Below are 132,692 nucleotides of genomic sequence, written 5' to 3' on the forward strand. Positions count from 1 at the left end.
GTCAGCCTGACATGCTGTACTGTTTTACAGGGGGCTTTTTTTTTTCATATGTAGAACATTTTAAAATCATAAATATAGCAAATTCATGAATCAGTAACTATTGTTTATCACTAAGGTGTATGTACCATACATAGTTGTACAAGCTATACTTCCATATTATTGCCAGTGTGTTTCCACCAGCATCATCACAGACACGTGAAAAAATGCACCAAACTAAGACATAACTAATGCTGCTGTGTGGGCGGGATATTTCAGCTCCGCTGTGATTATATGAAGCCACCATTGTGTGTGCTGCCATCACTGACTAAAGGGTCATTATGCAATGTGACCGTAGAGTAATATGACCTTGCCATCCTTACACCTGTGTCCCAATAGCTAGCACACGTCCCCACTCTCTATAGATACAACTTTCTGTCCAGCATTGAGGCTTGAACCCAGCCTTGGGCATGCTAGTCAAATGCTCTAACACTGAGCAACATCCCTAGACTAGAAAATGTTTTGTAATGTTTCTAGGTCCTAGTGCCCTTCCAGACCCCCCTGGGGGACTTTATAGATACACAGAAATAGATACAATATTATCTGGAATCTGCAGTGGCTGACATGTCTGTAACTAAAGTGGAGGCTTTTCATTTACAGACACCAATGATTTTGGAAGTGAGAGACCTGACCATACCACGAGTTGATGTGAGAGCAGGAACTTGCTCACTTCCTAACTAGTGATTTCTTTGTGTGTGTGTGTGTGGGGGGGTGTTCAAAACTGGGTTTCTTTGTGTAGTCTTGACTGTCTTGGAATTAGCTCGGTCGGTAGACCAGTCTGGCCGCAAACTCACAGTTCTGCCTGCCTCTGTCTCCCTGGTGCTGGGATTAAAGGAGTGCACCAGTACCCGGACCCCTAGCCCCTCACCTAGTAATCCTAACTAGAAGATAAAGGTATGGAGTACTATTTCTGTGGGTCCTAGGAAGTTTACTTTGGCAAACTCAGGAGGTGCGTTAAGTTCTGAAAGTCGAACGCCCTTTTATGCCATTCTGACACCTGTAGATTTTAGTTTCTACTGCTGTACCACAATGGTCAGTAGAATGGGAGGGACCTATTTGGGTGGGAGGGGCTTTGGGTGGGACTGTGTTGTCTGAGCCCCTTCCAGCAGAGCATTCCTGATCTCAATCTGGGGACCCAGTAGCCGGCCTAGGGAACTGTGTCTTGGCAGCCCAGGGTTCTCCCCAGAACTTCTGCCCAGATTCTTGGCCGTGAAGAAATTCAGAACCACGGACAGCTCCACAACCCTACCAATCCGTACTTGAGCAGAGAAACCAACCCCTGACTACCCTGTTGTGGAGAGGCTGGTGGAGGGAAGGACTCTGCATCCGGAAAGATCTATCTTTAAGGCTCCGTCAGCCTCTCCCTCTACAGCCAGGGTGCTTCCAAAGATAGCTCCAGGGACACAAAGTCAGGATACGTGCCCCTCTGGGGGCTCGAAGCTACTGGACTCGAAGCTGCCAGTGTCACTGTTTCTACAATCAGTTCAGTTCTTCGCTGACGTCAGTCGGAGCTGTCCCGGTGCTATATAAGGCTGGCGGCGGTCCCGGGACCGACCCCGTGCTCCCCAAGGCGTCTTCAGCCCGTCCCCGGGGACAGAGACTGGAGCTCCATCTTGCACTGGATAGACACTCCGATAACCTGTGAGTGGCTTGGAGCAAACGATCCAGACTCCCTTACCACCAAGACTCTGCACTAAGCCCACCCACTTTGACCTGCCGGGAGGGAAAGGAGGGCGGGGTGGAACTGGAGTGGCACAGCGCCTTGGGCTGGTGGGCAGGCTGTGGACACCAGGCAACAGTTGGAGGGTCCTGGCGGGGACATTGGGCGTGTGCGCGAAGGGGCTCGTGTCACCTGTGACTGCTCCAAGTGCACCTCACCCTATGCTGCCCCTGTGTGTCCAGGGCAGGCGGCACCATGAGGCAGAGGGGACGCGCTACGCTCCTGGTAGCGTTGCTGCTCCTGGCACAGCTGCGCCCGGAGAGCAGCCAGTGGAGCCCAGCGGCTGCGGCGGCGACTGTGGTCCAGGATCCGAATCTGCGATGGAACCCCGGAGTGCGGAATCAGGGCGGAGGTGTCCGCGCACTCCTCTTGCTGTTAGCGGAGCGCTTCCCGCGCCGCGCGGGATCTGAGCCTGCAGGCGAGCGGCAACGACGAGACGACCCTCCGTTGTCCATCGACCTCACCTTCCACCTGCTGCGGACCCTGCTGGAGCTAGCTCGGACACAGAGCCAGCGCGAGCGCGCAGAGCAGAACCGCATCATATTCGATTCGGTGGGCAAGTGATCGGCCCCGTATGGGGTCCAGAAAGCCTTGACCCTTTCCCCCACCTACCCCGGGGCTGGAGCGCGCACAACCGGAGCTGGCTCAGTCCCGCGGTGCAGCGCCGCCCAGAGTTACCCTGAACACTCTGACTGGATATTTTTTAATAAAACTGCCCAAGAGCTTAGCCTCTATCTTCTGTTACAGGGGTGAGAGGGCACCGGCAACTACAGTAGGGTAAGAACTTTTGGGAGAGTGGGGCTCTCCAGGCCGGTAGGAGAGACAAGCATGCGTAGTGGGATGGGAGAGGTAGCCTATCAGTAAAGTTCCTGTGGCCCTTCCCCCAACCCGCCAAATCCCGGAACTCGGTGGTCTGAGACCCCAACCCAGACACCTTTCAGGGTCTCGGGCTCAGGAGGCCACCTCTGATGTAAAGGAGGTGCCACTCCGGACTATTTCACCTCCACCCCTTCAGATGGTCTGGGGTTGAGAAAGGGCAGAGTGATGGCGAGGTTGCTTCTATAGTTGAGCCTAGGAGTGGGCAGTGAAAGGAGCTGAGGACGTGGGACACACGAGTTCTTTATTGAGAACCATCCCTGGGGGTGGAGGCCGAGATGGGTAGCGCGATGGTCTCTGCGCAGATCCTCAGCATCCCTTGGCTCCCGGGCGTGCGCTCTGGATCAGAGTCGGATCAGTGCAAACCTGAGGCGGGGGAGGGGGGAATGCTCGGTGGGTGGATGCTCCAAACGAACAAGGCCCTCCCGACAGCCAACGCTCCCAGGCAGCGGGATTTCTACTACTCGGGACCCTACAGGCTCCCCAAAGCCGTGGGAAAAGGAGCGCTTTTCAGAGCGCTACGGGGTGCGCTTTGAGGCTCCTGTACAGTGGCACGTCCTGGTATCGCCGGGAAGACAGTCACCCAAGGGGCCACGAGCCTGCTAACTACTCGTCACCCCTAAACCTTCGTCCAACTCTCACCTTCTGGCCCGTCCAGCCGCTCCTCTTCCAGCCCTGTGTTGCCCTCTTCCCCGTCCAAAGTCACCTCGTCATCCTCTTCATCCCCAGAGGCGCCTAGGTGGAAGGGCAGGCCTGGTGATGTGGAGCCCCTGCTCTCCTGGTCATAGCGCCCACCTCATACCCCTTCAGCACGTCTAAACAGTCCCTCCCTCGGCTCCCTCACCCGGCTGGAAGTCGATGGTCCGCAACATTTCGGCCACGTGCTCCACGGTCACAGAGAATTGCTCCATGCTCTCATAGCCTGGCTCCGGCCGTCCAGCCAACTCCACCTTCGACATTGCCCCGACCCTATGATGGCCACAAGGGCTCAGCAGGGGGACTCCTCCTCTCCCTCAAGCCCCTCCCAGGTCAGAAGGAAAGAATCCGCAGGGTCCCTTCCTTTCCCACCGAGCAGTCCACTCACTTGTTGATCAGCTCCTTGGCCTGCTGCAGGGGAGAAAAAGAGGACGAAGGTGAGCACTGGGCCAGCCCTGGCAAAGCCCTATTCTCACGAATTCTTGCGGGGTAGGAGGGGATTTATATCCCGATTCATTAAGAAGGGAGAGAGAGAGAGAGAGAGAGAGAGAGAGAGAGAGAGAGAGAGAGAGAGAGAGACTCGGAAAAGTGACTTTTCCCAGGTGGTGGAAATTCTGGAGGCAAGATTTGACACACACACACACACACACACACACACACACACACACACACACACACCTCCCCAAACCCTGAGTCCCGACACCCTGAAGGCCCTCCGCCCTCCCTCTCCGCCCACCTGGAGGTAGAGAGCCATCTGCGGCTCCTCCATGGACTGGATGGCGGACTCCACCAGCTTAGAGGAGGCCTCCAAGTGGTCTCCGTACTGGCGGATGAGGCTACGCACGCGCTGCAACTTCTCCTCTTGCACCCGAGCCAGCGCTTGAAGCAGCTCGCCCTTGCGCTCCTCCAAAACCGCGCACAGGGTCTCGAACTTCTGGTTTAACAGTTGTTTCTGTCTGCGGCTGTTGTCCTGAAAGACCACAGCAAATCTGAATGAAGAAGGGCTCGCCTGAGCACCCCCAGAGCTGCGAGAGCAGGGCATTTTAGTCCTCTCCCCACTTAAGAAAGCCAAGAAGGAAGGCGATCTGGCTAGGGTCACACCCTGAGTTAGGGACACAGAACCCAGCTCAGATGTTTTCAGTTAACAGGGATGACAAAGGTGTCAAAGAATTTCAAGGCTGCTTCACTGGGAGCCAAGTACCACGCTTTGGCTCTGTCTTGAACGAATTTTCACTTCCTTGTTAAGAAAATCAAATGAGTGGCTATTGTGTGACTACAAGCATCACCTTTCAAAGTTAATTGGGTTGATCCGGGAGCTTTTGGCCCATGCCTTTAATCCCAGAACTCAGAGGCAGACAGATCTCTAGGAGTCTGGTCTACGGAGGGAGTTCCAAGGCAGCCAGGGCTACATGGAGAAACCCTGTCTCAAAAGCCAAAATTAAAATACAAGTAATTTTTTGTCCGTTATGAAATTAAGCTTCATTTCAAAATACAGACATTGGTTAGAGAGGTACAGAGAGGGCTTTGCTGTTAGTGTGTCCTCCTCTTGCAGAGGACCTAAGCTTTGTTCCAAAAATTCATGTTAAATGACAACTTCCTGTAACTGCAAAGGATCCACAAGCTCCTCTGACCTCCGTGCATGCTAACATTCGTGTGCACATGACCATACACAGACACATGGGAACACACATAATCGAAAGTAAAACAATAAATCTAAATTTCTAGGATTAATTTACTGAAAATATTGCCACAATATTCAAATATATTTGGTTAACTATGTATAATAAGGTATGTAATTGTTTCTTATCACATAATTTTAATTAAATGTATTCATTGATAAATGAATATATATATATATATATACTGATATAATCTCACGTCCCAGCCTCTTTTCTCTCCCTCCATCCTCTATAAACCCCTCCTCCCCATGCCTCTCACATTTATGTCCTTTTATTTTGCTTATTTATTTATTGCCACAATTTTATTTGTATTCTTTTCAATTGGGTATATGATGTGCTTGGTGTATTTGCCCATGGCGATCAGAGATCAGAGGGACTGAATTCCCAGAGCTGGGAGTTACAGGCAGATTTGACCTTGCAGTACAGGTGCTGGGAACTGAACTCTGGTCATCTGCTGTAGCAATACCTTATCTCAATTACTGGGCAGTCTCTCCCGTCCCATTTATTTTCGAGACAAGGTCAAGTGGGCCTTGAATGAGACATCCCCCTGCCTCAGCCTCCAGAGTGCTGCCATTATAGTTTGGGGCTCTCACACCCTGCTCAATTATTTACTTATTCAGTTTTTTTTTAATTTTATTTTTTTATTAGATACATTTCTTTATTTACATTTCAAATGTTATTCCCTTTCCCAGTTTCCTGCCCATAAGACCCCATCCCTTCCCCCTCCCCCATATGGATGTTCCCCCTAATCCACCCCCCGTCTCCCCCCCACATTCCCCTGCACTGGGGGTCCAACCTTGGCAGGACCAAGGGCTTCCCCTTCCACTGGTGCCCCAACAAGGCTATTCTCTGCTACATATGCAGTTGGAGCCCTGGGTCAGTCCATGTGTGGTTTAGTCCTTGGGTGCTCTGGTTGGTTGGCACTGTTGTTTTTATGGGATTGCAAACCCTTTCAGCTCTTTCAATCCTTCCTCTAATTCCCCACAAGGGGTCCTGTTCTCAGTTCGGTGGTTTGCTGCTGGCATTGACCTCTGTATTGGACATGCTCTGGATGTGTCTCTCAGGAAAGATCTATATCCGGTCCCTTTCAGCATGCACTTTTTGTTGGTTTGTTTTTTTTTTTTTTCTTTTTTTCTTTTTTTTTTTTTTTTTTTTTTTTTTTTTTGGAGCTGGGGACCGAACCCAGGGCCTTGTTCTTGCTAGGCAAGCGCTCTACCCCTGAGCTAAATCCCCAACCCCAGCATGCACTTTTTAGCTTCATCAATCTTATCTAGTTTTGGCGGCATATATATATACATATACACACACACACACACACACACACACACACACACACACACACGTGGGGTAGGCTCTGAATGGCCATTCCTTCAGTCTCCTATTTAGTTTATTTAGAAATAGGATTTCCATATTTCTCTTAGGCTGGCCTGGAACTTGCTATCATCCTACCTCCATCCCTCTGGTCATCACCGTGTAATATAGCAAAAAAAACACAAACAAAATGAAAGCCTGGGAAAGGGAAATAATGTGACCAACGTTACAGAGCTGCTGGGTGCCAGGAGCAAGCTGGTTAAAAACAACCCACCGTGAGCTAGAGTCTGGAAACTTTTTGACCAGCCTGACCAGAAGTCAAAGAACTCTTCTCTGTGTATCTCGGAGACTCCCGGACCACCTTGTCCCCTCTGTCCTGCCAGCCCGAGCTTACCTCAATGGTCTGGCACACCTCCTCCATCTGCGTGATCACCGCCTGCACGCGGTCGTTGCCTGCCACCAGCATCGCGATGCCGTCACTCAGCTCACTCTGTCACACACACATGGGCCAGCGTTAGAGCTGGAAGTCCCAGCCCCAACCCCTCTCGTCCCACCTGGATCATTTGGGGACATCTGCAATGATCTAGAGGGCTGGGGAGGTGACACTATCTAGACACCCACCATGTACCATACTCTGGGCTAGATGCTTCATGAGCAGGGTCACAGCTTCCATTAATTCTGGAGGTCTTGGGGCTACCCACTCAGACACCACTGCTCCCTTCTATTCATGTCCTTCTGGGAGTCCAATAGGACTGTGTCCGCCTTCCCATTCTCCACCTGCCACTTCCCGGTGCTACTGCATTCTATTTTTTGTTTGTCCTTTTCACTTGTTTGCCTGTTTGTACTCTTCCTCCATTCAGTGATTCTTCTGAGAAATCCATCACTTGGTCCGTCTACTGATTTTCCCACAGTTATTAGCTTCCACTCAGTTCTTTCTCAGATCTATTTTCCCTGTGTTTTGGTTTGGGTTTTTCTTTGATTGGGCCTTTCTGTATTATCTACCCTGGCTTTGGATCTGATATCCTCTTTCCTTGGCCTCCCTAGTCACTGAGATTACAGTGTACATCACCACAAAGGGCCGCTGCTGTTACATGGTCATATTATACGTCTGTTTCAGGTCTGGGAATCTATCTAGGGCTTTGTGCTAAGGCAAGTGTCCTATATCTCCAATTCCACCTTTCGCTATTATTATCGTTGTTCTATTTCATCTTTATTTTTCTTTAAAACAGGGTCTTTCCTTATACAGCCCAGGCTGACTTGGAACTCTTTATGTAGCCCAGGCTGGCCACACAGTGCTTGACCACACCTGACATTATTCTATCTTCTAAAAACACCGTGTACATAGCAAGTTTCCATTCTCAATATCAGCTTCTGAATTCCCCGAGGGTTCACAGTGTCACTGTTTCTGCTAACTTCACTCATGTGGTCCATTTCTCTGTGTGTCTTCCATTGAGAGAGATTGTGGCATTGATCCTAATCTAAGGGCCTGCACTGAAGGTATTTTCCTCCAGCTTGACACTTGCATTTATTTGTCAAAAGCCAGGTGACACAGCTGACTGCCTTGATATCTTGGAACTTCAACCCCAGCTGATGTTTGGGGACTCAAACACACCTCTACCTGTACACGTTTTGCAGGTTTTGTAGCACAGCCTCCATCTCTAGCCAGAACTATGCCAGCACTGGTCATCTGAGGAGTGGTATCTCTCCTGTCTACAGGGCCTCTCTCCTAGGATGCCCTTCTCTTCTCAGAGGCCAGAGCTACTGTGATCTTAAAACCGTGCATATCTAGAAGCTAGCTGTGTGGTTTCACACTCTTGAGGGCATCTGGTCCTTTGGTGGATACGGTCCTGAAGTGGCTCCCGTCAGGTATTAATTAGCTGATGCTGTGACGACAACAACTATGTCTTCACCTCCCCTGTCCAGAGAAGGCAGGCAGGGCCAGCGAGGTCAGGCAACTGCCTCAGGGTCATGTGCAGAGTCAGGACCAGAGCTGGGGATTTGCCCTGCTCAGCTACCCCTTACCTAAGTACAGTGAGAACCGCCCTGTCCAACCCTCTTCCCATCCCTCCCTGAGTACATACCTTCTGGCGTTTGTAAATGGTGGGCAGAGGGGCCACCTCACAGTCCTTGTGGGCGCCAAAGACCTTGCAGAGAGAGCAGGTGGGCACCTCACAGCTCAGACAGTAGATGTTAATCTTCTCGTCTTCGTGTTCCTCACACATAAGGTGCTGTTCAGCCTTGGAGTGCAGTGGCCTGAGGGTCAGGGGCAAGACAGAGCGGTCGTCAGGGAGTCAGGCTGTGACCAGTGGTAGGCACCTTACACAGCGCTCTCATTTTGGGGAAATAATGCTCAGAGGAGGCCTGGATTCAGGAAGAGTCCATTCCAGGGGACAGGAAGTCATGGGAGGTGATGAGGTCAAGGACATTGAGGTGGACTTTGGTCCTGGACCAAGAGGAGGGAGTAAGATTGAACACTGGCTCCCTGGAGGATCCCTAGGTTCTCCCCTTTCCCCATTGTCTCCTCCTCCCTGCGCTGGGGGGAATGTCCGCTTACACAGGCTAAAGTCATCTGAGAGAAGGGAACCTCTCGAGAAAATGTCTCCACAAGATGGGGTTACAGGCAGGCTTGTGGGGCATTTTCTTAATTAGTGGGGAGGGAGGGTCCAGCCCAGTGTGGGCGGGGCCGTCCCTGGATAGGTGGTCCTCTGTACCTTAACAAAGCAGGCTGAGCAAGCCACGAGGAGCAAGCCAGTAAGCAGCACCCCTCCACGGTCTCTGCATCAGCTCCTGCCTCCAGGTTCCTGCAGCCATTTTTGAATTCCTGTCCTGGCTTCAGTAATGACTATGATGCGGAAGTGGGAGCCGAACAAACCGGTTCCTTCCTACATTGTTCCGTGATAGCAATGAAAGCCCTAAGACAGCTCCTCTATCCCCAGGGTTCAGGCTCTTCCCTCCAGAGAGGCAGGCAGCCAGGAATCTTACCGGGAGGACTCCTGTTTGTAGATGTCAATAATATTCTCCACTAGCAGGTTCCGCTGCAGGCCGTAGACGCCATGCCGGTCCAGGACAACCTCGTGCCTACAAGATGGGCAGCGGAAACGTCCTCCTGAAGACACAGTTGTGGAGCCCCGGGATTGCCACAGAGGGTTAGAGGCCTGAGAAGACAGGTGACAGGACAACAATGTAGTGAGGCGACAGGGAAGGCAGTCGGTGGGCTGACACAGGAGCGCTTCTCTGCATCTGGTGTTCCCAGACAACAGTCTGACAAATGATTTTCTTTGCCTCTGCTCGTCCCTCAACTCAGCTGCTCGAGTGTCCCTGCATGCAGAGCCTCACATGGCGTCCAGCACGGGGCTTTGACAGGAGTGCGGACTGTAGGCAAGAGACTGGCAGCATAGCTAGTGTTCTCCAGCTTGGACCCTTGTGAGCACATGTAAGGTGGTGTGTATGTGTGTGCGTGTGCAGGTATGTTCGGCAAGATCATATAAGCTCATTGCAAACTCCACGTGAATGGAAGGTAACCTTGAACTCGTGATCCTCCTACATTGACCTCCCAAGTGCTGGGGTTATAGGTGTGCCTCCCCCAATTCCCAGATCTGCCCCACCCCCTTTCTCTGACACAGGGTCTTAGGTAGTCCAGGCTGTCCTCAAACACTCTATATACACAAAAATGGCCTCCAATGTCTAGCTACCTGTCTCTGTCTCCCAAATACTGGGATAAAACACTGGGCCACAATAGAGCTTCTCTCTAGTACTAGGAAGAGGCACACAGATCAAATGCTGAACAGGGGCCGAGGAATTGCAACCAGGACTGGGGTGTGGCTCAGTTGTAGAGTGCTGGCCTAGGTTTGAACTCCAGGGGCATAGTGGTGCACTTGGGAGGTAGAGGCAGGAGGATCAGCTCCATAGGAGGTCTGGGGTCATCCTCAGCTACAGCATTGGGAAAGTTGAGAGCCACTGGACTAGAGACTCGTGACCTCGTAGAAAACAGTGGAAACAGTAGTCACTGCTGACTTTGCATGGTTGTGAGAATTTTGTACAGGGGGGCTTCTGGGGTCTCTAAATCCATGTGTGCCAACTGGGACGTAGGATCAGAAGACTCTTGGTGACTACGGCACCATTTCACCACACACAGAGCCCAAAAGTGCTCCGAGTCTCCTCCTTTTTTCTGGTGGCCAGGCAGGAATCATGGCCCTACGGAGCCGGATAGCTTTGTTTGTGGAGAACAGAGAGCTCTGCCATAAACACAGCTCTTCTTGGGGTTTCTTGAGAGTCACGGAGCTGGAGCAGGCGGGTTTGAGATTACTGAGGGCTGGGCGGGTAACCCGTCTTTCTTACTTCCCCTAAGGATTTTATGAACACTGGCAAGTTTAGGGAATGTTTAAAGGGTGTGGTCACGGCTGTGAACGGAAGTCGGAAGTTGTGGAGAGCCATGCCCATTGTAAAGATTCTTCACCTCGGATTAACTGGCTGGGAACGGCCATGAGTGTGGGGAGTTAGAATGTTGCACTGTTGCAGGTCCACAGCCAAATTATTTGGCTTTTAGTTCTCTTAATGGCCATTCGTTGCTCACCTCTGTGTCTGCCCTGATATCCATCTCTGTGGTGACTTGGCAAATTCCTTCTGTAATGTACAGACATACCACTAGCTTCCACTACTGCCCCTCCAAATTAAAAATGTCATCTATGATACCCAAAGGCTGTTACCAGAGTCTTCAGTACTTGACTTTAACCCCCTTACTTGAGATTTCCACTAAGATACTTTATTTTTAATCAACTAATTAATTTAGAGACTGTTTCACTATGCAACTCTAGCTGTCGTGGAACTCACTATGTAGACCAGGCTAGCCTCAAACTCACAGAGCTCCATCAGCCTTTGCCTCCAAAGTGCTGGGATCAGAGGCGTGCACCACAGCTGCAGAGCTCCACTAAAGTATTTCATAAGTGCCTTCATTTACAACTTTTTGCTTCTGCTACTGTAGATACTTTATAAGGACCAGGGAGAAGAAAGGTCGCCCAATGATCTGAGTCCCATCCCCTGGACCAGTATGATGGAAGCTGCTACACGTTTGACCTCTGACTCCCACACAGAAGGTGCACACACAGGATAAAATGGAAATGCCATCGAAACACTTCTTAAACTGATGAGAGCCTTCAAGAAAATCCCACCATGTTGGAACACGTTGGGATAACTTGACCCTGTCTTCCCAAGTCTTCATCACTCATATTCGCTTCCAGAATAAACTTTCTAATTCCTTTTTAGGTGAGAGCCATAGCGTTTGTTTGTTTGTTTTTGTTTTTGTTTTTCCTGCTCGATACAATACCCTATCAATATTTAGAACCCAAATAGGTGAGGCAGTAGCAAGAGACCTTGAGGCCTGTTTGTCCTGGAGGGAGCTAAATTGCTTGACTAAAGCTGGCACTCATGAAGCATGTTCAGGAAAAGCTTGAGGGAGGAAAGGGGCCTCCCAGCAACTATGTCTTCACCTCGCCTGTCCAGAGAAGGCAGGAAGGGCCATCGAGGTCAGGCAACTGCTAAAACAGGTGTGTGTGTGTGTGTGTGTGTGTGTGTGTGTGTGTGTGTGTGTGTGAGAGAGAGAGAGAGAGAGAGAAAGAGAGAGAGAGAGAGAGAGAGAGAGAGAGAGAGAGAGAGAGCTGAGATATCGAGTTTAAATGCTTGCCTCACATGATCGAGGATCTGAGTTCAAAACCCAGAACCCATGGGAAAGCTGGGCGGGGCGGCGCATGCTTGCAATCCCAGCATCGTTCCCTAGGCAACAGCAATGCAATCTGGGTAAAAGGTACAGATCGCCAGCATATCTGACTTCTTCTCTTTCCCCTCTTTCTTTTGACTTTTATCTTTCTTTCTCTGAGATTAAAGTTGTCACAGCAACTTTTTTCTTTTCTTTTTAGACAGGGTAACCCAAACTGGCCTTAAACTCCAGCTCGAATTTCCGATTTTCTTGCCTCCACCTCCCAAGTTCTTGGGTTACAGGTGTGCAGCACCACACACAACCGCTTCTATATAATTTGCAATTTTCTTACAGGGACTCTGGAATTTGAAAAGATCAAACACAGAACTAACTCAAACCATTCGTTTGTTCAAAAATTTCAATGCTCAGACTACTCGGGAACAGCAGGGGGCGCTAGAGTGCCATAAAAAGAACCAACCAAGTTAGGTTTGGGAGAACCTTAGAGAACTACTGTCAGTTTGCAGGGTCCGATATTGAAAGTGCCACTTGGGATGGGTTTGAAGTCAGGATAGACAGATTGCCAAGAAAGAGGTGCTGAAAAACGCTTGAGGAGATGGAGAGGCTACGGGAGCTTGTATGAAAATTGGGAAATCGCCCATTGGTGGTGGTGATGGTGCATGCCTTTAATCCCAGCTCTGGAACGCAGAGTGAATCTCTGTGAGCTCGAAGACAGCCTGGTCAACGGGCAAGGCTACACGGTGAGACTCTATCTCCAGAGAAGAAATGAAACCACAAATTGTTTCTTGGCCTTTGTCTAAGGTCAAGTGTAGAAAGGGTCGTGGGCTTCACAGACTGAAAGTTGGGTGGTCCACAGGACAAGAAAAGGAATAACTCTCTGCCCGGTGTGTAGGTCCCTAAATTTTCTCATCACGAGTAGAAATTTTAGATTCGGGGGTATTGATGGAAACCTTAAGGAGTCTTCAAAAAGATGGCAGATTCTATTCTGGGAAAAGATCTCTGCACCTAATTAATATTCAGTTATCAAAATCTGCTCTTCCATTTCTGTTTATCTTGCTACCTTGAGAAATAGCTGACTGTCATATGCCACAACTGTCATCGTTGGCTCAGAGTCAGCCCCGTAAAGTACATTTTATGCCACCATGATATGTAGTGGAAATCCCACCGCCCTAAGAAACAGGACAGGACACAGGGATGAATGTCCCTACCCTGTCCCTTCGTGTGACTGTGACCTGTATTCAGTGCTCTCTCTCCTGCCACAGGCATAGCAGCACTCAGTGGAATCACGTCTGTGAAGGCACCCAGTGAAATAAGAAGCACAACGTGAACATGAAGGAAATGTCCACAATCTTAAATCTATGGGAAAATAAATGACCACATAGAGCCATGGGGTATGAAATAGCCGCTCCCCGCTCACCGTGAAAGTTAAGAGGAAATGAATGGATTGAGAGGTGAGGCTCTGTAGCCTGGTACTTGGTGTGCTCCATCCTCAGGACCACGGAAAACAAGAAGAATGAAGAAAACTGTCTGAGGATGTCCCTCAGTTGGCAGTGTTTGCCTGATGTGCACAAGGCCCTGGGTTTGGTCTCCAGCATCATGTGATCTGGGTGGGGTGGGAGGCACTGCCTCTACCAGCACTTGGGAGGTAAAGGCAAAAGGATGAGAAGTTCAAGGTCAGACTCCAATATGGATTGGGTTCAAGGTTCTCCTGAAACACAGGAGACCCTGGGCCAACCAACGAAGAATGGGGTGAAGGAACCGAATTCTAGGCTTCGGTTAAGGATTTGGTGCAGCCATCATGGTCTGAACCTTTCTCTCAAGGCCTGCACGATGCCTTCTGGTCCCTCTGTGGTCTGTCTAGAGAAGCTCTATCAATCGAGTCACTCTGGCAAAGGTGCACACATAGTGTTTCCCTCTTCCCTGGTTACCCAGAGAACGCTAATATGGGACACAAGCTCAGTCACCTGTGTTGGAGGCTACCACTCCCGACCTGATGGCTCTGTGGCTTTTGCGAGCCTAGGTCACACTGGAAAAAGCACAGGGACGGAATAGGCAGAAGACATCTGGTGAAAGGTGGCCCAGCCATAGGAAATCCAGTTCTTACTTAAAGCTAAACTGTTGTCTTCGAGAGGAGGGAAAGGCATAGACCTGGAGCTGGGAAACAAGGGTCCACTCCTTCCCTGAGGCAGGGAAGACCGCTGAGGACCCTGGTAGCAGATGAGAAGGGCTTTAAATGTGATCACCCATACAAGCCATAGGTGGAAGACGTCTGCTGTCAGCCTCTGTCCTCCACACGTGCACGCATGGGAGGAGAGGAGGAGGGGAAACTGCGGTTGGGAGGTAAAACAAGCAAACAAATAAAACTTTAAAAAGCTATAAATGAAGCAGAGCAGACGTTTCCCAGACTCCTCTCTCCTCTCTCTCTCTCCCTCCCTCTCTCTCTCTCTCTCTCTCTCTCTCTCTCTCTCTCTCTCTCACACACACACACACACTGTCTTTATTTTTTTTAAATTTTTTTTTTTTTGGTTCTTTTTTTCGAAGCTGGGGATCGAACCCAGGGCCTTGCGCTTCCTAGGCAAGCGCCGACCACTGAGCTAAACCCAACCCCACACACTGTCTTTAATAACTCAGGCTGGCCTCGAACTCACTATGTAGAGGTAAGGATGACTTGTGACATTTCTGACCCTCCTGCCTGTACTTATCAAGTGCTGGGATCACAGCGTTTACAATTACGAACCACCACACCACTCTGCCTCATTTCTGCAATGCTGGGGGTCAAAATCAGGGTTTATGCACACTAGGCAAGCTCTACACTCACAGAACAAAGCCACAGTCCAGAAGGCTTCTCTTTGCAGCTTCCTATGTGTGTAAAGTTCTCCCTGGCTTGCCTTCCTCCTTCCTGTTCCTTCTGGTCTCTTGCTAAATGACAACAGGTTGCTTCTCAGAAACAAGTTGCCCACAGCAAAGCGGAGGCAGATACAAAAATACACTGAAGGCTGGCTTTAAAGTAGCTTGGACGTGAATAGAGTTTACAAATAGAGAAACACAGGGGGAGATGTTTGTGTCCAATTCCCACACCAACAGCTTTGCTCTCGTCAAAATTTTTGGTAGCTGAGTGGGTGCAGGTGTGGAGAGGGAGGGGGAGAAATTAGAGGGGTTGATGCCATATTTTGAAGTTTTCTGTTTCAGATTAGGGGGAAGGAGAGTTACAGCTCTAAATAGAATAATAACAGCAGCCGAGTAGAATAGTAGGGAGAAGAGGGATTGAAGGTAATCTGGCTTATGAAAATACTGGGGAAACTGAGGCAAGAGACGTGTTACAAGTTCAAGACCAGCCTCATTTACATAGTGAGTACCAGATTAGCTTATGCTATGGTGAGATTCTATCTCAAGCAACAATGATAAAAGTATTAGGCAAAAATGAAGATAATTATGTTAGGTGAGCTGGGGTGATTAGATCATAGACATGTCCCTCAAATCCTTAATCTTGATCAACAATTGCCCCTGGAAAAAAAGAACAAAACAAAACAGTGTCTTGTGTAGCCTGGGCTCTCGCCCAAATCACTGCATTTCCGAGGATGATCTTGAACTTCTGGTTCCTGCTTCCACCTCTTGTGTTGGGATTATAGATGTGTAGCAGCACGTGTGGTCTATGTGGGGTTGGGGTTCAAACCCAGAGCTCTGTGTATGCTAGGTAAGCACTTTACCAACTGAGCTACACCCACAGCTGAACACAGCAATCATAGCTCCCCCAGCAAACAGTGGGTGTCCACTAACATTAAACATTTTAGCAGGTGGATTGAGTAGACGGTGGCCCGGTCATAACACTGTGCTGCTACCTCAAACAGGAAGCACGGCTGGGTGTGGTGGCTCACATCTGTATTCGGGCACTTGGGAGGCTAAGGCAGAAGGTTAGCCTGGGCTACAGAATAAGATCTTGTCTCAAAAAGCTAAAATAGAGCCAGCAGAGCTAAAGGGAAGAGACATTCGCCCCACAGCCCTAGTGACTTGAGTTTGATTCCCAGAAACCAGGCAAAGGTGGGAGAGAGCTGACACTATAAAGTGTATTCTGACTTCTATGCATGTGCCCCACCAAAAATAATATGTACTTAAAGATAAAATAACCATATCATAAACCAAAACAAAAGACATACTGTGTCTTCAACATATAGATATGGGACAATTTTTAAAAAATAAGGTTGGGCTTTCTTCTTTAATCCCAGCATTTGAGAGGCAGAGGCAGGCAGATCTCTGAGTTCAAGGACAGCCTGGTCTACAGAGCAAGTTCCTGAACAGCCAGGGTACACAGAGAAATCCTGCCTCAAAACACATATAAGGAAGAAGGAGGAGGAGAAGAGGGGGAGAGAGAGGAAGAAGAGAGAGGGGAGAGAGAGGAGAAGAGGGAGAGAGAGAGGGGAGGAAGAGGGGAGAGGGAGAGGAGGGAAGGAAGGGGGAAGGGGGAGGGGGAGGAAAAGAGGAGGAGAAGGAGGGAGGGGAGGGGGAGGAGGGGGAGGAGGAGGACGACGATGACGATGAGGAACTAATTAAAAAAGATGGGCTTAGTTGATGTGTATCTACATGAGCAAGCATTAGCTAAGCACGGAGCTTTCTAGAAAGTCTCAGAAGTATGAGAATGATAATGCCTGTTTGTATTTGGTGAAGGGAATTAAAGATCTGAAGTTAGCAGTGGATTCATTTTCCATGCTACAAACTTCCAAGGTGTTTGAAAAAAAATGTACACATAAAAATTTAAATGTGGTATACTGGCATCGTGTTCATAACTGTTAACTTTCTAGGCAATGTTCTGAAGGCTTTTTTTTTTTTTCCTTAGTGGTTTGAAGTTGGAGGAACTAAAAGTCCTATTCTTGTCACCGTACTTAGAAAACAGACAATCTGATTATGCCTAGACTTGTCAAAATGTGGAGGCAACGTGTGAAAAATGAAATATGCTCATCTCTCAGACTGAGCTGGGATGAATAGACAGGGGGTGCAGCTGGGTAACTGGGTCAGCCTCCCCCAGGCCCTCCCAAATAAAGCACCAGGGACTGGGCTGTCCACTAGCTCCCTGAGGAATGCTGGGTGCTCTGCTCCAGATTACAGAACCATCATAGAGCCTTGAGGGCCTACAGGGTTTCATGTAGCCCAGGCTGGCCTCAAATTCACCATACCTCCACCTCCCGAGTCTGGGTTTATAGGCGTGAGCCAGCACACTCGGTTTGCTTGGTGCAGGGCTCTGTGTGAACCAGGCAAGTCCTCTGCTAACTTCTGGCTCCTCGTCCTCAATATGGGACTCAAAACTCACTGGTTCAAGTGATCTTTCTCACCTTAGCCTCGTGAGCGGCACCAACAAGCGTGTGCTACTGCACCTGCTCCTGCACAGATTTTGTCCCCAAATCTTCGTAGATCTCTCTGGGCCCAGATACACTTTCTAGAGCTTCGATATTGTGCCTGGAAGAAGGAAGGCTATTCGTAGTCTGTGCTACAAACTTTATTATTCTCAAGTCAACATTCTCGAGTTTGTTTGTTAGACAGGGTCTCGCTACAGAGTCTTGACTGGCCTGGAACTTGGAATAGACCCACCTGTCTCTGACTCTTGAGTGCAGGGGTTAAAGGCATGTGCCGCCATGCCCAGCTCCTGGGCTACATTTTACAGAATACTTTTCTTAGTTTTCTAAACTTCTCTTTGGCTTCACATATTTTGGCTTCTAATAGCGAGATACCTCAGGGCCAGGGAGACAGCTCAGTGGGTAAAGGTGCCTGTAGCCAAGCCTGACGACCTGAGTTCAATCCCCGCCTTCCACAGAGTGGAGGGAGAAAACCTATTCCTCCCAACGTGAGCCATGGGGAGGCATAGCCACTTACACAGAACTAGCTATGCAGCACAGGCTGGCCTCGAACTCGTGACAATCCTGCTGCTCCAGCCTCCTGGATACTAGGATTACAGGAGTACACCACCACAGGTGGCAAGAAATTTGTGTTTTATTTGTTGGTTTGAGACAGGGTCAGAACAACATGCAATCTAGGCCCCAAGACAGGGAAATCCAGGCCTTTAGTCCCAAACAATAGCAAGTTTAGATGCTCAAAATGAAAGGAACCCTGAAGAGGACACAAGAGGACAATGGAAGGAGAAATTCTGGGGCGTTGGCTACTCAGTGAAGGAGCAGAAGACAGATGGGGCATACACACATGCTATGATGTCCTAACTTAGCCCAATCGTTGCCTTCAAATATGCTGTACCAAGGAACCTGGAGGCCTAATCTCAGTGAAGCTAAGATTCACTGAGGAGGTGGGAGAGGCAGCCTGGCAGTTGCTAGCACATGCTGCTCTTTCGGAGGGCTAGAGTCTGGTTCCCAATACCTACATAATAGCTCACAAACACCCAACTCCAGCCCCAGGGCACCTAAGACACTCTTCTGGCTTCCGTGGGCACCTGTAAGCACAGGCATGTGCACACACATGAATGGCAAATAAATATTTTTAAAAAATAGCCTGTATGGGGTTTGTGGTATAGGTCAGTGGTAGGATGCATGCACACAAGGCCCTGGGTTAACCACAGCACCAGAGGAAGGAAGAGGGGGGAGGGGAACCTGTGCTCGACTCATTTCCTCACACTGTGATAAGGAGGGAGAACTCTCACTCTTCTACTTTAAAGATTTATGCTGTGTGTATGTATTTTGCCTGCATGCATGGTGTCCATGGGGGTCAGAAGGGGGCATCGGAGCCCCTGGAACTGGAGTTACAGATGGTTGCGAGCCACCACGTGGATGCTGGGAACTGGACTTGGGTTGGTTGGGAGAGCAACAAATGCTTTTGACCACCGAGTCCTCTCTCCAGCCCCAGACAGTTATCTTTTCCTCTTTTGAGACGGGTCTTACTCTACAGGTATACAGGTATACTTGCTACATAGAGCAGGCTAGCCTCCAGCCTGTGGTGCTCCTTCCTCGCTGGGATCCCAGGCATGTGCCACAAGCTGGCTCCTGGCAAGAAGTGTATTCCTGGTGTTCCCATCACAGATTGCCCACCAGGAGAGCCAGCTCTGAGGAATCCAGGTTACTTCATCTGTGAGGTCCGGTGTCTGTACACGTGAGTTCTGTTCCTTCATTTTCCCTGACCTCTGATGCAGTCATAAACTACTCAGACCTCTACCAAGACACAGAGCCAGAAGGCAAGCCTAGGAACTTATAAAGGACTCTGGTTTATTTATTTAGTTAGTTGGTTAGTTAGTTAGTTGATTAGTTAGTTGGTTGGTTAGTTAGTTGGTTGGTTAGTTAGTTGGTTGGTTGGTTAGTTGGTTGGTTGGTTAGTTAGTTGATTGGTTAGTTAGTTCATTGGTTAGTTAGTTGGTTAGTTAGTTAGTTGGTTAGTTAGTTAGTTAGTTGGCTAGACAGCGTCTTATGCAGCCCAAGCCAGCCTTAACCTCCCAAGGGCTGGGTTTGCAGCTGTGCTCAGCTCTTCTGTTTTTGCATTGGAGATGTGTAGATAAAATAGTGCTGTGACTTCACCTAGTTATGCTTGGCCTCATGACCACAGACACCCAGGCATTTCTGGGAAGTACAATTTTGTTTCTACCATCTGTCTGTCTGTCTGTCTGTCTGTAAGTCGCCTGGATACCATTTATCTCCTACCAGGTCAGGAAGGATCACCGGTGTGAAACTGGAGAGAATGTTCCTGCTCTGACCCACTGTGTCTTATCAGACCCCTCAGGGACAGAGGGCTCTGCCTCAAATACGCACAGTTCTGTTGGTATGGAAGGATTTCTCACCAGTTTACCAACAATTTTTAATTTTAGTTTTCTTTTTCTTATTTACTTTTTTTTTTTTTGGTTCTTCTTTTTTTTCGGAGCTGGGGACCGAACCCAGGGCCTTGCGCTTCCTAGGTAAGCGCTCTACCGCTGAGCTAAATCCCCAGCCCTCTTATTTACTTTTTGAAATGGTCTTGTTTTGTTGCCCAAGTTGGATCAGAATTCACTATGTAAATAAGGTGACACTTGATTGCTAGCATGGCAGCGATGTCTCTAATCCTAGTACGAGAGAGGCAGAGGCAAGAGGATCTTCTGTGAGTTCAAGGTCAGCCCGGTTTGAATAGTGAGCTTCAGGACAGCCGACACGGTTGCAGAGACCCTGACTCAGAAACAAAACCAAACAATGACAATCCCCTTGTTTTAGCCTCCCAAGTGCTCGAATTACAGGCATACATACACCACCATACCAGGTTATTGTTTAAAGTGTGTGTGTGTGTGTGTGTGTGTGTCTGCCTGTCTGTCTCTCTGTCTGTGTTCATATAAGTGAAGGTCAGAGGTCAACTTTTGTGAGTCAGTTCTCTCTTTCCATCATTTATGTTTTGGGAATCAAACTCAAGTTGAGGTCTGGTAGCCACACTAGCTAACACACACACACACACACACATACACACACACACACACACACACACACACACACACACAGAGAGAGAGAGAGAGAGAGAGATCTCAATATATCCTTGATCTTTTCTCCAGAGTTTGTTTAAAAAAATTTATCTCTCTCTCTCATATATATATGTGTGTGTATGTATATGTACATACATATACATATAAAAGCCTCAAAATGAATGAAATCTGTCCAAGCTCCCACTAAGCCCATGCGAGACCATCGCTCTTCCTTTCCAGTTTCTGCTGTGCTGGGTGGACCCCACTTTCTAGTTGCTGTAGACACAGGTTATGCTTACCAGCCTCAGGGTAGCTGCTGACTCATGCTGACTCTGGGATCCCACCACCCTCAACTCTCCTGCCTCTCAGCCAGGGCAGTTTCACGGGCTCCCAGCGGTGGGCTCTCCCCTACCGTCTTCCACCTGTCCCCCACCTGTCCCCCACCATCCCCAACCTGTCCCCCACCTGTCCCCCACCATCCCCCACCTGTTCCCCACCATCCCCCACCTGTCCCCCACCATCCCCCACCTGTCCTCCACCTGTCCCCCACCTGTCCCCCACCTGTCCCCCACCGACCCCCACCGTCCCCCACCTGTCCCCCACCTGTCCCCCACCTGTCCCGGAGCCCACCTGGAAGACGTCGTTGGCACACTTGCGGCACAGGTTGTGTTGGCACGGCAAGATCACCACGGGCTTGGAGAACATCTCCAGGCAGATGGGGCAGATGAGCTGCTTCTCCAGGTTGTCCATGTTGTGTGCATCCCCCAGCAGCGGCTTGAAACCCACCGTGAAGTTCATCCCTCGGCGCTCTGGTGCCTTGCTGTGGCCCTGTTGCTGGCCTTCTCTCCCCCTGCCTGCGCGCCCTTCCGCTGTCAGTTTAGGCCGACTGTAGATTCTTGGGATCCCTGATACTGCTCCCTCTGGAAAGAGCGGTGCTTCCTGTCCCTTCCTCTAACAGCTCCTCTCTCCCTGGGCTATTTCCAGACACTCTGTCTGCTCGGAACCCTCACCAGGCACTTGTGGTTTATCTCTCCCTGCGAGATTCTCCTCCTGTCTCCCCAAACCACCCTCTTGCTCGCTCTGCGGGCAGCACTGTTTGTTCCTCCCTAGAGAGACTAATGTTACTGTGGGGGTGGGGACACAGGGGCACCGGTGTGACATTCCAGTTCCCAATTTAGCTCATGTAAGGCGAGACACAGCTGTCCCAGACTGAGTGGCCATGACTGTCAGGAATGGGTGGCCAGTGACGTGTGGGGCTCGGTTGCTGTCACTGAAAAGGCTCCTCCGAACACTGGTCTCCGTGCTCTGGCTTGGGACCTTCTTCCAAACAGAAACGCAGTGTAAACCAGCCTGTGGGAGAGGTGCCATACCTGGGCCCAGTGGGGGGCAAGACCTGTAGGCTGCGTCATTGATTCCTCTACAGGCTTAGCCAGTGACCCGGCCCTCCTCCATGACTCAGAAGTGGAACGGCAGACCAGAGAGAGAGAGAGAGAGAACATCTTGTTCCATATGTCTGCCCCGTATTTGTTCTTGCCTAGCCTTTATATAAAAAAGCAACCCTTCACTTATTTACTTTGGGGGAGTGGTGGGTGCAGCCTGGAGCACAATTGGACAAAAGAAAACTCTTTTTCTGCAGCATGTGCCAGAAATCCAACTCGGGTCATCAGAACTGGTGGCAAGTGCCTTTCCCCAGTGAGCAGTCTCATTATACCCTTCCTTCTCCCGTATTAAAGACAGGTTCTTGAGTAGGACAGGCTAGCTTTGAACCCACTCTCGCCACGGATGACCTTGAACTCCTGATCCTCCTGCCTCTACGTCGATGTGCTGGGTTGAGGGGAAAGCACCATTATCCCCATTTATGTGGTGCTGGGGGTCAACTCGGGGTCTCAGGCATGCTGGAGAAGCATTCTGCTAACTGGGCTACGTCACCAGCCCTTGGCTCGCCCTTGTGGCATCATCCTAGGAGAGCAGCTCAAAGGCAAGAGGTGGCTGCTGTACCAGGCTCAGACCTGCCTTAAGATTATGACGTGAGGGGTTGGGGATTTAGCTCAGTGGTAGAGCGCTTGCCTAGGAAGCGCAAGGTCCTGGGTTCGGTCCCCAGCTCCGAAAAAAAAAAAAAAAAAAAAGATTATGACGTGAGAGCGTATGATTCTGGACCACAACTACATTAGTCCATTGCAAGGATGCTAAATTTGCTTAAACCTGAAACAAGCATAGACTGGTGATGCTTCAGTGACCGGGAGAGCCTGCTGTTCAGTCATGACGACTGGAGTTCAAATCCCAGCACTCATACCCATCTGTAATAGCAACTCCAAGAGACTCAGCGCCCTTCATGGGCTCACAGACACGTGCACATAGACATTTACACGGACACATGCATGCAGATGCCCACACAGACACACATAAATAAAAAGAAAAAAAAGTTTTGAGAAATGGATCTGACTGGAAAAAAATCTGCATCTTGGAAAGTTATTTGTACCCAAGCAAATCGCTCTGCAGAGAGGTCATAGGACACTGCCAAAGCCACCACCATCAGGCTCTGGGCATCATTGACTCCCAGCTCCACAGTGACTACAGTACTCACCATGCTGGCCTTATCCCAGGCGTGAGAGCTAGTCATTGGTCTCTTTCTATCCCACACACACCGGAATTGGACAAAGCTTTTTTTTTATTATTGATATTCTTTAGCCTTTCTCCCAGTGAGTACAGAGAGGTTTGACGGTTCGTTCCTAGGCTGTGACCCCACATGGGTAAGAAAGAAAAGATAAGGAGGGATACAGAGAGGATGCCAAGCACAGAGGGGCTAAATGACATATCCTGCGCGGTCTGTCCCCGTCACATTTCATGTCCCTGTGCTAAGAACAAGAGATAAGAGGATCGCCCTGCGTGAAGTATCGTGAAGGACAGAGGCAGCAGGGCTGGAGCATGGGCTGCAGCCCGTCCACAGGACCACGGCCAAAGTCCAAGGGGAAGCCACAAACACAAATTTCCCAAGCTGTCTTACGAGTGGGATGTCAATGCCAGAGGTGTAGGTGCCAGAAGATGGTGAGACCAGCCTTCCAAAGGTGTTGCAAAGAAATGAGGCCGGCGCTAAAAGGTATGCAGTGTTCCAACAAAGGAGAATCAATTGGTCCAACAGCTCTTGGGATGGGAGCCACCTTGTTTGGTGATCAGGATCTTGGTGGAGTTACTGGTAAGTGCTCAGGGGCCCACCCAACACTGACCCAGGCACCCACTGGAGAGAGCTGCACCCACTCAGCCAACAGTTGCCAACACAGCTTGAGGGCTCATGTGGATAAAGACGGGAGTGAAGCTAAAAAGAAGAGCAGCCAGAAGGTTCTGTGGGGACAGGTTCTGTGGCACTGTGGAGGGCAGAGTTGTCCTTACGAGGATGTCATCATAGCTTCTGAAGCAGGGGTTGTTTTTTAAGAACAGGAGTCAAATCTGGGTCAGTGTCGGGACAGGGCTACCTGCTTCTCTCTTCGATGTATCCAATGGGCTGAGTGTCAAGAGACTCTCGGTGAGCTAGTACCTAATGGTAGACACCGATGGGAGCTGATTAGGAATAACTGCCAATAGCCAATAGCACATTCCTCTCTATGTAAGCAGCTGGGGTTAATGCTATGAGAATACAGATTTCCCAATAATGACCCACCTGAAGTCCTCCTCTCCATGCACACACATGTAACGTGTATCTACTCTGTGTATACTATATGTAATGTATGTGTCTGTATGTGTGTGTGTGAGTGCATGCTCCTGTGTCACAGCGTGTGTGCAGAGATCAGAGGACCGTCTGCAGGACTCAGTTCTCTCCCTTCATGTGGGTCCCAGAGGCCTAACACAGGCAGTCAGGCTTGGTGGCAAGCACCTTTACCAGACGAGCCATCTCACTGCTTCTCTTACTCTTTACCCATCGCTGCTTCTCCATTTATATACCCCACTCCTCTTCACGTCTCCTTAATTATCATCACGTCTTAATCCTCTTCTTCAATGTTATCTTGTGTTCCTGTGGTGGAATTATCGCCTGCTTAAGTAAACATAATAACAACTGGTCAGTTTTTTGGTTTTGTTTTTTTCAAGTCTACAAACCCTTACCTTGCAGTTACCCATTAGCACCACCAGAGGGCATTCCTCCTGCGCCATCCCCTCACGACACACACACACACACACACACACACACACACACACACACACACACACACACACACACACACACACACACACACACACACACGCTGGAGATGAAATCCAGGGCTTTCCATGTGCTAGGCAAATGCTCTGCTCCTGGATCATCCTTCTATTTGCAATAAGTTGCATCTGCAAACAACCTTCAGCTATTTCCACTGCAAGACATGCTTTGCCAGTTCCTCCATAGGAAAGCCTACACTGAAATGCCAGTCTGTAGCATAAGGAACATTGGCTACCTTCTCAGTCTCTCTTCACCCCAGTGAGAGACTCGAGACACTCACATTTCAGGGTTAACTGCTCCGTTCACACCAGTCTTTCTCACTGGCCCCTCATTCCACTCTACTTTGTCATGCCCGACTGAGACCTGACCTCCAATCCCTGTCTCTGCTCCTCACTTGATCTTGAAGGCTGAGAAGAGACATTCACTTGGTGATTCTCACTTTCTTCCTCAGCTGATGGATTAAGTCTACCACAGCATAAACAGCAGCAGCAGCAGCAGCAGCAACCGGTCAGCAGGCAACAAAGAATAACAAGTGTCTACAAGAGAGGAGAGAGCCCTTGGTCCCCCCGTCCTTTTTGTACCTTCATGCAGGTCCCCCTCTCTCTGTCCTCCTCACACCCAGAAGGGGAGAACAGACACATTCGTCTTGAGAGGAGGGCAGCCTTTCTTCCTTACTCTATAGACACAGACAGTATCTTACTATATAGCCCAGGCTACCCAGTGTCTCCCAAGAGCTGAGCTCAGAGGTATGTGCCACCACAGCTACACGTATGTCTGGGAGCCATGTGCATGCCTGGCTCTTCAGAAGCCAGAAGGCAGCTCTGGATCCCCTGGGACTGGAGTTATAGATAGTAGTGAACTGCCACGTGGGTGATGTGGATAAACCCAGGTCCTCTACAGGAGCAGAAGGTGCTCCCAACTGCTGAGCCATCTCTTTAGCCCCTCTAACTCCTTTCTTACTTCTGAAGGGATAGGAAGCGCGGTGTAGGAGTAGGAAGCACGGTGTACCTTGAACCAACAACTGTTCACTATAAAATAGGTTCGGACACCTTCTTCACCAAAATGGTCGTACAGGTATAACCCTAGCGAGCCGTGCCGGTCATAGATCTTCTTTTTTGTAGGGTCAGTGAGTACGGCATGGGCTGCGTTGATGTCTTTGAAGAATTCTGCCGCTTGAGAGTTCCCTGGATTCTTGTCTGGATGATACTGCAAGGCCAGTTTCCTATCCAGACAATAACCAAAAGGACAGTGGGGAGGGCTACGGGAAGCCACTGAGACGGGAGATCAGGATAAACTGCAGGTCTGGATCTTTAGATAATGCACGGGATATAGGAGATGGGGCACAGAGGGTGCAGGCAAGGGACGCAGGCGAGGGAAGCAGGCAAGATCTACATTTCTTCTCATGTCAAGATAAAAGTGTCTTGGGATTTTTTTTTTTTTTTTCCGGAGCTGGGGACCAAACTCAGGGCCTTGCGCTTGCTAGGCAAGCGCTCTACCACTGAGCTAAATCCCCAACCGGGATTTTTTTTTTTTTTTTTTTTTTAAGAGATTCAGGGACTGGAAAGATGGCTCAGTGGTTAAGAGCACTGACTGCTCTTCCAGAGGTCCTGAGTTCAATTCCCAGCAACCACATGGTGGCTCACAACCATCTGTAATGGGAATCTGATGGCTTCTTCTGGTGTGTCTGAAGACAGTGACGGTGTACTCGTATACATAAAATAAATAAATAAATCTTTAAAATAAATAAAGAAGGCTCGAAGATGCTAAAGTTATTGGGGGACGGGGGTTACCGGGGGTGAATAAAGAGTATTGAACCTGTAGGCTTTTTTGATCTCTTCAGGCTGAGCACCCTTCCTTAGTTCCAGCACTGCATAGAGGCTTTTCCCATCCTTGGATAGTCGCTGGGTTGCTTCATACGCACGAGGCATGCTCTGGGTCAAAGGGTCAAAAATATTAGTCTATTCTGACTTGAATCTCAAGAATGCAGAAGAACACAAATGTCAAAGAGGATATAGGTTCCTCTTATATCACATTTCCCATTGTCTGCCATGTACCTCACAGACCAGAGAGTCCTAACAAGGAGAGGTAGGTCTGAAACGAAGACCAGACTGACTTTGTTTAAAGCTCTTGCACGTGAAGTAGCTCTACACCTGTCCACGCTGGCGGCCGAGTTTGAAATTCTGGGGTAACCCAGCCACTACATAGGTTGGATCAGAAATCAAAGTCATAGTAGTCATGGAGAGAACTAGCCAGACCAAAACTGGCTGCGGAAGGAGGTCAGGTTCAGGACCCCAGCAGGACCTAGACGCTTTTCCTCTCAGCTCAAGCCCACAGCAGTGAGAGCGGGATGGCTCTCTGGACAGAGGGGAGGCGACAGGGGGACACACTTTGGGGGAGGTCAGTAGGCCCCCAAGGGAACGAAGGCAGGTAGCTCCGCGTGTGCTGGGACAACCTAGCATTTTGTGTTGACTCCAGCCCTAGCTTATTACCTCAGAATTGTTCTATAAAGCCAGGCAGGCCTCACACAAGCTTCCTTCTTCCCGGTGGATGTGAACTTTCATATTGTCTCTGGGGCTATGGCAACTGCGCTTGCGCACTTTGGAGGGGAAGCGAGTCCTTTTTTGGCGCTGCCAGCAGGACGGAGTAGGGAGCCCATATTGGGGAGCCCGGAACTTATGTCGCTCCAGAAGCCTCACCTTCAGGCTCCGGGCTGAGCGTTACTTCCAGCCCCCAGGGCCGAGGCACAGCCTTCCACATCATCCCTCTTCCCCTAGGAGAGGCCATGACCATCCCGATCACCGTCACGGGTCTTCAACTCACTCACGGAAAAACTATGGGCTTGGTGACCTAGCAGATGAGAGGTAAGGCAAAGACTACCTTTGCAGACTTCCTCGGACTCTTCACTTGCCCCTTTTTATTTCCCTTCCACATAGAAACTTCTCTACAAAGGTTGAAACTCACCTCAAATATCAGTGTTCCGGAAAAATTCCTCCTTCACCACTCAGTTGTCTCCTTTTAAGGCATTTGCGGCAGTAGACGGAAACAGTTCGTCGGCACGTCCCTTAAAAATGATCTTTTTGATCCTTTCCAAAAGCCACATCACTACTGTTCTTCCAGAATAAGGAGATACCACAATGTAATTATATAATCTAGGTTGTATATTGAGTCGTTTATAACTACTTGAAGGTATGTTAACCCTTTTCATCAAAAAGCTTATAGATGTCCTTGAACAAATTCCTGATTTCCGTCTAAGGATTGAGTAGTGGAAAAGGAGCTATTGGAGTTATTGAGTTAAAAGGAGAGAAAAGAAAAGGTGTGTGTGTGTGTGTGAGTGTGTGTGTGTGTGTGTGTGTGTGTGTGTGTGTGTGTGTGTGAATACACACATTGTGTGGACACCTGCGGTGACTAGCATGTGGAAATCAGAGGACAACTTGTGAGAATTAGTTCTCTCCTTCCCGTATGCTGGTCCCAGGGATTGAATTGAGGTGACCATGCTTCGTGACAGTTACTTTCACCCAGTGAGCCATCTAACTGGCCCTGAGTATACACTTTTCAGCTTTCCCAACTTGGCCCTTTTATTTTAAGATTTCTTTATTTAATGTGTATGGGTGCTTTGCCTACATGTGTGTGTACCCTGTGTATACTTGGTACTTGAAGAAGTCACAAGAGAGCATCAAAGCCCCTGGAATTGGGATTATAGAGGGTTGTAAGTCTGTGGGTGCTGGGAACTGAACCTGAATCCTCTACAAAAGCAGTCATGGGCTTAGTAGTGCACGCCTTTAGTCCCGGTACTCGGGAGGCAGAGGCTGGCTCCTCTGAGTGTGGGATTAGCCTGGTCTATATAGTGAGTTCCAGGACAGCCAGAGCTACACAGTGAGACCCTGTCTGAGAAAAACAAACAACAACAACAACAAAAAATGAAACAAAACAACAAAAACCAAAAAAGCGGGGTTGGGGATTTAGCTCAGTGGTAGAGCGCTTGCCTAGCAAGCACAAGGCCCTGGGTTCGGTTCTCAGCTCCGATAAAAAAAAAAAAAAAAAAAAAAAAAAAAGCAACCCAGAAACCAAACGAAAAGAATAGGTGTTTCTGTGCCACTCGGTGCATGTGGAGGCTAAGCCACTCTTAGATGTCAGTTCTCAACTCGCCCTTCTTCCTTTAGTGAGTTCTGAGGATCAACTGCAAGCCATTGGGCTTCCCCCCACCCCCAGCAAATGTTTTTACCCACTGCGTTACCTTGATGACCCCAAATTGACTATTTCTGAAGTTCTTGGTCTATGCTGTTAACTTCCTTACCAGGGAAGCTCTGAAGGAAGCATTTACATCCACACCTGCTGGCTCCTCTCTACCTGACCGGACTTCTTGTCGTTCCTCACAGGAGGCACTAGTGTTGCCTTCCTTTGCAGAGGGGAGTTCTCAGTGCCTCCTGGAACATGTAATGGAACAAGCTTTCTCACAGCAGTCATCCCCGTCCGTCACCCCTTGTGTAGATTGTAGTCTTTATTACAGCTCTTCTTGCCGTTCCCTTTCTCGCCTGGGTTTTAAGTGTTAAGTCAATACTCCATTACTGAGATGCCAGTCACCTAGGCAAACATACTCACCAAGCCCATGGGATCAGGTCAGATGAGATTTGAAGTTACCCACGCAACCAGGAAAGGGGAAGCCACTCACGTACTGGTTTGTGTCGGATTTGGTTTTCCAACCTCAATTTTCAACAGCACCAAGTGTCAATAGAACCAGTGGGACACAGCAGCTCACTTAGGACCTGCGGGGGAGGGAGAGCAGTAGGCACAGAGCCACTTACAGTGGATTCCTTACCTCTGTTTCCCAGGTCAGTGTGGCTCTGCCCTGCCCCTTCCTCCAGGGTCTTGGAGAACCTTTGTACTGCTTGCCCCGCCGGGGTTTACCTCCCTCCTTTCCTGTCACTTTGAGGACAGTGTTTCCTCTTCCCTGGGTTCTTCCTGAGTTTCACACCTCATCTTCATAGGTCTCAGGAGCATGCTTCCCCAGACAGGGTTTTTATCAAGACAGGGTTTCTCTGGGCATCCCTGGCTGTCCTGGAACTCACTTTGTAGACCAGGCTAGCCTCAAACTCACACCGTTGGGACTAAAGGAATGCACCACCATGCCTGGCTTTAGCCAGGGTTTTAAACTGACTTCCTCCTTACGTACATCGTAACCTTCACCGTGATACAGACAGACAGACAGACAGACACACATTTTCTTATTAATTTGTTTAACCCTTGACTTTCTCAGTTGATGCCCATAGGGGCAGGGACATTGTTGGTTTGTGTCTCCAGTACCTACATCTATGCCTTTTTTTCCGGAGCTGGGGACCGAACCCAGGGCCTCGCGCTTCCTAGGCAAGCGCTCTACCACTGAGCTAAATCCCCAACCCAGGATCTCCCTCCTTTAGAAAGTAAGCCTGGAGGTTGGCCAGCGACAGTTCCCTGGGCTAGAAGCGGGGGAAGTAGACAAGGTGACAGAGTATCTTTCCCCATACAGTTCTAGAGTTGAAAGCCAGGGGTTGGGGGGGCACAACAGATAATATGTAACCATAATATGTAACATGTTCCTGCTACTTAGTTCTTAGTATCCAGCTCTTAACACAGTTATGGGGATAGTGAAGGTGGTCAATGAATGCTGGTTGGTTGAAGGAAAGAGCACATGTGCCTAACCATCTCTGACCTTGGATGTAGACAGCGTGATTTACCTGCTTTACCGAGATGAGCCGAGTCTTGCCAGAGGCTCCAGAATGTGATTTCTTTTTATTCATATCCTCTGGTATTCAAATTCATCCTAGTCTGTGGCCCTTGAAAGAGCCTTTCATTCTTGTGAAGATACCGCAGCCTGGCGACCTCAAAGGGTTAAACAGAACAGGCAAGAGGGCCTGGTGTGCTGTGACCCGAGGCCTCTACGCTCTGCTTTCCAGACACCAAGGGCTCTTTATTGGTCCATGAGCAGGTTCTCTTCTCACTCCTGTTACCGAGCCTGCAAGTCAGACCCTAGATCTCCGTTCTGGCTCTGGTTCTAACAAGCCATGTGATCTCAAACAGATCCCTGCACCTCGGACCTTTTTCCATGTCTGTAAAATCACCTGCTACTCCCATTTGATTCCAAAACTTAGATTTGCTTGCAAAATAATAGGAAATGAAACAACAAAATAACCTTGTCAGATTCAGTTTTCTGGATTCTTTATTTTCCCATCATACCTCGAGTCAGTGAGCTTACTGTATCCCACAGCCTACCCCACAGCCATTTGGTCCTCTTTAAAGAAACCATGAAGCATCCTTTATTTATCCACAAACAAAAACACATTGTAGTCATATAGCTAGAATACACACATACACAAGACAGCAGACACTGGCCTATTTATACCATATATATTTGTATAAATATGAACATATGTAGTAGGAGAGAAAGAGAGAGATCATAATTTGTCACACCCAACAAGCAGGTTCTAGAATGACAGATTTTGAGCTGAAAAGAACCGTAAGATTTAATTGCAACCAGATTCCTTCATTTCCTAACTGAAGCACGCATTTTCCAAAGAGAGGGGCTGAGCTACTACCAAAAGTCACCCATGGGGTCCAAACTGTCTCCTGACTCCAACCTAGGGTCTATGCAATGACTGCCCTCTATGGTTTCTGTCCCGTGTTAGTCAGGGTGAGGTCTCTAGAGCAACACTTCTCAACATGTGGGTTAAAACTCCTTTGGGGCTTGGATGACCCCTTCACAGGGGTTACAATTCACAACAGCAGCAAAATTACAGTTACGAAGTAGCAATGAAAATAATTTTATGGTTGGGGTCACCACAACATGAGGAACTATACTAAAAGGTCACAGCATTAGGAAGATTGAGAGCCACTGGTTTAGAAAGACAGAACTGATAGAAAAAATAGATGATACAATATATATATTCATATAGGATTATCTCAGGTTAGTGTTAGGAATATAAATAATAAAAATGCTATATATTAGGTTAGGTTATATATTATTAATGTATTAGGTTAGAATATATATTCTCATTACATATACAGATGATACAGATACAGGTACAGATACATGAGATTTATTAGAGCAGTTTATAGGTTTTGTCCCCACTGTTGGCGGAATGTTTCTTGTTGTGGTAAATCTCCAACCCCAATAAGCCCATGCAGCGATCACACAACTCAGTTATAATGTTTATAAGCTGCCCGCCTAGATTGGACAGATTCATCACTACACTACTCTATTCCTCAGCTATGAGATCCCTTGCCACTTGGGGCTTCTCCAGGCCACGTGGTTCTGCTCCATCTTCCTCCATCCTCCTCTCTCTCCTCTGTTTTCCTCTCCCCTTCCTCCCCGCCCCTCTCCCCAAAACTCCCAGCCCCACCTTTCCCTTCCACTGCCCAGTCACAGCCGTTAGAATGGGGAGAAGGTTCAGCGAGATCACCTGAGGATCTGACCCACTCCTCAAGAGGTCAGTCCCTCTCTGGAAGCAGAATTGGCGTCAAAACACAGACAACACCCAGGCAATCCACAACAATTTCTGAAATGAGCCCTCTAATGAGGGTGGAAGAAAAACGACGTCAGCCATACACATAAGCTAAGATAGCTACTGGAAATCTCTGATCCTGGGTGCAGTTTGTATTCTCATTTTATAGTCCACATTTATAAACCACAAGGCGGGGCAGTCAAGCAACCAAGATTTTACAGAGTAGCGGCCATCGGGTTGTCAGGGACCCACTGTTTGAGCTGCTTTCCCAGGTCATCTGCTTCAGGTGGCACGTGAGGTCACGCTTCCTAAGTAGGCAGTCCAAGCAGAACGTTGAGTAAACCACTCATAAAATCAGCATCTAATAATTGGTCTTTTCTACCTTAGTCTACTTCACAGCTATTCTAACAATGGCTGTCTCGAGACTGAATGTCTAAGAATCCAGTAGCTGTTCAGGCCACGAGGCTGGTTATCTCAGCTGGTCTTCAGGAGACACCAGAGTTTCAAAGAAGTAGGCTCTGACGCCAGTGTAGGAATGAACTTTCCAGAGAGAGCCAGGGCAAACAGGCAAAGAGCAAGCTTCCTTCTTCCCTGTCCTTTTTATAGGCTGCCCCCAGAAGGTCTGGTCTAGGTTTAAGGTGGACCTTCCCATCTCAGAAGATCCCAGATTTAGGGCGGGTCTTTCCGACGTCAGATGATTCAGTCATGAAAAATTTTTCCCACTAGAGAGATAACTCAGCAGCTAAGAGCCCTGGCTGTTCTCCAGGATGTCCTGAGTTCAATTCCCAGCAACCACATGAAAGTTCACAACCATCTCTAACTGTATACCCATGGGAATGCCCTCTTCTGGTGTGCAGACGTACATGAAGACAAATTCTCATATGTGTAAACAGATAAACCCTTAAAAACAAAAAGAAAGCAAGAAAAATTCCTCCTCTGTCTGGAAAAAATAAGTAATTAAACTAAAGGCTAAAACTGAAAAGTTGGTTTTTAGTGGATTCCGATTGTAGTCAAATGGACAAGCATCTCATTCCATCATGTAGGTCTTGGGAATAGAACTCAGGACATCAGGCTTGATGGATGCCGCCTTTACCTGCTAAGCCATCTCCGGCCCAAGTGTGCTTCATGATAAATGTTTATTGCCTTTGTGAGACAAGGTCTCATATAGGTCAGGCCAGGCTTCAACTCTGTGTGTAGTTGAGGATGTCCTTGAACTCCTGATCCTCCTGCATCTGCCTCCCAGGTACTAGGATTATTGTAGTATACTACCCCACCAGGTGTATCTATCTATCTTTTTTTTTTTAGTGTAATAATTATTGTTACTATCATTGTAATGATGTAATGTCTTCTCTCCTCCTGACTTCAAAAAGAAAGAAGTTGCTTTTCTCTTGACTCTAAAAAGAAAGAAAAAAAAGTCAAATCAAGGATTATTCTTCTGTAACTGTCCCTGGCTTCCTTCCTTCCTTCCTTCCTTCCTTCCTTCCTTCCTTCCTTCCTTCCTTCCTTCCTTCCTGTCTGTCTGTCTGCGATTTTTGTTTGGTTTGGTTTTACAAGACAGGATTTCTCTCTGTAGCCTTGGCTGTTCTGGAACTCTCTTTGTTGACCAGCCTGGCCTTGAACTCACAGAAATCTGTCTACCTCTGCTTCCTGAGTGCTGGGATCAAAGGCTTGGGAACTGTGTTCCACCCACCCTGGTGTCTTTCTACCCCCACTTAATGCATCCTTCTCCCAGGCTTCTTACTCCACTCCCAATGCGTCAGTGGCATTGAATTCTGTAGTCAGGACCTGCTTACCCTCTCAGAACTCAGAGTCTCCCATTCCCTAACAGCCCTTCCACCGCCACCCACCTGTCCCTGCTGTTCCCAAGCCGCTCCTCCGCTATGTTTGTTGTTCTCAGTCCGTGTTCCCCTCCCTATGAAATATCTCTTTTTCTTTATCATCAATTAACTTGTTCAAGAAGTATCCACTAAGTACCGCTGATATGCCTGGAGCTTAGATACCTTGGTGAGTGGCCAAATTTCTTTAAATTTTAAAAAAAAGATTTATTGATTTTCTGTGCAAGTGCTTTGCCTACATTTGTGTGTTTGTGCCACGTGTATGCTTGGTGCCCATGGAGGCCAAAGAAGGCACTGGATCCCCAGGATCTGGACTTGCAGATGGTCGTGAGGTTCAGACCTGGGTAACAGGCGTGCTAACCACTGAGCCACCTCCAGTCCTCCAGAGTCCTTCTTTTTTTTTTTGGAGCTGGGGACTGAACCCAGGGCCTTGCGCTTGCTAGGCAAGCGTTCTACCACTGAGCTAAATCCCCAACCCCCAGAGTCCTTTTTAATAGATTTTTTTTTTTGGTCTTAATTGTGTATGTGTTTGTGTACATCTGTATGTGTGTGTGTGTGTATGTGTGTGTGTGTATGTGTATGTGTGTATATGTGTGTGTGTCTGTGAGTGTGAGTGTGGTGTGTGTGTGTGTATGTGTGTGTGTCTGTGTGTGTGTCTGTGTGTGTGTGTGTGTGTGTATGTGTGTGTGTGTGTGTGTGAGTGTGTGTGAGTATGTATGTGTGTCTGTGTCTGTGTGTGTGTGTCTGTGTGTATGTGTGTCTGTGTGTGTGTCTGTGTGTCTGTGTCTGTGTGTGTGTGTGTGTGTGTGTGTGTGTGTCTGTGTGTGTGTGTGTGTGTGTGTGTGTGTGTCTGTATGTGTGTCTGTGTGTGTGTGTGTGTGTGTGTGTGTGCGTGTGTCTGTGTGTGTGTGTGTGTGTCTGTATGTGTGTGAGTGCGTGAGTGTGTGTGTGTGTCTGTATGTGTGAGTGTGTGTGTGCATGTGTGTCTGTGTCTGTGTGTGTATGTGTAGTGTGTGTGTGTGTCTGTGTGTGTGTGTGTCTGTGTATATGTGTGTGTATGTATGTGTGTATCTGTGTATGTGTGTGTGTATCTGTGTATATGTGTGTGTGTCTGTGTGTGTGTGGTGTGTATGTGTGTGTCTGTGTGTGTCTGTGTGTGTCTGTGTGTGTGTATGAGTGTGTGTGTGTGTGGTGTGTCTGTGTGTATGAGTGTGTGTGTATGTGTGTGGTGTGTATGTGTGTATGTGTGTCTGTGTCTGTGTGTGTATGAGTGTGTGTGTGTGTGTCTGTGTGTGTGTGTGTGTATGCCTGGAAATGCCTACATCCCCAGGAGCAGGAGACACAGGTGGCTTTGAGCCACCTGACATGGGTGCTGGGATCCCAACGCTGGTCTTTTGCAGGAGCAGTAAGTGTTCCAATCTGACACCCATTTCTCCAGCCCCCAAAGTCCTTAAAGTCCTTGTCCTATCACCTAGTCTCATAACCTACTGAGAATCTTTAACAAGTGCTGGTTAGGTCCATCTGTTGTAGGCACTGGGGATAAAGACAGAAAACCTTTAGGGTCTCTCAAGGTGGCTCAGTGGGTAAAGTTCATGCTGCTAAGCCTGGTGACCTGAGTTCAGTTCTGGGTACCCACACAGAGGAGGAAAGAACGGACTCCTGCACCTGTATACAGTGACACACTTTATCCACATACATACACACAACAGCATAGACATGATACACACACACGCACGCACGCACGCTCCAAAGTTTACGTTTTTTATACTATTTTGCTTATTTTTTAAGCTTTATTTTTAATTTAAGGGCATGTGAGGTGTGGGTATGTGCTCACGAAGGAGTTACAAATGGTTGCGACCTTCCTGATGTAGGTGCTAGGAACTGAACTCAAATCCTCTGGAAGAGCAACAAGCACTCTCTGTTCACCCCCACCTTTTTTTAGGCAGGGTCTCCCTGTGTATCCCGGCTGGCTTTGAACTCACAGAGAGCCATCTGCTTCTGCCTTCTGAGTACTTGGATTAAAGGCGTGTGCCACCAACCTCTGTCTAAAAAACTTTTGGGGGGGGGGAGTTGGTGTCTTGAGCTACCCCCACCCTTAACATCCCATTGTTTGTTTATTTTGTGTGTGTATGTTTGCACGTGTGCCTGTGTGTGTTGGCGTGGAGAGCAGAGGACGCCCAGCAGTGCTTTTCTCTTTTGGCCATGTGGTCAGGAATTGATCTCATGTTGTCAAATTTGGCGGTAAGTGCCTTTATTCTGCACCATTGTCCTGGTTCTGCTTTGCTTTAATTTTAAATGAGAAAGGGTTCTCTATCTGCAGCCCAGGCTGGCCTCAAACTCTGAATCCTCCTGCCTCAGCCGCCTGAGTGCTGAGATTACAAGCAGATGACAGCACATCTGGCTTGGAGCTTACAGTCTTCTACTGGGCAAAAAATGGTAAGAAAGGTAAGTAAAAGGCTAGAGCCGGGTTTGTAGCTCAGCAGTGGTGGAGTACTTTCCGAGCGTGCACAGGCCCTGGGTTTGAGACCTAGGAAATAGAACTAGGTCACTGGCACACTCGACAGAGTTCCCTACAGTTAGAAACATGGATAAGAGCCAATGTCCTGTGGCAGAGGCATGTCTGGTGTGTTTAGCATTGTGGGACTCACAGAAGGTAAGGGTAGCTGGTGAGTGGGAAGTGAGTTCAGTGCAGGGACCTGTGGACTAACGGAAGGACTGTGACCTGTCCTCTCCATAAGAGAGAAAATGACTAGCAGGGCGGTGGTGGTGCACGCCTTAAATCCCAGCACTTGGGAGATCGAGGAGACCGATCTCGGAGTTTAAAGACAGCCTGGTCTACAAATCAAGGATAGCTAGGGCTACACACACACACACACACACACACACACACACACACACACACAGAGAGAGAGAGAGAGAGAGAGAGAGAGAGAGAGAGAGAGAGAGAGAGAATGAATGAGAATATGAACAAATGAATCTGACCTGTGCTGCCTGGCTACCTGACTGGGAATGGGGAGGTCACTGGGAGGTGAAGGTAGCCACTGGGAGGACAGGTCAGGTGGTGTGGAGGGAGCAGGCTGTGCTGACCGTTGACTCTTGACAGGATGGCTGTAAGGTTTGTGGCCTGAGCAAATGGATGGTGGTGTTGTGGTCTGACATTGGAGCACTTCCGGAAGAGGAGAGTCGGGGTTGGGTAGTAACCAGGAGCTCAGTTTTTAACCTTATAAAACCTGAGGCATGGCCACACACACACACACACACACACACACACACACACACACACACACACACACGAGACACTTGAGGTGGCATGGAGATGACACCAGGAAGGAACCATCATCCGCAGATGCTTTGACTCTTTTAAAATACATTTCAAGGGGTTGGGGATTTAGCTCAGTGGTAGAGCGCTTGCCTAGGAAGCGCAAGGCCCTGGGTTCGGTCCCCAGCTCCGAAAAAAAGAACCAATAAATAAATAAATAAATAAATAAATAAATAAATAAATAAAATACATTTCAAACAGAAAATAGGATGATGGTTTCCCTCTACCCCGAATCCAGCCTCCACAGCCACCGCTGTCTGTTGTTACTTGGCACCATTTAAAGGCTTAAGGCCGTAGGATAGCTCCGTAGGAGTGAATGCCAAGTCCTGGACTGATCCATCATTAAGAGATTGAGAAGACGAAGCAACAAGGAGAGAAAACAGGCAGGCAGCGAAGCAGGAGAAAAATATCCTTGGAGCCAAGTGAAGAATCAAACAGCTGTTGAATGACAGTTAGAGTTCGGTGTGGTGCATGTTCAGGCAGAGGAGGGAGGGTGTTTCGTGTGAGACCTGACCCAGTTAAGAGCCAGGGAAGGCTCCCTGGGGCTGAGGAGATTTAAATTGCAGGCTCTCGCTGGCCTCTTTATTACCAACCTCCTCTGCCCTCTACAGCCTCAGCCCACTTCTCCTGTTTGGAATGGCTTAATTGAGGACCATGTGGCAGCCACTAGTGGGGCGCTGGGGCACAGCATGCTTAGATTGCAAATTTTCGCCTGAGCCCAGCTTTAATCCTGACTTCAATGCTTCCACTCCCGATGGGAGCTGGTTCAGGGTGGACTTTTAACCTGGATACCCTGCAGTTTCTAGGCTGTTCTGACAGAGGCCCTCTGGAATCTGGCCCTGAATTGTCCTCCTGGGGACATCCAGAGCTTCCTGCGTCACTGGAGCCTCTTGGAAACTAAGAAATGAACAGTGAGTCACCTTAGGGGAGACTGTTAGAGAGGGCATAGCAGGGCAGGTGGCTGGATGTATCAGTGAATCAGTATTACACTGGTTAACAAAGGACCATGGAAGAGAACTCTGTAGAAAGTATTAGGAGAGGGAGCACGTTTGTCTCACCCATCACCAATCCCCAGCTAGGATGGCAGTGGAGGGGAGGGTAGGAGTCATGTTGACTAAACTGGACAGTTCCATAAGGCCTTAGGCTGGCCTTCCAACATTGTCTCCAAGTGCAGTATGATTCACCCATGCCTGTCATTCATACAGACCCTGTGCAAAATTCCAGTAGGGCCTCTTGGTGCCTCCCAGAGAAACAGGCACAAACGCGGGTTTTACTGCCAAGCTTTTCTTACATAGCTTCCCAAGCGAAGGCAACTGTTGGTCTTCCCCCTGCCGGCGCTCTGGGCTGCTGGAGGCGGTGCATTAGGCAGCCAGACACACAGTGAGGCTGTCATCCATCCGACGTTTCTTTCACTTCCAGGCCTGCCGGCTTCCCACCCGGTGTTGGGTCCGGCACCTGCCAATATCGGCGCCCCCTCCCGGGCAGTCGGGAATGCTCTGCGCGCGCTACGGGCTGCCCAGGAAGGGAAATCCCAGAGGAAGCCATTGTTGTCATGCTCCCTGTTGTCGTCATCGACCGAGGCGTGTCTAAGCCAGTTCCTCATTCTGGAGCTCGCCTGGGCCTCAGGGAGGGGGGATTGGGGGGGCTAGCACACTGATCTCTGAAGTGCGGAATGGCTCTTTGGCCACTTAAGCACCAGCGCGATTGGAATCCGGGGAACTCCAGGGCAAGCAGTAAATTTAGAAAACCGACGGTGCTGGGCAAGATGAGCTCGCTGGTTTAGCTGGACAGACAACATGATTTCCACCTTTGCTCTGACATGGGCCGACAAGGTGACCTTGCCTGGTGGCTGGCTCTCCTCAGTATGTCCTCCTGAGACGCAAGCCGAGAGCTGAGGCCCTCGAGACCATTGGGGAGTTGGAAGGAGAGAGCCCCCTTTGGTCCAGACGCCGGCGCAGAGGGAAGGCGGACAGTGGCCCCGGGCGCGCGTGGGCGTAGGCCCGCGTCCAGGACATGCAGACAGGGTTTTCTGCTCTGTTTCCCGCTCACTACCATCCCTTTGCGCACGCCGCCCCGCAAACCTGGCGCGAACTTAGCCGCACTCTCCCCCGCCGGAACAACAGCCTGCCCGCTGCCCGGTTTGTCTAATCCGTTTTAAGCCTCACCTCCTCCGCGAAGCTCTCCCGCCTTAACCCCATCACTTCCAGACACTGTGTGGCTTGCTCGCGGTGTCTTTGACTTTATCGGTTTTTTGTTTGGTTTGGTTTGCCTTTTGGAAATGCACACACGATCCCCTTGTTTGGAACAGAAGTGCTGAGGGCAGGTATCAATCCCAGGGCCTTACATTCAGAAGGCTCGGTGTGTTCCAAAGGATGCGGTTGGTGGGTTTATTGCCTGGGCTCACTAACCCCCCTTTCCGTCCTTGCTCTCTCCCCTCCTCCCACGGACCCTCCTCTTCACAGACTGTCACAGCTGAAAATGTACAATTCAATTCTCCTCCTCTTTTCATCCCACAGTGGCGGCAGGTGCGAAGAGTAGAGAGCACTGAGCATTTGAAGTTTCCGTCAGACCCCGGCCTTAACCACCGACGGCTGTAAGTCAGTCCTTTCTCTGGGCTTTTGTCTTTCCCCAAATGAGCACCGCGTTACAGTTAAGTAGGCAAGGGAGGAGTCACGTGATGACCAATCTGAACACGCGGTGGCTGTGGACCCTCGAGAAGTGACCGAGCACCTCCCGCCGCCCCAACCTCCCTGTGAGAGGAAGGTAGCCCAGGCTCTTCAACTGCTAGCCCGCCGCTAGCAGGTGGGGGGAACGGATGGGGCGTTTGTTCCAGGTCACGTGGCCTTGTACGCTTCTGGGACTTAGTTTACTCGTGTGGAAAGTAAGGCTAGTGTATGGGCAGAAGGACAGCAGGAAGCTTTTTGTTACCCAAGGTCCCTATGTAAAAATACATGGTAATTAGCGGTACAGTGCTTGGCAGCAGATTTTGCTCATGAATTCCTATTCCAGAGCCTCCACAGTGGGATTTCTGGCTGGAGTCCTTAGAGTTGTTTGGGAATGTGTCACTGCTCACCCCAGATTCTCTCTGTTTCTCGCCAGATCGATTTGGCACCTGTTTCTGCCTCCGCGTGGGGGCCAGAGCCGCAAAGTGATTGGGTGGTGGGACGACGTCCCTAGGCCGGCATGCACAGGGCAGTCAGTGTACCTTCAAAAAGTTTGGTGTTAGAGGGGTCCCTTGGTGTAAAGAGCCAGGCTGGGAACCGGTGGGCGGGACTTGGGGAGAGGGTGCTGTGGTGGTTCACCCCCACTGTCACCCCCACTGTCACCCCCACCCCACCCCACCCCACCGGGTCTCACTGTTTGGTGCGGGGAAATGGGGCTTTGGATTTGGGGGCGGGTCCTGGAAGGCGGGTCTTAGGCGTGGGAGATTGAGACTGGGGAGCCTGGAGGCGGGGTTTGGGGAGCTCGCCCCACGTGGGGCGGGGCTCCCGCGGCCGCGGGCTCTGCAGTTCGGACTCGGAGCGCCACAGTCACCGCAGTTCCCTCCAGACTGGTGGCCCTGCCGGGAGTCCGGGTGGTCTTTGGGCCGCTGGGATTTGGCGCAAGGCCTGCCCCGCCTCACCCTCTCTGTGCGGCCTAGACGGTCGGGGCAGCGGGGACATGGAACCTTCTCCGGCCAGCGGAGGCTCGGAGACCACCCGCCTAGTGAGTCCCCGAGACCGCAGCAGCGCCGGCGGCGGCCTGCGATTGAAGAGGTAGGACAGACTTGGGCTGGCCGTCAGCCCGGGGGCCGCCAGACTGATGCCATCGGTCCATTTCGTTGTCTCCCTTGGCGCGGGCCCGACCCGCCTCCCCAGCGCCCCGCGACCCCCCAACTTCGCGCCGCCGATCTGCCGGCCGCAGACAGCCCCATTCCCGGCCTCTGCCCGGATACCCCAAGTTCTCGCGGCCTGGCATAGCAGGTCCCCTGCCGCCGCGGCGCCCTCAGCCTCCTGACCCCTGCGCCGCCTCCGCCGCTCCGTCGGACCGAGCGGGCCAGGTGCGGCGATGTCCGCATTGCTCTGTGCGCCGCGCTTCAGGGCATCGGAGCCCCAGCTATCGGAGCCCCAGCTTTAGGCCCCGGGGCTCAGGGTGCCCCATCCAGCCTCGGCCAGTTGTGGGCCCCGGCCCCGGGGATCCGCCCGGGCTCAGCGGGCGGCCGCGAGGAGCGAGGGGGCGGCGAGGAAGGAGCAGGTGCGGGCTGGGCGGCGGGGGGTATTCCCGGCTCCGCACAGACGGGGCCGGGGGCGGCGAGGTGTGAGATGAGGCGCGCAGCGGCCGGGACAGCGGGCCGGGGGCGGCGGCAGAACCTCCCCCGCACCCTGCGGGCCTCCCGCGCCCGCCACTCGCCGCCGGCTCGGTCTGCCCTGCCATCTCGGAGTGGCCACCGCCACAGACCCTCCCTGGCCACCTCCTCTGGCCTTTTTGTCTGGGAGCAGACCGTCCGTTTGTCTCTGGAATTTGACAGGGTTTTGGGCTTTTTTTTTTTTTTTTTTCTTCTGTTCTTCCATTCTTTCTGTTTCCCCTCCCCAGTCCTCTCCTTTTGTCTCTGATGTGGTCCTCTGTGTCACCAGGTCTTTCCTTGGGAGGGGGCCTTAAGCCTGAGTGGGTGGGAGAATGGGAGAGCAGAAGTACTGCAGGGGACTGCAGTAGTGGGCAGCCGTGGGGCTCTAGCTGTGTCCCTGGCATTTAATCCCGTACCCTTTGACTTGGCATCAACCTTTCTTACTTGCCCCAGGGATACCCCAGGCCGCACTGTTTTCCCCCATCCCATAAACCATTTTTCTTGTTTGTTGGGGAATTTCAGAAGGCCAGGGAAAGAAACAGCCGCCAGCCCTGGAGAAAACATAGTCACACCTCCACACCCCAGCAGAGAGGCCCTTTAGTGCCCACTTGATGCGGAACAAAAGGAGAAGCAGCCTGTTGATGGGCGGCTACATTGGCGGCTGGCTGTGTTGCACCTTTCAAGCCCGACGAGGGTGACTTGCCACAGCCAACTGCTTCCTCCTCACACTGCATCCTCATCTTCCTCCCGGGCCATTTCCGCCCTCACATGACCATTAGTCACCAAACCCTGCAGGATTTTCGGGAGGCTCTGTCTGTTTACCTGACCCTCCTATGATGGTGCTTGGCAGAGCATCGGGCTAGATCCATTCTAGATTCTTCGATGTCCTCTTTCTCCCACTCCACCATCAAGGTCATTTCAATGAAGACATTTGCTCTGTCAACCAGGGGGTCGGTCTGTTCTTTCCTTCCTTTGAACCCTTTGCCTCAGTCCTTCACCCAGCACCCCACTTAAATGCCAAGCTTCAAACCTGGATATCACAATCCCACCTGTCAGGAGCGGCTTCTATGACTTGTGTCTTCCTCCAGTGCCCTCCCTGTTCATTCCCACTACATTCAGTCCCTCCCTCCCTCCCTCCCCTGTGCCCTACAATGGCTTGGTCAGTCCCCCCCCACCCCACCCCCGGCTTCTCCCTGGTGGAAATCACGTTATACAGTTGTGTCCTAGTAGACTGGGCTCCTTGTTTGCATATACATGGTATAACTCACAGAACAAACAGAGATGGGCTCTGAAGCCACCATCACCTCCCTGTGTCTTCTGGGAGTGCCAGAATCGTGCACACTCATTCTCAGTCTGGGAAAGGGCTTTCCATTTGAGAAATAAACCTACCTCCCCCCCCAGAGTCTCCCCGATAACCTCTGGACGCCCCGCACCTTGGCTCATCCCTTCAGCAGTGTTCTCTCCATCCGGATGGCTCCCAGGGCCCCTTCCCATTTGCCGTGGGATCTATCTATTCTAGAGCCATCCTTTCCCCTCAGGGACCCTTGTGTCTCCTGTATTTCAGGCCTGCTTTCTGTGCTGAGGACCTGTATTCTGCTCTTTCCTTGCAAAGGATGGTTGGGGAGTGAGAACTGGGCTAGAATAGACCCAGTCTGTTTGAGCCCTGCCTGTGGCATTCCGAAGTAAGGCCCATCCCTATTGTCAGGGGATGTGTGGGCTTACTGGATAACTTGGGCTGGACTCTAAATCTAGTGCTCCTTTCAAAGGACCTCACTTGCATCTCCTGTCTTGGGAGGAAGGGACAGACAGTTTGGGAACTGTGGCACTGGAACAAGGCTGAGAGAGAAGTGCCCTGAGGCCTGTTTACCTGTACTGTGTTCTTGTACCAGCTTTCTTCTGTGTTTCTCTGGCACTTTGACCTGTCTCTGTCACAACCCTCCACATTTCTCTAGGCCCTTCTCCTGTGGTTCCCGCCATCTCCCCACTAGAACTCCCTTGAGAATACCCGGAATTCCTCCAAGAGCAACATCTGCCTTCTGCTGTGCACCACTGTGTCTGGTCCACATGCGTTCTGCTCACTAAGAACCCTCATCATTCAGGAAGAGCATCCGCTCGTTTTGCATTCCTGAGCTGCATCTCACATAGACATTTTGGTCAGTGTTTAGTCTCTGCTCCCCCACCTGCCAGCTGTGTGGCCCCTACCCGTCCTTTCCCTGTTGAGCCTCACATTTCACATTCATTCGTTAGAACATTAGACCACACTGCTGTAAGATACTTGCTGCTACAGAACTCTATGGCCTTGTCTATGAGAGGCCGGGTCTGCCTGTTCATTAGAGCCCCACATGCCTGAAGAGCTTTGGGCATGAAGGGTCTAGCGAAGGGGCAGAGGTGGGCTCATCTGCTGAGGCACTGAGTGACCAGGTCAGTGCTGGGGTCAGGCTCCCGGGTGAACATGTTGCCTGCCTCAGTCTTTTCACAGAGCCCTCAGAGCCCCTGCCTGAGGAGCCCAAGCTTGAGGGGATGGCCTTCCACCACTGCCACAAGAACCGAGTGTCTCAGTCAGGCCTCTCTCCAGAGAGGGCGCAGGCCCGGAGGCAGCTGTATGCCGCCTGCATCGTGTGCTTGATCTTCATGGCTGGGGAGGTGGTTGGTAAGTTGGGGACAACCCTCCAGTCCCATATCCTGAACTTCCTAGGCCACTCTCCATCAAGAACCCCTGGCTTCCTGGGTGGAGAAGCAAGGAAGAGAAAGGCCGGGAGGGACTGGAAGGGCGGGACATGGAGGGGGGGGAATTCCAGGTGAACGAGCGAGCATGTGGGTTGTGGCCGAGGCCCTGTGTAAACTAGCCATTAATAATTAGCCTCTTGTTATGACAATCAAATCTATTGTTGTGGAAAGACAAGAAATAATACCTGTGTCCTTACCACATGAGAGAACCCCAGTCTGTTGTTGGTGTTCCCCTCCCCCTTCCTTTTTCATACCTATGTGCTCATACCGCATGTTTCCTAGAGCCAGGTTATGCATTTCCCCCTTGCAGGTGGGTATTTAGCACACAGCTTGGCCATCATGACCGACGCCGCCCACTTGCTGGCAGACATAGGCAGTATGATGGCCAGCCTCTTTTCCCTCTGGCTCTCTACTCGGCCAGCCACCCGCACCATGACCTTTGGCTGGCACCGCTCAGGTAAGCCCTTGCATGGTTTGGTGCCCCTCCAGCCCTGCCAGGCCCTGAGCTGATGATAGCTTGTCTCCTCGGCAGAGACTCTGGGAGCTTTGGCCTCTGTGGTCTCCCTCTGGATAGTCACCGGCATCCTCCTGTACCTGGCCTTCCTCCGCCTGCTTCACAGTGACTACCACATTGAGGCGGGCCCCATGCTGCTGACTGCCAGCGTTGCTGTCTGTGCCAACATGATGTACGTCCCGGTGTGGAGTGAGCACCATGTGGGGCCCAGGGTGAGAGGGTGTTCTACCAGGATGGTAGAGTGTGCGTGTGTGTAAGTGTGTGTGTGTGTGTGTGTGTGTGTGTGTGTTCCATTGTCTTCACTGGGTGTGCCTGAAAAAGGATGGGAGAGAGACAGTTGGGCCAGGAGATACTTATTTGTTGAGGGCCTCCTGGATACTACCCCTGCTCAGGTCTTTTACCAGTTCGGTCTTACTTAGGTCTCTCAATCCCTGAGTGCTACTTTTCCTCCTAGTTCCTGTTAATGTAAAAGATACTTCCAGGGGGCCAGGTCACAGTTTAAAGAACAGGACCAGGACACTCATCCCCATCTCTGGCATCATGTCCAGTATCTTTTGTCCCCGACAGCCTAACTTTTCTCTGCCAGGCAATGGTATTTTCTTCCCAGGATGGGAAAGAGGTGGAGGTGGGTACTGTATGGGAAGGTGAGTGGGGCCATCTGCCTGAACTGCTCTCCTTCTTCAGAATGGCCTTTGTGCTGCACCAGACTGGAGCCCCCCACAGCCACGGACCTAGGGGTGCAGAGTATGCACCACTGGAGGAGGGGCACGGGGACCCACTGTCCCTGGGAAACACCAGTGTCCGGGCTGCCTTTGTGCATGTGCTGGGCGATCTCCTTCAGAGCCTCGGGGTCCTGGCTGCCTCTATCCTCATCTACTTCAAGGTACTATGACGGAGGCTGTGGTGAGACTCCCCTCCCCTCCTCTTGGTGCCTGCTGCCTCCCTCATCCACTTCGCCTTCTAGCTTCCCAGGGCCTCTCCCAGCTTTGGGGCATGGCTCCTTATCCCTCTGCAAGAGTCCCAGGGTGCCTTCAGGTTGATTGCAAAGATGGACCCAGAGCCTCCTCTGAGCCATCAGTGCTGCTTTGTCTCCACAGCCCCAGTACAAGGTGGCCGACCCCATCAGCACCTTCCTCTTCTCTATCTGCGCCCTTGGGTCCACAGCTCCTACACTTCGAGATGTTCTCCTCGTCCTCATGGAAGGTGAATTCAGCACTGATGCTTCCCTCCCTGGGTCTCCCTCAGTCGCACCCCTTCTCTAAAACACCAGGAGAAAGCTGATTTGTGGGGCCTGTTGCCAGGAAGAACGGGGTGGGCAAGGAAGGGGCTGGGGAGGGTGGAGCCGGTGGAGTTGCCCCTGAACAAGGCAGGCCCTGGCAGGAACAAGGTGGTGTTGGTTGCAGGTGCCCCTCGGAGTGTGGAATTTGAGCCTGTAAGGGACGCCTTGTTGTCCGTGCCGGGTGTCCGAGCCACCCACGATCTCCACCTGTGGGCGCTGACGCTTACTTACCACGTTGCCTCCGCACACCTGGCTATTGGTGAGTGCGTTAGCCCAGCCAGCACCTTCTCAGAACCAGCCCCTCACTTCCACAGCGGGACAACCTGGAATACTGAGGCGGTGTTTGTTCGTTTGAGTCTGAGTCTCAGTGTGTATCCAGGCTGCCCCTGAGATGCTAGTGCCTCAGCCTCCTGAGGTGCTGGGATTCACTTATGAAATACGTTGTCCCCCACGCTCCCCACCCCCCGTGCATACACACATTCATGTGCATCCTCATGCATACACACATTCTAAAGACAAGAAGGCCTGGGCATCCAGGCCTCTGAAGCAGCATGGGGAACCCAGTACCATTAAAACATCACCATTACCTCCAGGACGTAGTTTGGTGACGTGTGACCGCTCTATTCAGTAGGCTATCGCATTGCTATTTAAAGCAGTGATTATGAAGCCTGTATGGCAACTAGGGGAAATGTTGTGGTATAATGCTTGAGAAAAAAAAAAAGAGCTGAATATAAATTATATCTACATTATGATTCAACTATTAAAATACATATACAGTGACTCATGAGCTGACAAAGGGTTTTTGAGTTTCTCCCAGATGCAAGAAGCAATCAGAGGCATGCAATTTGGATGCCAAAAATATCATAACTTGTGGGATGTTGGATGGTACCTCGAGAGGGACAGTGGGGCAGAATACTTAACATCTGGCAGACTGCTGAAGTAGCCAGCCTTTTGTTGATGCTCAAAGGCAGGAAGGAAGAGGTGAGGGGCCCTGATTTAGTGTTAGCATAGCCCATTGGAGTGAGTCTCACGTTTTATTTACAATTTCGTGCTGTTCATATGACACAGAAGGAAAATCGGGAGCCTTATTGAGGCCTTTGGGGTTCTGCTGTGCTGGGGCCCTCCACTCCTTATCACAGCCCGTGGCTGTGCTGGACTCCCCGGGGACTGAGCTGCCGCTTATCGCCCTCCCACAGACTCCACGGCTGACCCTGAAGCCATCCTGGCTGAAGCCTCATCCCGGCTCTATTCCCGGTTTGGATTCTCCAGCTGCACCCTGCAGGTGGAGAAATACCGGTCTGAGATGGCCCGCTGTCAGCGCTGCCGGGAGCCCCCCAAAGCCTGAGCCTCAGCCCCACCCTCACCCCACTGCCAGGACTAGGCTTGTGCCTGGACCCTCAGCACCTGCCTCCCAGATCACAGAAGGGACCTTTCTCTCTCCATCTTCCACCTGCCAAATGCCCTCACCCCTGCCCCGGTGGTCAAGACCAAAGTGTATATGAAGGCAGTGGAGGGAGGGGAGGATCGGATTGAATAGCTGTAAGCGATTCAGGGGTGTGGGGCGTGTGGAAGCCCCCTGCCATCCGTGCTCCACATGGAGAGTCATGCTTGTCCTTCTCTACGATTCCTGTGTCCCTGTGGCAGGCTGGCTGGCTAGCTGGGGACATCTGCCTGTCTGTGTGCTGTTCGTGTGCCTATGCCTGGGGAGGTCAGCAGGGGCCCCCTCTCCACGTGATCCTTGCTCTTGTCTATGCAGGGGCCCCAAAGCCTGCACTTTGTTTGTGTGCCCTAGTCCTGTGGTTTTGTGTGTTGTGTATTTGCGTCCTTTGGTGCTGTGGCCTGTGTGTCCCTGTGCCTGTGTGGCTGTGCTGGTCGTAGTGAGTCTGCTCCACCTGTGTGTCCATATGGGATCTGTCTGTCCATCCCTGTGTTGGTGCTGTGTCCTCAGCTTTTCCCAAGGGAGAGGGGGGACTCCACTGCAGCTCCACCAATAAACTTGGATCTCACTGTATTTCCGCAGTCTGACTCCTCAGAGGTGGGATCCAGTCATCCCCACAGCCCTCCTGGCCCTTCGCACCTGTCCTCTGCCCCTGTCCTCAGATGGGCTCAGACGGGGCTGAAAGCCACCGGCCATCTCCAGCTTTCCTTGCCCTGGCTCAGAGAAGTCCCTTTGTGAGCAGAGCAGGGCTGGAGGAGGTGATTCAGGAGAGCCATTCCCACTTAAACCCTCCAGCAGGCCAGGACACATTCCTGTTAGTGGGTACCTGCACCCTCTGGGGGAAGGGGCTAGACCACAGGGCTGACGTGGGCTTGGTCCTTCTGCTGTGTCAGCAGGGCCTGGAAAGGCAAAAGGCCTTTGTCCAGGTGTCACGAATGTCAGGCTTTTAAAGAAAAAAAACATTTACTTTTCTGTATAAAGCCATATATAGTTCATCAGATTCTCACCCCCGCCCCATCTGTGTTTTTCAAAGTAGGGTTTCTCTGTAGCCCTGGCTGTCCCAGAACTCAGAGATCTCCCTGCCTCTGCCTCCTAAGTACTGGGATTAAGGACCTGTGCCATCTGTCTCATTTTATTTTAAAACAAGATTTTCATGTATACCAGGCTGGCTTTGAACTGCTGTGTTGCCCTGGATACTCTTAAACTCTTTGCGGGGTTGGGGATTTAGCTCAGTGGTAGAGCGCTTGCCTAGCAAACTCAAGGCCCTGGGTTCGGTCCCCAGCTCCGGAAAAAAAAAAAAAAATTAAAAAAATTAAACTCTTTGAACCTGGTCTCCATCTCCCAAGCACTAGGACTGTAAGCACAGGCTGCGCTTACTACTTTTTTTCTGTAAGCCTTGAAGGCTTTTGGTGGTAATGAACTGGTTGGTTTTTTGTTTGTGGGGTTTTGTTTTCTGTTTGTTTTGAGACAGGGTTTCTCTGTATAGCCCTGGAACTCACTCACTCTGTAGACCAGGCTGGCCTCGAGCTCAGGATCCACCTGTCTTGGCCTCCTAAGTGCTGGGATTAAAGACGAGCGCCACCACCATCAGGTAGCTATAGCCATTTTTCCTGAGGTACACAGTAGAAATCAAAACCAGGGCTTCATGTGTGTAAGACAAGAACTCTTTTAACAACTGACTACATCCCCAGTGTGTGCTCCCCACCCCTCACTTGTGCAGCTAGCCTTGAACTCTCAATCCTCATTCCTTGTTTCCCAACAGCTAGGATTATAGTCTTGAGCCTGTTAGTCCTTAAAAAAGCAAACTCGCTAGTTTTAGGCCCGTGCTTTGGAGGAGCAGGAGGAGGTACCTGGCCATTCCTCCCGGGGCTGATAGAGTTCCAATCCAAAACCAGGTCCTGGTCATAGTCACACATAGTCTACATCCTGACATTTTTAATCACAAAAGCAATATGTCCTGTTGGGGTTCAACAGAGGGCAAGTCGGTGTTTTCTGTACTTACTCCCAGAAGTAACTGCTGCCAGTCCCCCAGCTTCCTGTGTGCATACACACTAATGTCTATATAAGTGGGCTCCCATTATAGGGCCGACCCATGGTGTTAGTGGCTTTGATTACCACGGTGCATCCTGGACACATTTCCCCCAGCAGCACGCGGACATTTCATGACATTTTCAAGCCGAGGCTTTTGGACGAGTTGACAGTAGGCTCCCTCGCTGACATCCATCCGGCTGGGAGCCTGGCCAGGCTGGGCACTTTGGATGGCAGCAATGGCTGGTTTGGAGCCGGGGGTGAAGGGCTGGGGTCCACCCACTCAGGCAGGCTGCAGGGGCTGCCCCAGCTGCTCTCCACGCTTTGCTAACTCCTGACACTTTCTCATTTTCCGTCTCATTGATTACAGGCCCCAAGTGACAGCGTGGGGGTGGGGACAAGTGGAGAAATGGAGAGGAGTGGTGGCAGGGAGAACGACGTGACGTGGGGATGATCACCCTGTGAATAGCTTTAATCTGCTGCCACCAAGATGCCCGGGTCAGGGGAGGGAGCTGAGGACTCAGGATACAAAGAGACCATGCTTCCAGACTGGCTACCACCCCATACCCTACAAGAAGGTCTGAAAGGATTCACTGAGGTCACCTGCCTGTGACCTGTGTGATGGGGCAGGAACACAGGCTAGCCTCTCTGTTCTACCCCAGACCCTGTTTGTTCCAGCATACTGCTGCTTCCAGACCTGGGGCTCTGGGGCCAGCTCTGCTGTCACCTTCTGCGAATTCTGGTCACTGCCTCCTTGGGTTTCAGCTTACCCAGTGGTGACATAGGGTTCCTCTGACACCATGGGTGCAAGCCTGCCTGGTACGAGGAGGGGGATGTACAAATTAGCTTTGGGGTGTGGCAGAGACAGGGACCGACTGTATTGAGAGCTGACTGTGCAGAAGACTGAAGTAAGGAAAACAGAAGCTGAGTTGTTCATACGACTCTCACGGTCAGAGTCTTTCTTCCTTTCGTCACCAGCCATAGAGGAGTAGGGCAAGACCAAGTAGCATTCTCCACTATTCACTGGTACTCCCTCCCAGGGGAGCCGAGGAAACCCTTATCTGCAGTGTAGCCATTGCCCTTCCTATTGTCCCCAACCCATTTGCTTATCTGGAAGTCCCTTCCCCCAGGTACCCTTCCCCCACTGATAAATACATGGTCCGGGAGAGTGGGGTGAGGGAGCTGAAGTGGGGGTGGGCAGGAGAAGCTGAAAGAACACATGCAAGGGGAGGACCCATCAGTCCATCAAAGGCCTGGCATCTCTAGCAGCTGAGTGACTGGGGGAGAGGAGGGGGGCCTGCCTGCCAGCCAGAGAGAGACCGGAAGGGAAGCCTAGCAAGAATGAGGGGGATAGGCGGGGAGCTGGGCTTCTAAAAAAGCAGAAGCTGCTGGAGACCAAGGGTAGCTGAGGCTGTTGGGTCTTAAGATGCTGGTGCTGAACAGATTGGGCCAGAGACACCAGGGCAGAGAGACCCCTTCTCATCAGGAAGCTCAGAGCCTGTCTCCATCATGTGTGAGAGCCACAGGCCAAGACTCAGCAGTGCAGGGCAGTCTGTCAGGCTCAGGGGAAAGCATAGGACGGTTAGTTCATAAAGCCTTATCCACTGGGCTGGAGAGGTGGCTCAGCAATTAAGAGGTCCTAAGTTAAACTCTCAGCACACACATGGTGGCTCACAACCATCTCTATCTGTAGCCTCATGGGTTCAGATGACCTTCTGGTAGGCACATAGATGTACATGCAAACAAAACATCTATATACATAACAGGGAAGGAAGGAAGGAAGGAAGGAAGGAAGGAAGGAAGGAAGGAAGGAAGGAAAAGAGAGAAAGAAGCTATGTCCACCTCCCTTTCAGGAACTTCACTACACACTAGTCTGAAGGGGGCGCTATGGTGCACTGGCATCAGGGAACCACAGTGGGGAGCAGCGCCCCCCTGCGGCTGGTGTCATGGCAACAGCTGGGGCGGCCAGAGTTTGGAGAGAATCTCAACATTAGTTCTAACCAACATAGTGAGTGTCATACACCTTTAATCCCAGCACTCAGAAGGCAAAGACAGGTGGATTTCTGTGAGTTCAAGGCTAGCCTGGTCTACATAGTGAGTTCCAGAATAGTCAGAGATGCGTACTGAGACCCTGTCTCAAAAAACAGAACTAATAACAAATACACGGGCTCTGGGGATTGAACTTGGGTCCTCATGTCTACTTGGCAAGCACCTTTCTGTCCGAGCTATCTACCTTTCCAGCGCCATCCATGCCATTTCTTAAAAAAAAAAAAAAGTTATTTTTAGTGGCCAGAGACAGTCATGGGTACTGGGAACCAAACTCAAATTTTTGGAACTCATAGTTTTGGTTGTGAGCCTAGCCTTTAACTGCTGAACCCAAGATCTTATTATTTTTAATTATGTGTGTGTGTGTGTGTGTGTGTGTGTGTGTGTGTGTGTGTGTGTGTGTGTGTGTGTGTGTGAATGTGTGTCACATATGTGTGGGTAACCCTGGACAATTCCCTGGAACTGGAGTTTCAGGGAGCTGTGAGCCTTCTTATATGAGGGTGCTGGGAATCAAACTCTGGTTCTCAGGAAGATTAATGTGTGCTCTTAACCACCTAACAATGTCTCCAGCTCCAAAGATTTTGTTTTAGATTATGCATACTTATCTGTGCATGTAAGTGCAGAAGCCCACAGAGGCCAAAGACATTGGGTCCACCTGGACCTGGAGTCACAAGCACACAGATGCTGGGAGCCAAACGCAGGACCTCTGTAAGAGCAGTAACCTTAACCACTAGGCCATCCCTCCAGCACCCCACCCCCAACCTGTCCATACCTTTAAAAATTAATTTTCTATTTATTATGCCAGGTATGGTAGCACACACCTTTAATCACAGCACTAGGGAGGCAGAGGCAGGAGTTATCTCTGAATTCTTCTAGACGAGCCAGGACTGCAGTGAGGCCCTGTTGCAGAAAAAGGGGTGTGTGAGTGGTGTGCGTGAGAGAGTGTGCATGTGCGTGCGCGTTATGTGTATGGGTATTTTGCCTTCCTGTATGACTGTGCACCATATGTCTGCAGTGCCTGAGGAGGTCACAGAGGCCACCCCCCTCACATACACACCCACCCTCCCATCCCCCATGAGGGTGCTATGATTCAGTCATCTGCAAGGGTGCCAGTACTTTTGATTCCCCAGGCCATCTTCCCAGTCCCTGGATGGTTTTTAGAGACAGGGTCTCAGTATGTAGCCCTGGCTGGTCTAAAACTCCTTATGTCTCAAACTTAGAGATCCACCTGCCTGTCTCCCAAGTGCTGGAATTAGAGGTCTAGCTGCTTTAGGTACAGTCAAGGGCAGCTTTGAACTCAGAATCCTCCTGCTCCTGCCTCTTCAGCTTAACAGACCAGTCTGCTTCTGTACCACAATCATGAGCCCGTCATATTCCCCAACCCCCTCTGTTTTTCATGACAGGGTCTCTGTGTGGCCCTGGCTGTCCTGGAACTTGCTCTGTACACCAGGCTGTCCTTGAACTCAGACATCCACCTGCCTCTGCCTTCAGAGTGCTGGGATTAAAGAAGCACACCACCACCACCCAGCACCCCTGCCATTTCTTAACTCTGACCATGTTTACTCCGCATCTCAGTTGACCGCAAGCTCCAGGCGGATCTCCATGCTGGTGGGATGGTGTTTCTCCCTCTCTCCTGGGTGCTGCTCCAGCCTCCCCACATGCTCAGCCCATTTGTCTACACCGTTCGTCTCTCACTAGCCAATGTCCCTCCCCTCCGTGGGATGGTGCTACAGGGTCCCACTCCTGCCAGCTTTACTCTTCCTCTCTTCACAGCTCTCAGGCACTGACAGGCCTAGCGGTCAGCTAAGAGTGGGATGCAGAGCTCCAGAGACTGCTGGCTTCCGGGCAGTTTTCTATACTGAAATCGTGAGTAGCTGGAGGTAAATGACAAAAGGTGTCTTCCAGTGGGTTGGATAGATTTGAAGGATTCCTCTAAAGAAATATTATTAGCTAGGCAAAGTGCTTAGGTCGGCACCTGACACAGAACTGTTAGCTGGTTGGGGAAAAAACAGGTCAAATGTCTTCGGTATTGAGGTCAGGAAACTGACTCCAGGCAGTTAATGAGAATCCCACAGCACCCTCGAGGTGGCTTCTCAGTGGATGGAGAAAAGGCTCAGTCAGACATGGCGTCTTAATTAAAATGTTTTCTTTGCTAATAGCTGCTTTCATTTTTATCTCCCAGTATTCTAAGACCTAACTTCTGGTTGTAGGGGAGTTTATTCAATTTAGGGCTGTGTTATGATTAGGAGAGCCAAAGCAAGCAGGGCAGGAACACCTCCCACCACTTAGCAACTGAGGAAAATGTGCATGCCACTTGGCAGCAAGTATTGCTTCCACACAGGGACCGCTCCCAAGTTCTGCAGAAATCTGTGGCAGCCTCATGGGCTCCAGTTTTACACTTGCACAGTCCAGGCAGAACAAAGTACTGGAAAGGAATGTTCTTCACATGCAATCCATCAAGCTTTACCCCTCCAGTTTGAGAATTGGCTGGGAATGGGGGGTTCAAGACAGACAGGAAAGGATTCACACAATAGCAGGGCACAGAACTGTACCTAGATCCATCGCTCTTCAAACAGCATCTAGGCTACAGACCCATGTTCCTTTAAGAAGTGATTCTCAAGGGGTTGGGGATTTAGCTCAGCAGTAGAGCGCTTGCCTAGCGAGCGCAAGGCCCTGGGTTCGGTCCCCAGCTCCGGAAAAAAAAAAAAAAAGAAGAAAAAAAAGAAAAAGAAGTGATTCTCAAACCTCACAGCCCAGGGTATCTCAACCCCACCCGCACCGAGCAGGAACCCTTTGCCAACGGTAGGCTGTAGTGTACCTGGGGTAGTGAATTTTTCACCCAGCCCTGCCCACCAGGCCTTTCTGAGTCAGCTACTTGCTCTGTGTAGCCTGTCTCTCCTGGTTTTGGATGTCCTTAAAGCCAGAAATGGTCCTTCCTAATAGAAAGATGGGTTTGAAGTCAAGCATCGGTCTGACAGGCTACCCACCAACTTCTCTGGACCAGTTTGCACATCTGAAAAAGTGGCCCAAGGGCCGTTGGGATGAGAGGAATATATTGAAGTTTGTTTGCATTGCTCTGAAGAGGGAGAGTCTCCTCCCACTGCTGCAAGGGGCTAACTGCTCCTAGGGAAGACATTTGCTTTCTTGAATGGTGTCTGAGCAGCTTGGACCATCGGGTACAGATGTCAGGCAGGTATTTAAACCACTGGATGCCTTTCTTATAACCTAAAACTGGAAATCCTCTAAGGACTTGAAGGGTGAAGGAGGGAGGCTGCAAAATGTAGACGGCTTGAGTCGTAAGGCATCCCAGACACACCTGCAAGATACAGCAAGCGTTTGCCTACGCAGCGGCCCCCAGGGGTCTTAAGATCCTATACTGATGGCAGCTGGAGAACACCAGGGCATGGGTCTGAGGATGTGATGGCCACCCAGGGCATTGAAGGACACAGCTAATCAGCAAGTTAGACTTAATGCCTGGAGGCCTGGAGTCTCAGCCACGCCCACCCAGCGCAAGGCCTCCCTTTCACCAGGACCTGGGTGTTCTATGGAGAAGGCCAAGCCCCACTGCTCAGGACATGGACTGCCGCTTAACTCAGAGTAGGCTGGACATAGGCCAGAGTCTCTAGGAGAGCTTTGATGTTAGAAAAACACATAAATCAAAGAGCACCGAGTGTCAGCTGGAACGCTACAGAGCCCGGGGGGAGTGGGGGGCGGTGTCTGTCCCTACCAGAGGCATCCTCTGCTAGCCCATGGTACTCACGACGAACCAGGAACTGCTTGGCTGTTTTATTACAGTCAGTACAAAAGTAACTGTACAGATCTGAGGTGTAAGAACGGAGATGAGGCAGAGGGGCTCCCAGGACCTGAGACTGTACCCCAAAGTCAGAAAGTTCCCTAGTCTGGAGCCTAGAGCAAGGTCCCAGTTTGTACGTATGTGCTTGGGCTGCCTGAATGCTCCAGGATGTCTGCTAAGCGTGCTGCCCCCGTGGGGGGCATCGGGGTTGCCTGCCTGGCAGCTGGGCCTGAAGAGACGAGAGAGGAGGCTGGGTCCTAAAAACGGCCTAGCACGGTGGCAAGCAGAGCCATGCGGATGTACATGCCGTTCTCAGCTTGGCGGAAATAGGCTGCTCTGGGATCCGAGTCCACCTCCACGCTGTCAGAGAAGCAAAAGTGTTACCACCCAGCTCCTGGAGAGCAGGTTCAGGGGACCCCCCCCCCCAACCCCGCCAGCCCAAGGGTCTCCTAGGACAGAGAGGCCATGTCACCTTATCTCATTGACACGAGGCATTGGGTGCATCACCACCATCTTTTTCTTGGCCCGGGTCATGATGTGAGGAGTGAGGATGAACTGACCAAAGCACTGTCAAGGTAGGCAGGGACTCCATTAGAGGCTCAGGACAGAGGGAGCCACAGAGAACACAACCAGGGCTCTGCACACTCACACACAGGCTGGCAACCTTGGACCTGGAGCTTACAGCTCAGTTCTAGCCTGTGCCCCTTCCCACCCTCCCACATGGGTGCCCAGTGGTCTGCCCAGGCTTCTGCCTCAGGCCTTGTACGCACAGCTTCATATTCCTGGGCAGAGCCAAATCGTTCTTTCTGGATCCGAGTCATGTAGAGCACATCAGTGTCTGGCAGCGCCTCCTCGATGCTCTCGAACTCCTCCTGGGGAGGGAGCCGGGTGAATGCTGTGCAGAGCTCTCAACCACCCAATCCTTGGCCCTTTGGTGTGGGCTGAGCCACCAGGATCTCACCTGCTTGGTGCCTCGGGAGGCCACAAAGTCCCATACGCTGGATGGCATGCGCAGGCTGGGAGGTGCCACGTAGCGTAGGCTCACACGGTACTGAGTGAGCAGGCAGGCCAGGGAGTGCACTGTGCGTCCATGCTTCAGGTCTCCTACCATAGTGATCTAAGGGAGGCAGCCAGTCACCAGGGGGGCTCAGAACACACATCTGTCCTGCCATTTCAAAGTCACCAGCCTCAGGACTGCCAGTGCCTAGGCCTCCTGGAGTGCTCCCCGCCCTCACCGTCATGCCATTGACAGTCCCAAGCTCTTCTCGAATGGTGAAGATGTCTAGCAGGGCCTGAGTGGGGTGCTCCCCAACTCCATCTCCAGCATTGATCACTGGTCTGCGACAGTGCTTGGCCGCCAGCTGTGAAGACAGGAGACAGCAGGAGAACCCTGCCTTCTGCAGCTTGGAAGGCTCTCCCTGCCCCCACTCTGAACCTCCTGGGTCCCTTCACCCATCCAGCCCAGCCCAGCTGAGGTACTGAGGTACAGGCTGGCCTCACCTCCACAGCTCCAGGCTGAGGGTGACGGAGTACAACAACATCAGCATAGCAACTCATGGTCTGCACGGAGTCGGCGAGGGACTCGCCCTTCTGGACGGAGGACGTGGCTTCAGAGAAGCTGAGAACGGCACCCCCGAGCCGGGCCATGGCTGCTGCGAAGGAGCTACTGGTGCGGGTGCTCACCTCGTAGAACATGGAGGCCATGACCTTCCCCTGGGGAAAGGACAAGTAGAAGGGGTATGTGCACGTGTGCCTCGGGAGTGCACACAGGGCAGCACTCACTCGCCTCCAACTTACACCAGAACCTCCTCTGACCTGTCACTGCCCGACATTTCCACACTACTGTGACTCAGAGCTCAAAGCCACGACTGTGTATGACCCCAGAGAGCAAATGTCAACGGCTCTCTCCTGTGACTAATGTGTATCAGATGACCCCATGTGCAGGGTCATTGCTAGAAGGAAGCCGAGGATGCTGGCCCAGAGGGAAAGGACCATCCAGAGCAGAGACCTGCTGACAGTGCAGTCTGCGTACATACGAGGGGACCAGACGGCAGCACAGAGCCGCTGCCCACTGTGCAGCCCTCCCGACAGGGGTTACGGGGAAGGCAAAGGCCCTGACCTTTAGGATGTCGAGGCTCCGCTCTTTCTGCACCATCATCCGTAGTGTGTGCGCCACGTTGAACAGATGAGACATCTATGAAGGACCTCAAGTCAGTCTCACAGGTCCCGACACACACCACACCCCAGGCTCTGGCGTCACCACCCAGGGTACCCCAGGTACCTGATCCTTAGTGAACTGCTTGACAGACAGGATGTGTTGGCCCACTAGGGAGTGCAGTAAAGGTGACATCTGGGGGTGCAGCAGGCCAGAAGATCCTAGGTTCTGGGGTGATGCCTGTCTAGGTACTGGTGGTGCAGGGTAGCAGGGGCCATCAGGGGTTCCCGTCAGCTCTACAGTGGGGTGGTACAGAAGAGGCTGGTCAGAAGGCTCCCCTGCTTGGATCAGACTACAGAGGCCCCCTAGGTAAATATGCATCAGCGTGGGCTCACCTGACTCTGCCACCTTCCTGGGTGGCTTCTCTTTGGGTTCCTCAGCTGCAAATGACAACAGGACAGAGGTCACCTGGTGGCTATGGTGTGGCAAGCCCAAATGACAATGACCTCTGCTCCCAGTGCTTGTGTTAAAGCCACCTCAAGTCACAGGTGCTACAGCAGGTTAGGGGAGGCAGGAAGGATGCAGCAGCTATGGGGAGGGCCCAGGATTCCCTGTGGTGCCGTGCTGTATGGGCCAGAGTGTGCCCTCCCAGGGCCTTCCCAGCTGGCATAAAGGATCTGAGGCAGAGGAATGGCCAAGTTCACACCAACCAGCAAGCGGGATTTACCCCATGCTCGGCTGCCCCATGAGATCCCAGCTCCTGGGCGGAGGTACATAGCTGCCCACAACAGAAAAAGGCCTGTGAGAAGACGCTATGGGATGCTTACTTCCTACTGAAGTAGCTACTTTAGTCAAAGTAGGGTACAATGGATCAGACTAGGAGCAAGGGCAGGAGAGTAGCAGGAAAGGGGACAATGGAGTCTTGAGAAGAGCCCTGAGTCAGTTACTGGGTAACTGGGTCCCCAACCCTGGCCCGTTATGGACACTGTGGAACAGATTCCACTCCTCCTTAAGTCAGGCTAAGTGGAACATATCTATCCCTACACAGGGCAGTAGGAAAGAGCCTACATTCTGGGCCATAGGGACCTCCCTTACCTGGCAGCCCTGGGTCAGAGGCCCGGTGGATTCGAGGTGGCAGGTGGAATCGGCCATCAGGAAGGCCTGGGATCACTCGGCGTGGTCTCTCAGGTGTCTGCAATGGAGATGACCCAGCATGTTGAGAAGTTACTGACCCATTGGTTACACACAGCCCCTCAGGAAAAGCCAGTGGCCCCTTGTTTACAGAGTTCACCCCACCCCACCTCTGCACTGTTGCAGCCTCCCAACATGCTGGCAACGGCTGGCAGACAGACTGGCCCGTTGGAGGTATGTGCAATCTAGCAACAAGGCCTAGGCACACACATTAACACCAGGCTTGGTCCTCAGAGCTGGCTTCCTACACTGAAAACCAGGCTCCTTTGGCAGTAGACAGGTAGGCAGGTAGTGTGATTTCAACTATCAAGTGCGGTACTTTCCACCAATGAAACTGCTGCTAGCCCAGCCCTAGGGCACGCCCCTCAGCTGGCGGCCAGACCCAGCCCAGGGGCAGGGTAGTTACCGTGGTTATTTCAGTGGTAGTAGGAGTTGGAGGAGGAGGCTGAGGAACAGCCCCCTGAGGCCACTTCCGTACATCTTGTCCATAGCCTGGGGGTACCAGCACCTGCACATGAAGGCCAAGAACAGAAGGGAGCAGGGAGTTCACATTGACTCTTAGAGAAGCAGACACGAGCAAGAAAATGTCACCTGGGACACAGGGCAGAACGTCTGCACTGGGCAGGAAGAGGTCACTTCTGAGACCAACTGGGGACCACACACATACCTGTCCATCAATATAGGCGACCTCCCCTCTCAAGACCACACGGCGCACGGTGCCCTTCACCTTCTGACCTTCAAATGGGGTCCAGTGGGCTTTAGAGAAGGGCATGTGGCTGGGGACCGTCCACTCATGCTCCAGATCCACCTGTCCGAAGGGTCAAGGGTAAGGTCACACAGGGTAAGGCCCAGCTGTGGGGGTGGAACTCTCCCCAGCTCCAGGCCCTCGACCCCTCACCTCTACATAGGTGTCCTCCTGGAGAGGCAGGTGGAAGATCCGCCGAGGGTTGTGGTGCAATCGCTGTAGCAGGTCATCCAGACTGAGGCGGCCCTCACTCACGGCTGTCAGCAGCAGCGGCAACATGGTCTCTAGTCCTGGAAAGCCTGGTGGAGGCTTAGGCCCACACTTCTCTTCCAAGGTATGGGGAGCTGTGAGAAAAACAGCTATCACTCTGGGAGGCAGGCTCCGCCACCCTGTCCTAAGACTTCACTTGTAGCAATGCCATGGTCCTGACCACCAATGCCCGTGGCCATGTTGTCCCGGCTGCCCTCTGGGGCTCGGCCCCCACACACATAGCCTCTCATTTCCTTCTTCTGACCAGTGTTTGTCAATTCCTGTGCTTAAGGACCCTGGAGTCCAGGCCTTGCTACTGCTTTCGTCCTAGAGCTGCCCCACAGCTTGAGGTGGGGCACAAGCATGCTGAGGCAGGAGATCCGTGCTCACCGTGGTCTGAGGCAAAACAGTCGATGACCGCCATATTCTCCCACAGGGCTTCCATATCCTCTCGGGAACCCAGCTCAGGGCGGACCTCTCCCTTCCCAGCTCCCAGGCGCTCCAAGTCTTCCCGGTTTAGGAACAGGTGGTGAGGTGCGACTTCACACGTCACTGGCAGCCCCTGTGCCTTTGCAGTTTTAATCAGCAGGATCTGGGGAGAGAGGAGGACAGTCCATATGAGGCCTCTGACATGGCAGGCCCTGTCCTTCCCAGTCTCTGTGCTTGGCATTCTTCCTCAGAACAGCGAGGGCCAAATGTGCCAAGGGTACTGGCTTGGGCTCTCCCAACCACTTCCTGCCTCCAAGGACTCCAAGGACTTGTGGTGACCTTTGGTCTTCCTGGGAAAGTGACAGGGGTACCAGGATCTCTGATGCACTCTCACCTCTTCCTTCCGAGCCACATGACATATGTGCACTGAACGCCGTGTCAGCTGAGCCACCATGAGGACCGCAGCGACACTCTGCCGCTCTGCGTGGGCCACAATGGGGAGGTGGGAAGGCCAGGTTTCAAAATGCTGGAGACGGAAAGAATTGACGAGAGAAAATGATGGGCCTTTGATGGCTCTCAGAAACCCCTGAATCCTCTCTGCTGGCAGCTCATGTAGATGAGGCCTCAAGCCAAGAGGTAGCATGTGGCAACACACTGCCTACCTCCATCCACTGGGCCACACTGTCCAGCCGTAGCTCAGAGAAGGTCTCATTGAGGTAGAGCTTCAGGCCTGCTGCAGACCCAGCCACAGCACCCAGAGTCCCTGCATTTTCAGATGAGGCTCCGAGGAAGAGGGCAAAGTCACAGCGGGCGCCAGCCTCTGCCAGCTAGACAGGGTGCATACACATGTGGTAAGGCTTGCTGGCATCGCTGCCCACGTAAGCCAGCAGAGCCTGGGTCACAGGCTCGACAGAGGCAAAGAGTCCCAGCAGGCAGGGAATCGAGCGGCTCACCTTCTGGGCAAGCGCCAGAGCTGGGGCATCAATGATGGGGGGCCGGGTATTAGGCATAGCACAAACCATGGTGACGCCCCCAGCCAAGGCGGCGGCTGTGCCTGAGGCAAAGTCCTCTTTGTGAGTCCCACCTGGTTCCCGAAGGTGCACGTGGACATCAATCAATCCTAGGAGGAGGTGGGGGTGAGATCAGCGTTGGAGTGGAAGAAAACTCACAGCCACTAATACAAGTTCCCAGTGGAGAGCACAGTAGACAGAGGAGCTCACACCAGGAGAGTCTCGGGCCATCCACAGTCTGTAAAATCCAAGGAAGACAGTCCTGCGGCCGTATTTACCACCCGAAAGCCTCACTCACCAGGCAGACGCACTAGCTTCTGGGAGGTCATGCAGTCAACGTGGACTTTCAAAGGAGGGGCTGGCCCGATCTGGCCTAGGGCCTGCAAGGGGAAAGCAAATCAGGACAGATTTAAGGGAAGGTAAGTTAGGACCCATTTCTCCATCACCCACACTCTCTTCTCCATCCACCTCACTGCCTCTGGAGCCACGAAGCTTTACCATGAACATGGCCTTTTCACAACGCCATCTCCCAATCCCCAGAACATGCTTTCTCTTCCCCCTATCACGGCACCCGTCACTCTAGAACCCAGGGCTGTGTTACCTCCACGAAGAGTTTGGTGCACTTGATATCGATGATGAGAGGCACGGAGAAATCCGCGGCCAGACGCCGGGTGCGGTAGCCCTTGGTAACGAAGGAGGAAAGACGCCGACCCCCAGCCCCGCGCATCGACAGGTTAATCACCAGCTCAAAGTGATTCTCAGCCAGCTGATCCAAGATGCTCCGTTGTGGTGGACACTCACCATCCACAGCCTCTTCAAAGTGCCAGTCCACAGCTGTCACCTGCCAGCCCAGAACTAAGGTCAAGACCAACTTTACCCCATGTCAGTGCACTGGCTGGTTTGTGTACTTGACACAAGCTGGAGTTATCACAGAGAAAGGAGCCTCCCTCGAGGAAATGCCTCCAAGAGGTCCAACTGTAAGGCATTTTCTCAATTAGTGATCAGAGAGGGGCCCATTGTGGGTGGTACTATCCCTGGGCTGGTGGTCCTGGGTTCTACAAGAAACCAGAAAAGCAGGCTGAGCAAGCCAGGGGAGCAAGCCAGTAAGCAGCATCCTCCATGGCCTCTGCATCAGCTCCTGCCTCCAAGGTACTACCCTTTGCGAGACCCAGCCCTAACTTCCATTGGTGATGAACATCAATGTGAAAGTGTAAGCTGAATAAACCCTTTCCTCCCCAATTGCTTCTTGGTCATGATGTTTTGTGCAGGAATAGGAACCCTGACTCAGACAGTCGGGAAGGCTTATCTGAAAGGATCTAGCCGGAAAATGAGACTGAGAGTCCATGGGCATGGGACGAGGTGCTGCCCGTTTGCCAGCGGCAAGGTATGGTTCTCAACTGAAAAAGCCTTCATTCCCCTGAGTGAATGGAGTTACGGTCGCCAACAGCACTGTGGACTCACACACATGTATAAGAACTTTAACAGTGCAGAGGAGCCTTCGAGAAACACACCCTACTTGTTCTACCCTGGGGCAAAGGGAAAGGAGAGACTCCTTTGGGGCCTGCAGGAGACAGCGGCCCCACTAGATACCTTGACGCCGTGCTCGGTGTAGAAGTCGGCAGTTCCCAAGCTGGCATACAGACTGTAGCCCAGGCTCTCCAGCAACCGCACAGTTGGGAGCAGCTCACTTTTATTCTAAAACCAAGCAGAGAGAGCAAGTGAGTCTTAGCCTAGACAGCCGAAGCCATGTGCTGTCTGTGTGACTTCCCACCTTCCCGGGTGGCCCAGGTACCTTGTAGCTGCCAATGGTCAGCAGGATGTTCTTCTTTGGGATCTTAAAGCCAGTGCTGAGCATGGCTTTGAGGTAGGCTTCACAACGGCTCTCTCCGAAGCCAGCCACCTCTCCAGTACTGGTCATCTCCACACCCAGGACCACATCAGCACCGGCCAAGCGTGAGAAGGAGAACTGCGGTACCTGGGGGAGCAGCGGGACAGAAGAGTCAGGAGATATGGCAGAAAAGGGGCCCTGTCCCCATCACGCCCACACAGAAGGGCTGGCCCTCCAGCTTCCACACGGCCTCCACTCTGCCTGTTTTCTGGCCCTGGACCCAGCCCCAAGGAGCTCTGTAAATCCAACAGCCTTACCATTCTTGCAACTCAGTTCCATTACCACCTTGTCTCCCAAAACACACTCTTGGAAACAACAGCGCCCATGTCTAAACTCCTCGTACATTTGGTTATAACTCGGTTATGTAGGTGTATGTATCACAGACTGTTCCATAGCAAGCTATTTTTGTACCAAACTCCTTTTGCCTCCTACAGGGTAAACTCTTAAGGGATGATGACCACCGTATCATCCTATGGTTGGGCAATAATGTCTTGTGTGGGTGAGAGTTCATCTGTTCATTGAGATCTCTTCCCTTAGCTCAGCGGCAGAGTGCTTGCCTCGCACGCCAGAGGCCCTGGGTTCGAGTCTCCAGTAGCTCAAAAAAGTATAAATTAATTAAATAAAGCAGCCAGGTGTCCCACATTTCACAGAACCATCTAGGTTTTGACCTGAACTTGTTATAGCAATTAGGGGATCTATACACCAGGCTCAAGGGCCCCATCCCCCAATTTACCTTTACTCCCACGACTCCAGAGCCAGTCATGAGCCCCACGGACTCTACTTTCTCCCCCATGATGATCCTTGTGGCCAAGGCTACGAGGTCGACACCAAGTGTCTTGGACACGAACGGGAAGGAGCGCGACACCCGCACGTTACATTCAATGACCTTCAGCTGGTCGTCCTAGGGGAAGGGATTTGGGGTTAAGCCTCGTGACGTCCAGGTGTGCTGACACCGCTCTACTGACCTGGGCTCGAGCCTCTCCCGATCGAGTAACCAGCTGAATGACTGTACTGGCCCGACACTGCAGTGGGCTCTAGAAATGACCCTTTCCCCGGCTTTGCTGCCTACATGGGTGAGGGTAAGAGACAGCGCAGGGCTTCGCAGCAGTGGGGCCAGCAGAGAACATGGAGGACTGTAGGCTTCCGCCCCTTCCTATCAACCTATTACCTTGGCAATGAGCTGCAGATTGAAGGGCCCCGTGACCTGTAGCTCCTGGCCCACAGCATGCACAATGGCTTTGATCCGCTCCAGAGTTTTGGGGGTGATGTCTTGTGGGGGGGTCACCAGCGTGGCATCCCCTGAATGCACACCTGCATTCTCCACGTGCTCAGAGATGGCAATAGCCGACACGATGCCGTCACAGGCCACAGCATCCACATCAATCTCCTGGAGGCAGACACAGGCAGCGGGATGGTAGGACAGGGTCATTTTCTCCTCCTCCCCTAAGAAGCTCCCTCTGTGAGACAGAGTTGTCAAATACATCCTTCCTGGCCCACTGTGCCCACGACCCAGCGAGTGCACAGCCTCCTCTGGGGCTCCTGGTTGGGGACCCTCACCTTTGCCTCCTGAATGAATTTGGAGATGACCACAGGGTGCTCCTTAGAGACAGCAGCTGCACTGCTCAGGAAGCGCTCCAGGTCCCCATCAGTGTAGGCCACATTCATAGCAGCACCGCTCAGCACATAGGAGGGACGCACTACGCAGGGGTACCCAACGGTCTGGCAGAACTGGCGAGCGGACTGTGGGAACAGGAAGTCCAGTGGGGCCGGTCACACTCACTCAGAGACAACATCCAGCCCCAACCCGGCTTCCTGCCAGGCCCCAGCCTACCTCGAGGTCACTGAGCTCTCGCCACTGAGGCTGGCTGATACCAATGGTATCTAGGAGCCGGGAGAACTTGAACCGGTTCTCGGCTGAGTCGATGGCTTCGGGGGAAGTGCCCAGCACTCGGCACTGCTGCCGATGCAAAGCCATAGCCATGTTGTTGGGCAGCTGCCCGCCCATGGACAGGATCACACCTTCGGGGTTCTCTAACTCATAGATGTCCATCACCACCTGTAGTACAGGAGAGGAACAACCAAAGGGTTCAAGGAAGCCGTCTGGATCAGTGCTTCCCTCAGCCCCCATGCCCACCAAGTACCAAGGAATCTTGGGCTGCCCGGCCTATCCCACTCATTCCCTAAGTAGCCCTTATCCCTCTCACCTCAAAAGAGATCTCATCAAAGTAGAGTCGGTCACACATATCATAGTCGGTGCTGACTGTCTCTGGGTTGTAGTTCACCATGATGGTCTTATAACCCATCTGCCATAGGGGGTGGAATACATTAGGGATTTAGAAGAAGCACACAGGGGCTAGAGAGATGGCTCAGTGGCTAAGAGCACTGACTGCTCTTCCAGAGGTCCTGAGTTCAATTCCCAGCAACCACATGGTGACTCATAACCATCTGTAATGGGATCTGATGCCCTCTTCTGGCAGGCAGGAGTACATGCAGATAGAACACTCAAGAGGAAGCACATGGAGTAGCTAAGCCAAAGCCCACACTACAGCCTGCCTGTTTCCAGCGAAGCAGCTAGACACAGGTAGACAACATGTTAGGGATGAGATTCAGGCAGAGACAGGTAGCAAGATACCTTAAGGAAGGTTCCTAACCCAACAGAAGGTTGTTTTTCTTATAGGACATATATTCCTAGTGAACTGGAAGATCTAGGCTCTCAAGTGGGAGTACAGGCAGCCACTACAGAAAGCAGGAAAACTAGGAGAGAAGAGGGCCTCTGACCTTCCGGAGCTGCTGGATGCAGCCCACAGCACACCAATCAAACTCAACACTGGAGCCGATCCGGTAGACGCCAGAGCCAAGGACCAGGACATGAGGTGTCCGAAAGTCGAGGTCATGGGTGTTGCCCCAGTATGTCAGGTACAGGTAATTTGTCTGGGCTGGCCACTCGGCTGCAACTGTGTCGATCTGTTTCACTGCTGGGCAGATCCCCAGTTCCTGACGCAGCTTCCGAACAACCAGCTCTGTGCTAAAGGAAGAGAAGAGACAGACTGGCCTGGGAACAGAGTACAGACTGACTGACAAGCAAGTGCTCGGCAGGGTTAGCAAGGAAACGTCCTATGGGCAGTGAAGATTAAGAACGTCCAAGGTTCCCCTCCAGTGGCCTTCCTGAGGCAAAAGTTCCCTCCCCACACATGTAGGTCCGAGGCCCTCACCACCATCTCTGACCTCAGGACTGCGAGAGCAATTTGCTTGTCTGAGAAGCCGAGGCACTTGGCCTGGTGCAGCAGATCTTGGGGTAAGGGCTGTCCACGGTGTTGTTCCAGCAACTTGGCGTGGGTCACAATGCGCTTCATCCGGTGCAGGAACCAGCAGTCGATGCGGGTGAGCTCGTAGAGGCGCTCCACAGAGTAGCCAGCCCACAGAGCAGCAGCCACCACAAAGATCCGCTTATCCGTCGGCGTCTCCAGCTCCTGGGGAAGAGCGCAGATGGCCGGATGCAGGGCAGTGCAGGGGTGGAAAAAATACATCCAGGGAAGGGAAGTGAGGGACAGCAAATCAGGTGAACACTGCTGCCATCGCTGTCAACGAGCTCGTGCTGAGAGAGCGGTGGCTCCAGCCCAGCGGTGGCGTAGGAGAGGAGAGCTGCTTACCACGTCGCTGACTGGCTTCACTGTATGGTCGAAGCCTACACAGTTCTCGTCTACCATGCGCAGGGCCTTTTGGAAGGCCTCCTCAAAGGAACGCCCGATGCCCATGACTTCACCTGGAGGAACAGGACGGAGGAAGGGCTGAGAGCGGAGGGGCGGATAGACGCGGGGATAACCAACACACTCAAGGGTTTCACTCTGATCTTCGGTAGGTTCGCAAGGCTCATGGTGGTGGTGTCTTATGACGCTTCACCATTCAGAAACCTAAAAGCAGCTGGGCATGGTGATGCAGGCCTTGCACCCCAGCGCTGGGGAGGCAGAGGTAGGCGGATCTCTGCGAGTTTGAAGCCAATCTGGTCTACAAAACGAGCTATGATAGCTAGGGCTTGCTACAGAGAATTCCTGACTTGAGAAACCAAAGGAAGGAAGGGAGGAAGGGAGGAAGGAACAGAAAGGGAAGAAACCTAACCGCAATCTCTTTTCCTACCATCTCCACAGACAAGCATGACCCTTGGTGAGTGAGTATGGAGGCAGCATGTGTAAAATGTGCCTGTAGATACTGGGGCTGCTTAGTTAACAGCAGACGCCCAACTGCTGCTGACTGTCAAGCTATCTGGCTGGCTTTATCACAATCATGATGGTACCATCTGGAATGTTTCATCCTAGAACATTAAAAAGTCTGGGTGACGGGAAAACGATCCCACTCCTGATTAGCGTCCATCTGCACGTCTCTCACATTCCCTCTCGTTCTCCCCTCAAGACAGGGTTTCTCTGTGGAGCCCTGGCTCTCCTGGAACTCACTCTGTAGACTCAGAGATCCACCTGCCTCTGCCTCACAAGCGCTGGGATTAAAGGCCTGAGCTGCCACCACCACCCAGCTGCCAACTGCATTTAAAAAAAAAAAAGATTTGAAGGCCAAATGGGTCGTGTGCACCTTTGGTCTCAGCACTCAAGAGGCAGAGGCAGGTGGATCTCTGTGGAGTTTGAAGCCAGCCTGGTCAACATAGCAAGTTCTAGGACAGCCAGTACTATGTAGAAAGACCCTGCCTCAAAGTGAATGAATGAATGAATGAATGAATGAATGAATGAATACAGACTTGAGGTGCTAAGGAGATAATGATATATTGCCTAGAACCTGAGTTCAAGCTCCAGACCCACACAAAAGATAGGTGCGGTGACACAGTTTTAGAATCGGAGATGGTGACAAGCAGATCCTCAGGGCATTGGCCAGCCAGCCAGCCTATCCTGCCTTAGAACAGCTTCAGGCCAGGTCTTGAAAGAAAAGGGGAAGGGGAGAAAAGATAACAGTACCTGATACAGTCCTCTGGCCTTACATGTTCCCACACACCACACCTACCCACACCTAGACAAGGATGACGGTTTTTTTTCTTCCTGGACTCTCCCCTATATATGTTTTATAGACAACTGTGGTACACAAACCAGTTCTGTGTCCCCTCCCCCATCAGAAGTCCTTCCCCACAGGGCTGGACATCCTCGAAAGTACTACAGCAATCCCTGGTTTACTGTAACTTAACTGCCGAATGCCTGAAGGGCATTTAGCTTTTAAGTGCTGGTGGCGGTGGTGAGGCTGTAGTATGTTGTTTTAGATGACTAGATTCCCAGAAGCCCAAGGCAATGGGGAAGAGTAAAAGTAGCCTTGGGAAGCACCCATCCCACCACAGAATCACCTGTCCTAGACACAAAGTGTAAAGTGTAACCGACTTCCTACTAAGTGGGAAGCATGAGTTTTGCTAACCATAGCTGAGTGTGGTAACTCATGCCCGTCACCTTAGCATCTGTGAGGCAGAGGCAGGACGCTAGAACCATAAGTTGTAGGCCAGACTATTCCATACATAGCAAGTTCCAGGCTAGCTACGGCATATAGTGACATCTTGTCTAGGGGGAAGAAAACCCAAGAGCCTGAAGCAGGAAAAGTAAGAGTTTGGGGACAGTGTGTGGGCTACATAGTGCAGACCAGGCCAACCTCATCTATAAAGTGGATAGATAACTGGATACACAGCAAGAGCCTCTCTCAAAGACAAAATCAAAAATCGCAAAGTTATAAACGTTAGCAGGGAGAAGATGGCATTTCTAGAAGACTGGGAGGAGTGAGACATTTCAAAGTCTCAGCTGGGAATCAATCAACCTTTGATTATTCTGTCTCTGATCCGCTTATTTTAGCCACAATTTGATTATGGCTCCGCTCCCATGTTTATTATAATTTTCATAACAGAAACTCATCTCCAGAAGGAACATCTTGGCAGTCTTGGAGGACTTCTAAAAACTCTGAAACAATGTCTGAGCTCAGACTCACTTGTTTAAAAGCCACTTGTGCTCTAAATGGAGACCTGGAGCATGGTGACATGCTTATCCAAATCAGCTGGTGGCACCTGACCTGGTTAGTGCCTGCCTCTTAGCTGAGACCACCACAGAGACACTGTGCACACATCAGCTGGGATTCCAGCTTGCTTCACCACTGCGTGGCAGTGACCAGCACGCAGTATTCTAAATAGTCTGATGGGCGTCTTGTTTTGTTTTTGAAACAGTGTCTCACCCGTTATGGATGGTTTAGAATTTACTACACAGCCCAGACTGGCTTTGAATTCACTCCTCCGGTCTAAGCCTCCCAAGTGCTAAAGCTCTTTGTTAGGTTAACTGTTGCTATCTTGCTCCGATCTTAACTCTGTATTAAAACAAAATTCCATTGTAGATCCTGGAAGTTGTTGCCAGGAGGAGACAGGCTAAGAATGGAGCCTGCTTGGTGGTGACCCCAGTTCAGTTCCTGGAACTCACATAAAGGTAGAAAGAACTGACTCCCAAGGCCACACTGTGGCACGCACACTCACCCTCACATATATCGTGCACACAAACAGCATACTAACAAATTTTAAGAATTAAGGATTTACAGGGAAGCATCAGTAACCCTTCCTCTGGAAATATTTAAACAGTGAATAAAATGTCACTGGATTTTATCATCCTAACGATGCGGATGCGGCTGGAAGTGAGACGGCAGCCAAAAGGATGAAGTGTCTCGAGGAAGATTAGAGACGTAGTGAATGATGGGTTCACAACCGGCGAGATTTGGCTTTTGCTTTGACCCCCTACTCCTCTGTGAGCCCTCAGTCAGGTCACTTTCTTCCTGTGGTCCCAAGAAAGATCAAATAATCTGATCCTAGGAACTACATTCCAACACAGGCTTCCAGATGACTTTGACCCCTGCTCCTAATTGAGGATAACTATCTAACTTGACAAGTACCTATTAACTGAGAAAGCTACCCCCCCCGTCTCTTTGTCTCTGTCTCTCTGACACATACACACACACACACACACACACACACACACACACACACACACACACACACACACACACACACACCCTGCTTTTCAAGACAGCGTTTCTCTATGCAGCCTTGTCCACCCTCGAACTTGCTCAATAGACCAGGCTGGTCTCAAACTGACAGATCCACCTGCCTCTGTCTTCCGAGTGCTGGAATTGCAGGCATGAGCTGGCATGCAACACCATGCCCAGACTGATGATCTGTATTAAGGGCCGCAGCATCAGGAAAGCTGAGAACCACTGCTCTCTTGGTTCTAGCAGGACCCATGGGAGTATGAAACTCACCAACACTCTTCATGCAGCTCCCAATCTTGGTACTGACACGCAGGAACTTGCTGAGGTCCCAGCGAGGAATCTTTACCACGCAGTAGTCCAGGCTGGGCTCAAAGGCTGCTGTTCCCCCCGTAACAGAGTTTCTGAGCATCAGTGAGTTGGGTGCCAAAAAGACAGAGAAGAATATACAGGGTGAGCTTCCAGTCCCTCTCATAGGTCCTGTCTGATGAATAATTTCAATTTTCCCCTCCCCTTAACACCAGGACTTCTCCCAAGTTATACCTGAGCTCTGGCAGGGGAATGCCCAATGCTAGCTTGGCTGCCACATAGGCTAGTGGATAGCCTGTGGCCTTACTGGCCAGGGCAGAGCTTCGGGAGAGCCTGGCATTTACTTCAATGATGTAATACTGCAAATGGGAGAACAGAAAGAATATGTCACTGATACCTGGCCTAGAAAAGAGCTCAAAGAGAAGAGGAGAAATGATTGGGTCCCTACTAGGGATGGAGAGAGAAAAGGCCCTCCCCAAGCTCCAACCCTAACCACAACAATCCTGGCTTCACTCTAGGGTAAGCAGGGCCAAGAAACCTCTCAACCTTGAGGCCCAAAGACCAAGCAAAGTATGAAGGCCACAGTGTCTGTCAGCCTCACGGCCTCACCTGCTCAGACTCGGGATTCAAGGCGTACTGCACATTGCACTCCCCAACAATCCCCAGGTGCTGGGTGACCTTGATAGCTGTCCGCCGCAGAAGCTGGTACTCTCTGTCATTCAGTGTCTGGCTTGGAGCCACCACTATGGACTCCCCCGTATGGATGCCCAGTGGGTCTAAGTTCTCCATGTTACATACCTACAAATGGGGTCACGGAGGTCACCAACAAAGGGGGGGGGGTCAAAAGGCCCAGAAGAGGGACTCTGCTTTTCCAGAAGTTCAGGACACGCGGGCCTCCAGTGCCCCAGCACTCACCGTTACGCAGTTGCCATAGGCATCTCTCACCACCTCATATTCAATCTCCTTCCAGCCCTTCAGAGACTTGTCTATCAGCACCTGGCTGGTATGGGCAAAGGCTGGAGCCACAAGAGCTGAGAGTTCCTCTTTGGTGGAAGCAAAGCCAGAACCAAGACCACCCAGGGCAAAGGCTGCTCGCACCAGCACAGGGTAGCCTAGCCGCTCGGCAGCTGCCTGAGCCTGCGGTGAGCAGAAGACATGAACCAACAAGTCATTTCTGGACCCAAAAGAAGTAAGATTCAGAGGAAATGACATCATTGTACTTTTACTCAAACACCTAACAAACCTGTTCAAGAGAATTTGCCGCTTCACTGGGGGCAACGTGCTCTCCAATCTCAGCCATCCTGGCAGCAAAGGCTCGCCGGTCCTCAGTCAGTTCAATGGTCTCCACAGGTGTACCCAAGACCCGGACCCCATACCGAGCTAGTACCCCAGCTTTGGTCAGCTCCACACCGCAGTTCAGGGCTGTCTGACCCCCGAAAGTCAGTAATATACCATCTGGGCGTTCATTACGAATCACCTGAGGCAGGAGGGAGGAGCCGAAGGCATTAGGGGAAGAGTCGATCAAAGCAGCTTAAGAGCCCAGAGTGACCAGTGAGCCCCCCTGCCCATCATGAGTCCCCCTCCTCAGGCTATCCTTATCTAAGTCGGACGTACCTGGGTTACGTAGTGAGGTGTTATGGGAAGGAAATAGACCTTGTCTGCCAGCCCCTGAGAAGTCTGCACTGTGGCAATGTTGGGGTTGATCAGTAATGTTTGGATGTTCTCCTCCTTTAGGGCTTTAATTGCCTAACAAAAGGAAAAAAGCCTGATCAGCCTCTTCTACAGAAGACAGAAGTTAGGCATTTCTTCACCTCCATGTACTCCCAGTCCTTAGTAAGTGATTTCTCTTCTTCCCGAACTCCACATCTATACATCGGCACACCCGATCCATATCCTCCCAGCAAATGGTGTTCATGCATTCCTCCTCCTCAAGACTCAACGGGTTGTGCATCGCGATGGGAGGCCATACGCCGTACCTGAGAGCCCGAGTAGTCAAATTCTCCAGCCTGGCCAATGGAGAGGCCCCCCGAGCCCAGGATCAGAACTTTTCGTGGTGGCGGGAGCCCAGAACCAGGAATGGGAAGCTCAGGGGGACAGAGGCGCTGAGCCAAGCGTTCTCTTACTGTGGACGAAAAGTCATGGAGTGTCAGAGGGGGCGGAACTCCAGAGGCCATGCACATTAGACCCTTACTTTCAGGAAAGCACAGAGAAGGTGGGCACAGATCCCCTAACTCTGGAGTTCCTTTATACAGAAATGGCACAAATTGGTGCCATTGGTTTCTTCCCTCACAAATCTAACTTTTCCAAGTATGTCCCTCTTAGCCTAGACCTGGAGCTAGCCCTGTTCTTAGTTCTACATCCTGGCTCTATGACGGGGCTTACCTGTCCGGCCCTCAGCGTTCCCAGCTACAGCATCTCTCACGGTTTCTAGAAACACATCGAAGAGTAGCTCCATATCTGAAGGGCCAGCCCGGTGCTCGGGGTGAAACTGGACGCTATTGAAGAGATTGAAGGACAGAATCTTTGACATCACTGCCAGTGGCCTCTGAGGGGACTGAGGGCCGCCACGCTCGCTGCGCCTTGCTTTCTCATCTTCACACCCCCCTGCTCACCTGAAGAAGGGCAGATTGTCGTGTACAATGCCTTCGTTGGAACAGTCATTGGCGTTGGTAAACAGAGGAGCCCAGCCTGCTGGCAGCGAATCCGCGTCAACGGCAAACCCGTGATTCTGGGACGTCAGAAAGCAGCGCCCAGTACCCACCAGTAAACAGGGCTGGTTGTGGCCTCGGTTTCCGTATCTGGAGAATGGGGCAGAGTCACAACCCCTCTCGCCAACCTCTCCCCCACTACCTGAAACTCAGCTCTTTTAGATCTCATCGCTCCTGACAGAGTGATTGTTTCCACACCAATAAACCCCCAGCTCTGAAGACACTGCTAAGCGTGGGCTCCGTCTACTCCCACAAGTCCCACCTCATCTTGTAAGTTTTGGCCCCGATGGCTAAAGCCAATAGCTGGTGTCCAAGGCAGATTCCAAACACAGGTCGGGGATTAGGCTCAGATAAGACTCGATTCAGTGTGGACACCACACCAGGATAGGAGGCAGGATCACCAGGTCCATTACTTAGGAAGAGACCGTCATATTCTGGAATGAGCAGAAAAGGTTGACACCCAAGGGCTGAGGAGATGCTCAGCAGAAAAAAAGCACCTGTGAAGCCTGGTGGGCGGAGTTCATCCCAGACCCAGGGCAGAAGCCACCCAACTCCTTAAAGCTACTGTGCTATGGTACACACTTGCACCCACTACTACAGTAATCAAACTTGTCAAATAAAGCACACATCCATCCCGGACCACAGACATGGAATTCCTGGTCCCCGGTCCTGAAACCCCTCCTGATTTTTATCAGTTGTTCTGAGGGATAAAACCCGTTTCTTCCGCTCAAACCCACGCCACTTATCTGCACAGGTCCCAGATACTCACTCTGACTGTCTAATTCATGGTTCCAGGGTACCACGGTAACCTCAGCCCCAAGCTGGCAGAGACATCGGATCTGATTGTACTTGAGGCCACAGTCTACAGCAAAGATCCGAGGGGCACCCCCCGCATTGAATACCCGTGGGGTCTGAGGAGCAAAGAGCAACAGTGGGCAGCTGTGATCAGCAAAGGTAGAACATGCCCACACCGAACCCCATCTTTGAAGTCCTTGCGTTTGCCCCATTTGTGGCCAGAAAAGTAACCACTTGTCTTCTGCGGGCAAACATGTCCTGTTCTCTTCCTCGGTACCTTAATAGAGACCTCTGGTGCCAGGGGCCTGGCATTGGGGTCCACAAATGGCAGGGCTGAAGGCTCTGTCCCTTTCTGGACCAGCTTCCCCAAAAGAGACCCTTGTTCCCGCAACTTCTTAGTCAGCTCCCGAGTGTCCACTCCTGTCAAAACAGCGCAGCCTCAGATGATGGTCCCAAACTCAGTCAACAGTGAGGGTAGATGTCCAGGTAGATGCTTCCTGCTCAGCCCAAAGTCAGACACAGCTGTTCTACCAGCATCCAGATTCTGGGCCTGATGAACAGGCATTGCCATGAGGTGATCTTGCCCTAACTATCACACTCAAATTTGAACCACGATCTACACAGACCTAATTATTGAAAAATACCTTCTAGAAGAAAACAAACATGTTCAACAATACTACAGGAATAGGAACAAGAGCTGGGCAAGGTGGTAGCCATCTGTAGCCCAGGCACCCGGGAAGCAGCAGATCATCTGTGGCTACACAGTGAATATGAGGCAAGCCTGGGCTACATGGGACCCAGTCTTGAAATTCCCCCACCCGAAAAGAGCATACTACACAATTCTCTTAAGGAAAACTGACAGACCCAGAAACCTTCCTGTGTCTCTCCGTCTAGGAACCCCGTCCTTTACCCAGATGCCCCAGTGCTTGCTCTTGTACCTTGCAGGCCGGGGATGCCATGCTGTTGCAGCCACTCATGCAGGGTGCAGGTGGCACTCCAGTGGCTGGGCGTGGGACAGCATTCCCCAACCACCAGACCTGCCACATGGATCTCCGAGGATTCAAACCACTACGGAAGGAAAGAGATCGTGAGGAGTGAGCTCAGAGACAGCAGCGCGTTCCCAAAGGCAAGTCCCTCCACTGTCTGGCCACACACGACAAAATACCAAACACTCCCTGCTTGCAGACAGTCCCATAAGAAACACTGAACATGGGGTTGGGGATTTAGCTCAGTGGTAGAGCTTGCCCTAGCAAGCACAAGGCCCTGGGTTCGGTCCCCAGCTCGAAAAAAAAAAAAAAAAAAAAAAAAAAAGAAAAGAAAAGAAAAGAAAAAGAAACACTGAACATGGGCCCGGCGTGTCCAAGAGAACAGAAAATGACACTTTCCCTTGTCCCAAATCGAGTTCACAAACACTCTCTCTGAACACCCCACCGAAACATCCACTACAAGTTAGCTTGCGTCGGAGAAAGAACCTCTCCCACTTCAATGCTATTTACAACGTGTCTTGACTATGATCTTGCACGCGGCACAGACTGAATCCTCAAGCATTTACTGAGTGCTCACTGGGTGCAAGCCTTGTAACGGACGTCAGAAAAGACAGTGAGCAAAGGTAAGTGAGCAAAGGTAAGGGGTGCCTTGTCTTCACAGTGCGAACTTCTACCTCAGGGAGCCAGAAACTAACAAGGCAAGACAAACAAACATGGTAATAGTTATATAGGTGTGATAAAGGCACAGTAATAAGATATTCGCACAGAACATGAAAATAAGTAAAGCCAGCGGGGTGTGGTGATGCTGTGCACCTTGAACTAGAACTCAGAGCTGAAGAGCAGCCTGGACTAGAGAAAGTTCTAGGACAGCCAAGGACCACACTGAGAAACTGTCTTTAAAAAATACAGGGCTGGAGGGATGGCTCAGAGGTTAGGAGCACTGACTGCTCTTCCTGAGGTCCTGAGTTCAATTCCCAGCAACCACATGGTGGCTCACGACCATCTGTAATAGGATCTGATGCCCTCTTCTGGTGTGTCTGAAGACAGCTAGAGTATACTCGTATACATAAAATAAATAAATAAAATCTTAAAAAGAAACAATACAGTTCTAGGACTGCCAGGACTACACTGAAAAAATAACACATACATATGTGTACACACACACACACACACACACACACACGGCCTGTAAACCTGAGGCCAGTGTGGGCTACACACAGAGACCCTGGCCTAAAAAGAATTTAAAAAATGTCCATCTGGGGTTGGGGATTTAGCTCAGCGGTAGAGCGCTTGCCTAGCGAGCGCAAGGCCCTGGGTTCGGTCCCCAGCTCCGAAAAAAAGAAAAAAGAAAAAAAAAAAAAAAATGTCCATGTACCAGGGAAAGAAGCTGAGGCAGGAGGCTTCTGAGTGTGAAGGTCTACCAAAGTTGCAGCCTTCGGGATGTGCAGGGTGTTTTGGTTGGCCTGCCTTCCCCATGTGGAGTGAGCCATGTACGTAAGTTCAGGCAAAGCAAATGCATTGGGCTGTAGGAGGCCTCGATCACCTGCTTCTATCAGGGGCCTCACTTTTGACAACTTACACATTAACCAAATTCATAAGATACTGCCTTATAGCCAGGCGATGGTGGTGTATGCTTTTAATCCCATGAGTTCAAAGCCAGCAAGGCCAACCTGGTCTGCAGAATGAGCTACAGGTAGCCAAGGTTAGACAGAGAAACCCTGTCTTGGGGGGAAAAAAAAAGATACTGCCTTGAAAACTAAAATGCAGGTATTCAAAGGTTTATGATGAGAATTCCTTTCTAGGATAACAATTAGTGTGCCCTCATCCAGCACTCAGGAGACAGAGGCAGGATCTGAGTTTAAGGTCAGTCTCCATACTGAGTAAGTCGGAGGACAGCCAGGGATACACAAAGAAACTCTGTCTCAAAAAAACAAAAACAAAACAAAACAAAAAACCACTACCTGAACTTAAGTCACAACTTGGGAGGCAAGGGCAGGTAGATCTGAGAGTTCCAGGCCACAAAGGTTACACAGTGAGACCTCTCTAAGCTTGGAATCAGGGTTTAAGCAAGTTTTGTGGAATTTTGATTCTACGCTATGGTGACTTCAATCTTAATGGCTGTGTTGATATTAGCACTTAACTCTCAGAGGCAATATAGCTTCCAGATTTCACTGAATGGGGGAGGAGGACCTCACTGTATGAGGAAATTTGAGTTTATCTAGAGGTAAGCACTATTGAGAAGCAGAAAATGAAAAGAGGCCAAGTAAGGAGTCCAGATGGTGACCAATGTCACTGGCATGTAGAGAAACTGACAATGATTGGCCTTCTAAGGGGACCCTTCTAGTTTCCAGTTTCTCACCAATTTAGAGCAGCCTAAAACAGCTTTTCTCAACCTGTGGGTCTCGACCCCTTTGGGGGGGGTCGACCCCTCTTTTACAGGGGTTGCCTAAGACCATCAGAAATATCAGGTGTTTGTTTACATTATAATTTACAACAGTAGCAAATTTAGTTATGAAGTAGCAACAAAAGTAATTTTCATATGGTTTAACACAGTGAGCACCGGGCTAGCCACTGTTATCAAAGGGTAGCAGAATTAGTAAGGTTAAGGACCTAAAGGATTGTTTACCCCTATGACTCTGCTACTTAAAAAAAAAAATCCTTTGCTGGTCCTTACAAAATAACTAGAAATTGCACCCCTTGCAATTTTGAAAACTGCTCCCATAAACCCTTTGCCATTTTCCTTGGACCATGCTTCCCCTACACACAAGAGGTGGGTACTCTTGAAGTCTCTCCAGCTCTCTGCCTCTCAAGGTACCTAAAAACCCTGTAACCACGGTCGCCTTAGTATATATAGCTGCTATCTCCAGGATGTCTGGCAGAGTGTCAGTGTCGTCACGTCACCGTTAACTTCTGATCTGAGAAGGGATGTAGAGAAAACACTGGGTGTGACTACCTTGCTCAGGCCGAACTCGTCCTCTTCATCTGAGGGAATACCGTAGTTGCCGATGAGAGGGTACGTTAGCACTAGGATCTGAGCTTTGTAGGAAGGGTCAGTGAGGGCCTCCGGGTAGCCGACCATGCCGGTCTGAAACACTGAAGAAAGGCAGGGCTGAGTTCTGGCAAGGGCACCCATCGGAACACTGCCCCGAGCGCAGCAAATCCCGGAGGAGATGACTGCTTCGGTCGTGAGTGTTGAAAGGGAGCTGGGGCTGAGGGTATTGACTCAGGGAGGGGAGTGTGCAGGCGGGGTGGACAGGTTGAACAGAGTGGGTCGGCAGCCCGCCCGGGCTTGCTTACCCACTTCCCCAGCAGTCGACACAGCGGCCCCGAAGGGCCGGCCCTGCAGCACCGACCCGTCCTCCAACACCAGGGCCGCCATCGGGTCGGAGCTGAGGCAGGGCGAGCACCGAGACGCGGGAGGCGCGGCGAGCCCCACTGGAACCAAGCAAACACCGCGCGCCGGAGTTGGTCCACGTGGCTCGCTGCGCGGGGCGCTGGAGAGCAGGCGGGAGCGGCAAGCTGGAGCCCTAAGCGTAGTGAGCTGAAGCACGACTGCGACGGCGCAGGCAGCCGGCAGCGTGAGGGGCGGGGCCAGGCACGTAAGGGGCGGGACCATAGGGTGGTTCCACAGCAGCAACCTTGGAGACGTGAGAAAATCCGACCCTCCCTAACCAGCCCGTCAAGCTAGAAACGCGCACAGGCAGGGCAGTATTCCCTAAAAACACTGGGGAAAAAGGTGTTTATTGTTGTCAATAATACAAATTAGTACTAGTCCACTCCAGAACCAAGTGTCCACAAGACCCCCGAGGCGGTGCAATTTGACACCTTCTTTCATTATCAACGGCCGCTTCAGCCTTAAGCCGGTCGCTCACTGGCCTGTACTGTTTGTCAACGAAGTAAAGTCTTCCTGGCTGCGACGCGGCCGGGACTCGATCGACAGGGTGCTCAGTCAGGTGAGCTGGAAGTCTTGTGTGATTCATGAAGCCTTGGCCTTCCGGCGCTGGGTTCCCCAAAGTAGAATGGAGATGGCTAGCGTGGTGGATCCCAGAATCCCAAAGAACATGAGCAGTGAAAATGAGCCCTGTGATTAGCAAACAGACAAGTCACAGCTGTGCAGATATATACCCAGGGCCTCTTGCTCAGTCACTCACCCCTTCATTTGGGCACTTCCCTTGTTTCCTACCCCCACCTGCATCGGTTCTTCCTCTTGTATCTTTCTGAGATGTTCTTGTCTAATGCATTCTTTTGTTTCTATAAGGTCCAGTTCCTCACCTGCCTCATACACTTGTATCCATGGAAACCATCGGCACAAACGCATTGCAAAAGACCTGGACCATCAGACGCACAAGACCCATTCTCAGGACACATTTCTGGAGACAGAGAAAAACAGTCACTGGAGTCTAAGGCCATTTACCCCAAGAGCCAAGCTCCTCTGATCTCAGAAGCTAAACAGGGTTGGGCCTCATTGGTACTTGTATGGGAGGATATCACTGGATCTCATTAGGTATTTTTTCAAATCTACTTAGATTCTTAATTATTTGTAAGTCAAAAGTAGAGGGAAAAGCCGGACATGGTGGTAAACATCTAAATCCCAGCATTGAGAGGCAGGGGTGGGCAGATCTCTGTGAAGTCTGGCATACACAGCACGTTCCAGATCAGCTAGGAATACATAAAGAAACTCTGTCTCAGAAAATAAAAACAAAAAGAAATAACAGAAGAAAAGCCGAGGCCTTTAATCCCAGCCCTCGGGAGGCAAAGTCATGTGGATCTTTTTGAGTTTAAGGCCAGTTGAGACGGCAGAGTGAGTTTCAGGGCAGCCAGAGCTGTTATACAGAGAAAGTCTGTATCAAAACAACAACCAACAAAAATTTAGAAGAATAAAAGTCAGAATATAACAACAACAATAATAATTAAAACCTTTTCAGGAGAATAGAGAACACGGGACAAAAAGGCACTTTAGTGTCTTTACTTTTCTAAAGTAGAGAATAACTGCCCTTTAGGGAGAAGGAAAGCACTCCCCTGTGAGGTGGCCAGGCTAAAGCATACCTGGGCTTCCGGTGCTATTGCAAAGGTCCTTTTGCCCTTGGCAAATCTGCTTGTCCATGAAAGAAGTAACACTTTCCCAGGCATTAATACCTCCAGGACAGTGGACATCTTGTGGTAGTATCCTGAAGACAACAGACATGATCATAAATGCACAGCTGAAGAGGTTGGGGTGTAGCTCGGTGATAGAACAAACATTCAACAACAGGCAAAGCCATGAGTTCGATCCCTAACACAGAGCACAGATGTACTCTCACGTGCATGTGCACACAGCAGTTGCAGCTCTTGTACTGCTCTTGTATTGCAGTACTCTCCCCCTTACTCTATTACTCACAGAGTCTGCAGCTGAGTAAATCCACGGAAGGTGTTGGTCAAGTCATCCTTGAGAGGGTTTGCTTGAAGGTCTCTGCAAGGTACAAACTGTTAGCACTCTGTTTGGAAAAGCATACTATTAGCCTTTATACATGCTATCCTGAGCTATTGGCCCATTCTTTATCCGTAGTTGTACAAGGTTAGATGCTAATATTAATCCACCGTTTTAAAAGTTATAACCATATTTATCTTTGGAGCAGGGAAATAAATAACCACTTACATGATGACAGCAGTATAAGCTGGGAAAAGGTTTGGATCCTTCAGGGAACAGTTCTGAAGGTCTAGCCTGAAGAAACAAAGTAATCAGTGTTAACTACACCTCCTTTTCATCCCCCACTTAAGCTAATATTGATGGAATATCTATGTTCAGAACTATAAGATTAAGGCAGGCCTGGAGAGATGGCTCAGCAGTTAAGAGCACTGGCTGCTCTTCCAGGGGTCCTGAGTTCAATTCCCAGCAACCACCTGGTGACTCATAACCATCTGTAATGTCCTCTTCTGGTGTGTTTGAAGACAGCTACAGTGTACTTAAATATAATAAATAAATTAATTTTTAAAAAAAGGCAAAACACTTGTTTTTCCCAAGTCAATTTTCTAGCCCAGGTCATTGTAAATGTCTATATATTTTTTTTTTTTCTTTTTTTTTTTTTTTTTTTCGAGCTGGGGACCGAACCCAGGGCCTTGCACTTCCTAGGCAAGCGCTCTACCACTGAGCTAAATCCCCAACCCGTAAATGTCTATATTTTAAGGATTTAAAGACTTCAAGCTGGGTGGTGATGCACACCTTTAATCCTAGCATTTGGGGGGCAGAGGCAGGCAGATCTAAGTTTGAGGCCAGCCTAGTTTACAGATGGAGTTCCAGGACAGCCAGGGCTACACAGAAAAATCCTATCTTGAAAAACCAAACAAACAAAAAGGACTTCAACACATTATTTTTCATTTACTGAGTGCCTACAAACTACAAAAATTATAACATTAAAAAATATATAACTTAGCATATGGCATGGTTGCAAGCCTGTAATCCCAGGAAGCTGAGGCAGGAGGATCACAAGTTCATGGTTAGTGTGGGCAATTTAGTTAGATGATGTGTCAACAAACTGAAAAGCAGGCCTGGAGAAATGGCTCAGTAGTTAAGAGCACTGACTGCCCTTCCAAAGGTCCTTGAGTTCAATTCCCAGCAACCACATGGGCAACCAACCACATGGTGGCTCATAACCATCTGTAATGGGATCTGATGCCCTCTTCTGGTGTGTCTGGAGACAGCAACAGTTTACTTATAAAAGGATACATAAATTAAGAATTTTTTAAAAATTACTGAAAAGAGTCAGATGTGATGGCTCACTCCTGTAATCCCAGTACTTGGGAGACTGTAACATTATGATATGAGTTTGAAGCCAGCCCCAGCCTAGCCTGTGCAACATAGTGACAGGATAGCCAAAGAAAACAAAAGGAAAAGCTAACCCAAAAAGGTAGCTTGCACAAGATCCTACATTCCATAGTACTCAGAACAACAATAAAAAGAAGATATTAAGGACTTAGCAGTCTCCTGCAGAAGACCTGAGTCCAGTTCCCAGCACCCACACGGGTCATCTCACAACTACCTATCATTCCAGCTCCAGAAGGACCCAAGTCCTCTGGACTTTTCCAGCATCTGCACTCAAATGAGGGTACTCAGACAGACATACACACACTTAAAAACAATTTGTGTATTTTAGTTAAAAAAAAAAAAAAGACTTAATAACAAAACCATTTTTTTTTCTTTTCTTCGGAGCTGGGGACCGAACCCAGGGCCTTGCCAGGGCCTTGTGCTTGCTAGGCAAGCGCTCTACCACTGAGCTAAATCCCCAACCCACAAAACTATTTTTAAATGATGCCACAAAAGCCTGTAAAGTGACAAAAACCATAGTTTGTCATCTAGGTTAAAAAGATCGTTTACGGGGTTGGGGATTTAGCTCAGTGGTAGAGCGCTTGCCTAGCAAGCGCAAGGCCGTGGGTCGGTCCCCCAGCTCTGAAAAAAAAAAAAAAAAAAAAATCGTTTACCTCTCGAAAAATACTACATCACATTGAAATGTTTTAGAATCATGCATTAAATGCTTCCAGTTAGGTACTAATATTTATCCCCAAAGCCAGCTAGGCAAGCCTGTAGACGCCAGTCTGGGAACTCTTTTTGAATATCCAAGGATGTCTTCTCCTCCCTCACCCCAAGATGGTGCCCTTCTGATTCAGGCAGCATCGGGCCTGCATTAGCTTCGATGTATCCTCACAGTAAGCAGCTACTCTGGACAAATTGTGCACACCTCCTGGACACCGGGTGCATATCTGCAGAAAAGAAAGAAACCTGATTAAGACTCTAGAAAGAAAAAAAGAGCAAAAAGGATCAAGAGTGTCGGTAGCCTTTACAGAATTCCCATAATGCAAAGCGGAAAGGTGCCTTTTATAACCAGAACCCATTTCTTTCCCTTACAACCCGGCATCAAATCGGCGCCCAGTACGAGTTCGTGCCGAGAGGAGATCCCCAGGTTTGAGAATCATTACTTGACAATATTAAGTCCTCTCCAGAGGCTTCTCCACCTAACATGAATAGTTTGGCAAGTGTTAAAGGGCTGCAGGTACACAGCGTACTCGAGCATCACACTATATAGTCGTGCCGTTGCACCACGCACAGCATTCGTGCAACGGTGGTTAGCAGAAAAACCATGGGACTCTGGAGTGGGAAGAACAATTTAAAGTTATTCAGAAGCAAGGAGATCAAATTTCAAAGGTCTCTGAATGTGGGCAGGGCGAAAGTGCTAGTGGCCAGCACTACGTGAGTACTCGGGAGCACGATCCCTGCAGGCACAGGGCTAGGGGAAGCTTCAGGGACAAAATCGGAGCTTCGGGCTGGCTAAAGAGACAGACACTGGCGGGCGAACTCGACTCAAGACTGACGACCAGCAACCTTCTTCAGCAAGATCTCAGACTTTCTTCTGTACCTCAGGTAGAGCCAGGGCCCTTTCCATGCCTAGAACCAGGAGCAGGGCAACCGCCCAAGGTATCGGGCTCACAGAACTGCCTGACTCCCGAGACGCCATTTTCCACTGCTTTCAAGCTTCTTGACAGCTCGCGAGAGCTGAGCGCGAGGCTCCGCCCCCAGGTGTCACGCCTCCGCCTTGAGGCGTGGTTTAGCTCCCAAATCCTGTCACTCTGGGGCGTGGCCTTGCCCGCCCCCATGCACGCGCCCTCGAGCGCCGCGTGATGTGCCCGAGGGCTCGGGCTGCTCGCGGAATTCTGGGCTCTTGTCCGCGCTCCCCCGCGCTTGTTCGTGGTGGAATGACCCAACATCTCTCCATTCTTCCTGTAGCGCAGGCCTGTCCACTTAGCGCTTAGTTGCCTTGAGCTACTGCAAGTTCCCTCAGCCCGGGAACTTCCTCAGCTCCATCCGCCCTTAGTAAACATGGCGTTGCGGCGAACCGGGCGGGCGGGGGGCGGGGTTCGGCTGTCACCAAGCCAGGCGCTGCAAGCCCGGCTAGCCCGGCCGGCGGGCCGGCTACCCGCGTGTGGGGATTTCTAAGGTGGGCCGGGGCGGGTATAGAGTGGACCGGGCGAGGCGGGGATTGGGCAGGGCGGGAGAGCTTGGGTTCAGTCGTCTCGGAGCGGGAGAGGCGGGGCTGGGAGGGGCGGGACGGGGTGAGTCTCGAGTGGGCTTTGGGGAAGGTCTTAAATACTAGCGCAAAGTGGTGGGTTCGCCACCTGTGGAGAGAAGGGGAAAACTGAGCCGAGAGAGGGTAAATGTGATGAAGGAGTGAAGATCAGAGGGCGAAGGGCAAACGCCGGCAGGAGGACACGAGCCTGGGAACCCTTCACCTTAATGTTGCGTAGTGTTCCACAGCCCGGGCAAGGACGCGGAGCGGGAAAGACGCTTTCTTAACTCCTGTTCTTTTCCCTGCCAGGGGGGAAAAAAACCAATGCTGATTTCGGAAAGAACGAAGGAACTTCGGTAGCCCTGGCCGAACCACCGACGCAAGGAAGGTAGCGCTTCCGCAGAGCGGCAGCAGTTCTGACTGGAGGGGCGCTCGCTGGGAGAGATCCATCACACCTAAGGGGACAGCTATTGCTCTGGGTGACGACTCCTCAAAAGGTAACTAAAGACAATTAGTTAACCTGCCTAAGCTTCCTTCCCACATGCTCCAGGTATCTGCTTGGAAATCCCGAATTTACATTTATCAATACATTTAGCTGCTGGGATATCTTGTTTTAGCGAGAAAAGCCATTCAGATCTTGAGGAATTTTAAGCCCTAGACATTGGTGGCAGTTGGCCCTGCAGGTGTTCCCTTATATTTTAAAGGGGGAAGAGAGTGAAGATTTAGCTCTGTGTTTTCCTAGTTCAGTCTTGTCCCCAGTACTACAAGAAACAAACCCACAAACTCCAGTACCTTTCTTTTTTTTTTTTTTTTTCTTTTTCTTTTTTTTTTTTTTTTTTTTTCATTTTGGGGACCGAACCCAGGGCCTTTTTATGTTTTTTGGCCCCCACCCATTAAGCTAAATCCCCAACCCCCCCAACCTTTCACTGCAGTTAAATCCAGTGGGATGTGAGAATTTTTTTTTTTTTTTTTTTTTTGTTTTTTTTTTCGGGGCTGGGGACCGAACCCGGGGCCTTGCGCTTCCTAGGTAAGAGAATTTTTAAAAGACTTGTCCCGTTGATGTGAGTCAGTGGGGTTTTTAGAAAGCCACTGCTCTTTTCCTAGAATTGGAGCATGTGAAATGAAGGTTGTGTTACTACTGGATTGGCGTTTTCCTGTCTGCTTACCTCTTCTTCCTCTACCTTGGAGGCTTCTTGGTGCCCCATGTAGATAATCAGGAAACTCCAGCAGAGGAACCCAATCAGTACTTGGACCTACCCCTGGCCCTTTGGTGTGTTTTCATTTTGAGATAGGGTCTTACTATGTGGCTCTGATTGACCTGGAACTCATGTAAAGATCCACCGGTCTCTGCCGGCTGTGTGCTAGGATTAGTCTATAGAAGTTTTTTTTCTTTTCTTTTTTTTGTTTTTGTTTTTTCAAGACAGAGTTTCTCTGTGTAGACTTGGCTGTTCTGGTAATCACTTTGTAGACCAGGCTAGCCTTGAACTCAGAGATCCTCTGCTTCTGCCCCCAAGTGCTGACATTAAAGGTGTGTGTCCCTGTCTTTGTAGTCTATCCTCCTCTCCTCTCAGTGATAGCTTGCCAAGGAGAGAAGGAAAACTCAAGGTGTTGCAATAGGCAAAGGCCTGGGGCACCCTTAGGTAAAGCTGGAGTGCCCCTTAGAATCCTTGTTCTAGAGACAGTAGAAGAACGTGTGGCCCAAGTTCAGACCTTTTCTTTGTCCTGTGAGGCTTATAGATCAAATTTAGTCTGTGGGAACCGCACCTTGCCAACTAGGCAGTATGTGCCCAAGTGTGTTTGAATACAGTTCAGAAGATGCCCTGGTCTCCTGGTGGGCAGGATATATTAATCTGTCACCAGATTAGTTGAAATCTACACTGTTCCATGAATGACTGGCTATGGTTAGCACTCTGCTCCTTTCTTAGTCTTGGGAATAGTGAGGTTGGACCACTGGTGAATTACCTGTGAAAAATGTTTTTTTTACTGTTGTGCACCTTTGCGTGTGAGTGCTGGTGTGAGGAGACCAGTAGGGACAGAGCTGGAGTTACAGGTGGTTACAGGCTGACTGCTGTAGGTGTTTAGAACCAAACTTGAGTCCTCCACAGAGCAGCCAGAACTCTTCAAACCTCTGAGCTGTCTCTTCAGCCCCTATAGTAGATATTCTTCCTATGTGTGGTGATGTAAGCCTTGAGTTTAATGCTAGCATGGTCTACATTGCAAGTTCTAGGCCAGTCAAGGCTACATGGTAAGATGTAAACCAAACCAAAAAGAGTGCTTCTAAGGGGATCGCTTCTCGAGACAAGACCATATGCTTAGGAGTGTAGAATGGACGAGGAGTCCCTAGGCCTGGCCTGCTTTTAGAAGGGTTGCTTAAGAAGCTGAGGAGATAGTTCAGTAGACCAAGGACTTGCCACCTAAGTATGAAGACCAAAGCATGGCTGTTGCCGTAGGTCTGTGAGCTAGCTTGGGAAGCACTGCCTGAAAAAATGACTAAGGAAGATGCCTGATGGTGTCCTGTAGCTTCCACATGCTCTTGAATGTGCACACACGCACGCACACATGCACGCACAGAAAAATGGTAACGTCAATGAGCTGGGCCTTTGTATGCTTCTCTGTGAAATGAGAAGGCTATAAGTGATTTAAGGATTACGCATATTCTTAGAGCTATGGTCTTTCTGGAGAGTTAGAAAAGTAACTTTCAGTCTTCTCTAGGCAACTCCTTTCTAACTCTGTCTAGCACACAGGGTGCCAAGAGCGATTTAGGCTGAGAGCCTAATCCACCCAGGAATGCTGTTGAATGTGAGCTCTCTGTTCTCCACTCTGAAACTTGTAGAGTTGAGTTGGGGGACATAGGGTGGTAAAGGCCATCTGGGACAAAGCCTTGGTTCTGTGATGAGCCCCAGAACAAACAGCATCTGTGCTTCCCTCTGACTTCACTTCTTGATCTCTCCTCAGCTACTCAGAGAATCGGTGCCTCTACCTCTCCAGGCAGCTCTGCTTCAGAACGGGGATTGCTTCTCCAGGTAGTATCTGACCACAGCAGGGTGGGACCGCTCACTCTCTGCTGCTGTCACTGTCCCCTTTCTCTGACTGTCTTTTTCCCAGAGGCCATGGAACTCTGACTTTGACTCTTCTGACTGCTTTATAGCTCTCATCATCTTATCTGTTGCTGTTTTTTATTTATGTGTATGGGTGTTTTGTCTGCATGTGTATCTGTGCACCACATGTGTGCCTGATGCCACAGAGGCCATAAAAGGGTATCAGATACCCTAGAATTGGAGTTGCAGATGATTGTGAGCTGCCATGTGGATGGTGGGACTAGAACCTGGGTCCTCTACAAGAGCACGTACTCTTTTGTTTTTTTTAAAGATTTATTCATTTATTATATATAAGTACACTGTAGCTGTCTTCAGATACACCAGAAGAGGGCATCAGATCTCTTTACAGATGGCTGTGAGCCACTATGTGGTTGCTGGGAATTGAACTCAGGACCTCTGGAAGAGTAGTCGGGTGCTCTTAACCACTGAGCCATCTCTCCAGTCCCGAGCACGTACTCTTAAAGATTTATTTTTTACTTATTTTATGTATGTGAGGTCACTGTCACTGTCACTGTCTTCAGACACCAGAAGAGGACATCTGATCTCACTACAGATGGCTCTGAACCACCATGTGGTTCCTGGGAATTGAACTCAGGACCTCTGGAAGAGCAGTCAATGCTCTTAACTGCTGAGCCATCTCTCCCGCCCAAAAGCATGCACTCTTAAGCACTGAACTTCTCTCCAGCCCCTGTCTGTCTCACTTTTGAATCCTACTACTCTGACCAGATCAGCTCTTGACTGCTGTGTCTAGCAGGAGCTGAAATAGAGTGGTAGGGTTTCTCTGGGGATATTAAGAAAGGGTACAGCTGGGCAGTGGTAGTGCATGCCTTTAATCCCAAAGATAGAAAAAGGCACAGAATGATTGGCCTGCTGATATTCCAAATGGGGCTTGAGACTGATAGGGAGGTGAGCTCACTGGGCAGTGCTAATAGGATGACACCCCAGGGAGGTGGAACTAAGGCCAAGAAGGATAGGGAAAACCTGTTGTCATTAGTCTCCACTTCTTCCCTGCTGGGCCGTGGCGCCAGGCTGGGCTCTGCTGGCTCAATACATTGTAGTGACTGGGTCTGTGCCTGCAAATGGAAGCAGGGGAATTATATGAAGAAAATTAGGCTAGAGTTGATTTTTATTTTACTGCTTGGGTGGAGACCCCAAAAAAGTCTCAAATTTCATGGCCGTACACCCAAAGGTCCTGGCCAAGTTTCTGTCTGCTATCTGCCTCAGCCCTGCTGCTCTCTCCCTGACATCTAACAAACCCACCTTATACCGTCTAGGTATTCACCACTGTGGTGGCTGGCTGGTCTGAGTCTGGCCATGACATGTCCAAAGCCTGTGTGTAGCCGTGAGGGCAGGGTAGGCTTGACTGAGAGATAAATTCTTACAGCTCCCCCTGGACCATGCCACTGGGTGGAAGAGGAACGCTGAGAGGCTGAGCGAGGAACCAGCTAGGTGACAACTCAGAGCCCAGGAGTACCAAGTCACTGTAAAGCATAGGCACCGTGAGGATGACTGTGACGAGCACTGCGGCTCCCTTCTATACAACCTCAGACACCAACCGGGTTATTTCCACCTTTTCTGTTGTGGACTATGTGGTGTTTGGCCTGTTGCTGGTTCTCTCCCTTGTCATTGGGCTCTATCATGCTTGCCGTGGCTGGGGCCGCCATACCGTTGGTGAGCTGCTGATGGCAGACCGAAAAATGGGCTGCCTTCCTGTGGCACTGTCCTTGCTGGCCACCTTCCAGTCAGCCGTGGCCATCCTGGGGGGACCAGCTGAGATCTACCGATTTGGAACCCAGTATTGGTTCCTGGGGTGCTCCTACTTCCTGGGGCTTCTGATCCCTGCTCACATCTTCATCCCCGTCTTCTACCGCCTGCATCTTACCAGCGCCTATGAGGTAAGCAGAAAAGGGTGACTTCTCGGCACGGGGATGGAGAAGGGGTGTACCACACCTGGGGATTCAGAGCATGTTTGAATATCTATTCCCTTGTGTTAGTAGGCCTCTTGAGGAAAGAGGTTATGTACTGTAAAGGCTGGAGTACAGAAATACCGTGCCTTAAAAGATACATAAATTCTTTGTACTTCTAGTACCTAGAGCTCCGCTTCAATAAAGCAGTCCGGATCTGTGGGACTGTGACCTTCATCTTTCAGATGGTAAGTAGAATGTAATGGAAACTGAACCTGGGTGGAGAGGGAGCTGAACTCAGGCCTTCAGAAGTGGGTGGAGCTCCCCCTGCTCTCAAACTGACAGGATTAAAATTCCTGTGAGTGACAGTGTGGGCAAGTCCCTGATGGCATCCTTTCTACTATAGTGTGACAGTGCGTATTCTGGGTTTTGGGAAAGGTGAGGGAATGAGCCCAGGTGAAGGGAAGGAATCCATGGGGAGACTGTCTTCCCACCACATCTCTTCTTCACATCCTTTCCCACATCCTACAGGTGGTCTACATGGGAGTGGCTCTCTATGCACCGTCCCTGGCCCTCAATGCAGGTGAGGAGTCCTGGTCCCTGACACCTGGCCTTGGCAGACTGGAAAATGCTGTTAGGAAGGGCAGACAGAGAGGGTAGAGTACAGCAAACCATCTGACCTTGAGAGAGTTGACTCCTTGACTGGGCTCTTGGCTCAGTCTCTAGCAGAGGGAGAAGTAGAATTGGTTCACCTCAGTCAAAAGCTGATCAAACATTACCATGCCATACCAGAACTTGTTCATCAGCATTTCAGCAGAGCTCTGAAAATGTTTTACATTGAAAAATGATTTATTTCATCTTTAATGATGAATTGCTTCTTTTATAGGTGGATGTTTGGTTGGTTGGTTGGTTTTTTTTTTTTTTTTTTTTTTTTTTTTTTTTTTTTTTTTTTTTTTTTGGAGCTGGGGACCAAACCCAGGCTACCACTGAGCTAAATCCCCAACCCGGTTGGTTGGTTTTGAGACAAGGTCTCTGTGTAGCCCTAGCTATCCTGGCACCCTACTCTAGAGACCAGGTTAGACTCCCAGAGATCCACATGCATCTGCCTCCCAGAATACTGGGATTAAAGATGTGCAGCACCATAGCCAGCTCGTCTCTGAGTAGCTTCCCTTACCAGGGCTTCTCTGGAAGAGCTTGCAGAGATAGGAATGTGACTTTTCTGTTTACAGTGACTGGATTTGATCTATGGCTGTCAGTGCTGGCCCTAGGAATTGTCTGCAACATCTACACTGCACTGGTAATTTCAATAATTCCTGGAGTAATGACAGGAAGATGGGAGAAGGAAGAGAAGGGACAGCGTAGACAAGACATGAAAGGGGTGAAGTTCCAGTCAGGGCAGGGTGGAGTGAGGGTGGAGTGTGCGTTGTGAAAGTAGGCAATGGGATTACTCCACTGTTTCATGGATGGTTCAGGGGCTTTTGGGTACTGTAATGTCCACCCTTCTGGTTGAGTGACAGATGTGCTGCTTTTTCCCTACAGGGTGGGCTGAAGGCTGTCATCTGGACAGATGTGTTCCAAACGTTGATCATGTTCCTAGGGCAGCTGGTGGTTATCATTGTAGGAGCGGCCAAAGTGGGTGGCTTGGGGCATGTATGGGCTGTGGCTTCCCAGCATGGCCTCATCTCTGGGATTGAGTAAGTATGTGCTTCCCTATCTGACATCTACAGCACTGAGGGTCTGCAGAGCCTGGTCTCAGGCCTTTTAGTAAACAGGGAGAAAGGCAATGGTGGGTGCTTGTTCTCTGTTCTATTCTTCACTGACCTCTCTTACCAGAAAGATGAGCATCTTGGCTGTGGCAGTGACCAGGTGGTATTGGTTGCAGGCTGGATCCTGACCCCTTTGTACGTCATACTTTCTGGACTTTGGCCTTTGGCGGTGTCTTCATGATGCTCTCCTTGTATGGAGTGAATCAGGCTCAGGTGCAGCGCTACCTCAGTTCCCACTCAGAGAAGGCTGCTGTGCTGTGAGTGCAGGATGGGAAGTATTGGAGCAAGGGCTTGGAAAGGGGTTCCCTAAAGGTAATGGGGTGGGGCAGGGGCAGGGTTCTCACCTCCTTATTGGGGACTTTCTGGAGGTTCAGGAGGGCATGTGTAAGACTGTTAATGTTGTCTCTGTCTTTTGGCACTGGTCTTTCGCAGCTCCTGCTATGCAGTGTTCCCTTGCCAGCAAGTGGCCCTCTGCATGAGCTGCCTCATTGGTCTGGTCATGTTTGCCTATTATAAGAAATATAGTATGAGCCCCCAGCAAGAGCAAGCAGCCCCTGACCAGGTGAGAAGGCCTCTCTTGCTCCTTCCTGTGCTCTTGAGAAGCCAGTCTGGGTCACTAAGCAGAGTATCTGTGTGGCTGAATTGGAAAAAATCGATGGATAATTCTTAGCTATCCTGAGGTTCCCTGCTGTCAAGCATGTCAGATTCCAGCCCTCAACATGTCTAATCCGTGTCCCCACTTGATGGGCGTGGGCCAAGTGATGCCAACCCCCCACGTGCTCTCTTGGGAACTGATGCGAGTCTGTTCTCATCTAAGCTTCCCAAGCCTCACTTTACAGGAGACGGGCTTGGTGAGGTAGGCAGCATGCTGGGATCACACTGCTCATCAGAGGTAGTACTGGATGGGCTGTGTGGTTTGCTCTTCAGAGTCCATTTCTCCCTGCTTGAGGCAGATGCCTTTATGTCTGGCTCCCCTTCCTGATGCACCCAGGCTCTGGCTCAGCAAGGGCATGTCTAGGGGCTTCTCCACACAGAAAGCAGGGGTGGTATCTCTCTGAGTGTGCTCTGCTCTGCTTGGCAGTTAGTCCTCTATTTTGTGATGGACCTCCTGAAAGACATACCAGGGCTGCCCGGGCTCTTCGTTGCTTGCCTCTTCAGTGGATCTCTCAGGTACTCCTTGTACAGCTTGCCCTAGATGTGGTAGGCTGTCCTGCTGGAACAGTATAGCTGTCTGTTTTGAATGGCAGGGCACAGTTTAGCCTCTTCCAAGACTTGCTTTCATTTGACAGTATCAGTTATCTACTGATCAAATCTATACTTTTATTAGAAAAGGCTTGCCTTCAAACCTCTGAGGTAGCCTAGGCTATGGGAAGGGTGGTTTCTTGCCTTTATGCCTCTGATCCCTCTGTAGAGTCCTGCCTTTTTGGCTCTCAGACCTAACACGACTCTCTCTTCCCTCCTTTTCAGCACCATATCTTCCGCATTCAATTCGCTGGCCACTGTCACGATGGAAGACCTGATCCAGCCCTGGTTCCCTCAGTTGACTGAAACCCGGGCCATCATGCTCTCTCGAAGCCTTGGTAAGTCTTGTTCATTCTGAGGTGCACCCTGCTCACGGCCATCCGTCTTCTCTAGATTGCTTGTCCTGGACTCAGAACATGCACACCTCATGCAGCACACAGCCTTCACCCCATCATGTGTTGCTTGCAAGGGAGAGCAGGCATACACAGGGTCTGGATCTCTCTCTGAGAACGGGGCCCTGGGCCTGGGGTAATTGACCTGTCTTTCTGGGCCTCAGAAGTGGTAGTTTGGTTGGAGAGTGGGAAGCCCTCCTTGTTTACTCACATCAGTTTATTTCCTCTCCTGTTTCTCCCCAGCCTTTGCCTATGGGCTAGTTTGCCTGGGAATGGCCTATGTTTCCTCTCATCTGGGATCAGTGCTCCAGGTAATGACTGAAGTAGAGAAAGAAATTCTTGGTGGGGAATGGGGGTTATTTGTAAGAGACAAGAAATGAAGACAGCTGTTTTGAGAGGGATGGGAATTTGCCTTTCAAAAAAAATTATTGTATTTAAGCTGGGCATGGTGGTGCACACCTTTGATCCAACCCTGGGAAGGCAGAGACAAATGGATCTCTAAGTTCAAGGCCAACCTGGTTGGCCTACAGAGCAAGTTCCAGGACAGCCAAGGCAACAACAACAAAAACCTGTCACAAAACACTAAAGAAAACAATTGTGTTTATTCATTTCTTCTGTGTGGATACTTCCGTGCCAGTGCCCAAGTAGAGAAGAGAGCAGTTTTGGGGGCTGGTTCTCTCCTTAATAGCAACTACCTGTATCCCCTGAGCTAGCTCACTAGCCCTGTAAATTCTTTTATTAAAAAAAGATTTGGGGTTGGAGAGATGGCTCAGCGGTTAAGAGCACTGACTGCTCTTCCAGAGGAAGAGCTGGTGTGTCTGAAGACAGCTACATACCAGAAGAGGGCACCAGATCTCATTACAAATGGTTGTGAGCCACCATGTGGTTGCTGGGATTTGAACTCAGGACCTCTAGAAGAGCAGTCCATCTGAGTCTGCTGAACCATCTCTCCAGCCCTGCCCCATAAATTCTTACCTAGATGGCCTTTAAAAGTAAACACTCTGAAGTGACTAAAAGCTCCAGTGCCATTTCTAGAGTGTGCTGTTAGCACAGAGAGACCTAGAGCGTCACAGCCAGAGTGCATCTTCACAGCCATTCCTGCCCTGGAAGACACCAACAGCTGGTGACTGGGCATGGAAGCTGGAGTCTCTGAGCCTGTGTGTTCTCTTTCCATCAAACCCAGGCAGCACTCAGCATCTTTGGCATGGTTGGAGGGCCACTGCTGGGACTCTTCTGCCTTGGAATGTTCTTTCCGTGTGCCAACCCTCTTGTGAGTTATCTGTCCTCCAGACATGCATGTGGACGGGACGGGGCTACTGGGACTTTCAGCAGGAGCTCTGGGGACTGGTGTGAAGGTCTATGACTAGCCTAAAATAGTTACCTATCTCTGGGCAGGGTGCCATTGTAGGCCTGTTGACGGGACTCACCATGGCCTTCTGGATTGGCATTGGGAGCATAGTAAGCAGGAAGAGTTCTGCTGCGGCATCCCCTCCCCTTAATGGATCCAGCTCCTTCCTGCCCAGCAATCTAACTGTCGCCACTGTGACCACCCTGATGCCTTCTACCCTGTCCAAGTGAGGCGGGGTTCCACTCTCTTTCTCCTTGGGTAGTAGCTCAGTTTTGATGGGGACCTCACTAAGGGGGGATGGGTTACTATAGGCTATAAGCAGGGTTAGGTTGGGTTCTGATACTTTGTAGGTGGGTGCTCAGTGTCTGAAGAATGCCCTGTGAAAGCATTGCTCACTGTCCTTACCCTCTCATCCCAGGCCCACAGGACTGCAGCAGTTCTATTCCCTGTCCTATTTATGGTACAGTGCGCACAACTCCACCACAGTCATTGTAGTGGGCCTGATTGTCAGTCTGCTCACCGGTGAGGGCATGGGATTGCCACACAGGAAAATGAGGGACTGGGGACACTTCTCAGTCCAGGGGAGGCGGGACCCTGCCTGTGAGGACACTGAGTGTCAGTAGCAGCCGGTCTTCCCCAATGACATCAGTGTGGGTTGGAGGACTGGAACCTTGGTGCAGAGAAAAGCTCTAAAGGATTCTGACTGACAAGCACATTTGCCTTCAGGGGGAATGCGGGGCCGGTCCCTGAACCCTGGCACCATTTACCCTGTGTTGCCAAAGCTCCTTGCACTCCTGCCCTTATCCTGCCAGAAGCGGCTTTGCTGGAGAAGCCACAACCAGGTGAGAGCTGCTGTCACGTGCAGCCACTCCACCATTGTTTGTGCCTGCCTGGCTCCCTCCTGGGAAAGTCTGAAGTGGACTCTCTCACCTTTGCTCCACATGCCCTTGCCCACCCTCGCCTCTGCTCTTTGTGTTCCCCAGGATATCCCTGTGGTCACCAACCTGTTTCCAGAGAAGATGAGGAACGGAGTGCTGCAGGACAGCAGAGACAAAGAGAGGATGGCTGAAGATGGCCTTGTCCATCAGCCATGCAGCCCCACCTACGTTGTCCAAGAGACGTCCCTGTGACCTGTAACGGACCTCTCAGTGCAAAGCAGCAGCCAGAGATACTCTGGAGTGCAGAGCTGAGTCACTGCATGAGTTCCGCAGCACTGGGGTGGATGACCTAGCTCACAGCAAAGGACCTTGATCTTTAATGTTTCACCGCCGTGGGAGCTGTCGCATGCAAGGGACAGACAGTTTTTCCTTATCCCTTGCCAGTCTTCTTTTAGGATCAGATTTGCAAGGTACAGAATCACAGCACACGTGGGGAAATATACCGAGGAAAGGGTGGCTTTTGATTAAGTGACCAGGGTTCTTTGGGGTGAATAGGAACAGCATTTCTTACAATTCCCCTTGAGCAAGTTTGGCAGGATTGACCAGCTCCAGCATTTAGCATGACGTCTTCAGCCCTCTGGTGATTCCCTCACTCTCATGTCAACCTGGATTATCTCAAGCCAGTGTGGGCCTGTGGTCTTCAGGTTCTCTGTAAGACTCAAGTCTCCTCTCATTCTACCTACCTCTGTTTGTGAGAGGGAGGCTTTGGAGCGCTTGGATCTCAGCACTTATGTGCATCTACTTGGTGTATAGGTGGGAAGTTTTCTACATAGACCCTCGCCCTCTTAAGGTGGTACATGAGAGACAGGCCCTCACCAGGACCTCTTATGCAGTGTGCTATCCTCTAAACTCCTAAGCTAGGCCACCCTGGTGTCATTCTGTCATCTGTGCAATTCTTATTTCCTTCAGGAGTTTCCTCCTCATGCATTTTGTTCCTAGGGAATAAAAATAGCCATTAGACCTGACGTCTGGCCTCTGTGTTCCTTCAAGTAACCACCCATGCCCTGGCGAAGATCAAATCTCTGTGCGTAGGTGTTTTTCTCTACTGAGGCAGAGGATTTGTGACCTCCAGTCTCTGCAGGTGGCTGGAGGAGGCGGGGGCAGAGTTAGGGCCATTGCTTTTTGAAGTGTCTCATCCCATCACCCGCCAACCTCACTTAGAAAGAATATTAACTTGAGAAATAACATTGGCTTGCCTGGTAAACATTATACTACCTGTGCCTCCCATGATTAGCCTCTTACCCTGCTTGGCCCCATCCTGCTATTCAGCACAACTGTGCACATATTCTCAGGGTCTCAATAGAAACATGGGGCCAGGCAGATCTGAGGGTTCAGCCATAGCCCAACTACTCTCCCAGTCCCATGCAGCTCAGACCAGGACTTTATGTCTCAATATCCACCCCGAGTTTTGGCTAAAGTACAGCATAGGCCAGTGGCTCTTGAAAGTTGTCCTCTAACCCCAAATATCCCATGGCACGTACACAAACACATGTAAATGTAGTGGAGGCCTGTCTGTGATGTCAGGATTTGGGGGACACAAGGATGTTGATGTTACGTTATAGGGGGGTTTCTGCCCCACTCTTTCCTGTTTAGCTCCCAAATAAAAGACACAAGAAATCTGGTATTTTATTTACAAGCAGCTGGCACTGTGCTATGCAGGTTCTGAGCCGTTGTAAACCAGCTAGGAAACTAACCAGATACATGCCCCATCACTTGTCAATAGACACTTGCTCTGTTTCACGTATGTTTCAGTGCAAGCTTCCTCTGGCCATGTGCTCAAGGTCCATCCTACCTCATGGCAATCTCCTGTCTTCTCATGGTCGCTCCCTGAGACTCCATCTCCAGCCCCACCTTCCTCTTACTCCTGCCCAGTCACAGCCCCCAGCCTTTTACTAACCAATCAGGGACTACTGGGGGGGCATTCTTTACACAACACTGGCTAATACAGTGTCCCAAGATCATGTAGCAGCCTCAACAGGGGTATAGAACTCAGCTTCTGAATGCAGACACAAGACTAACCCCAACACAAGACCTTAGCTCTTCCTGATTCCTAACAGGAATTAAGTCTCATTGTTGTGTAAACTGGCTGCAAACCCTGGTGGTGACATGATCCTCTTGCCTCATCTTCCAAGTGACTGGACTATAGATGTGTAACTTTGAGTCACCCTTCACTCCCTTTCTGCTGTCTTGGCCAGCACTGAAATGAACAAGGCTTATGCCCAGACTACAGTCACGCCCTGCCTTCAGAGGGCTGGAGAGGTTGTTCTGGGTAAGAATGCTTATGCTCTTACAGAGGACTTCGATTCAGTTACCAACCCCTGCCTGATGGCCCACAACCATCTGTAACCCAGTTCTTGGGGGTCTGAGCCCCTCTTCTCATCTTTGTGGGTACCAGATATGTATGTGGTACTCAATATGCAGGAAAACCGCTCACACATAAAAAAGACTATAAAGGAAAGAAAACGTGCTTTTGAATAAGAGCAATGGAGGTCATTAAAGAAAATGTAGAGGGGTTGGGGATTTGGCTCAGTGGTAGAGCGCTTGCCTAGGAAGCGCAAGGTCCTGGGTTCAATCCCCAGCCCTGAAAAAAAAAAAAGAAAGAAAAAGAAAATGTAGAAAGCAGAGAGTGGGTTTTAGAAGAAACGTCCACCACGGGGCAAGCGTGCTTAGGGTTTTGACTGATATCCAGGAAAGAAGGGGAAAAAAATGAAAAGTTAGGTTTTTGAGCTAGAATTCAGAACAACGGGGGTCGGAGGAAGGTTGTTAGTAAAGATCTGTAAGGTGTATTATCTCATTGAGGAAATGAACCTCATCTCCCTGTCTTCAGGTAAATCAGCTCTTCTGAGGAGTCTCCTGGTCAGGTGACAAGACCAGTTAGATTAACCGTTAAGGTAGGGGACAACAGTATACAGCACTGTAAACAGGACAAATTGGAATGTTATGTCTCTGCTTACGCCCAGGCTCTGTTTTGTAAGCTTTATTTTCGTGTGTGAGTGTGCAGAATACATAACCAGTGCCCACAAGGTCAGAAGAGGGCATCAGATCCCCTGGAACTGGAGTTACAGATGGTCCATGAGAGTGAACTCAACCTTGTAAGAGGAGCAAGTGCTCTTAACCACTGCTGTCTCAGCCCCAATTCTAGGCCAGGAAGTAGTTTTCCCTTAGTGGACCTCTGTAAACCCTGACCTCTCTACCCCCTCCCTTTCTTTTTTTTAATTTTTTTATTTTATTATTTTTTAAAGATTTATTTATTTATTATATATAAGTACACTCTCGCTGTCTTCAGACACATCAGAAGAGGGCATTGGATCCCATTACAGATGGTTGTGAGCCACCATGTGGTTGCTGGGATTTGAACTCAGGACCTCTGGAAGAGCAGTCAGTGCTCTTAACCACTGAGCCATCTCTCCAGCCCACCCCCTCCCTTTCATACAGCATTTTTAATCTTAAAGTTGATTTTTTTTTTTTTGCTCGAGTCCATAAGACGAACGAATGCTGCTAGAGCAGCGTTCCTGGAGATAACTCATGTTCCCAGCTGGTTAGCCTTATAAATATAACAAGCCAACTGGTGAAGCCCGCTCTCTCCGGGTCGGATGGAATGTGGCATTCCTCTCCTTTCTCTTCCTCTCAGGCTTGTGGACAGCAACTGCTTTCTCGAATAAACATGCTGATCCTCAGGGAGATCCGGGGCAAGGCCTTTGGACTTAAGAGACTCTAAAGATTTTATTGCTAGTCACAAAACAGATTTATGCTGTACTTTATGAGTCCCTCCCTCGGGATCACAGTGATTTTGGAGGGAGTCAGCCATTCTTGTAAATAGCAAGTTAGTGTCGTTAGACATCAACTTTAGCCAGGTGGGGATGCGGGTGGGTAGGGCACAGAAGACTGGGATGGGGCCTCACTCAGGACAGGGTGGGAGGGTGTCATGAAACCAATGGTTGCTGCCTCCCTTTCTTCTTTTTGCGGGGAGGTGAGGTTTAAGACAGGGTTTCCTCTGTGTAACAGCCCTGGTTGCCCTGGAACTCTCTCTGTAGACCAGACTGCCCTCGAACTCTCAGCTCCACCTGCCTCCGCCTCTGTGGTACTGGAATGAAAGACGTGTGTGTGTGTGTGTGTGTGTGTGTGTGTGTGTGTGTGTGTGTGTGTGTGTGTGGTGTGCCGCCAGGCCCAGCTTTCCTTTTCTTTTTAAGTTGATTATCTCAAGTATTTTGCTGCAGTGATCAATAGCCGAAACCTCCCTTCATTTTGCCTTTTTTTTGTTTTTGTTTTTGTTGTTGTTTTGTGAGTTTTTGTTGTTCTTGTTTTTGAGACAGGGTTTCTCTGTGTGGCCCTAACTATCGTAGCACTTTCTCTGTAGACCAGGCTTACCTCAGAATCACAGGGGTCTGCCTGTCTCTGCCTCAGAGTACTGGGATCAAAGGTGTGCGCCACCACTGCTGGCCACACGTTACTATAACCAGAATATCACTGGATATTGCACCCCACACTTGTAATCCCAGCATTCAGGAGTCTAAGTTATATAACAAGAACCTATCAAATAATTAATAAATAAATACATGCTTAATCTCATTGAAAAAATGCCATGGGCACAGTTAATACACTTAGTATATAAAAGAGTGTTTGGACACAGTCTCTGTGTAGGCCAGGCTGGCCTCAAACTTGAGATGCCCCTGCCTCAGCCTCTCTGGAACTATAGATGTGCCCGAGCTTACCAAGTGGTAGTTGATATTTTCCGAGCTTGCTCCGCCCTTCCTAGTTTCTTAATTTAGTAATAAAGCTATTGTGTGAAGCAGAGCAAAGATACTCAGTCCTGTGGCTGTGTGGTGTGGGATGAGGGAGCTGAGGTGAGAGGGAAGAGTCCGTCTGGGAAGGCATCCTCAGGGACAGACAGCCAGAAGAAGGAAGACAACATAGAGGAGAGGCTAGAGCCATTGTGTGCTGAGGAAGACCTCTATATAGGAGGAAGAGGAGGCTGAGCTTGAGTGAGGTCATCCACCATGGAGGTAGCCTGGAGCCCCTGTCAGAGCCCACAGTGAAGACAGCACACACATAGGGGTCACCCAGTGCAGTTCTAAGACCTGAGCCTGAGCAGGGTACCATGATGGAGAGAGACTTGACTACAAACAAAGAGGTGAGTCCAATAAGAAAAGCACAGGCCATTTTCTTCCCTATTGGAGAAACCTGTTAGATGAATGGAAAAGAGAAATGAGTGAAACCCAGGGGCTGGGGATGTGGTTTAGCCGGTAGAGTGCTCACCTAGGAGGCACAAGGCTCTGGGTTCGGTCCCCGACGCTACCCTTAGCTCAGCACTTGAGAAGTGGAGGCAGGAGGGTTGGAAGGAGGTCAAGATGCTCAGCTTACTGGGGTGGAGACAAGCTCGGTGGTTAAAAGAACATGTTGCTCTGGGTTGTGGCAGAACTGGGTTTGATTCCGAGCATGGAGAAACCATCTGTACTACTCCCACGGGATCCGATGCTCTCTTCTGGCCTCTTACAACATCAGACATGCCCGTGTAGGCAAAACACTCATATAAAATAGTAATAATAAATAAGTAAATTAATCCATTTTTAAATAATAATAAATAAATAAATTTAAAAATAATCATCAGCTACATGGTGAGTTTGAGGCCAGTCTGGGCTACATGAGACTATCTAATAAATAAACAAACAAACAAATGCATGCAGATGTGATGCAATGAGTTGGAACAGGAGATATTGGCATGTGCTATATACATAAAGAAATGAAAGGGTTGGGGGATTTAGCTCAGGGGTAGAGCGCTTGCCTAGCAAGCGCAAGGCCCTGGGTTCGGTGCCCAGCTCCGAAAAAAAGAAAAAAAAAAAAAAAAAAAGAAATGAAGAAGGCATAAAAGTAACCGTTGGGGGCACCCCGGAACAGTGTCACTCCAACAACAATAAACACTTTATGGTCTAGATTTTTGGTCTCGGTACCATTGACAACTCAGAAACAAACCAACAAAATCCCCCAAAGCTGGACGTGTTGGTGCACACTTAATCCCAGCACTCAGGAGGCACAGGCAGGCGGATCTCTAAGTTCAGCCTGGTCTACAGAGCAAGTTCCAGGACGGCCAGGGTTACACAGAGAGACCCTGTCTCAAAAATAAAAAGTAAAAAATAAAAACATTTGCTTGGAGAAATAGATTATTTTAGGGCTGGAGGCAAAGTACTAGCTGCACCAGAAATATCTTATGCAAGAAAGCCAAGTATTTCTCAATGTTTGATAAGATCATCTCAAAGGGACATAAAAAGCCAACTGGCAAAATCTGGGGCAATGTAAGCCTTAAAATGATAGGACTGGGGGCTGGGGCTGTAACTCAGATGATAGAGTGCTTGCCTAGGAAACATCAGGCCCTGGTTTGATTCCCAGCAACACATAAAGCCAGGTATGGTGGTGGTCATTGATTTTGCTTGCCTTTCATCCCAGCATTTGGGAGGCAGAGGCAGGCAGATCTCTATGAATTCAAGGCCAGTCTGGTCTACAAAGTGAGTTTCAGGAAAACCAGGGCTACACAGAGAAATCCTGGCATGAAAAAAAAAAAAAAAAAAACAAAAAACAAAACAAGACAAAACTCAGATGTGGTGATCCACACTTGTAATAACAGAGAAATGGCTAGGACTGAATTCTACCTGATTAAATAAACAATGTGTTCATTCTGAGTTCGTATTGACAATAGGAAGGAAGGAAGTCAGATTTCTGAGCTTGCTGGCCTGGTGGCCAAGCTGAATTGATAAACTGGGAGGTGGGGGAGGAAGACAGACAGATGGTCAGAGAGGGAGACAGAGAGGGAGAGGGAAAGGGAAAGAGATCCTGCTTCAAAATCTAAGGTGGCCAGGCTCACACCTTTAATCCCAGCATTCCAAAGGAGGAGGCAGAGACAGGCTGATCTTTGTGAGTTCAGGCTGACATAGCAAGTTTCAGGCCACCTGGAGCTACTCCCTCTCTCCCCTCCCAAAAAAAAAGGTAGGGAGCAGTCAAGGGAGACACTTGACACATGAACACAAATGACAATGCATGAAACCTAAATGAATATACACTACACACAGACACACACACACACACACACACACACACACACACACATACACACATGCATGCACGCACGCACGCACGTTGGTTACTAAGGAAAAACACTAACTTCTTAGTAAAGAAGCCTGGTCAGTTTCATCTTAGTAACTGATCAAGATGAAGGTTATTCATTGGTAGTGGGTAAATCAAAGTCATTCACCATTTAATAAGAACATTGAACCCCTTCAGTACTTCTTTTCGAATTACACACAACTTGCCTCTGATCTTAAGAAAACCTCAGATAAAACAAAATTTGGATTGGGCATGGTGGCACATACCTTTAATCCTAGCACTGGGAACACAGAAGGAACCAGATCTCTGTGAGTTCAAGGCCAGCTTAGTCTACTAAGTGTTCAGGCCAGCCAGGGTTACCTAGTAAGACCCTGTCAAAAAACAAAACAAAAACAAAAAGACAAGCAACAAACCCCAAGGGTAGCTCAGCGGTTCAGAATATTCGGCTATTTTTCCAGAGGACAGGAGTTTGTTTGACTCCCAGACCCTACCTGACAGCTCACAATGGTCTGCAACTCCAGTCTCAGGGGTCTGACGCCTCTTCTGGCCTTCATGAGCACTGTACACACATGGCACTCAGTCACACATGCAGGTAAACACTCATACACATAAACCAAACAGAAACAGAAATCAATAGCAAAAAACAAAACAACAACAACAACAACAACAAAAAACCAACAACAACAACAACAACAACAACAAAAAAACCAAATCGACAACAGGAACAGGCTCTGTAGGACAGCACAGCGGTTGCCGCCAAGGGTCTGAGTTTGATTCCCGAGCCCCATGCAGTAGAAGAGGGAACCAACTCATGTAAGATTTCTCTGGCCTCCACGTGTGTGCTGCAGTTTGCCCCGCCCCCACCCCAAATAAAGAAATGTCAAACCAGAAAACAAATGAAAAAACCAAGCTGAGACGTTCTTTATCAAGCCTTGAAGTCATCTTTATTACTTAAACCAGAAGGAGGCAAAAGGAGACGGTCTCTCTGAGTCCCATGCCAGCCACAGCTACACAGTGAGACTCTCTGCCTCTAAATGAACACATAAATCAGAAGTAAAGACATCTTTTCTTTTATTTAAATTTTTGTTTGTTTGAGACAGGGTTTCTCTGTGTAGCCCCTGGCTATCCTGAAACTCACACTGTAGTCCATGCTGGCCTAGAACTCAGAGATCTGCCTACCTCGGCCCCCCGAGTGCTGGGATCAAAGGTGTATCCCAGCACTGCTGGGCAAGACATTTTGTATGGAAAGTCTCAGAAAGTTTAACTATAGGTGTCCTTTGCAAGAATAAAGGGTGTAATTCTGCGGGAGAAAGGGTGACTATTGGAGTCAAGTGTGATGGCTCAGGCCCAGAACACCAAAATTCAATTGGTAATTCTGGACTAGCATAAGACAAGACCTTGTCTTTACATATGATTTTAGCCAAAAGATTGAGAAGTATAAAAATCTTGTCTAAAGGAGGAGGCCAGAAGAGGGTGTCGGATTCATTGGAACTGGAGTCAGGTGTTTGTGAGAAACCTTATGGGTGCTGGGAATCAAATCCTTGTCCTTAGCAAAGGCAGCCTGTGCTCTTAACCACTGAGCCATCTCTCCAGCCCAAGACTACTTATTTAAACATTTTATGTATACGGTGTAAAAATGCATGCCTGCTTGTCTGGATGTACATCACATGCACACAGATGCACACAAAGGCCATCTGATTGATTCCCCATAAACTGCCTGGTGTGGTTTTTGGAAACTCAAGCCCTGCAGGTCCTCTATAAGAGTGCCAAGCATTCTTAACTGGTGAGCCATCTCTCCAGCCCAAGACTACAATGTTTAACAAATATTATCTACAGCTCTGGTTCAAGATTATTGTTAACTCTGGCCTTGCCTTTTTAAAAAGTTCTTTCACATGTCTTTAAATCCCAGAACTCTAGAGGCAGAGGCAGGCAGCCCTGAGTTCAAGTCGAGCCTGGCCTATAGTTTGAGTTCCAGGACAGCCAGGGCTACACAGAGAAACAAAACTAAACGAAACAAAACAAAACAAAAGTTCTTTCATTTTGGTTAAACGGTGATAAGACCAGCAGTAATTAGCATCCTAGAACTAAAACCTAAATTCCTGACACACCCCACCCCTGAATAATGACTGGCCATAAGAAAAATTTGTCACCTGACATTCTTTTGCTCATTACTTACGTTACTTACGGTGGGTCTGGGAGTCAACGCACAAACTGCTCAGACACTGGTCTCAGGCAAACAGGACTTGTTTATTAGTACACCCTCAGGCTGACTGATCAGGGACATAAACTTGGGAACTGAACTGTAACCTGTGGGATGATGTCACAGGTGAGGCAGGTACAAGCTAGAAGGAGGCCTGTCATTGGATGAGGAGGAAGGGTAGGCGGGAGAAAAGTTTGAAGGAAGAGGAGGAGACTGGAACGGAAAGGAAGAAGAGATAGGAGGGAGAGGGCGAGAAGCCATGGCAGGAGAATATGGCAGGTGACGTTAAGATTCCATGCTGTAGTCCCTGATTTTAGTGGGATTGCTTAAGTTTCTCTCCACTTAGTTTAATGTTAGCTACTGGTTTGCTGTGTCTGGCTTTTACTATGTTTAGGTCTGGGCCTTGAATTCCTATTCTTTCCAGGACTTTTATCATGAAGGGGTGTTGAATTTTGTCAAATGCTTTCTCAGGATCTAATGAAATGATCATGTGGTCTTGATCTTTCAGTTTGTTTATATAGTGGATTACGTTGATGGTTTTCCACCATCCATGGTATATTAAACCATCCCTGCATACCTCGGATGAAAGCCCACTTGATCATGGTGGATGATTGTTTTGATGTGCTCTTGGATTCGGTTTGCAAGAATTTTATTGAGTATTTTTGCGTCGATATTCATAAAGGGAATTGGTCTGAAGTTCTCTTTCTTTGTTGGGTCTTTGTGTGGTTTAGGTATAAGAGTAATTGTGGCTTCGTAGAAGGAATTCGGTAGCGCTCCATCTGTTTCAATTTTGTGGAATAGTTTGGATAGTATTGGTATGAGGTCTTCTATGAAGGTCTGATAGAATTCTGTACTGAACCCATCTGGACCTGGGCTCCTTTTGGTTGGGAGAACTTTAATGACTGCTTCTATTTCTTTAGGAGTTATGGGGTTGTTTAAATGATTTATCTGTTCCTGATTCAACTTTGGTCCCTGGTATCTGTCTAGGAAATTGTCCATTTCCTCCAGATTTTCAAGTTTTGTTGAATATAGGCTTTTGTAGTAGGATCTGATGATTTTTTGAATTTCCTCTCATTCTATAGTTATGTCTCCCTTTTCATTTCTGATTTTGTTAATTTGGACATACTCTCTGTGTCCTCTCATTACGCAAAACTTATGGTCACTTGATTTTTGACAAAGGAGCCAAAACCATCCAATGGAAAAAAGATAGCATTTTCAGCAAATGGTGCTGGTTCAACTGGAGGTCAGCATTTGGAAGAATGCAGATCGATCCATGCTTATCATCCTGTACAAAGCTTAAGTCCAAGTGGATCAAGGACCTCCACATCAAACCAGATACACTCAAACTAATAGAAGAAAAAGTGGGCAAGAATCTCGAACACATGGGCACTGGAGAAAAGTTCCTGAACAAAACACCAATGGTTTATGCTCTAAGATCAAGAATCGACAAATGTGATCTCATAAAACTGCAAAGCTTCTGTAAGGCAAAGGACACTGCAGTTAGGACAAAATGGCAACCAACAGATTGGGAAAAGATCTTTACCAATCCTACAACTGATAGAGGGCTTATATCCAAAATATATGAAGAACTCAAGAAGTTAGACTGCAGGGGTTGGGGGATTTAGCTCAGTGGTAGAGCGCTTGCCTAGGAAGCGCAAGGCCCCTGGGTTCGGTCCCCAGCTCCAAAAAAAAACCAAAAAAAAAAAAAGGGGTTCAGAGCTAAACAAAGAATTCACAGCTGAGGAATGCCGAATGGCTGAGAAACACCTAAAGAAATGTTCAACATCTTTAGTCATAAGGGAAATGCAAATCAAAACAACCCTGAGATTCCACCTCACACCAGTGAGAATGGCTCAGATCAAAAACTCAGTTGACAGCAAATGCTGGTGAGGATGTGGAGAAAGAGGAACACTCCTCCATTGTTGGTGGGATTGTAGACTGGTACAACCATTCTGGAAATCAGTCTGGAGGTTCCTCAGAAAATTGGACATTGAACTACCTGAGGACCCAGCTATACCTCTCTTGGGCATATACCCAAAAGATGCTCCAACATATAACAAAGACACATGCTCCACTATGTTCATCGCAGCCTTATTTATAATAGCCAGAAGCTGGAAAGAACCCAGATGCCCTTCAACAGAGGAATGGCTATAGAAAATGTGGTACATCTACACAATGGAATACTACTCAGCTATCAAAAACAATGACTTTATGAAATTCATAGGCAAATGGATGGAACTGGAAAATATCATCCTGAGTGAGGTAACCCAATCATAGAAAAACACACATGGTATGCACTCATTGATAAGTGGATATTAGCTCAAATGCTCGAATTACCCTAGATGCACAGAACACATGAAACTCAAAAGGATGACCAAAATGGGAATGCTTCACTCTTTTTTTTTTTTTTTTTTTTTTTTTTTCGGAGCTGGGGCCCAAACCCAGGGCCTTGCGCTTTCTAGGCAAGCGCTCTACCACTGAGCTAAATCCCCAACCCCCACTCTTTCTTTAAAAGGGGAACAAGAATACCCTTGGGAGGGAATAGGGAGGCAAAGTTTAGAACAGAGGCAGAAGGAACACCCATTCAGAACCTGTCCCACGTGTGGCCCATACATATACAGCCACCAAACTAGATAAGATGGATGAAGCAGAGAAGTGCAGGGTGACAGGAACCGGATGTAGATCTCTCCTGAGAGACACAGCCAGAATACAGCAAATACATAGGCGAATGCCATCATTAAACCACTGAACTGAGAATGGGACCCCCGTTGAAGGAATCAGAGAAAGGACTGAAAGAGCTGAAGGGGTTTGAGACCCCATATAAACAACAATACCAACCAACCAGACCTTCCAGGGACTAAGCCACTACCCAAAGACTATACATGGACTGACCCTGGGCCCCAACCTCATAGGTAGCAATGAATAGCCTAGTAAGAGCACCAGTGGAAGGGGAAGCCCTTGGTCCTGTCAAGACTGAACCCCCAGTGAACGTGATTGTTGGGGGGAGGATGATAATGGGAGGATGGGGAGGGGAACACCCATCGAGGGGGAGTTAGGGGGATGTTGGCCCAGAAACCGGGAAAGGGAATAACAATCGAAATGTAAATAAGAAATACCCAAGTTAATAAAGATGAAAAAAAAATTCCATGCTGTACCTTTACAAGTTGTTACGAATGTTTTTAAGGGATGAATGTGTATTGGGCTTTGTATGTTTAGGTGGGCAATTATATCTTATCAATTGGGTCAAAGGTTATTGTGTTGTGTGTTCTTTCATGTAGCGATTTAAGTGTAAGAAAGTGTTGCGGCTGGTCTGGGCCGCCACAGAGTTGGGACGTGTGTTTCTGGCATGGAAACCTGCCTTGGGAACTAGATAGGCAGAGAGATTGCTGCCAGGCTCAGGGAGAGACTTTTGGCAGTGTGATATAGGATGGAGCAGAGCGGGTGAGACACTTTGCTGACTGAGAATTAAAATATCTAGCAAATATATTGGGGCACTGAGGTGCCAGACCTAGTGGGGGGATAAAAGACAATGATAATTTTTTCTATTTTTTTTTATATTTTTACAACAGTAACCCCCCAGCTAGAATCCTATAGAACTTTTAAGCCTGAAATCCACAAAACATCTGGGCCAATTTTTGGTTGTCTCAGCCATCAGGATTTAGGGATAGGGGATTTCCTTAGGAACATGTCTTCGTTGTACATTTATCCTGCTCCCATTAGCTGGGGTATTCAACTGTGGCAAGGGACTGGCTTTGCCTAACATTCATGTCTTAACTGGTCAACCAGGATGTCAGTCACCTGCATACATTGTCTCTTTCTGCCAAGTAGGGTATCAATTCCCAGGGAGATCTTGGGAACTTAAAACTTTACTCAACCCCTAATTGTAGGTAGGCATACATTTTGTGCAGCCTACTTTTAATAAGGGTTCAACTTCTTCTCTAGGCCAGCACCCAGCAGAGGTAGTGGGAGAGAAGCGGACCTGTTCAGCAGTAATTCTTTGGGGACGAGCTCGATCTTTCTTAGCAGTTCAGTCCCATAGCAGTCACCAAATACGACTCGGTAGCTGCTGACCAGTCCTCTAGGCAGGTAGACGCCACACACAAACAGGTAACTTCAGTCCAGTCTTCTGGGCAGGCAGACACCAGGCATGAACCAGCAGCTATAGTTCAATCCTGAAGAAACCACAAGGCTCACCAACCAGCTCCAGGCCCCAGAAGTGGCAAGAAACCACAGGAACCTCAGGAGCAGTTCTTGGGCAAGTTTCTCTCAATGTGGACATTGCCACAAGCTGAGCTCAATGCTATGTAAGGCTGACCAATACATGTGTGTGGTTGTCAAAGAAAGGCAGGTAGCACAAAACAAACCAATACTCAGTGCTCGTCTCCCACTGTCTGCAGGGTCATATGTACACTCCTCTATCACAGGTCCTTTCACGTGCTTGCTATATGAAGATATCCTTTTACCCGAGGCTGACTCAGGAAAACATCCTTTCACCTGTGTGCCCCAGAAAAAAATCATTTGACCTAACTTCTAGTTTCCAAAGAAATGGAAGTCTTATTCCAAATGGCTTCTTATATTGGTTCAGGTGTGTCTCATATGATAGGGTCTATCCTAGGGCACACTTCCTGGCAGAAGTGCCTCCAGGCAGTTGGTTCAGGTCCAAGCTTATTGTGGCTAACTATACAGAGCAATTCTCTTTGGTGATTGGTTTCCAAGAATACTAAAGCACAGAACATAAGAGACTATGCAACCAACCCGGTCATGAGAAAGTTTCCTAGTAACAGTAGTTACAGAGTATGAGACAGTTTCCTTGTAACATTAGTAACTTTTCTTTTCTTTTTTTTTTTTTTTTTTTTTTTGTTCTTTTTTTTTTCGGAGCTGGGGACCAACCCAGGGCCTTCGCTTCCTAGGTAAGTGCTCTACCACTGAGCTAAATCCCCAGCCCCCATTAGTAACTTTTCAAAATGGCTGGCTAGATGGGCATCCGTTTCCCAGGCTGGCTAGATGGGCATCCGTTTCCCAGGCCTAACAACTTATCTTTATTTACTCTTAGCAAAGGCCCATCTCAGGAAAAAGAAAAAGAAAAAAAAGAAAAAAAGAAAAAAAAAGAGGGGGGCAACTTTTCACCCTTCCTCCCCAAATCCTCTCCCACTTTGTGTGTAACAGGACATCAGACCTTAGCACAGCGGACTCCATGATGGAAGAACCATTCAGGCTGTAACTCAGCACATAGACAAAACCACCAGCCAAAACTAAAACAAAGGCCTAGTCCATCAAAGTCCGTATATTGTTGGGGAAGTCTCAAAATGTACCAACTAACCTTGCTTTTTAGCTTCTGTAGTTCTGCCTCTGGCTAATTGTTCTTGTTAACTGAAGTATGTCAACCCAGAATGTGGTTTTTCTGCTTAAAAGCGCACCCTGAGAAAGGCTCATTGCTACACTGGGATCCTGAACACTCAGCGTGGTCGCTTGCTGGCTAATAAACACTATTGACTTAAACCCATGTCTGAGCAGTCTTCTTTAGAGGATACTCCACATTTCTCGAGGTCCCACGGAGATCCTAGAGACACCGGGGATCTCAGAGCCCCTTGGAGTGAGGAAGAGTGTGGTGGTCAGAGGACTCCTAAGGGGTGTGTAACCTGAGATTCCAGGTCCATAAAGCTCCCTTTGATCATTCCCTACCTAACACTTCAGAGGGGTCTGACACCTCCACCCTGAAAAGAAACTTACTAGAAAATCTCCTGGTCTGTCAGCTCTGGAGGAAGTCTGGTTAAGGTGTCTTCCGTTTGGACACATAGGAGTGGTCTGATGGGGCTGTTGATCCTGTGTCTGGGATCCATGTGAGAGTCGCTGGATCCTTCTGTCTGTTCAGGTGTATGAACGCGTAGTGGCCATTCCTGGATGTCTCTCTGTGTATTTCTTTGTGTTTCTGTCAGTTCTGTTTCTCTGTATTGACCAGTGGCTTCTCTGATGTGAGAACTCTCCACCTTAAAAACCTGTGCCCCATCCTGTTAGGAACTTGAATCCTTTTGGCTCTGCCAGGTCACCCAGAGAAACTCAATTAATGTCCACCGTCCACCGGCCCCATACTGAGAACGGTAGAGCTTGCTTATTTTGTTGTTTGACTGCTACTCATAGTCAGGGTTGGTCCCTGTGTGGAGTGGAGCGAGACAAGGCCTCTCATTCAGGCCCCCTGCTATCTAAGCAGAATACACACAGAGAAGGGGAAATGGGTCCCCTAGGTGAGCATTCCTCTGCTCCTCTCCCTGCCTGCTCTGCTCCAAGCAGCCCTAGGGAAGGGGAAAAATTCCCCTTAGCTTGGACAGAAGAAAAAGAGAAAGTTCCACCCTTTCTCTTTTATGATTTATGTTGCCTTTTAAATCAATGATCTGTAAAAACCACTATTTTATGAAAAAAAATTAAGCAAGACAAAACAATATAAAACAAATAAACAAAACAACAAACCAACCCCACCCCTCGGGCTGAATGGGGCAGGGGAATCACTGCCAGACAACACAACCTTGGTGGAACGGATTTTCCCTTCTGTCCAACACTGATTAACCAAGGGCTTGAAACGATTTTCACTAGATCCTTTTCAAAGGATTAAAGACAGCTGCTAAGAAGATGTCCTTTGTCACCCAGTAAGCCCCACATAGTAGAAAAACAAGTTATAAAAGTTAAAAAAAATTAATAGTAAGTTTTTCTTAATTTATTATTTATTTTATGTACAGAGTACACTGTCGCTGACTTCAGACACACCAGAAGAGGGCATTGGATCCCATTACAGATGGTTTTGAGCCACCATGTGGTTGCTGGGAATTGAGCTCAGGACCTCTGGAAGAGCAGTCAGTGCTCTTAACCACTGAGCCATCTCTCCAGCCCCCTAAAAAAAAATTTAAAGATACAAGTGGATTCCAGTTGCTGGAGGAAGTCTGAAGTGTGTTTTAACAACAGAGAACTGACGAGACCTTTTGCATAGACAGAAAACAACAGTTACCCTCTCTGAAGATGAGACGCAGTTAGACTTACAGATACCCAGCAAAGTGTTGGTGTCTCACCCTGTGTCGGAAGAAACCAACTCCCCAGGACTGGCCCAGCACTAACCTCCTATAATGGTTCAACTAACCAGTTCTGCTTCCTCCATCCAGACTAAACAATACCCAGTGACTCTGGGAACAAAGCGGGAAATTGGAGTCCATAGTGCTTGGGCTTAAAGCAACAGGTATCTTGATGCCCTGCCAGTCACCCTGGAATCCCCTGCCTGCGAAGAACCCCAGATTCTTATGACTGTTTCTTCCAGAGAAACAGATGTCCACTGCCTTGGACCTGAAAGACGTGTTCCTCAGCCTCCCATCGGCAGAGGCGAGTCAACCCGTTTTGCCTTTAATGGACAGACCCAACGGGAGGGCGCAGCAGGAAACACGCCTGGACCAGATTGCCCTAGGAGAGAGACACTACTTGCCCGATTCCCTGCTCTTCTGTCAGAAGCCTCTTGGGAAAACAGATTATAAAAGGGCCACTGAGGGATTGCTGCAACCCGTGAGCTACAGAACTGAGGAAGCCCAATGTTGTACATCAGAGGCCAACTGTCTTGGCTTCCAGCTGAGGGGAGGCAAATGAGACCCCAACTCCAAAGACTGAGACGAGTTTTCGAGTTTGAGGTTCGAGGGGCGGGTGCAGCAGTGTTGATGCCTCTGAATAGCAGACATTATGAGAATAACAAGGTCCCTATATAGACCTATAACAAAGACAGGGAGGCACCAAGCCCCTAATCTGTACTGAAACTAAACAAAAGACAAAAGGGTTTTAATGCAAACTTGGTGGTCATAGAACGGCTCAGTGACATAGCTTTTGAAACAGTTGGACCCTGTAGCCACAGGATAGCCCCACCTGTCTAAGCGCTGTGGTGGCTACTGCTAATTTAATGAAAGGAAACAAGCGAAGTGACTCTGGGTCAAGACCTTACACTCACAGTACAGCACACCAGGGCACGGTTGAGGCCCTCCTCCTCTGAGCAGAATGCTGGCTGTCTAATGACTGTGTGACCCAGCACTAGGCCTGACTCCTGGCCCACCCTTGAGCCTAGTTTGAGAGCCTGCTACCCTGATGATAACCCACAGATGTTCATCCATGACTGTCAGAAGATGAAAGACGAAAGAAACCAGGTGCGTGGGAGCCGCAGTAACTTTAATTGAAACTGTTTGGACACAAGCCAGAGCCTCAGCCCAGAGAGCAGAACTGGTTGATCTGATCCAGGCTTGCAGATGGAGAAAGGAAAGTCCACCACCATATACACAGACTATCAGTCCGTAGGTTTCACTACTTGGCATGCCCAGAGTATGATCAATAGAGAAAGAAGCCTTCTCACTGCTAGGGGAAAAGGTTATGAAAAAAATTTTGATCCACCTACAGGCTGGCTTCCACTACAAATGGCTTCCCTCTACTTCTGGGCTATGGCCTGCCTGTCTGACAAACAGCCCTAAGACCGGCGGGGCCCACTGATTTTCTGATGCTGTACCATGACTTATTACTGCCTGACACTCCATGGTAAAGAAGAAATGGATAACTCAACCCCACGGGTTGATGGAGGCTATCATAGCGAAAGCCCATTTTCTTAGAAACGACTGTCAGAACTGTTGGTAACTGACCTTCACTGGCTGCTCAGCTGGGTCCATAAAACTTTCTAAGTTGTTCAGACCAAGGAATGTTATACCTGGACTATATGCTTAGCTTGGGATGTGTCAGCCAGATGCTAGGTTTGTGCTCAACTAAGTTCAAAACAGAGATGCTTACCCGGGAAGGGATCCAAAGGAGAGGCCAATGCCCCCCAACGGCTGGGAAAACCTGACATCACAGAGACCTGGCCTGCTGCAGAAGGACAGAAGCACTTGGTAGTTTTCAAGGATACATTTCCTGGGTGGGTAAGAGTGTTCCCTACCTGCACTGAAACTGCTCAAAATAGTGCTAAAAAGCTCCTCCAGGAACTGACTCGGCCTCTCCTTAGCAATTGGATCCTGACTTTCATAGCCAAACCTTTCAATTAGTTGCTAAAGCTTTAGACATAGGCTTAAAACCCTTATGATACACATAGACCTCAGAGTTCTGGCCAGGGGAAAAGGAATAAGACAAACTACAAAAGGACAGATAGACTTCCTTCTTTTGCTTTGCTTAGGCCGACTGCACCCTATATGGAGAGGGACTTACCCTCTAAGAGATTGCTTTTGAAAGACCTCCCTGACTGCTTCCCAGGTTCACAGACCTGTAGTTGGCAGAATTCTCTAACATTCCTTTCTCAAGTCACTACAGGCCCTCCTGTTCCCCATACAGGTTTTCATTGGACCATCTGAGAGACCAGCTGTAGGCATACATTTTTTTGCAACCTGCTTTAATAAACATTCAACCTCTCCTCTAGCCCATGACCCAGCAGAGGTAGTGGAAGAGAAAAGTAATTAGGATATGGGTGTGGGTGGACCTATTTGGCAATAGTTCTTTGGGGGTGAGCTCAATCTTCTTTGCCAGCAGTTCAGTCCCGTAGCAAACACCAAATACAAACCAGCAGCTGCAGACCAATCCTCTCTGCAGGCAGACACCAGGCATGATGTCTGTAGTTCAATCCTGAAGAACCCACAAGGCTTGCCAACCAACCTGAGACCCCAGAAGCTGCAGGAACCTCAGGGACCGTTCTTGGGTGAGTTTCTCTCAATGTGGGCATTACCACAAGCAGAGCTCAACAGCTTCTATGTAAGGCTGACCAGTACATGTGTGTCATTAGCGAAGAATAGGGAGGGGAAGCAAACCAAACCAGTGCTCCAGCTCCCACTGCCTGAGGAGTCAGAGTTATATTCCTTCATCACACGTCCTTTCACATGTACGCTATAGCAAACCATCCTTTCACCTGTGTCTGCTTCAGGAAAAACATTCTTTCCCATGTCTGTTTTACCAAGACACCCTTGCACTTGTGTGCCCCAGCAAAACACCATTTGATATAACTGACTTTCCAAACCAGAAGTTTCCACTGGAGGGCCATATGGAACTTACCATAATTTATCTTTAATTAATGTCTCTCCCAGTAGCTCTCTGTTAGCTGCAAATTCTCTGATTCCAGCTACCGGGTAAAATCAGGGCTCTAGAAGTCCAGCATGGAGCTGGCCATGACTCCCTGACACAGACTCTGCCCACACTCTCAACTACCTGGTGAAATCAGGACTCAATAAACTGTAATTGGGGTTGGGGATTTAGCTCAGTGGTAGAGCGCTTGCCTAGGAAACGCAAGGCCCTGGGTTCGGTCCCCAGCTCCGAAAAAAAGAAAAAAAAAAAACCCTGTAATTTATCAATCAGATTTATGTGTTAAATTCTCAATCCACAATACATCCATACAATACACTCACAACCAAATGATAAAGATATAAGCCACCCACCTAGATTAGATAAATTGACCTATAGAAAGCCATCCCTTAAGAAATATTCATGGGCTGGAGAGATGGCTCAGTGGTTAAGAGCACTGACTGCTCTTCCAGAGGTCCTGAGTTCAAATCCCAGCAACCACAGGGTGGCTCACAACCATCTGTAATGGAATCCCATGCCCTCTTCTGGTGTGTGTGAAGAGAATGACAGTGTGCTCACATATAATAAATAAATAAATCTTCTATTAAAAAAAAATCCATAACAACCTGTATCTATGTAGAGATGCATGGCTACCTCCATGTTGCCTCTCTCTCCTTTCTGCCTCTCCCTTTCCTTCTAAAACTTTGTTCCTACTTCCATCCCTTCTCATCTAATGACAGGCCTAGTTTCATCTTGTGTCTGCCTTCACCTGCATAACAACATCAACCTACAAAGGAGCACAAAAACTAACCTAAAGGAGACCCTACAAGGTAATCTGTAAGGTAGCTGACATTACACTGTAGATCCAGCATAGTCAGGTCAAGAAAGCAGAAGCCACAGATGCTGTTATCAAGTGGACTTTCTCTAGACTACAGACCCATTGAAATTAAGGTTTCTAGGGTCCCGAGCCTTCCATCCCCTGCCCCTCTATTGCCCTCTGAGACTTATGTCTGGTATGAATACAGACGGACATGGTTCAGCTCCATGGCCCTCAGGCCTGGGCCTGGAAACTGAGGAAGACAGATATGAGGAAGGTATGAGCTAGTGTGACTGCAGACCAGCAACCCAGATTCATCTGCACCTTGCCCACTTTAAATGTTTGGTTGTCCTGGAGAAAGGAAAGATGTGGAGTTTATCTTTTGAGATAGGAATACAAAGTTTATGATTCCATGCTTGTCCTATGGCTGGACTCCCTAAAAGCCAAAAGAAATAAGGGAGTTTCCATTACAAAAACTGGGCTAATGAAACTAAGGCTTCTTTAAAAATCCAATTCCTTAAAAAAAGACTCTGCCCTTTGGGAAACAGGAAAAACCTGGGGTATCAGACTATATGCCATAGGAAAGGGTCCTGGGGAGAGATTTAATCAGTCCCAGCCAAGAATCAGCCAAGATTCCTGGTTATGCTTAGACACTGTACATAGGGAACTAACCAGACTGTCAGCCCATTAACTGACAAAACTCACTGTAACCAGGGTCAGCACAAATCAATGTTAGAGGACCCATAAAGGGCTGAACTCGTCTAATAGCTGAAATCTTTAACCTAGGCGTTTCCCCTTTGTTTCAGTGCCTCTGTTCTGCTTTAGGGGTTAACTCACCTGGATGGCAACAATATTGCTGGGCCTCTGAAACTACTTGGTGGGAGTGCACTACTGATTTGACTAAATTTGTCTCTTCTGATGTTTTCCAAACTAAGTAGATAGGTTTATAGGACCTAGAATTGTTAAAAGGTTCAGTTTCTAAATTAAAACAGCAGATTCCCTACAAAATCGGAGACGCTTAGATTTCTCATGAAATAAAGAAAACTGTGAATGCCTTTGGAAGACACCTGTTGTTTCTATGCTAATTGATCAGGGTAAGTTTGTAGGATGATGTCATCACGCGGGTGTAGGCAGGTACAGGATAGAATGAGGCCTGTCATTGGGCAAGAAGGAAGGATGGGCAGGAGAAAAGTTTTAGAGAGAGGAGGAGACTGGAGCGAGGTAGAAGCAGCAGCACAGAGAACATGGAGGCTGATGTTAAGATTCTTCTCTGCACCTTTACAGGTTGTTATGAATGTTCTTAATGGATGGATGTGTATAGGGCTTTGTGTGTCTAGTTGGGCATATATAAACAATTGGATCAGAGGTTATTGTGTTGTGTGTTCTTTCATGTGGCAATTTCAGTTTAAGAGAGTATGTGGTGGCCAGAGACACTAGACCGCCACGGATTTGGGATGTATATTTCTGGCATGGAGGCAACCTGCCTTGGGAAATAGATGGGTAGAGAGATTGCCTTCAGCCATGCGATATGGGATAAAGCAAAGAGGGTGAGAGGCTTTGCTGACTGAGATAAAGATATCTACTGTCCAGGGCCTCCCACTCCCCTCTCCAGGGTCTCCATTGATGTTCCCACGGGCCGGGACAATCTACCAGATACCTTGAGGCACTACAGTGCCAGACCTAGAGCAGGGTAAAAGACCCCAATTTATTTTTTATAATTTTGCAGCAACATTAGTTAGAGAAAACCTTGCCATGGTTGAGGAGCTAATTGTTACCAGTTTCCTCTTCTCCTCGTTCTTGTGGCACTAAATGGCCTTCATTCTGCTTAGATTAATAATGAGGCCTACAGCTTAACCTAAAACAGGATGAGTCCATGATTTGACTCAGTCAGTAAGATCAGTGAGGAATGTAATAGGGCCCCACACTTGGGTAAACCCCAGACCTTACTGACCACTACTGACTCCACAATGGAAGTACCATTTAGGCTGTAAAACTCACTGCATAGACAGCACCACCTGCCAAAACTAAAACAAAAGCCTAATCCATCGAAGTCCATAGTCTAGGTAAGTCTCAAAATGTTCTAACCCTGCGCTTAGGCTTCTGTAGTTCTGCTTCTGGTTAACTGTTCTTGTTAACTGGAGTGTGTCAACCCAGGACATGGTTTCTTATTTAAAAGTCCCAAGAAAGGGCTGGAGAGATGGCTCAGTGGTTAAGAACACTGACTGCTGGGGTTGGGGATTTAGCTCAGTGGTAGAGCGCTGGCCTAGGAAGCGCAAGGCCCTGGGTTCGGTCCCCAGCTCCAAGAAAAAAAAAAAAAAAAAACCAAAGAACACTGACTGCTCTTCCAGAGTCCTGAGTTCAAATCCCAGCAACCACATGCCACCTCACAACCATCTGTAATGGGATCTGATGTTCTGGTGTGTCTGAAGACAGCTACGGTGTACATTATATGTAATAAATAAATAAATCTTTAAAAAAAAGTACTGAGGGGATTGGGGTTTAGCTCAGTGGTAGAGCGCTTGCCTAGTGCGCAAGGCCCTGGGTTCAGTCCTCAGCTCCGAGGGGGGAAAAAAAAAGTACTGAGAAAGAGTCAGGACTACAGTGGGATCCAAGCACCCAGTGATGTCTCTGGCAAGCTGCTAAAGACTTTCTATTGGCTTAAACCCATGTCTGAGTAGTCTTCTCTGGTGGATTACTCATAACCACCCCCCCCACACACCTTTGGTTTATTTTCTATTGGGAAGACTCTTTCTTCCCCTCCCCAAAGCTATGGGCCAACAATCTTCTAGCTACCTAAAGACTTTCTACTATAATATAGTCACAATACCGCTCGACAATGGCAGCCACTGGCTATAGGCAGCATGTTTCACTTCCATATTTAAATGGATGTCATATGAACGCAGTGGAATATGGTTCCCCAGCTTCCCTCATTCAAGCCTTACTCTCACTCTGCTTTAGCCCTGTTTCCTGTGTCTCCAGCTCTACCGTTCAGATCCTTCTGCATAAAAACCCTCTTCTCCAGACTCCTGTGTAAGAAATATTAAATGAGTCTTTTCTATCAAATACTATAAAACTTGCGTTTAGAACAAGGAGTTCAAATCTTTTTTATCTCCCCACCTTGAAAGGCTTTTATGTGAATGTTTTAATCCCTGCACCCAGGAAAATCTTTCTATACACAAATCCTCACTGTGGTATTCCAGGTCTGGAGCAAAGACCCTCTCCCTTTGCTTCACTTCCTGTGGCTAACTCTTTAAAGACTAAGACTCACCAATCAAGTAAGACCGAGGTCAGACTCCAGCCAACCGGGACAAAGCAGTCATCATCTGAGTTAGAATAAAACCCAGGTGCACTTCCTGTCTCTAATCTGAGCATGCTCTTCTGTCAGCTATCGCTCTGTCCAGACACCTCAACTGGAGTGGTGTCCTCTCTTTGTGACCCTGTGAGTATTTTTAAAAATTTAGGGGGCTTGTCTGGATCCTAGCTCACAAGGAGCACCTCAGACTCTCCTAGGGGAATTTATCCTATTAACTCTCCCCGCCCCCCGCCCCCTTGGCCTTTCCCTTGGGTGCTGGGCCTCTGGCATTTTCTTTTTCTTTTTCTTTTTTTTTTTTTTTTTTTGTTCTTTTTTTTTTTTTTTTTGAGCTGGGGACCCAACCCAGGGCCTTGCGCTTCCTAGGCAAGCGCTAACCATCCCAACCCCAACCTCTGGCATTTTCTAGGCAAAAGATCCTATGCAGTGTTTGGTAGTCTCTGGACAATGGAGGAAGGGCTTATCTAAGGAAATTACTGTAGTGACCAAGAATATTCTGTGCACAAACCCAAGGTAAGAAGTGTTTCAGGGTTGGGGATTTAGCTCAGTGGTAGAGCGCTTGCCTAGGAAGCGCAAGGCCTGGGTTCAGTCCCCAGCTCGAAAAAAGAATCAAAAAAAAAAAAAAAAGTGTTTCAGGGAGGGCAAAGTACTCCATTGATTGTCAAGTCTTGGGGGCAGGAGGAGGGGGAAGAGATGTGTTTTGACAAGTACAAGAAATCTCCATAAAAGGGAGTTGGACACAAGATAAATAAGAATGGAAAATAGTCTATGTTAAAATAAAGCTCTAAAGAAAAAGAAAAGGCGAAGAGAAATCCAAGAAAGGAAACGTTTCCTCCTCCACCCCACAGGAGAACCAGCTCCTCTGGTTGACCCAAAAGTTCCCACACTTTCATGATTTATTTGTTCGTTTATTTATTGGTCTTTCTAGACAGGGTTTCTCTGTGTAGTCCTGGCTGTCCTGGAACTCACTCTGAAGACTAGGCTGGCCTTGAACTCAGAGCTCCACCTGCCTCTGTCTCCTGAGTGCTGGGATTATAGGAGTGCACCTAGATAAGTTTAATTATCTCCTTCCTCCCTCTCTGGGCATGGGATTCTCCCTTCCTTCCCTTTCACCCACTTCTTCCCACTGAACCTGGGAGACCTTGGGCCTGATCTGGTGGAAGGGACAAAGGTGTGTTTAAGTCTTGTGCTGCCTTAGATGATACCACCTGGCCAATGATTTTCTAACCAGGGAAAAGTGCTACACAACGTTACTAAGGCTTTAAACTAGTGTTGACTATTTTAACAAGCTGGTGTCCAGAGGTCTTAAATCCCAGCCAACTTGGAAAGTTACAGATCCATCTGATTTCAGTCCATCTATGCGCAACTAGGATAAAATGGGGTCACATTCTTAATTTTTCCATTTATGGGCACTGCTTCTTTCATCAACTTCTTCAAGCAAATCTTATGCCTAGGGACTAAGAAGAGGTTAAAATAAGATCCACACGACACCTCCTGGTGTTCATAGCTGAAATGTGTGGGGTTAGACATATGAACGCACTTCCTTGGGTTGAGACCATGAGTTCCTTCCTCTGTTTCTAGGATCCATCTCCTATATCAGTACCAACCTAATTAAAGTGGAATTGTTCATATTCAGTCTGTGTGGTGTGTAGACCTGGGTTCGATTTACTCTTAAACTGACCCCATGAACAGAAAGTCATCATGGGCTTTGCCTCCGTCCTCGCTAATGACCTCGTTAAGATGGAGTTAACCACAGGACTTGGCCCATCTTGGCTAATGAAGTAAAAATGGCAAAAGTGACTTCACCATCTTAGGCTAGAACTAACACCCCTAAACACCTGGGTGCCACTAAACCCTGAGGGGCATCCCCTTTATATTATACCAAGGAAATACTAACACCAGACTTTCAGTATGTGTGTGTGTGTGTGTGTGTGTGTGTGTGTGTGTGTGTGTGTGTGTGTGTTGGTCACTGCACACTGGGGCTGGCAGAGTCATGATCCACAGGAGGGAAGAAGGAAATCTGGCTCAACACATCTTAGCTGGTGCTGGTCCAAATTTCAGAGTCTGACTTGGGCAGTTTATTGTAGACATATTTAAGCACAACACAATGTGTGTGTGTGTGTGGGGGGGGAGTTGTTCAAAAAGTTTCCAGGTAACAATTATCCCAATCCTGTGTGACTACGTTGAAACTCTTTTATGAAGTGCATGTGACCTCTACCGTGAAGATGGATTCTATAGCTTAAGGGCCTAGGATACAGTGTGGTCTCTGACTATCAAAATGTCAGCAGGCTATAAAGTACATGTGACATCTCCCCTAATGATGGGTTCTATTGACGGAGAAACAGTGCTCAGGATAAAGGTCTCGGGAGGGAGAGTCAACGAATGTGGGACAGACATAATGGTCTTGGGGAATTTAGGAGTAGCTTGGTCCCACTGAAAGCACAGGAAAGGTCACCAGGCTATTAACTACACCCACTTCCGGCTGTCTGGGTAGAAAACAGGTACACATCTCGTCCCTTGAAGAGACAGGACTGAGTGCCTAACATTCCTGGCTCTCCTAGCACTGATCTGTGAGCACAAAGGTGCCCTTTACAGCTTGGCAGATACCAAAGATGCCCAGAGTGTCTAGGGAAGCTCTGACGTTTAACCTCGATTCCAGATGACCCCAGGGCTGCCTCTTCAGGGAGGCAGAATGGTAAAGTAGCATGAAGCCCTGTTAAGAGGCTTAATTGTGAGTTTGAAGAAAAGAATGTTTAAAATGAGGAGAGATTTGTGTGAACTATTAAAAATGAGTCTTTTCTAATCAAATATGGTAAAAACTTGTGTTTACAACAAGGAATTAAAATGTTCTTATCTTCCCCTCTTTGGAAGATTTTTATGCAATATGCAAGTGTTAAGCCTCAGCACCCAGTAAAAGCCTTTGTTTACACAGAGACCCTCTGTTACACTGCAGGAATGTGGTAGTCACACCCACTCCCTCCAGTTCTGCACCGATTACTGTAAGACCAGCCAATCTAATAAGACTGAAGTCAGGGGGTTGGGGATTTAGCTCAGTGGTAGAGCGCTTGCCTAGGAGGCGCAAGGCCCTGGATTCGGTCCCCAGCTCCGAAAAAAGAACCAAAAAAAAAAAAAAAAAAAAGAAAGACTGAAGTCAGACCTCAGTCCTGGGAAAAAGACAGAATAACACTTCCTGTCCCCCTGTATCTTCTCTTCTAACGCTCGGCCCCATCCTCCTAGTGTTAACTCACGTTCATTTGGGCCGCAAACACTCTCTTCTCTGCCAACTATATACTACTTTGGAAAACCAGCCAGTAAAGACTACTCCAGAAAAGCACACCCCACCCCTGTAGACAGAGGCAAGTGTATCTTAAGTGTCTGTGTGGGGACCTAGGGGGCTGAAGGTGTGTGTGTGTAGGGGGCTGTTTCCCTCTTAGTAAAACAGCTTCCTAGCAAACTCAGAGAAGGAGGGTCAGGCTCTTTCTTTCTCTGACTCCTCCAGCTCTGACTGCAGGCTGCTCTGGCTGCTACTCACCTCCCTTCTGAATGCGTCCATGACAGGTCTTCCCCTAATGCTGGAGTGGCCATTGCCCCCCACATCAGCTGGACCTGATTCCAGAGAAGCCCACCAGATCTCTACCCTGGCTCCCCCAGCCAGACTTCTAGCTCAAAGGGAGTGCCAGTTTCTCAGAACCTAATCACTAGAAAGTCCACCTACCCAGCAGCCATGGTGAGTGCCCTGAGGACCACCCTCGTTATATTTGTTGTCATTTTTGGAGACAAAGTTTTTCTACATAGCCCTGGATGCCCCCTGAATTTGTTATTTAGACCAGGCTGGCCTCGAACTCGCTGAGATCTGCCTGCTTCTGCCTCCTGAGAGTTGGGATAAAAAATGTGCACCATCAAGCCTGGTCTATGCTCTCTGAAGACTTCCGAAGCATGCAAGATGCCTTCAGGTGTTATCTCTTCTCTTTCTGACCCCACCCCGGCTCCTCCCTCCATGTTCCTGGAATCCGGCTGCAATCGAAACAGCAAGCATCGGGTGCTCTTCTGGGGCCACTGTTTAAGGTGACCCAAGAAAACCCCAGCCTCACCTCCCTTATGCAGTAGAACCCTTCTCAGAGGCTCAGTCAGCTCGGAGATAAAAGGTTCAGACTACCATTTGCCCCTCAGTGGTTAAATGTGATATTTACATGAATGTGCTATCATGTTTATGTGCTTGTATTACATGCAAGTAAATGGTCCCTTTGTCATAAGACTGTGACCACTATTAGATTATAGAATGTTTTATACCAGGACACACACACACACACACACACACACACACACACACGTTTGTTTGTTTGTTTGTTTGTGAGACAGCCAAGGCTGTCCTGGAACTCTCTCTGTAGACCAGGCTGGCCTCAAAGTCACAGAGATCTACCTGCCTCTGCCTCCTGAGCGCTGGGTTTAAAGGCTTGTACCACCAAGCCTGGCTGGGTATATATATTTTTAAGGTGATTTAATTTAATTTTATTTATTGTAATTACATGTATATTTATGTGTCTGTGCATGGGTAAGTGCTTGTGAGTGCTGTGAGCTTATTATAAATATAAAGGTTTTGTGCCTCTTATTTGGAAACTAAATGTCTAAGGTGGGGTAGAAACTTCCAAATAATATTTACCCCAACACAACAATAGTAAGCCCAGCCCACGCCCCTGGAGTCTTGCTCTTTCTTCTCTTGTCCAGTAGAGAAAGTCACCCTTTACTATTTTGAGCTATACAGGGAAGAAATGTCTCTTGTGCAGATATTATGGCTGTAAATTGTCATGTGCCATTTAAGCTCACTGACAGACCCAAGTATTTCAAAGCATCCTCCAAACTGCCCAGTCCTGGGTTAGGCCACCTGGTAACAAGAATAAAAGAGAATAACACAGCAGTCCTGAGTAAAAACATTGTACATTTAAAAAGAACTAATCTTTAAAAAATAGACAGCGTCTCTTTATGTCGAGGCTGGCCTAGAACTACGTAGACCAGGCTAACCTCGAACTCTAGGATTCTCCTGCCTTTGCCTCCCGAGTGCTGGGATTAAGGCATGCACGGTCAGGCGGGCTGAGCTGCCTTCAATGGGAATGGCTAGCAGGAAGCTAAGTCACGAAGAGGACACTGCCTAAACATCCTCAATCATTAACCCCGTGCAACAGCTTTTAAAGGTTTTCTTGGTTGATCTCAGCTAGAGGTTGTGAACCTCGATGCAGTAATGTTTTGCTTCTCAATATCTGTTAACAGACACTCATTTAAAACAAAAGGCTTGGCTGTGGTGCAACATTTTTGGACTTTGCAAAGCACAGAAATATTTTTGATATGTGGAAGATGAGACTTGGCTATGCTAATCAAGAAGTATTTAAAAGTTTCCCTAAGCTTTATCTAAATATTACAGGGTGGTTAAAAGTACTACACTGCCGTACTAACCTGGGTATTCAATAACCACGTTTAAAGGACTCTCCTAATGCAGACAGGGATTAAAAGGGACAACATTGCCCTTTGTCTTCCAAGGTAAACTAGGTCCTAGAGGACTGTGAGCATCTCTCAATGTCCTATGGCCCTGTGAGTCACCTGCCCTTTGTTCAGGAAGGTAATGGACAAACCACTGGATAGACTCTAACCCTTGACAATTCTACAATGAGGGAGTTCAACACAGAGGAGAGTCTTCCTCTATCCTTCTAGGGGAAGCCACAGCCAAGCAGGGCCTTGACATATCCTCAAGTGGATGGAACTGGTAAAGGAAGTTGAGAGGTGCCAGGGCTCCTCTCAATCCCATACGACAGCAGTGGACCAGACCCTTAACTGGCCCTGAGAATGAAAAACAAACGTTCTTTGTCTTCTCCTCCAGGGTCCAGCCCGATAAGTACAGTGCTCGCCCTCACTGTGGGAGCTTGTCTGTAACAGATGGAGACCACGACAGAAAACTACACCAGTTAAAAGGCAGAATTGTGAAGCCCAGTCTCAAAGGACAGATCCACAGCAAACACTGCACCCAGGGCTCAGGGAACGTTATGGAAGAGGGGTGGAAAGACTGTGAGAGCCAGAGGACCGTGAGATTGTGTCTCCCGGTAATGTCAGAAGCTATACCCATAAAGTCTCGCCAAGAGGACTGCAAGAACAGGAACTGAACGAGGACAACGACAGACACGCCAAGTGGATGGGACTAGGGGTAAGGCACAGGGGACAACCCCATAAGCCCTCAACCCTACACAAAGAACTATAGGCAACTAAGGAATGCTGACTGTGAGCTACTGTGCCAGGCCCATGGGTAATTTTTATGTGGATGCCAGAGATTTGAACTCAGGACTCTTTCTCACAGAGCCACCCTGCACCCAGCCTTAGCAGTTTCAGGTTTGTCTGTTTATGTATGTGACTACACTGTCACTGTCTTCAGACACCAGAGGAGGGCATCATCACCATGTGGTTGCTGGGATTTGAACTCAGAACCTCTGGAAGGGCAGTCGGTGCTCTTAACCACTGAGCCATCTCTTGTGGCCAGCCATTAGTAGGGGCTTGCAGGGGTCAGGCATAGTTCAGGGAGGGTGGTCTGGCAGGAATCCAGGCTTTAGTTACGAAATGCTAATTACTCCGGTTTCTGGAATTCTCGGCACTTAACCAAAATGGAAGAACCTTTCAAAATAACATGTTCATGGCTAATGTGAATAGTTCTAGTTCCACTCAAGAAATAGAAGAAAGGGGTTGGGGATTTAGCTCAGTGGTAGAGCGCTTGCCTAGCAAGCAAAAGGCCCTGGGTTCGGTCCCCAGCTCCGAAAAAAAAAAAAAAAAAAAAAAAAAAAGAAATAGAAGAAAATCTGACCCTGAAGAAAACCCCAGGCTGCAGGGTGTCATTGCTGCAACATTCTCCAAGGAATAATTAATTCTAGATTTACATATGTGATATCAGAGTGAGCAGAGAATAACACCCCTCCTAAACACACCTCGTAAATACTGTTAGCTGGGCATAGTGGTGCAGGCATTCCTGGAATCCCGGCAGCACTTGGGAGTCAGGATCAGAGGATCAGGAGTTCAAGGTTATCCTCAGCTACAAAGTGAATCTGAAGTCAGCCTGGGCTATGTGAGACCCACATCAAAAAAACAAAAAACAAACAAACAAACAAACAAACAAACAAAAACCCAAAACCCTGACCAATCAATTATAACTAGCAACAAACAGTCAGGCGTGGTTATGCCTGCCTTTAATCCCAGCCATCAGGAGGCAGAGACAGGTTAATCTCTGGGAGTTTGAGGCCAGCCTGCTCTACAGAGTGAATTCTAGGACAGTCAGAGATGCACAGAGAAACAAACAAACAAACAAACAAAAAATCCCCAAACCCAAAAAAACCCCAAAACAAATCAACAACACAAAAACAAAACAAAAAAAACCCCAAAACCCAAACATTTAAAGTATGAAGATTTTAAATATGTTTTCATAAGGGCATCAACCCAAGAGCAGGCAGTGTATAAGGGAGGAGCGTGTGTCTGGTCTTGGCGTTACATGTTATAACCCCAGTATTCAAAGAGACCGAGGAAAGGAGGTCATGAACTTGAAGCTGATCTGAGATGCCCAGTGAATTTCAGCCTAATCTGGGCCGCACAATCAAGACTCTCAGCCAGAACAAGACAGGATGGAAAATCCAACTCATGAGCATAGATGTAAATATCTGGGGTTTTTGTGTGTGTGTGTGGTGGGGGTAGGCAATGCCTCAATCTTTGTAGCCCAGGCTTGCTAGGACCTTAGCCTGCCTGGCTACGTATAATTTCCCTGCCGTAGCCACTCGAGTATGGGAAGAAACTGCTGCGCTTGGCTCAAAGTCATAAAACATTGACATAGAACATACCCGTATAAAGCAAAGCTATATCTACTATTTAATGATGTTTTAATTGGTTATATTATTACTTGATAGTAGCATAATCAGAAATGAAAGACTGTTTAACGATAAACGCTCAAACGAGACATTATTGTCCAGAACTCTTGGGCTGGTGTCTTAGTTACTGTCTTGTAGCTGTGAGGAGACACCATGACCAAGGCAACTTATTAAACAAAACAAAACAAAACAAAAAGCAAGGATTTAATTGGGAGCTTGCTGACGGTTTGAGAAAGTTGTTCGTGGGCACCATGGTGAGGAACACGGCAGCAGGGCTGAGCAAATAACTGGGACCCTGCGTCTGATCTGGGAGCAGCATGCGGAGAGACAGAGACAGGGACAGAGACAGAGACAGACAGGGCCCGACATGGGATTTTTGAAACCCAAAGCCCACCTCTAGAAACACACCTCCTAATCCTTACATTCAAATATATGAACCTACAGGCGCCATTCTCATTAAAGCCACCACAGTAGGGTTTCCTTTCTCTGCTGATTAAAGAATTAAAAGGAAGAAAAATAAATTACAACCGTAGTCAGCAAATACATTTTATTAAAAGCAAAAATACCCTGACATACCAAGAGGCATACTCCCACAGATGGGGGATTTGGAAATCGAACTCTGCTTTCCATTGGAAGGCACTGTTTGGTAGGCTAGAACAACGCTCCTTCCCCTCATTTTGGATTGGTCTACGTAATGGAATTATCTATTGTAGCTAGCCTGTGTAAAAGACTCGGAAACCTTGCATTTTATTTACAAGCTGTAAGTCTAGATAGGGCAGGTTCTATGCAATGCTCACCTGTATCCACACCTTAGGCCCCTTGTTACTTGCTGTTTGAGTCTCCCCCGAGCTGCTTCTGCTCCTTCAGCCTGTCCTCAGGGTGCGCTTCTCCTGGCCAGGGGCTCATGAGAATCCAGCTGACCTCATGAGGGCCTCCTCCTCCTCCATCTCCTCCTCCTCTCCTCTCTCCCCCAGATCTCTTCTGATCCTTAAGTCTCTCCTTCCTCTCTCCACTGCCTAAATCCAGGCGGTAGCCTTTTATTAACCTATCAACTTTTGGGGAGCAAGGTTTACATAACAGAGGCCAGTGTCTTCGTTTGGATTTTACTGCTGTGAACAGACATCATGATCAAGGCAACTCTTAGAAGAACTTAATTGGGGCTGGCTTACAGGTTCAGAGCTTCAGTCCATTATTATCAAGGCAAGGGCATGGCAGCATTCAGGCAGATGTGGGGCTGAAGGAGCTGAGAGTTCTACATCTTCATCTGAAGGCCACTAGGAGAAGACTGGCTTCCAGAAAGTTAGGTCTTAAAGCCCATGCCCACAGCGACACACTTCCTCCAACAAGGCCACACTTATTCCAACAAGCCCATACCTCCAAGTAGTGCTACTCCCTGGGCCAAGCATATTCAAACTACCACATTCCATTCCTTGGCCCCCACAGGCTTATCCAAACATGAGTCTATGGGAACCATACCTAAACATAGCATAATGCAAAATACATTTAGTCTAACTTCAAAAGTTCCCATAGCACACAGCAGTCTCAACAATGTTAAAAGTCCACAGTTCAAAGTCTCATCTGATATTCATTCAATCATTTAACTGTAACATCCAAAGCAAGACAGGAAACCAGCTGGCCAAACTCCAAACTCAGCATTTCCATGTCTGACGTCAAAGCAGTTTTCAGATCTCCAACTCCTTTTTCATCTTTGTTGACTACAACAAACGTTTTACTTCCATGCTGGTTCCGTTCCCTGTTAGCTCTCCTTGGCGGGTATCCCAGGGTTCTGGTATCTTTAATATCTTAGGGTCTCCAAGTCAACTTCAACCTCACAGCTTCTTTTTCCAATATCCAGAATCCATATACGATCTTCTGGGCTCCTCCAAAGGGCTTGGGTCACTTCTCCAGCTCTGCCCTCTATAGCACTCTGGTTGCCTCTGCTCCATTGCTGCTGCTGTTCTTGGTCATCATTCCACGGTACTGACATCTCCAGTATGCTGGGGTCTTCTGCTTCAATTAGACCTCATTAATAGCCTCTCCTAGGCTCTCTTCATGGTGCTAAACCTCAACTCCTTTACATGATCCCTTCAGTCCTGGGCCATCAATTGCAATTGAGGCTGCACCCTCACCAATGGCCTTCCCTGGCCTCTCACAGTGCCAAGCCTCAGCTGCTCTCCGTGACCCCTTCATGCCTTCAAAACCAGTACTACCTGGACGATTCTTACACATTAAAGTCCAGCTGCAACACGGGTACAACCTTGGCTATCTCTGGAACACAGCGTCTTCGTGCTCTCAGAAAACACTTCCCAGACTTCAACTCAGTGATGCTGGCCTCTTCTTAATCACCCCTAATTTCTTAACTCCAGCTAGCCAGCATCCATTGTCCCAGTAGTCCCTTCTATTATAGACTCTAAAGCCAGAATCACATAGCTGGCCCAAGCTGCCGAGTTCTGCTGTTTGCTGGGGCTGCAACATGGCCCTCTTTATTCTATTACCAGCCCTTCTGCTTTCCGGCTCCTTCCCTGCCTAAGCTTGGTTGTCCTGGAACTTGGTGTGTAGATTGACCTTGAACTCAAGAGATATGCATGGCTCTGTCTCCTGAATGCTGGGATTAAAGGTGTGTACCATCTCACCTGAATTAAAGCTTTTCTCTACTTGGAACTTGCTCTATACTAGGCTGGCCTTGAACTCAGAGATCTGTTTGTCTCTGTCTCCTGGGATTAAAGGTGTGTACCACCATACTAGGAACTAAGCTCAGCTGGGTGGGATCTTTTCCCAAAGTCACCACTCCCTTAATCTGTTTAGCTTCTTGAACACAGGATTCAGCTCCATTTCACTTCCTGGTGCCCCTTTATTTTTACTTGAACCATACATTTTGTATTTTTTTTCTTTCTAAGTTTGCTATGCTTGACTGGAATGCTCTTCATAAGACTACGCCAGAGAACAAAGTCTCTGCTGGGCTTTCTTGAGAATTTTTTTTTTGTTAATGCAATTAATATAAATCTCTTTACCTTAGCCTCAGGTAGACTTTCCAGACAAGGGCAAAAAGCAGCCAAATTGTTTTCATCAAAATGCCATAAAAACAGTCTCTAGGCTACATATTAAAATTCTTCTCTATTTGTGCCAGGTATGCACAATTCAAATTACTCTCAGAAACAAAGTCTTCCATATTCCATATTCTAGGATAAACCACTAATCCCCATTTAAAGCATTCCATTGCCTTCCAAATCCAAAGTCCCCAAATCCACATTCTTCCAAACAAAGCATGGTCAGGCCCATCACAACAACACCCCACTCCCAGTACCAACTTCTCTCTTAGTTTGGGCTTAACCACTGTGAACAGACACCATGACCAAGGCAAGTTTTATAAAGGACAACATTTCATTGGGGCTGGCTTACAGGTTCAGAGGTTCAGTCTATTATCATTAAGGTGGGAGCTTGATAGCATACAGGTAGATGTGGGGCTGGAGTTGCCAAGAGTACTAAATCTTCATCTGAAGGCTGCTAGGAGAAGATTGGCTTCCAGGGAGCGCACGCCCACAGTGACATACTTCCTCCAACAAGGCCTCATTTGTTCCAACAAAACCACACTTCCAAACAGTGCTACTCCCTGGGCCAAGTATATTCAAACCACCACAGTCTGTGTTTGTGAGAATGCACTTTGGACAACAACCAGATCCTGGGGTTCAGAATTTAGCATCTTTATACTTAGTAGCAGGACTAACCCCCAACCTAAACAAAGGAGTGGGCTGATTGTTCACAGAATGTCCAGGCAGGCCTATGCAAGTGGGGACCCATGGTGGAGAGAAGAAACATACCAAGTCTTTGTTTTGATAGAAGCTGGAAGAACGCCATTTTGTTATCTACCCATGACCTCTTGTCCTATCTGTATACCTCACAGGGGCCATCTGTTGCCTGTATTTCCTCATTGTTCTGTGTCAGAGGTCACCCTAACTGCTGTTGGGTCTTGGGATGAAGACCACTGTGGCTGCTTCCTGCTGACAACAAGGGCTACAGGGACGAACAGCAGTAATACTGACTCTGGGGTGGACTGAACCAAGTGGCCACGGTAGATCTTAGTTGATAGCGGATCTCCAGCAAGGACAGCGATTCGACGACAGGGTACCTCCTTAGGGTGTGCTCTGAGGGTGAGAAAGCACCCGTAACACAGAACCTGAGACTATAGTGCGACCATAACCCCGCCGACAGGATAGTTAAGAAAACCCCAGCAATTTTGGCTTTATTAGAGGATGACAGCAGACAAGAAGAGCATCCGAAGAAGCCTTTGCAAAATGTGTTATCAGCATCGTGGAGGCTGATCACGTGTTTCCCACCACACGCTGTCCACCACAGAGTGTGGACAAAAATTACATAACTCTTGGTGGGGGTGAGCACCAAAGGCCATGCCTGTGTGAAATCTGATGGCCATTTTTGTTGAAGGCAAAGCCAGGTGCCATTTCCCAATTTTTGAAAGGGAAACACCCATTGAATGTTGTTCCATAGGCTTGCCCAGCGATGTCCCATGAGCACAATTACCGGTATTTTGAATAATTTCTCCTAACCCCGTGAGTTTGACAACAGGGTATCTGATTGCTGTATTCAGTCAGGGAAACACGGGCACACAGGGAACAGGATGTCTCATGACGTTATGAGAGACTATTTTCCAGAGGTGAGGCATATCATAGGTGGCAAAAATATCATGAGATCTGGCCTCAGCATTCAGGAGTGTGGGCCATTGCTCCATGGTCAGTTATGATCCCATTTGGATTAGGGTGAGCAGCAGACCTTGTTGAGCCTGGACACAGGTTCTTTCCCAGGTGGTGGTGGAGGCATATTCCCAGAGGATGTGCTCTGTGGAAGCTAGCTATCCCTTTAATCCTGTGTTTTCTGTCGTGTGGGGATTCCAGCCTCTTCCTTCCTCTTGGACTAGTAGGCCATCTTTAGGTCCTTATCTGCACAGAGACCTTTTTCAGTGAGTGTCTCTCCCCCCAGGGTGGCCCATCCTAAATATCTTGCATTCCCTAGGCTTGTGCCAATTTCTCCAACTAGGACCCTTCTATTGTGAGGAAGGGCCATGATTTCGGGGAACCCTTGGCCTACAGTTTCTTTAGGCCAAGTTTGGGAGAGCCACCAGAGGAACTGTGTTGGGTGGCTGTGACTCGAGTACAGTTAGGATAAAAGAGATGGATCAAGAATCCGGAAATGTCCACTGAGGGATGAGAGTAAGAGGAACTATCCCCAGGTAAGCGAATGTTTGGGTGTGCCAGAGAGGTTCCCACATTCATCCAGCCCGCACGCTGAGGTTCCTTCTAGAGGACTTGTGGGTCCGTCTAGTTACACCCCAGCTGGTCTGCAAGGTGACATTGGTATTTTTGAGATCGGTGGCCCCACCAAGCTACTCCTAGCAACTGAGGTTGTTTATCAGGGAACCCCATGAGTGTCCCGCAAGTACAAGGCAGGGAGCTTGGGGGACAGTGCTCTGTTGCAATGAACCTTACATAGCTGATCAGACTTGAGGGCCTTACGCACAGATGATCCTGACTGGAAGTGAACTTTACAGTCAGTTAGCCATTCCTGGCTCATCATAACAGTAACACACACAGGGGTCTGGCAATTTTGGTCCTTAAAACAGGTATTGGCCAGGAAGGGGTTGAGTGGAGTGGCCTCATTGGGGTCCAGGTCAAGATAGGACCTTTGTAAAGGTCTAGAGTGGTCCTGTTTCACTTCAGAACATTAGCCCCGAGCCCCCAAGCTGTGGGCCTGTATGTGCCCCCTCCAGGTTATTGGCACCGAAATGCATACCCCAGGAGCATTAGACTCAGTGGCGATGTCGAAATGAACATCATTCCCATCAGCCCATTGCCTAGAGTCCGGCTCAAAGAAATCTTGGTTCCTGGAAGGGCACTGGGTTATGGGGGGTTCTATCGGAACCTCGAGACAGAGCACCCTGAGAGACGTGACGGCAGAGAGCATGTCACGCCGTACACGACAACCAAACAGTAATAACCATGAGTGGACAGAGTCAGTGGAAGACAGCCACCCAGAACTGCTCAGGCAGGTAGACATATCCGAGTCTGGCACTGGAAGAGCAGCCGAGGTAGAGTGTGGAGTTACTGGGAAGTCCGTTGTCACCTCAGAGGAACCAGCAGCAGTCAGTGAGGTAGGTAGATCTATGCATCTAATCCTGCACCTTGAACTGCTATGATGTGGATAGGGTAACAAGGAATGGACACTCCATGAGAGGTGGGCAAGGCCTTTATGACAAGCAGAATGTCCCCAGGACAGAAAAAAGGCAGGTCCCTTCCCTGGGAAGTTGTATCTGTGGCTCTGAGGAAATCTGTTGGAATTTGGCTGTTTCAGGGTCATTAGTGAGGGATGGCCTCCTGTACAGGGCTTCAGTGGGCAGGGGACCTTGGCAATTAGGTGAATTTCTAAGTCTGAGGAAGACCAGGGGCAATAGCTGAGCTCACAGAGACTGAGTTCCTTCAGTTATCTCTTACGTGTCCTTTAACCTTTGATTCCTTTGCAGAGAACTGGGGCCGTCAGGTGATGTTGAAAGATCATGAGTCCCGTGCGTGCGGATGATGCTGAATTCCCAAGGCTTCAGCCGAGCTCTCAGTAATCTTTAAAGGAGGCTCATTGTCACTTTGGACACTTTCAGGTAGCCCAGTTGGGGATTTGTTTTAGAGCAGTACTCCTGTTGCTTCTGGGCGTTTTCTGTTTCACATGAGGGAACATCTATCCACCTGGAAAGGTG

The 132,692-nt window shown here is 49.3% G+C and overlaps 7 protein-coding genes across 15 annotated transcripts; 3 read left to right on the forward strand and 4 right to left on the reverse strand.

The window, feature by feature from the left end:
- Positions 1-1,428: 1,428 nt before the first annotated feature.
- Positions 1,429-2,483, forward strand: Ucn (urocortin). The gene is made up of 2 exons (XM_032908582.1): positions 1,429-1,677; positions 1,939-2,483. The coding sequence occupies exon 2, from the start codon at positions 1,952-1,954 to the stop codon at positions 2,318-2,320; it is 369 nt and encodes a 122-aa protein (XP_032764473.1). The 5' UTR covers positions 1,429-1,677; positions 1,939-1,951; the 3' UTR covers positions 2,321-2,483.
- Positions 2,484-2,855: 372 nt separating this feature from the next.
- On the reverse strand, positions 2,856-21,458 carry Trim54 (tripartite motif containing 54). The gene is made up of 9 exons (XM_032908581.1): positions 21,063-21,458; positions 9,301-9,473; positions 8,400-8,571; positions 6,713-6,808; positions 4,065-4,298; positions 3,717-3,739; positions 3,477-3,601; positions 3,275-3,367; positions 2,856-2,998 (listed from the first exon to the last, which is right to left on the reverse strand). Exons 1-9 carry the CDS (start codon positions 21,228-21,230, stop codon positions 2,988-2,990), a joined length of 1,095 nt encoding a protein of 364 aa, XP_032764472.1. The 5' UTR covers positions 21,231-21,458; the 3' UTR covers positions 2,856-2,987.
- A 1,624-nt stretch (positions 21,459-23,082) lies between these two features.
- Dnajc5g (DnaJ heat shock protein family (Hsp40) member C5 gamma) lies at positions 23,083-27,196 on the reverse strand. Of its 4 annotated transcripts, XM_032908656.1 has the most exons (6): positions 27,111-27,161; positions 26,437-26,552; positions 25,630-25,843; positions 25,016-25,157; positions 24,369-24,459; positions 23,083-23,964 (listed from the first exon to the last, which is right to left on the reverse strand). In XM_032908656.1, the coding sequence occupies exons 2-5, from the start codon at positions 26,547-26,549 to the stop codon at positions 24,407-24,409; spliced, it is 522 nt and encodes a 173-aa protein (XP_032764547.1). In that variant the 5' UTR covers positions 26,550-26,552; positions 27,111-27,161; the 3' UTR covers positions 23,083-23,964; positions 24,369-24,406. The 4 variants fall into 4 exon arrangements, with proteins under 4 accessions (XP_032764547.1, XP_032764549.1, XP_032764550.1 ...); XM_032908658.1 differs by lacking the exon at positions 24,369-24,459 and having other exon boundaries at positions 23,450-23,964; positions 27,111-27,196; XM_032908659.1 differs by lacking the exons at positions 24,369-24,459; positions 25,016-25,157; positions 27,111-27,161 and adding an exon at positions 24,552-24,578 and having other exon boundaries at positions 23,871-23,948; positions 26,437-26,549.
- A 12,570-nt stretch (positions 27,197-39,766) lies between these two features.
- Positions 39,767-48,105, forward strand: Slc30a3 (solute carrier family 30 member 3). 2 transcript variants are annotated; one of them, XM_032909010.1, is made up of 8 exons: positions 39,767-39,843; positions 44,043-44,224; positions 44,612-44,758; positions 44,834-44,987; positions 45,500-45,698; positions 45,913-46,018; positions 46,219-46,353; positions 47,291-48,105. In XM_032909010.1, exons 2-8 carry the CDS (start codon positions 44,095-44,097, stop codon positions 47,437-47,439), a joined length of 1,020 nt encoding a protein of 339 aa, XP_032764901.1. In that variant the 5' UTR covers positions 39,767-39,843; positions 44,043-44,094; the 3' UTR covers positions 47,440-48,105. The 2 variants fall into 2 exon arrangements, with proteins under 2 accessions (XP_032764901.1, XP_032764899.1); XM_032909008.1 differs by lacking the exon at positions 39,767-39,843 and adding an exon at positions 40,727-41,005.
- Positions 48,106-55,377: 7,272 nt separating this feature from the next.
- Positions 55,378-78,423, reverse strand: Cad (carbamoyl-phosphate synthetase 2, aspartate transcarbamylase, and dihydroorotase). The gene is made up of 43 exons (XM_032909018.1): positions 78,158-78,423; positions 77,814-77,953; positions 74,813-74,942; positions 74,152-74,294; positions 73,849-73,990; positions 73,342-73,513; positions 72,984-73,169; positions 72,754-72,866; positions 72,348-72,493; positions 71,986-72,117; positions 71,615-71,848; positions 71,287-71,508; positions 70,981-71,169; positions 70,606-70,730; positions 70,336-70,466; positions 66,717-66,829; positions 66,292-66,536; positions 65,845-66,091; positions 65,271-65,369; positions 64,898-65,122; positions 64,624-64,806; positions 64,235-64,453; positions 63,800-63,967; positions 62,971-63,153; positions 62,769-62,873; positions 61,780-62,019; positions 61,477-61,558; positions 61,122-61,288; positions 60,831-60,995; positions 60,563-60,694; positions 60,130-60,331; positions 59,644-59,834; positions 59,413-59,553; positions 59,152-59,253; positions 58,650-58,746; positions 57,681-57,994; positions 57,519-57,593; positions 56,900-57,112; positions 56,635-56,760; positions 56,361-56,516; positions 56,170-56,271; positions 55,872-55,966; positions 55,378-55,759 (listed from the first exon to the last, which is right to left on the reverse strand). The coding sequence occupies exons 1-43, from the start codon at positions 78,237-78,239 to the stop codon at positions 55,657-55,659; spliced, it is 6,777 nt and encodes a 2,258-aa protein (XP_032764909.1). The 5' UTR covers positions 78,240-78,423; the 3' UTR covers positions 55,378-55,656.
- Positions 78,424-78,580: 157 nt separating this feature from the next.
- On the reverse strand, positions 78,581-83,382 carry Atraid (all-trans retinoic acid induced differentiation factor). Its single transcript, XM_032909017.1, has 7 exons — positions 83,248-83,382; positions 82,476-82,594; positions 80,496-80,561; positions 80,238-80,309; positions 79,907-80,028; positions 79,133-79,230; positions 78,581-78,941 (listed from the first exon to the last, which is right to left on the reverse strand). The coding sequence occupies exons 1-7, from the start codon at positions 83,344-83,346 to the stop codon at positions 78,837-78,839; spliced, it is 681 nt and encodes a 226-aa protein (XP_032764908.1). The 5' UTR covers positions 83,347-83,382; the 3' UTR covers positions 78,581-78,836.
- On the forward strand, positions 83,026-95,548 carry Slc5a6 (solute carrier family 5 member 6). Of its 5 annotated transcripts, none has more exons than XM_032909015.1 (17): positions 83,026-83,252; positions 84,205-84,392; positions 88,378-88,888; positions 89,080-89,145; positions 89,429-89,480; positions 90,127-90,194; positions 90,437-90,591; positions 90,780-90,920; positions 91,096-91,225; positions 91,745-91,833; positions 92,131-92,243; positions 92,541-92,608; positions 93,481-93,567; positions 93,693-93,871; positions 94,064-94,167; positions 94,372-94,487; positions 94,629-95,548. In XM_032909015.1, the coding sequence occupies exons 3-17, from the start codon at positions 88,499-88,501 to the stop codon at positions 94,773-94,775; spliced, it is 1,905 nt and encodes a 634-aa protein (XP_032764906.1). In that variant the 5' UTR covers positions 83,026-83,252; positions 84,205-84,392; positions 88,378-88,498; the 3' UTR covers positions 94,776-95,548. The 5 variants fall into 5 exon arrangements, with proteins under 5 accessions (XP_032764906.1, XP_032764904.1, XP_032764903.1 ...); XM_032909013.1 differs by lacking the exon at positions 83,026-83,252 and adding an exon at positions 83,486-83,826; XM_032909012.1 differs by lacking the exon at positions 83,026-83,252 and adding an exon at positions 83,940-84,039.
- Positions 95,549-132,692: the final 37,144 nt, after the last annotated feature.

This window comes from Rattus rattus, chromosome 7 (genome assembly GCF_011064425.1).
Source record: "Rattus rattus isolate New Zealand chromosome 7, Rrattus_CSIRO_v1, whole genome shotgun sequence".
NCBI lineage: Eukaryota > Metazoa > Chordata > Mammalia > Rodentia > Muridae > Rattus > Rattus rattus.

Coding starts and splice junctions, on each gene's coding strand:
- Cad (XM_032909018.1), bottom strand. CDS start 78,239: ATGGCGGCCCTGGTGTTGGAGGACGGGTCGGTGCTGCAGGGCCGGCCC. Junction 66,092..66,291: donor ATTGCTCTCGCAGTCCTGAG/GTCAGAGATGGT, acceptor CTCTTCCTTTAG/CACAGAGCTGGTTGTTCGGA. Junction 60,996..61,121: donor CTCTGGCGCTTGCCCAGAAG/GTGAGCCGCTCG, acceptor CACCCTGTCTAG/CTGGCAGAGGCTGGCGCCCG.
- Slc30a3 (XM_032909008.1), top strand. CDS start 40,911: ATGGAACCTTCTCCGGCCAGCGGAGGCTCGGAGACCACCCGCCTAGTG. Junction 45,699..45,912: donor CTATCCTCATCTACTTCAAG/GTACTATGACGG, acceptor TTGTCTCCACAG/CCCCAGTACAAGGTGGCCGA. Junction 46,019..46,218: donor TCTCCTCGTCCTCATGGAAG/GTGAATTCAGCA, acceptor TGTTGGTTGCAG/GTGCCCCTCGGAGTGTGGAA.
- Dnajc5g (XM_032908656.1), bottom strand. CDS start 26,549: ATGCCTCGTGCGTATGAAGCAACCCAGCGACTATCCAAGGATGGGAAA. Junction 25,158..25,629: donor TGAACAGTTGTTGGTTCAAG/GTACACCGTGCT, acceptor CCTCTCTTGTAG/ACACTTGTTATTCTTTGTTG. Junction 24,460..25,015: donor TTCTCAGCCTTCAAGATCAA/GTGAGGAGCAGA, acceptor TGTTTACTTAAG/CAGGCGATAATTCCACCACA.
- Trim54 (XM_032908581.1), bottom strand. CDS start 21,230: ATGAACTTCACGGTGGGTTTCAAGCCGCTGCTGGGGGATGCACACAAC. Junction 8,572..9,300: donor TACAAACAGGAGTCCTCCCG/GTAAGATTCCTG, acceptor CCTGACCCTCAG/GCCACTGCACTCCAAGGCTG. Junction 6,809..8,399: donor CCATTTACAAACGCCAGAAG/GTATGTACTCAG, acceptor TGTGTGTGACAG/AGTGAGCTGAGTGACGGCAT.
- Atraid (XM_032909017.1), bottom strand. CDS start 83,346: ATGGCGTCTCGGGAGTCAGGCAGTTCTGTGAGCCCGATACCTTGGGCG. Junction 80,562..82,475: donor CAGAAGGGCACCATCTTGGG/GTGAGGGAGGAG, acceptor TTGTTTCTTCAG/GCTAGACCTTCAGAACTGTT. Junction 80,310..80,495: donor GCTTATACTGCTGTCATCAT/GTAAGTGGTTAT, acceptor TGTACCTTGCAG/AGACCTTCAAGCAAACCCTC.
- Ucn (XM_032908582.1), top strand. CDS start 1,952: ATGAGGCAGAGGGGACGCGCTACGCTCCTGGTAGCGTTGCTGCTCCTG.
- Slc5a6 (XM_032909015.1), top strand. CDS start 88,499: ATGACTGTGACGAGCACTGCGGCTCCCTTCTATACAACCTCAGACACC. Junction 90,195..90,436: donor GCAACATCTACACTGCACTG/GTAATTTCAATA, acceptor TTTTCCCTACAG/GGTGGGCTGAAGGCTGTCAT. Junction 91,834..92,130: donor CTCTTCAGTGGATCTCTCAG/GTACTCCTTGTA, acceptor CCTCCTTTTCAG/CACCATATCTTCCGCATTCA.